The sequence below is a fragment of the Lathamus discolor genome, chromosome 3, assembly GCF_037157495.1.
Source record: "Lathamus discolor isolate bLatDis1 chromosome 3, bLatDis1.hap1, whole genome shotgun sequence".
NCBI classification, from domain to species: domain Eukaryota; kingdom Metazoa; phylum Chordata; class Aves; order Psittaciformes; family Psittacidae; genus Lathamus; species Lathamus discolor.
In genome coordinates this window covers 64,571,663-64,715,841 of record NC_088886.1, presented here as the reverse complement: position 1 = coordinate 64,715,841, position 144,179 = coordinate 64,571,663, and the positions used below count along the sequence as shown (strand labels likewise).

Sequence of the window (144,179 nt, the reverse complement as noted above, 5' to 3'; positions counted from 1 at the left end):
TAACTCCCATGGGCTGAGATAAGAACAGTCCCATAACTATATGTTACATAAGTATAACACAAAACCACTACTGCTACCACCAATGATAATAATGATAAGGGAAATAACAAGGGAAGAGAATACAACTGCTCACCACCTGCCGACCAATACCCAGCCCAACCCAAGCAGCAATCTGGGTCTTCTGGGTGACTCCCCCAGTTTATATAGTGGGCATGACATGCTGTGGTATGGAATACCTCTTTGGCTAGTTTGGGTCAGGTGTCCTGTCTCTGCTTCCTCCCGACTTTCCCTCCTCACAGGCAGAGCACGAGACTCAGAAAGTCCTTGGTCAGAGTAAACATTACTGTGCAACAACTAAAAACATCGGTGTTATCAGCGCTATTCCCAGGCTGAAGTCGAAAACACAGCACTGCACCAGCTACTAAGGAGAAAAATGACTGCTACTGCTGAACCCAGGACACACAGCCTCCAGAAAAAAGGGAATTTCTAATAGGCAGCTTCTCAAGTCAATAGCATCAATGGTGATGTTATAGTAGTTTATAAAAATAATTCTATTAATTGGGTCTTAAAATTTCAAACTCAAGCAAGATGCATAAGTCATATATACACATGCTCACAGTATTGAGACACTTGTTATCTGTCATACTGAATTCTGAAAATTTGTAGAGAGAGGAAATACTAAAACTTTCTTTAATCAAATTTAAATCATATAAAGTTGACCCCATGTTATCTGGCTTCTTCCTTCTATTAATGTTGTTCGTATTATCCTTCCACATTCTCAGAAGAACTGAACTTTCTATGAAGATTTACGCTATACTCACTTGACTGCACATTAATGTAGAAGACATTACTTTGAGCTCCAGGAATTCACACTGGCAAATTATATTAAATCCATGCATTGTCTCTGCAGCTATGCTGACATGTTAGCTTTAGAACTTCAGTAACTTTAGCCAGTTGATAGTAGGGCTTCATGCCAGAATTTTGACTGAAGTATGCAACCACTTTAACAAGCTATATATATGTATATCTTGGAAGAAAGCACATACCAGTACAAAACCACTGCTTCTTCCAATGACACTTTAACAGTTTCTATGGGAACAGTAAAGAAGTTAGCAAGTTTTACTTTGAAATGATATTTTTTGAGAATTATTAGACCTTCATATTTCAACATCTAGTTATATTGTTTAATGTAATGTATTCATCTGTAAAGATGTGTCTTCAAGATTACAAACATTCTTATATTCTTACAGATATATCTCTACTTTTCTAAGGGAAACATCCTGAAACCCACTGAAAAAATTATAAAGGATAATTTATGGGATAAGAAAAACATATTGACTATATATTCCCCGCGTCTTCTAGCCCAAATAAGCAAGTAAACACAGAGAATAAAGTAAATGTAGTCTGTGCAGAGACTTAACAGGTCCTCTCCCACTGCTGATTTAAGCACTTGAGTACTTACCAAACTTGACTTCCCTTTCAACACTACAAAAATCTGATTTAGGAAAGGAAAATACATACAAGTTGCTAAACTCTAAAAACTGTACAGAAGCTTTCCTTCTTTAGGATGCATCCCTGATAATGTAGTAACTGCATACACAAATTGAAATTATATGTGTGAACATTTGTTCAGGGGTTAAGAGAACACTTGTGAAATGACAGTGTTCCTGAAGATTGCCCAGAAATCTTTAAAAATCTTGGAAAATGGGATCTTATTCAGAAGTCCATAACCCAGCAAAATTCCTGGCATGAAATCTATCTTACTTCAGTTGAAGGTACATTGATAGTATTAAATCCTACAAAACTGCGTATTCCCAGCTTAACATCTGAAGTAGCAAAGCTAGCAGTTATGAAACAGGTGAAAGAGAATCTAGAATCTAAAGGTCCTGTTTAACCTTACATTTACTACTTCCAATTATCAGCGCAACTTGAGGTATTTACTGTTTCTGTACAGTTTTAATATTTATTGCTTAATATTTGTTGTTTAATTCAGTAGCAACAATTTAATGGTCGTAATCTTCTGTTCCCACATAAGATATTTGATTCAAAGGCATAGAGTCAAGGTTCCTTTCCCTGTGATTCCCAAGGGAAAAGAAGCAGGCTATATGCAAACACATGAAAGAGAATGAGGCTGATCAAAGTGGTGCAACTAAGCACTTGCACTTACCAAACATATTAGGAGCAACAACATTTTTGCTTAGATTTTATATTATTGAAAATAAGTATCGTGAGGGTATTACCACATCCCTCCTCTTTGGTAATATCCTTTTATCATACCTTTAATATAGTGAAACTCTTTCTGTTAGAGAACAGCAGAACTCAAGTGCTCTGCGTAGGTAAATCAGCTGCATGCAGCATCTTGAGTCAGTCTTTTCTTCTCCTTTTATAGACCTTTCCTTTATAACCTTCCTTTATACCCTTTTTCCTTTCTCCACTAACTCAAAAGACTAATACTGCCAACATCTTCATAAAGCATTCAGCATCAAAACATGGCCAGATTCACAGAAGTTTCTGGCTCTCTCTGTGTCCATGTGATCCATGCATAAAAGCACTTACCTAGTGAACACGCAAGGCCTAGATCCTGTACACACATGCTAGGTGGATTATAGTAATTTCAGTGGGAATAGCAAATATAGGCAATCTTACATTTAGAAGTCTACAGTACCTATCAGAAATTGCACTTGGATCTTCTGAGAAATCTTTTTTTTTTTTTTTTTTGATGATTATCCCATAATTCAGAAAGAAACTGAATGATGAAGAGATTTCTTCGCATGTTAAAAATTCATCTCTAATTAACTGGCTTTTCAAGTTACTAGGCAAGACTGCAAGCAAGCTATTATCTGTATTTCCACCTGTCAGTATGATACTCACTTAGCTTCCTATAGCCACAAACTGTTTACCAGCTATTTGTCTTACCTCAGGAGTGGCAAACCAAACCAACAATGAATACACATCTTCAAAATGACAGCAGCATCTTCTGAGTACTTTAAAGCTACATATTTGATTTTAAATAGCATACTGGATTTCTTGACATCCTATTTGCATTTTTTTCACAATTTGTATCTATTGTGCAAGATTCTTCAGAAAGGGCTGGTATAAAAAAGCATACCACCTCTCCTTCTGTTATTTATAGAGGAAAGCTCAGCCACTGTAATCCTCTTGCTTATACAGATTCTAAAACAGTACTATCATACTCTCCCCTTTGTTGATCATTATGTATGTTTATTTTGTTTTGACTTTAAAGTAGAAAGAAAGAAATCAGATGTCTAAGATCTAGTTTAACTAGTCTGCCATTTATTAACTTTGACCCTTTGGGGAGACACAGGCAGTAACTTACTCAACACAACCATGATGCTTTAGTGATTTCTTTCACATAATGGAAGAAATCATGAAACTGTCTCACTCTCTTCAAACCCCCATGGACCCAGGTATTCATTGTGCCAGGAGGAAAGGATTGGTCATGTTATGTTTCTTTGCTTCATTCTGCATTCTTATCCAACTTCGAAATACTTTTTATGCTGCCCTGATTGTGATTTATCACAGAACTGGACTTCCTGTGAAAAAAATAAACTGAATAATTTGTTTCAGGTAAAGCACTGTTGCTTCCTCCAACTCTACTATTTCCCAAAAGGCTAACTGTACCCTATGCTCAGAATATAGCTACACCCTCTTGTTTCTTAAATAACTTGTATATCAGAAACAATATTTTGTTAAGCAATGGGTTATATGCCTGGACAACCCCCAGTACTCAACTAATGCTAATTGCATTTACAACTGAGAGTGTGCCTCATGGCAGTTCTTTCAGATCAGCAGACAGTCCCAACCTGTCACTCCAAATAACTTGTTTGCATGACTGTGTTCTAAATACTGATCTTTTCTGTTCAGACGACCACACTGACTTTATGACTTGTTACTTTCTGGAGCACAGCCAGATCCCTGATACTACATCTTCTACCGCTTTTCAAAACAATTTACAGTATTTCAAAAGAAATATTCTGCCAATTCTCCCTGTGGCTACTAAAAGTGCAAAAGAGCATCAGCTGGCCCCAGAAGATACATTCTTAACGTGTATCTTCTTACAAAGAAGGCTAACATATGAATCTTGACAGAAGCTGCCAGGCCTAAGGTTCTACCTGTTAAGAGGAGGGTTCCTGAGAAGAACAACTTGCAGGCTAAAATAGTCTTAGAGAATTTCTACAAAGCTGTTTTTAATAAGACTACCCCCATTCCTTAGATACATAAATAATACCACTACAATCAGTATTTAAAGGTTCTCCCTGGATTTTACTGCTGTCTCAATCAGTTTCCCGTTGCACAGATGGAACTTCGTGAGTTTTCATTAAAACCACCCCAATAAGGCTGTTGCTGTAACACTGTATGCCTCTCCTTGACTCAATGGTATATCATTTCAGGCCAAAAGGGAACAGTCCTTCCATCCTGTTGTTTTGCAGGGAAGGAGTATGCACAGACTGATCAAAGCATACCTGCTGAATGAATTAAAATGAAAACAAAAATGCCAGGTCTAGATATTGCTACTGCAGGAAAGTAAATGTCAGCTTATATGCATAGCCACTTTATGTCTCAAAAATAGGTTTCTCCTTCAGAAGTAGTGCCATTGATTGATGTTATTCAGGCAAATGTCTAAGAACATTTTGTTCAGTAATTATTGTAGGCTTGAGCACACAGACTATAGAAGAAAAATCTATTTTAAACTCACAATCTAGTGTGCCCTTCACTGCAGGCATGGCTGTGACTAACAGAGATGTCATGCTTGTTATGTTTACCAGATGCAGAAGCTCAAAATGAACTATTGAGCTCATTAGAAGACACGAAACAAGGGACAGCATCAGTCATAGCAACAAATTACTAGGATCGAGGCACACTAGCTAACTACAAAATGAAGTGGGAAAAAAAAAAGATTGAGCATAAGACCTATAATAATCATTCACAGCAAACCCAGAAGTCGAACAGCCTGATTCTTGATGGTCTTTGAACAGTCAAGAATGAATATACCAAAATGCTAGTGCACCTCAGTGGCTAACAGGTGAGAAAACGATTGCTCTCATAAAACAGACAAAATGCATGCAATAGGCAAGTACTGCAGACAGAGATCTGATTCGAATTCTTGCCGAGGGAAAACTTAATGTAGCTATAAAACATACTTCTCTGAAAAATTTCCATGTCAGTGATGTTATGTAGACACCTCCACCCCTGAAATATGCCTGCTGCACTTTTGTGACTTTAGCAGATTTTCAGTTCTACTGGCCAAAGACGATTTAATAGATTTTTTCTATGGTTTACCTAGAGCCACATGATTTCCTAGAGTGCAAACACTGGCAAATAAGAACAGAGAGTTGCTCTTGATTTTCATTTGTACAAAACTGTTCTCATTTTGCTGTCTGCACCTCTATAGATCTTGTGTTCTGTTATTTAAATTGCAGATCAATGCTCAGTAGAGTTACACAACATTTTCATGGAAATAAGAGAATTAACTGGGCTCAGGATTTGGGCACAGAATTTTCTATCCATTTTGCTTTACTTATAAATTGTTTTTTTGTCTCTGTTTTTCTTATTTCTTTTTTTTTTTGAGTCTTGCATCTCACAAATGATTCTTCTGGGTTTCCTGATTTAATGCCCTACTCTCACAATCCTATGGCATCCTAAAGATGAAACAGACCTATGTTTTGAGTGAGGCTGGATTTCTGTCTCTACATTTCTCTCAAAACCCAAAAGTGACAGGTAGGACTTACAAGTGCTATAATCCACCAACCTCAGTCTTTCGAAAATTTGAAAAATAAGTATTTGCTTTATGTAACTAACGGGTGGTCAGTCATCAGAACAAGCTCGCTAGAGAAGTGGTCACAGCACCAAGCCTGTCAGAGTTCAAGCAACACCTCTGAATCTAATTAAAGAAGCAGAATAAAGTCAATCCAATTTTTAACAAAGAAATATGACTGAGTGAATCACACCAGTACTCCATAAGAGCCTCTTTTGTCTCTGGACACATTTTCAGTGCCCATCTATTCTAGTTAAAAACTTCAGCTTCTTTCATTCATAAAGATGAAATAACTTTGCTCAGCAAAGTGTTAAATTTCATGTAGACTTCTTGTGAAACTTTAAACTCCTAAAGAAATAGACTCTTCAGTATGGGAAAGTTTTCAGGTTAAGAGGTTTGCCAACAGATATTCAGGGTCATCTTCAATGTACAAATATCTGTTTTTGCAGAAGTTGTCAAATAACAGAGGCCACATTAAAAAAATGAAAAAGAAACTCAGATAGGTCTGAGTACAAAGAACATGTTTCTTTCATCTGAGATTTTAAACCTTGGAGTTAGCTTCCTGAACACACTAAGATCAAAGAAAGAAAATTTTACAGGTAGATATTAAGAATCTCCAAAAGAAGAGGGTAAAGAATAAACTCAATTTTTCCTGTATTAATTTTATTTTAAAGTATCCTACTATACTAGAAAAGAGGTCAGTAATGTACCATGACTCATTTTTCATGAAAGTGTCTTCACAATAAAGCAGGAAAGCTCTTTATGAATTATCTCCCTTTGAAAAGACTTGAAAGACTTGTTGCTACGAAGATGTCAGATGAAAAGAAAAAATATCCAATTTATTTTATTGCACATTGGATATCTTTTCAGTGGGCTAGGCTGTGCACACTCATGAGTCACAAGCCAAAGATGCCTGGATAAATAACTGATATTTTTAAGTCTTATTGAAAGGATATTACTAAAAATCGCTATATCACTTAAAGAATAGGGCATAATCTTAAACTTGCTAAGCAAAAGTTGTAAAATTAGATATTCATTAAATTACGATCATTTACATTTTGACAGTTCATGTTAGCTTTAAGATTGCTATGACGACCTTTTGTATGCCTTTTCATGCTCTGATGGCTAAATCCCCGTGGAATTATTGGGACTTGACAGCTCTACATAAAGTTTAAATAATAGGATTTGGCGTCTGAGTGGTCCTTAATCCTCTTCCATCAATACTGCTGCAATAACTGAAAATGTCGGGCTGAAATGACTGTGAGTCTCCCATGTCTGTCACTTACAATTACAGAAAAGAACTATTGTGATTATGACACTGTAAGTTCCATGGCAGAACCACAATACTGAAAGCATTATTACTTCAGCATATTCAATTCATTTCAATATAAAGCAAAAAAATAAAAACTGACTCACCTACTCAGAGTCTTCAAGGAAGCCCTACTCTACTATGAGAAAATTCTCCTTTCCTGCAGGACAGGAGAAACTTTGGTTTCTAATTCATCACTGTCTGTGAAGAATGGCATTGATATTCTCACTGAAAACAGTTGCATCAGATACATGTCAAGTAACAGAAACCAACAATACCTTGTAGCAGCCTTCCAGTGTCTGAAGGGGGCTACAAAGATGCTGGAGAGGGACTCTTCATCAGGACAAGTGGTGATGGATTCAAACTGAAACAGGGGAAGTTCAGGTTAGATCTAAGGTAGAAGTTCTTCACTGTGAGGGTGCTGAGGCCCTGGCACAGGGTGCCCAGAGAAGCTGTGGCTGCCCCATCCCTGGCAGTGTTCAAGGCCAGGTTGGAGGGGGCTTGGGCAACTTGGTCTAGTGTGAGTCCTTCCTGCCCATTGCAGGGAGGGGTCAGAAGTAGATGATCTTAAGGTCTTTTCCACCCCAAACCATTCTGTGATTCTATGATTCTATGATATACATGTACAGTCCTCACATGCAGCCTTTTCAGAGCAGTGTGCTGTGTGTGTATATATGTAGTTGCTACACATAACTGTAGGTATAATTTACATTATAAATAATTGCTTATTATTGGCATCATTGGGTACTACTGTTATGAGGCTTAAAAAGCCAGTGCAGCTTTTGATGTGTATGAGACGGATTAAGAAGAGGGAGGAAAGAGGTTACATTACTAGATATTACTTAGCTATGAATTATTCTTATGATTATTTATTAGTAAAAATGAGAAGTAAAACAAGAATGTTATTGTAAAATCAGTCGCCTACCCATCTCCACAATATTTCATATAAATAGTAGCAGCTTTTCTTAGAGGAAAAAATGATGACTCAAGTGATGACTCAAATTATGACCAGCAATGTCCTGGTCATAATGAGATACCAAAAAGAAATTTCATATGCAGCAACCTGAATCAGGCACTCTGTTCTAATAGATTCAGTTTCAATAAGAAAAAGTCAGACCTTACATATGAAAGATGTTGACTTTACTCAGGATGATACTTACTGCTGTGAATATTGCCTGCCATTTAATTGTTATATACAATACTGGAAAGGGAAGTCAAGAAAGCACAAGATGATCAATCTTTCAGCATCAAGTATATGCTGAAGGGTATTTCTTATTTTCTAGGGGCAGTGCATCCACCACCTCTCTGGGCAACCTGTGCCAGTGCTTTACCACCTTCACTATAAAGAATTTTATCCTTACACTTAGTCTGAATTTTCTAACCAGATCTAATCAATAGGAAAGTCACATAGTTAGTTAATACCTTAATATTTGTACTTTATTCATTTAGCCCAGTGTTGCTGAATCCTCAGTACATTGAGACAGAGGAAAACACTGGCAACTTGTCTATTCAGTTGACTTCTGCTACAAATTCTTCTTACAAAATCAGTTCAACTCAAGCAGAAACTGCCCTGCCCCAGCTGATCTGACGATTATTACAACTTTATAGAATCATAGAATCATAGAATAGTTAGGGTTGGAAAGGACCTCTAGATCATCTAGTTCCAACCCCCCGTCATAGGCAGGGGACACCTCACACTAAACAATCCCACGCAAGGCTTCATCCAACCTGGCCTTGAACACCGCCAGGGATGGAGCACTCACAACCTCCCTGGGCAACCCATTCCAGTGCTTCACCATCCTAGCAGGAAAGAACTTCCTCCTTATATCCAGTCTAAACTTCCCCTGTTTAAGTTTTAACCCGTTACCCCTTGTCCTGTCACTACAGTGCCTGACGAGGAGTCCCTCCCCAGCATCCCTATAGACCCCCTTCAGGTACTGGAAGGCTGCTATTAGGTCTCCATGCAGCCTTCTCTTCTCCAGGCTGAACAGCCCCAACTTCCTCAGCCTATCTTCATATGGGAGGTGCTCCAGTCCCTGATCATCCTCGTGGCCCTCCTCTGGACTTGTTCCAGCAGTTCCATGTCCTTTTTATGTTGAGGACACCAGAACTGCACACAATACTCCAGGTGAGGTCTCACAAGAGCAGAGTAGAGGGGCAGGATCACCTCCTTCGACCTGCTGTTCACGCTCCTTTTGATGCAGCCCAGGATATGGTTGGCTTTCTGGGCTGCAAGAGCACACTGCCGGCCCATGTTCATTTTCTCATTGACCAGCACCCCCAAGTCCTTCTCCACAGGGCTGCTCTGAATCTGTCCTTTGCCCAATCTGTAGCCGTGCCTGGGATTGCTCCGACCCAGGTGTAGGACCTTGCACTTGTCATGGTCTTGAATTTCGTATTGAACCCTTTCTCCTTCCCAAGGTATCCCAGTCTACCTTGACCTGTTGGACTGTTGAGCCATCTGTTGGTGAATTTTCTGCTCTTTTCAGCTGATATCCGTCAGTATTTATGTTCTTCCCTTCCTTCCAGTTTATGGTGACTATAAGTTGCTGAGGGATTATGTCTATCTAGTTCAGTCTGGTCACATTATGATAGAAAAATTGCTTAACATAGAGCATGTAAGCACTTTAGTTAGCTTTTCTCATTCTCGATGATTTTAGTCAGCTATTTTAAACTTGTCACCTTATATTGTTTTCATATTCTACCTTTCTCAGAGCAAAAAGCAGATGCTGGTTTTGGTTATTTGGTAAATAAATGTGGGCTTATTACTTCTTTTTTTTTGTTTTTTTTCTACAGTACAAATGCGATGTGTTTGTGTGAACAACCCATACATTCAAATTTCTGTTTAGAATTAATTGTCTCTCTTATTCTTGTGCATTTGGGTAAGAAGGCTGAGGCACTGGCAGTCTACCAGCCTTCTCAATAGATAATTTCCTCTAAATGATGAACTAGAGTTATTTTTACTTGTGTATTTTTATATCCTCCAATAGCTTCATTTTTGTTGTTGGCATGAGGAAGTCATTTACTGCATTGTAATGGGATAGTCAGCTTCTTCTCTTTCTCCCCCTCTCTCTTTATATATGCCCCTTTGTGTATATACATATACAACTGTTTACTCTCCAAAGTAATTAACCAAACTCATCTTGATATTAAAACTAGGAAACTCCCAACACACCATTCTTTCTTTATGCAATTTGTAATGAAATCAAGTGTTCTAACACCAAGCCTTTGGTGTTGTCAGTCAAAATAAGAAGGGAGTAACAACAACAGTCTGTGGAATCTTCCTCAGTAAATCCAGAACATCTAATACTTCCATCTACTAACTTTTGCCCTATGTCCTAAAGGTAGAGCAAAATACTAATAAAGCAGCCTATATCTCCATTCTTGGTCACAAGCGAAATGATATGACCTAAATTGTTTAACAAGATAATTTGTCTGTCTTCTATACAAGCAAATCCAGCTTTTCGTCTATATCCCCCTCAAGCTTGCAAGGATTTACCAATAAATACTGTAAAGATACTTTCTGTTCCCCTTTCAAATCCTTCACGAAAACCCTACCTCTGGGAAGTCTACTAAACCCTTGATGCTGATATGCCAGGAAGTAATCTATCTTTCTAACTGGCACTATTGTGTTTCTTTAGTCTTTTATTTGTCATACCTATCCACCAGCTTATGTCTTGGGCTTAATTTCTAAATACCTGGAGCAAGGATCATTTATTAACTCTGTGCAACATCAAGCGCAACAGGTTTATGATCTATGCCAGAGCTGACAAATTAAATAAAGAGCCTGTCTTTCCCCTGACAGTCTCAAACACCAGTTGTCAAAACATTTGCAAAACAAGTACTGGAGCTGAATAAAATGACTGGACTGGGAGTGCAAAAAATGAATTCTATGGACATTTCTCTCAAACACTGGAATGTTCACATGCCACACCTGTATTATAAGGAACTAGATGGTTGTGTCCATGCAAAGCAGGTAAACTGAATGTGTATTATTTCCCCTGACTCTTGCGAATAATATAAAAATAGTTCTGATGAAAGTGATGAAAATCTATTGTGCGTTGCTCAGTGGCAAGATTCAAGTGGATTCAGTCAGAAGCACTAGCCCTTCTATTGTGTCACTAGAAGGCTTTGAAATCAACTGACCTAACATTTAAAAGTTTCAGCTTGCTGCATTTGGAAAATATATTCATGTAACTAGTGAAAAGTTCCCACTGAAGAATAAAGAGCAATCGTTTTAAATGAAAGGAGGAGTAAAAGCGAGGAAAAGAGAAAAGAAAAATGAATTTTCATGGCAACTGAAAGGTTAATTCAGTCTGGCCCATCATAATTAGGACACTAGGGCAAATCCCAGATTTTCAGTCACTTTGTACAGAAAATAGGTCAAATTGGACTTGAAAAACTACCATATTACACTTAATCTATGTCGTGGTTTAAACTGATCCACACAGCTCGTTCACTCACTCCCCCCCCCTTTTTCTCCCTCTTTCTTTCCTCCCACCCCCCTCCCCCGCCAACTCCCTGCTCCCGGAGGGATGGGGAGGAGAATCAAAACAATGTAACTCCCATGGGTTGAGATAAAAACAGCCCAGTAACCAAGGTATAACACAAATCACTACTGCTACCACCAATGATAATAATGATAAGAGAAAATAACAAGGGAAGAGAATACAATACCACTCACCAAACGAGTTTGACCCCCCAAAGCGAGTCCGTGCCCTTCCGGGTAATTGTTACATCCTGGGCATGACATGCTGTGGTATGGAATACCTCTTTGGCTAGCTTGGGTCAGGTGCCCTGTCTCTGCTTCCTCCCAGCTTCCCCTGCTCCCTGGCAGAGCATGAGACTCACAAAGTCCTTGCTCAGACTAAAACATTTGTGTTATCAGCTCTGTTCCCTGGTCGAAAGCCAAAACACAGTGCTGCACCAGCTACCAACAAGGAGAAAAATAACTGCCACTGCTGAACCCAGGACAATCTATCATAGGCTTCACAGTGAGTTGGTGCATGGTCCCACATATTCTGCCACTTAGTAAATAGAATTCGAAGACTTCATTTCTGTCATTTTGAAGGACAGTTTGTCAAGGTGAAAGGTTTTTCAACTCAGTAACCAATTTAAGATTTTTTATTCACACAAGTAGGTAGACCTGCTGGCCTCAGTGTTCATAAAAGGGGGAATAAACAAGTCATCAATCACATAATTAAAAACATATTTAACTTGGCATATATATTTGATATTTACTCTAATTAGAATCAAGGAATCATGGAATAGTTAGGGTTGGAAAGGACCTTAAGATCATCTAGTTCCAACCCCCCTGCCATGCCACCACACTGGCACTGATAGCCAAGACCTTTCCTCTGGAGAGGATAGGGTCACAGGTCTTATGCATGCCAAGAGAGCTTTTTCAAAGCTTCAAAGTTTCCCCAAAATTTTCTCCTCAACAAATATGGAAAGAGCTTGCATATTGCTAAAATTCAAGCCTGCACACTGTGTTGGAAAAAATTAACTGGTTGCCGAAGGATGCAAAAGAAATTATTTTTAACACCACGTACATGATAAGTTGTTATTATTTTGGTACAGATGCGTTTAGTCTGATCTGTAATCACATACAAGTTCTGATCTCAGTCAAACTAAGGAAAAAATCAAGAAATAAGCAATCTGTTCCGATAAGCTTTTGAATTTTTTGAAGATCTGACCCCATGGAGATAGATTTTCTTGGTTAGTCTTTACAAATCTGAAATCATGTCCAGCCCTATTCTATTTCATCATTCAATCAAATTTAACTAAATACAGATTTCCCCTCTCAGACTGACTACACTTGTGCACTTGTGCTATTGAAACTGAAGAGCATACGATTAACAAAGGACAAAGCGAATGCAAAATAATAAAACCATGATATTATATTTCCTCAGGAAGATGGAATTCTAAGAGATGGGTAATAGCAGAAAGAACAATCAATAGAATCAGAAACAGATTTCCTTTTCCAACTGAATATAAATCCGGTTGATAAAACCAGATACAAATCAGATAGAAATAGATTATTAAAATCTACTTTTTAATATCCTAGTTTGATTTAAGGCTATTTTCAGAAGGAACAAGTTTTCTGCACAGGTAGACACACCAAGAAAAAAAAAAAAGAATGAGTTCCAACATGTATGAAAGACGCTTTAAAACTATGTGTCAGCAGAAAAGCATTGTTACTTGGAAGAAGGAAAAGTACAAAGGACTTGTTTTTCATATCAAAGGCAGCACTTGACAAGAGAAGGGGTACGAGCTTCCTGAAAGAAAGAACTTTTCTCAATGCAGTCTGACACAAACCCCCTGAAAGAGAAAATTAACCAAGTCAAAAGTACTGACATGACAATGGCTGATGTTTTAATCTTTATTACCTGTGTTCCATACAACTTAGGAGACACAGCTTCAAACAAAACAAAAAATCCTGGGGTTTCAAGAATAAATCTGTCTTACTCTGCTCTTTTTGAAAATGGCAGGCCTTATTCACACCTTCCTGGCACTGAACTCAGGCTGACAGGCCTGTAGTTTCTGAGGTCTTTCTCCCTGCCCTGTTTGAGAGAGCTGTCACATTGTCCAACCTCCAGTCCTCGGGAACCTGCCCACTAGACCAGGACTGCTGATGGATGATGGAGAGTGGCTTAGTGAGCTCCTCTACCAGCTTCTTCAGGACTTGGACGAGCCATCTGGCCCCATAGACTTGTGTATGTCTAAGTGGAGCAGGAGATCACTAACCATTTCTCCCCAGATTATGCCGACTTCAATCAGATCCCCATCTCTGTGATCTAGCTCAGGGAACTGAGTACCCTGAGGATGACTATTAAAGACTGAGGCAAAAGCAACGTTACATACCTCAGCTTTATCCTCATCCTCAATCACTAGGTTTCCCCTAGTATCCAGTAGATGATGGAGGTTCTTGGCCCTGCTTTTATTGCTGATGTATTTGTAGAAGTATTTTTTATGATCTTTAATGGCAGTGGCCAGACTTAATTCCATCTATGCCTTCGCCTGTTTAAATTTTCCCCTACATAACCTAACAACATCCTTGTGCTTTTCATGGGGTGACAGTCCCCTCTTCCACAGGTGATAAATTTTGTACGTTCCTGAGTTCCATCAATATCTTCCTGTTCAGCCAGGTTGGTCTCTTCCCCACCAGTTTAATTTCTGTGACAAAGGAACCACCTGCTCCTGCACCTTGAGGATTTCATTCTTGAAGAGTGTCCAGCCTTCCAGGACCCCTTCATCCTTCAGCAATGTTTCTGAAGGAATTCTGTCAACCAGTGTCCTAAACAGGCCAAAGTCGGCCCTCCAGAATCCTAAAGTGGAAGTTTTGCTGACCTTCTTCCTGACTTCTCCAAGGACTGAAAATTCAATCATTTCATGATTGCTTTGCTCTAGACAGCCTGCAACTATCACATCATCCACCAGTCCTTCTCTCTTTGCCAACAGCAGATCTAGCCAGGCATCTCCCCTGCTTGTCTCACTAATCAGCCGAGTCAGGAAGTTATCTACCTTCCACACCCTCAAAGAACCTCCTGGATTGTTTCTTCTCTGCTGTACTGTACTTCCAGCAGACTTCTGGTAGGTTGAAGTTCCCCATGAGAAGAAGGGCAAGTGATAGTGAAACTTCTTCCAGAAGAAAACTTCATCCTTAGCTTCATCCTGGCTGGGTGGTCTATAACAGACTCCTAGCAGGATATCTGCTTGGTTAGCCTTTCCCTTGATCTTCACCCACAAACACTCAGCTTTCTCATTCACAACATTCAGTTCAAGGCAGTTGAAGCCCTCCCTGCCACATAGCACAACCCCACCACCTCTCTTTCCTTGCCTATCCCTTCTGAAGAGCCTGTAGCCATCTATTGCAGCACTCCACTCCTGCGAATCATTCCAACAAGTTTCTGTAATGGCAATTACGTTATGATTTCGCTGCTGCACAATGGTTTCCAGCTCCTCCTGTTTGTTGCCCATGCTGAGGGCATTGGCATTTAAGGTTGCCCTGTGGATCTGGCCTCCAAAAGTGCCTCCTACCCTCTGGCTCATGTCTAGTGAGACTGGTGTTATTCCCTTCCCTCTTCAAATCTATTTCTAAGCACTTGAGATACACAGTGGCAGAAAGGAGGCTCACTGGCTGTGGAACAGCAGATATAGCATGTAATATTGTATAGCTTGATCATGAGTACCATGATACAAGCATTATGTTGTGCTTCTCAGGCAAATTATCCATAATCATACCTCACAGATATCCATGTGTATCATTTATTCTCATATGCTTGTCATAGAAGTTCTTCCTGATGTCATTCAAGCAAAGCAGTTGCTCTCCTGTCTAGACACGTGAATCGCTGTTCTAGTCTGTAGCCATATTACCACCACTGGGCATGAGGTACTTTGTGGTCACAGATATCACATACTGAAGTAGCAATGGCATTTTGTAATCACTTTCTGTGGATTTCTCACTCTGCTCATCTCTGTGAAGTCAGATGACTTAAGTAATTTTGTAATTATAGGTTATCCAACCTACACTTTAAAATGTTATCACATTCACAAGAAATGATGTGCTATTACAGTCAATGGATATCAGTGAAACACAGCTGGCATAGCTAATGGACCAGGATTTTTCTAAAGTAAAGGTCTTTGGAATTTTTCAAAGACCAGCAATTTAGAGAAAATTAATTAATGCTTAGTTAATTTGCATAGATTAATGCTAGAAACCACATGCAGTATCAAAGTATGCCCAGCTATTGGGCCAAACCAGATTTCTCCGGCCTTTATCCTGTCTGGTCTTGAAAACTTTCAGGAATAAAGACTGTACCCCTTCACTCGGCAAACTAGTCCATTGCTTGACCGTCCTCACAGTGAAAAATATTTCCCTAAATACATTCTAAACCCCTGTTGCTTCACCCCTGTGAAAAGCCTGACTCCACCTTCTTGATCAGTTCATCATATATGTTGGAACACAGCTATTAATTTCTTCACTCGTCTGGGGTACAGATAAGCCTCTCCAAAGTGTATGCACATATCTGTGTATCTTAAGAGCTCTGATTCTACAACTGCCACCTACCAGTGACAGGAAAATAAAACTGCAAGATCTGCTGGTGGGTGGCACTGAAATTTCCATTTCACTCTGAACAGAGATTACAAGAAATTTTCATTTTACTCTGAACAGAGATGAAGAACATGGAGTGCTAAAACTAATGAATATTGGAAATGCTATGCTCATTTTGCAGATCTTACTCAAACAAATGCTCCCCACTAAAGAACTAATGCATGATTAAGCTCCAAATAAATTTTATAACCACTGAAAGATTCCATTAATAGTTTATATTTAATGGAGGAATAAGCACTAGACCTGAATTATCAGTGACTTTCCAAAAACAGAAGAGAAGCATTAGAAGATAGAGAATATAACGTCCACAATATTTACTCTACAGTTTACTAAAATACACAGGAATTCATGTTTTTCATTATTCCCAGATCTCAGGAATGAAGGCTCTGGATTAATATATGCTAAGATGCAGTAATAGAATAAGGATCAGTTAAAGAAAAAAGAAACCCAGTGAACAGAAACAGAACTGGAAATATGTCAGTGTTTTCAAAGAATCAAAGATTGATGTGTGTCATTATAATATGGCCTACTAGTGCTTATTTTCCTACTGAGTTTAACACCGCATGTGACCCCATTACACATTAGAGACACTGCAGGTTATACTGCTAGGCTTCCCTTTCCATATTATTTCCTTGGTTCCATTCCATAATTATGAAATCACTTATTTGCTTTTGTTCTTTAAATTCCAGCACACAGGCTGAACTGTGTAAAATGACACCCTTACAGTGAATCGGTAATAAGCACTGCTGTGTTTCATTGTCCAAACACAAAAAGGACACTTGTCTGAAGAACTGCATTAGCATTTAAATACTTCTACCTCATAAAAAGCACCTTCTAGAAGTATTAATTAGGCTACAGTATTATAATACTTTCAAGAATGTGCTTAGTTTAATAACAGCATGGTTTACGAACTTATTTAATGCAAAAACTGCAGTACAGCTGTAGAATTATGACTGGTTTTTATTACCAAACACCATTCATATATAAACAACAGGTTTACATCCCTAAGATTTCTCTCACACGAGAGTATCACAGAAGTCTTCTGTGGAGAATTAGGTAGTTATGCATGGCTTTAGTAAATGGCGTATGCTGCTCAGGTTATCAGTTTGATATCAGTTCATCTGATAGCCAGGAGCTAAATCAAGCAAGGCTGCCAAGGTGAAAACCAGTAACAAAGAGCAGAATGAAAGAAATAAGAAATTTATAGTAGAGAGCTTCAAAGCAGTTAAAAGAGCATTGGCTTGAGCTATTTGCCAGGTGGAAGCTTGTAGTCTGGCACCACCCAGCATGTTGGCAAGGTTTCTACTTTCTTGGCTGAGAGCCTATAGTGGAAGGAAATCCCAAACCTAAAAATGTACAAACAAAGAGAGCTTGTACTTCTGTCAAACACAGTATAGTTTAAAGAAAGTCTTTGAGATAGGTTTTGAAGACAACTCTTGTCACATTCATAATGTTCACATCTTTACACAATGCTATTTGGAAGCCCACTACCAAACTTTTAATGGTAAGCTTTTAATGTTTTCTCTACCAATGTATAGTACAGGTTCAAAATTTTAACAGGCATTTCAGTGTCTGCTTACACTTCCATGCTCCCTCCTTTTTATTTTCCTAGGATCACCCAGTACCCTTTCCATTTTCTTAGAAATGTCATATTCCAATTATTTTTTTTATGCAAATGCAGCAAAATTTCTTACACAGGAGAAGTGTTTGCTATAAAATATGTAAATTCCATTTAGAAAGCTAACAAGGGGGGACTATATCTTTCCATTACCCAAACATTAGAATACACAGAATTAAATTAATATGGAATTCAAAAGACAAAATTGGGCAAAACTGGGCAAATTTAGTGTTGCCACATTCCAGTTCAAGGGAAAACTCCATCCACAGCAACATTCAAGTCCAGGTTGGGCACAGTCTTGGGTGACATGGTCTAGTGTGAGGTGTCCCTGCCCATGACAGGGGGGTTGGAACTGGATGATCTTAAGGTCCTTTCCAACCCTAACTATTCTATGATTCTATGAAAACAATATTAGAAAGACAGGTTATGAATAGCCACAGGAGGGTTGGAGTATGAGGAATGGGTGAATGAAATACCTGAGAATTCTATAGAAGGAGTACTAAGTTATACCAAAGATGCTTAGTGCAAAGTCTTTTAAGCAGACCACACATGCTTCTCTTACACCTCACCAGAGAAAGCACTGCACATTCAGTAGAAAGACACATGGGACCACACATGACCTGGCAATATATGCAGAGCAACATTTTGTATTGTTTCTATTGTTAAACAGATGGATGTCATTCAGGTTGTAAAGTTTCATTGTAATTTTGAACATACAAACTATAAACATGCATAAAGTTTAAAAGTTCTCTTCTTCTGGAAGGAGAGATGTTTGTCTAGTATATTTGTAATGTGGAAGTTTTCCTAATGATAAGCTCCTGTTCCTTACGTATATGAAACAGAGGCAGCACGAAACTGACTATAGCTGATCTTTCCCACTGAGCTGTGTATATAATTACATTGTCCTTGTGCTACGAGTGAAGATAATGGAGAAGAGAAGGAGCTGCTTCTTTACTTCTGAAATTGAGTATATCATCTGGGCAACAAAGGTTGGCTCACCTGACATTCCTGTTACCTTTTGAAATGCGCAATGGCTAATACTGAAAGGACAAAGAATGGGTTATGTAGGACAAAGATTAAACTACTTCTCTTGACTTGCTAGACAGTCTAGACAGTGGTTCACAATATGCTGCGCATCTGCCACCTCTAATTCACACACAGAACTCTGCGTACCACTTCCTTTGCTGTTCCTCTGCCTTTCAGAAGTAGGAAAGAGGCTGGGTGAATGACAAAGATGAAAAAAAGCCTGTCTTCCTAGTTTGGTCTGATGAGTATCTGGCAGTAGTTCTGTATTTGTGCCAGACGATGCTGACTGAATGCTTACTTTGTCCAGTTCATGTCTCAACCCTTTACTGTTGAAATATATACACATATCTTTCTGAGATTTCACAATGAGAATGTTCAGTGTACTCTCCTTATCTATCTGATAAACCATTCCACAGTTGCCTCTTGTGAACTGATACTTCTTCTCTGAAGCTGAGGATGAAATTATATGAAACATGAACAGTTCAGATAGTAATGGCAGGTATTCTGTTTGCTATCTGAACATTATAATTATAATCTTCATCCAAAATTTTCCATTGCTGTGTGCTGTGCTCAGTAGGTTCACTGCATCTTAGGAAGTAAAAATAAAATTACATTTTGTCTGGTACCCATGAAATTATTCAGTGGTACATTACTGAGTCCCAGATTGTGGTAGTTAAGAAGAGAGGTAAATTGATAAAAGATGGTTTACTGTTTTGCACCTCCCGCTGTTTCCCCCATCAAAATCCTTAGCAACACGTCACCTTCTGACACCTCATTTGAAGGCACATCCAGCAGTGATTTTATCCATACCTAATAACACAAACACAGAAACTTATTTTTATACCCCCCAACAACAACACAAAGCACTACTGTTAGGAACTGATGGGGCTAAACTTTCTTTAGAATATTTGTTCCGGATATTATCAGTCATACACACATTGAAAAAGGAATGGGAAGTCAAGTTCAAGTCAGTAACTTGATTCATAGTGGTAAAATTTCACATGACAACTTATCCAATTTGTAGTATGAACAACTCTGTGTAGCAAACAGACGAAAGAGCACGGAAAATCCTTCATCTGCTTTTGGGACACTAGGATCTCCTGTTGTACGTCATTTACATGTGGAAGTAGTGGCAAGACCATTAAAGAAATACAGTGAAAATAACAAGCACAACAACAGCAGACACTCAGAGCTGATAGAATTATGGCTTAGTTCTCTTTCCATGTTCTTCAATTATTTGTTCTGAGCGTCTTTCTCCACAGTATATTCATTTTCACTCTACCACTCGATTCTATTCTTCTCCTCTCACTTTGTCATTAATATAATGCTTCATTTGTTTGTCACCCACATGACATCTGTCACACTGGTTTGGATTGTGAGCCAAGATGAAAACTGCACACTTTTATATTGTCCACTGCATGGTGTGGCAGTGCCTTCTCTCTGTTGATGATTAGGCACTACTATTATCTACCTGAATAACATACTGGGCACCTACACACATCAAGATATTTTCTGTGCACATGGCTTAACATAAGAACAATGGGATGTAAAAACTGAGTAAGCAGTGGTAGGAGGCTCCAGAGAAGTAATTACATGCCTTGTAGATGCAGAAAGCTCTCAGGCAGCTTGGTACTCACTTATTTACTCCAAACAGTATAGGTGAACATTTACCATTGTGGTTAAGTTCTGTCAGCATTCATCTACAAGCAAACAAAAGTAAAGCAGACTGCACATACAAACAGAGCCATGGCCCATTTCCTTTCAAATACAAACTGTAAATTATTTCTGCTGAGAATGATTTAGAAACAATCAGATCCATGGACTTCATAAAGTTATGTGGTTTTGTAGTGGCTAAGAAGCTGACTCCATAACACGAAAAGCAACTTCTTGATGTACAAACAAAACGCAAAAGTTCTTGGATCAGCAGCTAAGTGCGTCTATAACTAAAGGTCTGATAGACATTGATAACTAATCTCAAAGAAATCTTTTTCACTACAGCCTTCTGGTCTACAATCAATTGCAACCCAGTCTTTGGTGCAGTTACGTTGGGGTCTAACAAACCTCAAGTATAATTGATCAGTTTCCTTATGATCATGACACAGATGGACCTATGAAATTATTTAGGTTCAGACATTTATTGAATTTGGAGTGTGTGTAGTCAAATCCTGAAACAGTGTGAGTAACAAGCTCCATTTCAACTTATTCTGTCCTGTTAGCCTCATAATTGCTTCTCTCAATCTTGCTGTGGGGTTTTTTTGCATTACTGGATACACCTCACAGCAAAAATAAGTGTTCACCATTGTTTATTTGACATAAAACAATTATTTAACTAGGATGAGTTTCTGCTCTCGAAAGGCAGTCTGAAGGAACAGAACATTTTCCAGACTTCTAACTTAATAACACAGTGTCTCTTTTTCCACTTTGATAACACTTCAGAGAACCCCTGAAGTGAGAATTTTTCATTCCAGAGTTGTTGAAACAAGTGTGAGGAAGTGCTAGAACTTTCATTAAGTTATAACACTGACATCTCACAGGAACTGAGAAGTATGTGTTTGGGGGTGGGGGGAGGATGCAGGGGGGGAAACCAAAGACACTGCCAATTCCACAAAGCAATGAAATTCAAAAAGCAGAGAAATAACAACTTCTTAAATTCAGAATGACTCATACTCCATCATCAAAGCTACCCTTGATATACTTTATTATTTAACTGAATAAGGGAACTCTGGGAATCATTATCAACACAGTATCACTCCTACAAATTATGTTTGTATATCTTACAGGATCAAGATCACAATTGCTAGGGTCTACCCTTATATTCCCATAGTAGAATGCCATCATTTAAACACTGACATTCGGTATTGTTAGAATTCTAAATGTCCCACCTTCAATATATGCCTGGAAAAGGCTGAGTACCCAGCAGATACAAATTAGCATACTATGAATTTATATGTTTACAATTTTATTCAAAAGCACATTTAAATGAATACATGTATAGCATTTGTTTTAAAGTTGCTATTTACATAGAAAAATACCAAATTGTAGTAGATTTTTCATTTATTTAAAAGGCAAATAAACTATATACTGTGTTTTTATTCTGGCAATTCTAACTGACTGTCCACTAGAATTATTTTACAGGCAGTTATATTTTGAGATTAGGAGTACTGAGAAATAATTTGTTAAATTTGGCTGTTCTGGTAAAAATCATATCTGCTGCGCTGCTCATTGCAGGAAAGGGTGAAAGTTTTTTAAACAGCAGCCTTACAGTCAAAGGGATGTTCACTTGAAACAAAGTTTGGAATTAATCTATAACTTTATCCTACAGAAGTCAAGCATTCAATTTAAGATAGCTTTTTCTAGGATGCTTCTATAATAAGCAGAGACTGCTAGTCACTCTCATGCTGCAGTTGAGCTTATACTGTGATTGGAAGACCTAATTTCATAACGTTCTCCATCAGATGCAGAGGAAGCCTAAGTAAGCAGCTCAGGTCTAACACCTAACCTTTAGATAACTAAATCGAGACAAATCTCAACCAGAAACGACAAGAAATTCATTGTCTCCTGCCAGGCACAGGCACAGCTTGTGCAACTCATGGGCAACCTGGCAACCTAACGCATACATAAATTGTTCATGGGTTTATTACATGTTGCAGTTGTTCACCTTCAAATTTGTTTACCTTCAAATAAGTCCCCTGTAACTAACTGTTAATCACTGTGTCATTGCTAAGGTGTGGAGAATCTTTGAGAGGACAACAGGGGGCAACAAATGGTCTTTATGTGCCACAGGAATTCAGCCAGAGTCAAGTATTCTCTGTTCAGTCCTACACTCGGGGCAGCAGAAGCTGGTGCAGTGCCAGAGGCAGTGACGGGAGCCCACGGCCCAGCACCTTCACGATGCACTGCCCAGCCCTGGTTTCCTTCTGGACCCTCCTCTGCTGCAAGGCATACAGATAGACATGTTAAAAGCCGTTATGCTGAACTTTCTCTCCTGGACTGCCCTGTCTCTTCATCAGGACAGATGTGTCACTTTTTAGTGACTCTGTGTGTGACTAGAAGTATTTTGGTATTTCTGCTGGGAATGATTTCAAAAGAGAAATTCAGCTGGTGGTGTTTTGTGTCAAACACCAGGAATAAAACAGATCTAGTAGGCAATTGCCGTAATTTTCTCTTCTGGGCTATGTTCATCTAGAACAATAGTAAGAGAGCGGGATCTTTGTGCTCTTGCCTGAACATGTCTGTCCATTACATTTTTTGTCGGAAGCTGGCATACAAGCACTTCTTCATCCACTGACAATGTCAGATGTTTTCAATCAGTGTATAGAAACTACTGTATTTTATACTTACAGAAAAATATCAAGTATCAAATCTTTATTTGACGCCTCCTAAAGACTCTGATTCTATACACTACTTTCAACTACCGACAATTCTGATGGATTTAAAGGTGTAAAGGACAGGATTAGACTTACTGCAGGAATTTCAGATTACTGATACCATAAAATGTCTCTAGACATTTCCAGAAGTAGACAAAGAGGCCTTTGACGTCTTTAATGAAGACACAATGCCATTTTCTTAAGTAATTTGAAGTGAATACCAATTAGGTATTCAAGATCATTTAGTTGCTAGCCTGTCCCTCTGGTCCCAAACCACAACGTACACTTTTCCCTCCAGTGTTCTTAAAATAAAATAATACCCAATATGTGAAAAATAGCTAGCCATTACTTCACTTTCTGAACAAAAACTACATAACCATTACCTGTTTGAGAAGAGAGAAATGGAAGTTTTGAACTACTATCAGGACTTGCTAAGGTGATCCCAGTTAAAAGGTATATTACTATGTAGTGCCAGACTCAGGCCTTCTCACAGCTTATTCATGCGCCATCATAGATGACCACCTTGAAGAGAGTTTGGATGACACTGACTGCAGTTGTTCATACCACTGTCCCAAGAGAAAGGGGAGATGTGCTTCAGAAAGCAAGCTAAAGCTTTCTGTGTTGCCATACACGTGCTGCCAAAGAAGTGATCTTCACTCACAAACTCCACTACTTTGAACCCAAATTTCCAGACATGAATGGCTAACACAATAATAGTATGGACAGTCTTGACAGAGGTATTTTGAACCATTCGTCTGATTACATTTCTGTGGTACTAATAGCTCTTGGGAAGTATATGCATGAGGCACACATGACAGGAACAAGTACTAGGGGATACTTAAGATGAAAACTGGGCCATCACTCCAAGTAATGATGATCCCAGGACAACTGATATGGGATAGATCCTATATAATAGAAAGGAAGGAAGCTTCATATTTTGTATGCAATAGATCCTATATACATGAAATCAAGCTCTCTTTACCAGAAAATACTCTTTGACTAAATCTGGTTGTGCTCCATCACCACCTTGGATTGCATATATCTATCTAAGCTGGTAATTATTCCTAATAAAATCACTTGGCATTGCAGCACAAAATTAAAAGTGTCACATATTGAACTTTTTAAAACAATCTTTTGGAACAGAACTTTTACAAATAATCTAGAGATCATATACAAAGATTTTCGTAAAAATATAGCAGCTATCTAGCCAAAGCCTAGATAACTGTGGAGTGAAAAATCCCAAAACAGATGCTGATATTATTTACTGTTGAATCCCAAAGCCCCATAGTACACCTAGTAAGAGCTAGGTTATTTTAACTGTGTGCTAGGCAGAAATAAGGCACTCTGCAGTTCTAAGTAGTACATTCTGCTCTCTATTGGTTGTCTGAACTGGTCTGCATAACCAAAAGTTTACCTGAAAAGTGTTTCCTTAAATTAAAATTTCTCACCTATGTTCTTAAACTTCTTCCTCATTTTTTCCCCTTCCCCATTACTAGCCCAAATTTGGCCACTTTTTCTAGATTGAGAATTCTGCTTCCCCTTCCCAGCCATGTGTGTTTGCATTTGCTGTATCAAATGCTTTCCTTGGAGTTACCATTCTAAATATTTCATCTACATAGAATCCCAGACTGGTCTGGGTTGGAAAGGACCTTAAAGCTCACCCAGTTCCAATCGCCTGCCACAGGCAGCGACACCTCACACTCAAGCAGGCTGCTCCAAACCCCGTCCAACCTGGCCTTGAACACTGCCAGGTATGGGGGAGCCACAGCTTCTCTGGGCACCCAGTGCCAGTGCCTCAGCACCCTCACAGGGAAGAGCTTCTGCCTTAGATCTAACCTGAACTTCCTCTGTTTCAGTTTGAACCCATCACCCCTTGTCCTGTCACTACAGTCTCTGATGAAAAGTCCCTCTCCAACATCTTTGCAGCCCCCTTCAGACACTGGAAGCTTCTCTGAGGTCTTCACGCAGCTTCTCTTCTCCAGGCTGAACAGCCCCAGTGTTCTCAGCCTGTGTCCAGATGTTCTCCAGAACATCTGATTCTTTTAATAAGGAAATAAAAGTAAGAATTAACACACGTGGTTCACTTAAAATCTCCCCTAAACAAAGTTTACGGATGTAGTAGGAAAAAAAAAAAAACAACCCCCTACATTTTATTTCTGAACAAAACTAACAAATATTTATCCCTGACTTAATTTCTTTATTATTCAATAAATGCTTGTCTATAGATGAGCCACAGTTGCACTGGTCATCACAACAGTTAACTACCTCAAAGCAACAGTGCCCAACTGTCCAGTCAAAGCAACACTTCTGACATAACCTGACATGACCATAGCTGGTACTTTCACCAACCAGGAAGAAATTACAATATCCACTTCAGCTCTACTGGTAGAAAAGCAAGGGGAGCTATTCGTTGGCATAAGATTAAAACTACATTAAAAAACAGAGTGGGGAAGATTAATGCATAATGTCTCACACACACAAACCCACAGTTTACTGCCTCTGCAATCATTCTGTTCTGTTACTAATGTTCTGTATTCTGCACAGTATTTTCAGTTCTACTTCTAGTGTCCTGAAACTGGTAATTTTTTATCCAGCTTGCTTTCTAAATATTCTAGCATAAATCTGTTTGCCCCAGATGATTTTACTAAAATAAATAAGAATGTAAATTATTTATAGATCTACTATTTTTTCTACTAACTTGCTCCATTTATCCCTTATAAAACTTTAATACTGGAATACAAAATCTTGACAAGCACATTCACAAGCAAATAACCTGAGTTGATACCATTCTATATATATTGTGCTAAATTCATAGCATGTTACATATAAAGGCAATATGGTAAAGATTTTCCAGTATTTTCAATGTTTCAATGATACTGGGCTACAATTTAGGTTTCCTTTCAAAATGCTTTAATGGTTGTCAATATAAAATAAAGCCAAAACTACACTCACAGAATCACAGGACCATTAGGGTTGGAAGGGACCTTTGGAGATCATCTGGTTCAACCCCTGCCAAGGCAGAGCCACCCAGAGCAGGGCATACAGGAATGTGTCCAGGCAGGTTTGGGATGTCTGCAGAGAGGGAGACCCCACAACCCTCCCGGGCAGCCTGTGCCAGGGCTCTGACACCCTCACATAAAGAAGTTCTTCCTCATGTCCAGGTGACACTTTTTGTGTTTTAGTTTATGACCGTTGCTCCTCGTCCTGTTGCTGGGTACCACTGGAAAGAGTCTGGCACCATCCTCCTGGAACTTGCCTCTGAGATACTGATCTACATTGATGAGATCCCCTCTCAGGCTGCTCTTCTCCAGGCTAATCAGGACCAGCTCCTGCAATCTCTCCTCATAAGAGAGGTGCTCCAGACCCCTGAGGGTCCTTGTGGCCTCTGCTACACCCTCTTCAGTAGCTCCTTGTCTCTCTTGTACTGAGGAGCCCAGCACTGGACACAGAGTTCCAAATGTGGCCTCACCAGGGTCAGATGAGAGGAAGGAATCTCCTCCCTTGACCTGCTGCCACACTCCTCCCGATGCACCCCAGGATACTATTGTCCCTCCTGGCCAAGGGCATACTGCTGGCTCATAGTCAACTTATCATGCACCAATACACCCATGTCCTCCTTAGCTGAACTGCTCTCTAGTCGGTCATCCCCAACCTGTGCTGGTACTTGGGGGTCTTCCTCCCAAGGTGCAGGACCCTGAATTTGCGCTTGTTGAACCTCGTTGGGTTTCTCTCCACCCAGTTCTCCAGCCTGCCAAGGTCCTGCTGAATGGCAGCACAGCTTCACCCGTATCAGCCACTGCCCCAGCTTCGTATCAACAGCAAACTTGCTGAGGGTGCAGTCCAGCCCTTCATTCAGGTCATTGATAAACACTCATGAGGTCCACTAAATAATTTCTTGATGAAGAACTAGCCTAACATGTTTGAATCAGAAAATACAAAAGATATGTGAATGCAATATTTGTGATCATATAAACTTGCTAGATCATACAATGAATTGTTAAACTTTACAAAAGCAGTGTCTCAACATAACCTAAAGGAGACAAAATTATTGTATTTGCCTAAAGCATAGATAGTAAAACCAGTACAAACTTCTACTCAAATCTTCAAATGCACATCATCTTTGTCTGCACTTGAGCTGCTTGCCATGTTTGGATCTTTGTCTCTTGAAGAGTATACCAATCATGCCCTGCAGGAGACTAACGAGGAAACGCACTTGCACCACAAACAGCCGGATTATGCACAGGTAATGATCGCTACTGGGGCTACAAAGAGAAAGCGGCAGGTCGTAGTAATGGGGGACTCTACTTTGAAAGGGACGGAAGCACTCATCTGTCGACCTGACCCCATCTCGAGGGAGGTGTGCTGCCTACCAGGGGCACGGATCAGGGATGTTACAGAGAGGCTGCCTGCTCTAGTAAGTTCCATGGACTATTACCCGCTCCTGGTGATCCATGTGGGTGCTAGGGATATAGAGAGTAGTAGACTGGGGACCATAAAGAAAGACTACAGAGCCCTGGGAGAGGTGGTTAGAGGCTCCGGTGCTCAGATAGTCTTTTCGTCAATTCTCCAGGACACAGGGGAGGACCAAGAAAAAGCTAGGAGGATTGGCCAGGTTAATAAATGGTTAAAAGGGTGGTGTCATAGTCAGCGGTTTGGGTGTCTTGAACATGGGACTGAAGTTAGCAGGCCAGGTCTACTGGGGGCTGGTGAAGCTGCTCTGGTGAAGAAGGGGAAGAACAGTTTTGGTAGGAGGCTTGCCAGACTGGTCAAGGAGGCTTTAAACTAGATGTGTTGGGGGAGGGGGGCATCATTCCATCCCAACACACCCAGTCAGTTGCCAACACCTATAATAAATGCTCGGAACGATGTACATATATTCCATCTGCTCCAGCCAACGAGCCGGCTTCAATTGGAGTTTGTCTCAGATGCCTCTATACAAACGCCCGTAGCATGGGGAACAAACAAGAGGAATTAGAGATGTGTGCACATCTACGGGGGTATGATATAATAAGCACCACAGAAACATGGTGGGATGGCTCCTGTGACTGGAGTGTTGGAATGGAAGGTTACAGGCTCTTTAGAAAGGACAGGCCTGGCAGGCGGGGAGGGGGAGTTGCCCTTTATGTTAGGGATAGGCTGGAGAGTATGGAACTCTGTCTGGGGGCAGGTGAGCAGTTTACAGAGAGTTTGTGGGTCAGGGTTAAAGGGAAAACAGCCGTGGGAGACATTACTGTGGGGATCTGTTACAGACCGCCCGATCAAGGAGAACCTGTGGATGAAGCACTCTACAGACAGATAGGAAAAGCCTCACGCTCGCAGGCCCTTGTTCTCATGGGGGACTTCAAACACCCTGACATCTGTTGGAATGATGGCACTGCACAGCACAAGCAATCCAGGAGGTTCCTTGACTGTGTGGAAGACAACTTCCTTCTGCAAGTAATAGAGGAGCCGACAAGGAGAGGTGCCCTTCTTGACCTTGTGCTCACCAACACGGAAGGGCTTGTTGAGAATGTGGTACTCCAGGGCAGTCTTGGATGCAGTGATCACAAGACGGTCAAATTTGAGATCCCCAGGACAGTGAGAAGAGCGTGTAGCAAGCTCAGTGCCCTGGACTTCAAAAGAGCAGGCTTTGGCCTCTTCAGGAGCCTGCTCAGTAAGGTTCCATGGGATATAGCCCTGGAGGGCAGGGGGGCCCAAGGCTCTTGGTTGATATTCAAGGATCACCTGCTACAAGCTCAGGAGTGTTGCATCCCAACTAGAAGGAAGTGCAGCAGGAGGGCCAGGAGACCTCCTTGGATGGATAAGGAGCTGCTGAGGAAAATTCAAAGGAAAAAAGAGGCTTATAAAAAATGGAAGCAAGGACAGGCGGCCTGGGTAGAGTACAGGGATGTTGTCCAGGAAGCTAGGGACCAGGTTAGGAAGGCTAAGGCCCAGATAGAATTAAACCTAGCCAGGGATGTTAAGGATAACAGGAAGGGATTCTACAGGTACGTAGCAAACAGAAAACAGACTAGGGACAACATAGGCCACCTGAGGAAGCTCTCGGGAGAACTGGCTACACAGGATTTGGAGAAGGCTGAGGTTCTGAATGATTTCTTTGCCTCTGTCTTCACTGGCAAAGGCTCTGACTGCACCACCCAGGTCTTAGAAGGCAGACGCAGGGACTGTGAGAATGAAGACCTTGGGCCCACAGTAGGAGAGGATCTGGTTCGAGACCATCTTCAAAATCTGAACGCACACAAGTCCAATGGGACCTGATGAAATCCATCAGCAGGTCATGAAGGAGCTGGCAAATGAAGTTGCTAAGCCACTGGCCATCATATTTGAAAAATCATGGCAGTCAGGTGAAGTTCCCGACGACTGGAAAAAGGGAAATATAACCCCCATTTTCAAGAAGGGGAAAATGGAAGACCCAGGGAATTACAGACCAGTCAGTCTCACCTCTGTGCCTGGTAAAATCTTGGAGCACATTCTCCTGGACAGCATGCTAAGGCACATGAAAAACAACAAGGTGCTTGGTGACAGCCAGCATGGCTTCACTAAGGGGAAATCCTGCCTGACCAATTTGGTGGCCTTCTATGATGGGGCTACAGAACTGATGTACAAGGGTAAAGCAGTTGATGTCATCTACCTGGACTTGTGCAAAGCGTTTGACACTGTCCCACACGACATCCTTCTCTCTAAATTGGAGAGATATCAATTTGATGGATGGACCACTCGGTGGATAAAGAACTGGCTGGATGGCTGCACGCAAAGAGTTGTGGTCAATGGCTCAATGTCAGGCTGGAGACCGGTAACGAGTGGTGTCCCTCAGGGATCGGTGTTGGGACAAGTCTTGTTTAACATCTTCGTCGCTGACATGGACAGTGGGATTGAGTGCGCCCTCAGCAAGTTTGCCGATGACACCAAGCTGTGTGGTCCGGTTGATATGCTGGAGGGAAGGGATGCCATCCAGAGGGACCTTGACACGCTTGTAAGGTGGGCTGATGCCAAGCTTATGAAGTTCAACCATGCCAAGTGCAAGGTCCTACACCTGGGTCAGAGCAATCCCAGGCACAGATACAGGTTGGGCAAAGAAGAGATTCAGAGCAGCCCTGCGGAGAAGGACTTGGGGGTGCTGGTCAATGAGAAAATGAACATGAGCCGGCTTCAGTGTGCCCTCGCAGCCCAGAAAGCCAACCGTATCCTGGGCTGCATCAAAAGGAGCGTGACCAGCAGGTCGAAGGAGGTGATCTTGCCCCTCTACTCTGCTCTCATGAGACCTCACCTGGAGTATTGTGTGCAGTTCTGGTGTCCTCAACATAAAAAGGACATGGAACTGCTGGAACAAGTCCAGAGGAGGGCCATGAGGATGATCAGGGGACTGGAGCACCTCCCATATGAAGATAGGCTGAGGAAGTTGGGGCTGTTCAGCCTGGAGAAGAGAAGGCTGCATGGAGACCTAATAGCAGCCTTCCAGTATCTGAAGGGGGCCTATAGGGATGCTGGGGAGGGACTCTTCGTCAGGCTCTGTAGTGACAGGACGAGGGGTAACGGGTTAAAACTTAAACAGGGGAAGTTTAGATTGGATATAAGGAGGAAATTCTTCCCTGTGAGGGTGGTGAGGCACTGGAATGGGTTGCCCAGGCAGGTTGTGAGTGCTCCATCCCTGGCAGTGTTCAAGGCCAGGTTGGATGAAGCCTTGTGTGGGATGGTTTAGTGTGAGGTGTCCCTGCCTATGGCAGGGGGGTTGGAACTCAGTGATCTTGAGGTCCTTTCCAACCCTAACTATTCTATGATTCTGTGATTCTATGAATTTGCTGATTCTTCAAATAAAACAACACTTTCTGAGCTCAGGCCTTCCACACTGAAATTGTTAATGTACTAAAAATACTGGCTTCATCCAGGCAATGATTGGATTAGCTAGAAAATCATATTTTTATATTCCTGAGGAATATTCCCAGTAATGGGTTGGACTACACGAGCTTTGAAGGTCCCTTCCAACCCAAACCACCCTATGATTTATGAAGTCAATGAGGCCTTTCTTCTATACACGGCTGAAAGTAGCTTCACGATCACACACCCTGGTTCTCGGACTTCAACCACCTTGACATCTGCTGCAGGAACAGCACAGCAAGGGACAAACAATCCAGATCCAGGAGGTTCGTGGAAAGCACTGATGGTAACTTTTTGAAACAGGTGATGGAGGAGCCAATGAGGAAAAGTGTGCTGCTGGACCTTATACTAACAAATAAAGAAGGATTTTTTGGTGATGTGAAAGCTGGGGGCAGCCTGGCCTACAGTGACCAAGAGATCAGGGAGTTCGGTATCATGCAAGGATAAAGTGGGGCAATAAGGTCATAACCCTAGATTTCCAGAGAGCACTTGGGGAAGAATAACCCCATGTACTAGCAAAGGCTGGGGACTGACATGCTGGAAAGTAGCTCAGTGGAGAAGGACCTGAGGGCTCTGGTGGACAACAGATTGTCCATGACAGCAATGTGCCCTCATGTCCAAGAAGGCCAGTGCTATTCTGGGCTGCATTAGGGAGAGCATTGCTAGCAGGTTGAGGGCACTGATCTTCCCTCTCTACTCAGCCCTGGTGAGGCCTCACTGGGGTACTGTGTCCAGCTCTGTGCTCCCCAGTACAGGAGAGACATGGAGTTCCTGGAGCAAGTCCAATGAAGGGCTACTGGAACAATTAAGAGTATAGAGTCATTCATATGAAGAAAGGTTGAGGGTGCTGGGCATGTCCAGCCTAGAGAAGAGAAGGGCCAGGGGAGATCTGATTCAGATGTAAGTATCTGAAGGGAGTGTGTCAAGAAGATGGGTCCAGCCTCTTCTCAGTGGTGCCAGGCAATAGCACGAGTGGCAACGGACATAACCTAAAATACAGGAAATAAAGAACTCCTTTACTATGAAGGTGACTAATCATTGGAATAGGGTGCTCAGAGAGATTGTAGAGTCTCCTTCCCTGGAGATATTCAAAAGCTGTCTGGACACAATCATAGGATCATAGCATCAACCAGGTTGGAAAAGACCTTTAAGATCATGGGGTCCAACCATTCCGCAGCACTGCCAAGGCCACCACTAACCCATAGCACTGAGGCCTCATCTCTATGGTGTGTGACTCCAGCACTGCCCTGGGCAGCCTGTTACAATGCCTGAGCACCCTCTGGGGAAGGAACTGTTCCTCAGCTCCATCTAAACCTGCCCTGGTGCAGCTTGAGGCTGCTTCCTCTTGTCCCGTCCCTTGTTCTTTGGGAGCAGAGCCCAGCCCCTCCTGGCTCCATCCTCCTGTTAGGCAGTTGTAGGGAGCGATAAGGTCTCCCCTGAACCTTCTCTTCTCCAGACCAAACCCCCCAGGTCCCTCAGCCGCTCCCCATCACACTCCATTGCCCTTCTCTGGACCCACTCCAGCACCTCAATGTCTCTCTTGTAGTGAGGGGTGCAGAACTGAACACAGGATTTGAGCTGCAAATCAGTCCTGGGTAATGTGTCTTGGTGACCCTGCTTGAGTGGGGAGGTTGGTCAAGCTGACCCTTCGTGGTCCCTTCCAACTTTAACCATTCTGTGGTTCTATAATTGCTGCCATAATGCTATTGCTTCTCTTATTGGTCGGAAACATCTACTTGGTTTAACAAGATTTTTTATTGCAGTATCTGTCATTTTAGTCTAAGCAGGTTTTACTCTGTGTGCTTGGAAAAATCTTATTTATTCTTAAGTTCATTAAAGTAGGATGAGAATGTTACCACTGAGCTGCTTTTCCTTCCAAAATACTGTTCACTACGAAGTCGAAAGCCAACTCTACAGAGTTTCTCTCTGAATATGAGGACTTTACTAAGTCTTAATAACTTTGACAATGTTTTTCTCACTTGAAAGCCATATTGAGTATCTTATTACACAACAAAATAAAGAGAACTGAAATGAAAACATTCCACAGAGACTACAGCATATGTGGTTTGAATACTGAATACCCTGACATTCTTCCTGTCTCCTCAAACTTTTGAGTAATACGTTCTTATAAGACAGAGGGTCAAATCTCACTCAGCTCACTTCATACTTTGATATTCTGAAAGACTTTCATGTTGAAACTGTAAGTATGAGGTAAATCTAATTTGATAGCAGTGCTAATACCTGGGTGCTAATATCACGGGCATTCGTGATGTTCCAAAGCTCTTCTCCATTGTACAATCAGATATTGTAAAATGAAATAGTGCAAGTTAATAACAGATTAATCTCATTTTGCCATAAGTTGTAGCATTAAAATTCATATTTTATAACAGATATTCACATGGCATCCTCACACCATTCAGAAATGCTAAGCACTTGCATTTGAAGTCAATAGAATTTATGGATGCCCCATGCATCTGAAAAGCAATCACTTGATTTTACAGGCGTATTCGGCATCATCCATTAGAAAATTAAGTAAATACATTATTGCATTATTGTTCTTGCACTTTCAAGGCCTGATAATGCCCTATGCCAGCACTTAGGATTTCTTCCTACCTTTATGACTGCAACTTTAATATTATTGTATTAAAGAGTATTGTGTTAAAGGGTCCTGATCTTGCACAGACACAGAAAAACTCATTTTGTGTAAAAAAAAAAAAAAAATTAATAAAAAATGAATTAACTCCTAGCACTGCTATAAAAGTCTCAGCCAATACTTTCTCTGCTGTCACCTTCAGCAGCAGCATCCAGGGTCATTATCACTCAAGGAAAAATGGTGTCACAGCAATAGCAGTTCCAGCCTTGAGTAAGGCATGACATATTAAGCTAGCAAACTAAACACCGTGCAAGTAAAGAAGTTTTCTCATATTTGGGAATGCAAAATCAGTCTGCCAGTGTGATAAAGTATATTAAAGTCCCACAGATTCAGTTTGCTATAAGACTTCAGGCATTTTGTCATTTGGAGTACCTTGAGTCATTAATGTTCTGTCCAGCACCTTTTCTATCAGAGTGTATGTCTTGGAAATGGTGATGGCTATTCATTGTGGATCTAGAGACACAAGTTACAGCATAATCACAGTAACAGAGTTCTAAAGGTGCCACACATACGCAACAGTTCTGATGAGCTGTCCACCCTGGAGGGGAAACATGGCCTTTATCTAATGTGCCTGATAAAGAAGTTCAGAAAAGAACACTTCCATCGCAACCAGCATGATATGCAGGCAGTTACAAAGATTTATACTGTCAATTGGGAAACTGGATAAAGATGAGCTTTCCAGCCCCACCCTTCAGCTTCTTGAGCAACAATTTAAAGAGGTCAAACCGTATCTGCAGGGCATGTAGTAAACAGCCCTCTGAAAACCGCCTCTGCAGTGGAGCAAACCCAGAAACATACGGAAAAGAATCTGCGCAAAGACATAACTTTTTGCTTTATTGCTTTGGTTTAGATGAAACCCCGACTTCCACAGGCTTGAAGAGGCTAAAAGTTTGCACCAAGTCTGGTCTCTCAGAGACAAAACAGAACTGAGTGTGAAAATAGTATGAAAATAAAGTTGAAAGGTAATTCACTTTTTCCTTTTGTTAGGGGGAGGAGGGAAGTGTGACAGTAAAGGGGTTTTCCATCTCAATCAAGTTGACATGGAAAAATCAAAGTTTATGTCCCCAAACCACTATTTTTTTTCTAATTTGTTCCAGCAAGAAAAAAGGAAAAACAAATCCACCAACTATTCTGAGCTGTTTCTAGGATTCTAATGGGTTTCATTTGTCTGAGAAGCATAATTAATAATACCTGACATCCATCTAAGTCCATTCAGCTTTTGACGCTTCCTTTTGCTTTGAAAAGTTCACAACTTGTAATTCAGAGGTAACAAATATATCAGAAATAGACATCTGACAAATATATATGACAAATTCCCAGAAAAGTGGCACATTTATATATTTATATAAGTAATACTTATATATTAGAATAAACATATCTATTACTAATTATGCGTATAATGGTTAAATAGGCACAAGGCCTTAGATATGTACTTAATTCATACCCTTTGATATGGAGAATATGAATTTGAGATGGATAGAAACACACCTGTTTGTACCAGCAATAAAAACAGGAACATGATTTTAGGTATGTGAACTATGTATCATCATACAACTAGATCTATTTGTCTTCCCTTGACCTTTCACTACATAACATTTTACACATCTTGCTGTCAATAGCATTGCTGGACCATTTTCTGTCATTCATTCCTGATATCAGATTAAGAAACTGTTTTGATTGATTGTCCAAGTTCCTTGGCTAAATACCCATTAATTCTTAGATCAGCAGTTGCTGTTAAACTTCCCCAAATGGAAATGGGTGACCATTCCAAATAGAAGCACACTTACTGCAAGACACGAAATTCTTTTCTTCCTGAAAAAGGGATTTAATCAGTTGTGTAGCTATACTTACAGGCCTAAGCATTTGAAGTTTTGAAATATAGCACAAATAAATATTTTGCTCGAGAAACAGAAAAATTCTAAGTTTAGAGACAAAGTCATAATTTAATTTATTTCTGAATTTTACTCCCCAAAACATCTTAGAGCTGAATGGACCCCAGTTTTTGAATGCAAACAGGGAATTGAAGATGAAACTAAGAACCCAGAAGACAATGTTGGTAGGATTTTGAAAGACATACATCTGCCCTTGCAATATGATCTAGTAGATCTTGTTAATTGCACCTACTATTTAGGAATGCTGCTGAATTCCATACTGCCACAATGTTTTGCATAGTTTCAATTAATTACTGCTAAGTTATCCTTTCTAATGCTCCTGTTGGTTTGGAGACAGTCCTATCCTAGTGACTGACAATCCTTGTTTACTTATCCCTCTGTCATTTTTCATCTGCATTACAGAAGTTCAACAAATCAAAGTAAGGCACAAATAACCCTTAGGAAATTCTGTCCAGGAAAACTGTCATCTTTCTCCTCTGTCAGGCAGGCTTATTCTGAATCTTTTTATATATTCTACATGAAATTTTTATAGAACACAGATTCAACTTCAAAGCCTAGTCATGTGTTCAGACTATTCAAAAACGAGACAAATACATCAATGAATCAGCTGCTTGTGGCTGAAGGCTGTGCTAGACCTCTCTAACCCTGAGCCACCAGAAACAAAGGATACCCATCTTCCTCAGGAGACACGTTAAATCTGTGGTACCAGCTGCTACAAAGCCATATACGATATGGATGATCAGAAAGCTGCCCCCATCAATTCTCTTGTTTATCTCACAACAGTATGCATACCTACAAAAAACAAAGAAAAAAAAAAAAAAAAACGCTCTCAAAAGAAAAGCCAAAAAAGCAAAATCCTTAAAAAAAAACCTTTGTATTACAGAAGCCTTTCTCCCCTCTAGAAAAGTAATAACAGAATAAACTACCTGTGGCAGATCCTCATTCTGTTTTTTCATTAATAACTTATGAAAAGGATCCCAAATACTGCAGATATGAAGCAGTAAGAATGTGGGAAAAGGAAAAATATTGTGAGGAAAAACTGAGGAAAGATTCTTCTTCCAGTGTTTTGCTTCAAGGCCTAGGAAATTAGTAACAGAAAACATAGAATCATAGAATCATAGAATAGTTAGGGTTGGAAAGGACCTTAAGATCATCTAGTTCCAACCCCCAACATTCATCTAATTAACCCCCATGTTTCAGTACATAAAATAATAAGGTCTGGGTACAAGAACAAAAATAAATTCATGAAATTACAGAATCATAGAATGGTTTGGTTGGAAAGGGCCTGAAGATCATCCAGTTCTAACACCCCTGCCATAGGCAGGGACACCTTCCACTAAATCATGTCACCCAAGGCTTTGTTCAACCTGGCCTTGAACACTGCCAGGGGTGGAGCATTTACCACTTCCCTGGGCACCTTGTGCCAGCGCCTCAGCACCCTCACAGGGAAGAGCTTCTGTCTTAGTTCTAACCTGAACTTCCCCTGGTTCAGTGTGAACCCATCACCCCTTGTCCTGTCACTACAGTCCCTGATGAAGAGTCCCTCTCCAGCATCCTTGTAGCCCCCTTCAGACACTGGAAGCTGCTCTGAGGTTTCCATGCAGCTTCTCTTCTCCAGGCAAAATTAGAAGTGCTTATGAAACTAAATGCAGTGTCTTCCAGTTTCAAACACTATCTTTCTCAATTCCATTACGTATCCAGGGATGCTTCTCATTCCTTGATACAGCTCTAAATTTCTGCCAGAGGGTGTTACATATTTTTGGTTTGTTTCATTTTGCTATATGTTATTGAAAATAAAGGACTAAAATTACCTGTACTTTATCAAGCACCCAGGACATTTTTTCCTGATTTTCATAAAGTTAAATATAGTCTTTGGGAACTGACAGAGAAGCCAACAGTTCTCACCCCAACCATCAAGCATCAAGAAAAGCTAATAATGAGCCTCATTCACTGATACCTTTAAAGATGTATATGGAGTGCATTTTTAACATATATGTTATATGGGGTTAGAAAAGAGTTTACATTTCAGTGCTACCTGTCTGCAGGAAAAGGACCACTTATCATGGCTAAATTATTTGATTAAGAAATTTGTTTGCAGTCATTTAGAGTGTGATATTCATCAGAAGCTGCTATAGGATATCAGTATTTCAGAAGTATCTCTATATGTCAAGAGAAGGCAAAATTGTAGTAGCAAGCAGTGTTCTGGAAGTATTAGAAACCAATACAAATTCAAGTTGCAAAATGACAGGAAAAACTGAAATAAAATACAAACTGTTCCATTTTAAACTAATTTGACTAATGTAGTTTAGCATTGCTCTGATATAGGGACAGGATTTAGCATACTACTGAACAATGAGCATGAAAACAGCCCTAATAGCCTAACACTACCTCTTTGTGCACTGGGCAGGAGCTTTGTATACATTATCAACTTGCTGCAGTCATTCAGCAAGGACAGTACATGCCCTACCACCCAGTGATGGAGAAAAATGACAAATGTTTGGGGAATAAGACAATAAAAAACAAGCTGTTCTCTGCATCAGTTTCAAAGCCTCCATTTGCTTTTGATGCCTGGTTCTGTGTTTAGTTAGAATAGATGCTCAGTAAACAATCCTCAAACAACATGTGGATTTAGTAGGTTGATCTGACTGATGGGGGTTACTATTTGTATCCCTACCAGCTCCAGGCTGGTATATAAATAACAAAAATAACCAAATATATCCCAGTTATAAATCAAAATTCTCTTACATACCAGGCTGTAACATCACAACACGCGTATGTTTATTTATACTTTAATACACTTTCATCTGTTTCCTTTCTTCAATGTCTTTTTTTACTGTAGGGCTCATTCTAAACTAAAGCACTCTTTCCTAATTCTCCTAACAGTTTAGATTTATGCATATTCTTCTCAGAGATCACCAAAACATTTTCTCATATCTTCCTAAGTACAACAGAATTAAGATCCGCCTCTCCCAGTTTCTTCCAAGTTTCACTTTCTGCCACAGTAACATGAATACTATCTATTTTTTACCTGCCACCATAACTCAACTTTGACTTAGATGGAAAATCGTTGGGGGTGTGAGGATAATCTGATCTCACTGGCAGTTCAGAGTGAGGATGCTGCTACCAATGGAACCATCATTTTGTAATATATTCACTGTGATGAGAAATAACAAAAGATAGCTGCTGCACAAACAACCAGTGCTTGGATGGAACAAGAAATGTTTGTATTTCCTCACTTCTAATACTAATAGATTTTGTTAAAAAATATTTTTCATGGTTCTTTAAGAAATTACACAGCATAAAAGAGGACAGAGACTCTTATATGGTTTAGGCAGCATGTTTAGCAGAGACTGTGTGTCACAATTTAATAATAAACCATTTGAGCTTATCTGAGCTTTCAGTGGAAGGTTGTAATGAACCAGAAGTACAATAAAAGCATTCTGCAGATTATACCAGAAGGGATTTTTATTCCCAGGTTTCTGGGATTATCACATGAGCAGTCTCCTAGATGATAAGCAAACTTTTAATATAAATGAAGGAATAAGTTTACTCAAAAGTTAGTGTTACAATAGAGACAAGCAAGAAAAATAAACCACATCCTCCACTTCTGCTGTCTCACATGTTTTCCTTCTGGGTGCACATCTGATGAATGTAATTTTACAGAACACTGTACTAACTGAATACCTCTAGGACCGATTTAGAGGTGGCATCTTAATGTTTTGCAATTTGTAGGAAGAGTACAAAAGAACTGAGACACCTTAGACTTTGGAGTAGTTTTATGTGTAGCCTACCATTGGATATTACTCTGAACTAACTTTTTCATAGGAAATATATTAGTTGCATATTTTAAGTTTTAAAATGATACAAAACTTTGATTGTGAGAGTACCACCACCACTAAGAAATCACTTTGGTGTGTACTGTCATAATGTGCTTGCTCTGCTAAGATGAACTGGGGGAGATGGGGGGAGTTATGTGCTAATTCTTTACCTGAAATAAAGATCACCTCTCCAAAGGTTTGGTGGATTAGATAAATAAAAGATCACCTCTCCAAAGGTTTGGTGGATTAGATAAATACAGTTTGGTGAACTAAAGTGATCATCTTCAAGGAGCAAGTCCATGATTTCTTTAGAAGATAGAGGAGAAGGAAGAGATGCAAATGTAGGTTAAAAATGCTGATGTCTGCAAAAATAATTTCTACATTTAGTTCTTCCATCAGTGCTGCCAACATTTTATTAAATTGGGGAAATATCTTCAGAAAATTTCCACAACTAATGAAATAAATGGTATATCATAGAATGGTTTGGGTTGGAAAGAACCTTAAGCTGACCCAGTTCTAACCCCCTGCCATGGGCAAGGACACCTTCCACTAGACCAGGTTGCTCCAAGCCCTGTCCAACCTAGCCTTGAACACTGCCAAGGATGGGACAGCCACAGCTTCTATGGGCAACCTGTGCCAGAAGTAGCCTTTCCTGACAGTTACACATGGAATGAAAAGGTCCAAGACAAATTCCTAGCAATTGACGCACTGGCTCTTTCATGCACCAGAATCACCCAGAAGATGGTAAAGACATCACTTTTGCATTTTAACACCAATTTCAGATCATAATACCAGATACCATTATTATGCCACACAAACATCTGACTCTAAACAGTAAAACCCCATTCCCTGTAATTTCCCCTCAAGTCTTATGCAAATTTCTAGTTAGAATAACAAAATCAGCTTTGCTGATTTGCTGGGATTCCAACTTTAGTGCAACTGGAAGTCTAAATAAGCACTTCACTTACATAAAAAGCTTCATAAAACATCACAAAATCCAGCACAGTTTACTAAGACTGGCCCTCCCTGATCCATACAATTTGAATATTTGTAATTAAAGGGGCTCATTTACTAAAAATATATTTTAAATACATCACTGACTCCAGTGTCACAATATTCAAAACCAAAGAAAACCCAACACACACATGCATTAACACATGGGCAGATATAACAAACACAATACAGTGAGAAATATACTTGTCAGAAATATTTTATCATAAGCTGACACATTTGGCTTTGTCACTCTGCTGGTTTTCACCCTCAATTACTTGACATTTCAAGGCATTTAAGCAACTCCTTATTCCTTATCAACACCATCATTCCTCCCATGATTGTAAAAGGTGCTTCAAGTGAGCAGGTCACTGACTCAAGTCACATGAGCCCTCGGGAAGCAGGAAAAATTAGGTGTGTATCTTTCCTATTTTGACATCTTTTCCTTATTGATAAAATATTCTTCCTTTTAGAGACTGCATAGATTTCAGGAAGTTTACAATCAGACTAAAATATGGAAATTCCCAGTCAGAACACAATGACAATGCCTAGTTGTGTTTGCAATAAAAATGTTAGTTACATAACTTGAGATATTAGTCCCAGGAAATAAAGAACACTCTCCATCAAGACTGCCAGATTTGCCTGCAATAATGCTCACTGTCAAGTAAGCAATGAGCTCACATTTGTGATTTCAGGGTAGTTGTAGGATTGAAGAATTTGTGGGCTCTGTAAAGCAACAGTGAATTTGTTGCTTCCTTATGACTTTGTCTTTTTTGGCTTTTGGTTGGTAGTACTGAGATGTTAATTCTTTTTTTTTTTTTTTCTTTTAGGCTAAAAATGAAACAAGACATTTGGGAAACCTGCTATTCAAAGGACAGTGATAAAAACCATAGTGTGAGGTTGCCCAGCTGAGCAACAGAGAAATGGCCAATAATTATGGGAACAGGTAAAAAAACTGAACACTCAGATTTAAAAATAATGTTCTAAGGATTAGTCAGAGGAAGTGCTGAGGTGAAGAGCTAAAAAAGTATTTGCTGTTCTTAGACTCAAAATCTGTGTCTGAAGGTGATATCAAAGCTGATTTTGCTCTACATCTCATTTAGCAATCACCAAGGAATATAAAATTATCTCATTTTAAGATGTGACAGAGTCAGGACAGTCCATGGTTGAAAGCAGCTTTCAGTTAGATACAGATAAACAAGTCTAAGCAGATAAAAGATATCCCCACTTCCTTGCAGGACAGCCTCTTTCCTGTATCTTTACCACACCTTTCTATGTAAATATCTTTACAATGTGCTTTTGGAGATGTCTGTATTAGAAATAACACAGAGTTCAAACAATCACCTGGTTCTAAACTTTATCTCTGTATCCATAAATATGTCCTTGTCTCTGATTGCATAAATATGTCCTTGTTTCACAGGAAACCTTTTTTGAATGGATCCAGACAGGGCTTTTGGTAGCTATGAAACATATACAAGAGCAATTCCTATTACTAGTCACCTAGGGTATAAAGTAGCTGTTTGCCTGTAAGTAAATAAGAGGCTGATTCACATGCTAACAGACATGGTGCCTTAGATGCGGAGAAAGTCATACATCAGCAAGCTATAGTCCCAGTGTGGTCCAAAACTTCAGTAGTGTAAGGCACTAAGTAGTACAAGCCCATAGAAAGTAAAAATGAAACACTTAGAATCATAGAATCCTAGGACCTTAAGATCATCCAGTACCAACCCCCCAGCTATGGGCAGGGACACCTCACACTAAACCACGTCGCCCAAGGCTCTGTCCAGCCTGGCCTTGGACAGTGCCAGGGATGGAGCATTGAGCTCATGAAAGGTAAAAAATATGCAGAAAGAGAAGACAAAATGACCATTATTTTCCTGTGACCTAATGAACAAAAAGGTCAAGAATTCAAATTACAATGAGAAGCTAGCAGCACTCATGTGATTTTCAAGGCCTGAGTTTTCTCTTTTCCCTCCCATCAACTCACCAGAACAGCCTGTGCTTGACAGGGGTAGAAAGGACAGGAAATATTTTCATCAGGAGTGAAGCTCTTTCTCTACTTGAACCCAGGGAAATCATGTAGGCCTCTCATGAGGTGTCCCCCTAACTACTACAGAGAATCCTCTGACAATCTCTGCTCTTCCCAGACATTGCCATGAACTGAGTATGTACTATTTTTAAAGAACAAGTACCTACAAATTTTACATTAAAAAAACTTAACTGTGGGAAAATAATTTTGGTTTTAATGGACTACATTTTCTAGGTATGAAAATAAATGAAGGTAAAGAAGCTACAAAGCTGTAGCAAAAGCAGAGGCCTATTGCACCCGAAAGTAGAAATATAATAAACAAGTTACAATTACTATTCGCTTTTCTTCAGGCATAGGTATTTTAAATTAACATACACATACACTGTCATAGTGTAGAAGCATTTTGAAACACAGCTAAGTGTAATACATAACAACAAAAGGGGCAAGGAACATAGAAACGCAGAGTGTGAGAGGGAAAATAGGGAAGAAAGGTGTTATCCATAATAGTTCCATCTTCCCTTGGTGAGGAGTTCTACAGCCTGATCATCTCAGCCTCAGTGACTAAGCCCAAGGGCCATAAGAGCTAACTACACAGGTCTGTGGTACACCATTTATTTATGAGAAGCCTGTTCATAAGGATTGACTGCTCTGGAGTGCTGCTAATGATTAATAATGTTTAAGAACTAACCACTGGCAATATTCATTCTTACTAAATGTCAGTCAAGTATAGTTCTATTGTGAAGCTTCAAACTGGCCTGATTCATCAGATTCTCATTGCTTCAATCTCCCACTCTCGTATTCTTTTGCTTGCAACTGAGCAGATGAGAAAAACACTGCTCCAAAATAAACTGTGAAAATGTTGAAGTTGAAGGCTTGGAAATAAATTTTTATCTCACCAAAATTTATAAGTCTGCATCTCAAGAATTAAGAAGGAAAATACTCATATTTTTTACTGCCAGTTCTGTCAAGTCTCAAGCTGACCATTAAGAGACCTTCACTGAGTTCTGATCTTCTACCTGCAATACCAGCATCAACTGAATCTGTAACAGAGTGCAGCAGTGTCTCTTCCGCTTTGGGACTCCACACAACTGTAGCAGCCACAGCCCAGAGCCACATTATTGTGCACCCCACTGGAGTCTGTGCTTTGCTGGAAGGCATACACCCTTCCCATCAAACCATCTTATCTCCTTCCTTCCTTCAACATTTCTCTATCGCACTGCAAGGCACCTCTATCTCCCTTCACACTTTCCCAAAAAATGCAGCGTCTAAATCACTGGATTCATAATATTCAAGCATTTGTACTGTTATTCCCCACAGGTACTGCCTTATGGCTTGGCATAAAGGAGAAATTTTACATAATAGTCCATTTTGTTTTAGGAAGTGTCATAACATATTATAGGAATAGTTTTGGGTTTGTTGGTGGGGGTTTTTTTTTTGTTTGTTTGTTTGGTTGTTTTTGTTTTTGGTTTTTTTTTTTGTACCAGACAAATACAAGGAATTTAAAAAGAGAAAAAAGATTATTACCTATATAAGTGTGCTAATTTACTCTCTAAAGGTCAGGTTAAGCCTGCAGGATATAGAATATCTGATGTCAACCAGCTTGCTTTGCTGCTGAAGTTCTAACAGAGCATTTATCATGAGGAAAAAAGAAAATGCATGTGCAACTAGCAACATACAGCAGTTTCCTTGGAGAAGACTTGTTCTATGCTACACTACCAGTGCACACTTGCTGTAAAACTCTGGATATAATTAGGAAGTATTGCCCTAAGCAATACTTCAGCTCTCCATTTCATGAGCACATTCCTTCAGCATACAGCAGGCATAATCCTTTCTACAGTAATCACTCTATTTGCTCCATTGGTAGCAAAAAAGAGAAGGGGCAAGCTCACTTATTGCTCCTATCTTGACACAGCTCTGTGGCTCAGCCACCCTGTTCTGACAAGCATGGCCTCTGGATACCTCCAGTATAGTGGCAGAACAACATATGGAGTAGCAAAGAGTTCAAGGACATACGGTTTTATAATAGTTTGTGCTATTGCTTATGTAATTTCATGATACTGTTTACCCTTGTGTGCAAATGATATTTTAATGATGGTGTTATGAATAGTAAGTCATTAGAAGCAGAAAGAATAAATTAATTATAGAATCATAGAATGGTTTGGGTTGGAAAGGACCTTAAGATCATTCAGTTCTAACCTCCTGCCATGGGCAGGGACACCTCACACTAGACCAGGTTGCTCCAAGGCTCTGTCCAGCCTTGAACACTGCCAGGGATGGGGCAGCCACAGCTTCTTCGGGCACCCTGTGCCAGCACCTCAGCACCCTCACAGGGAAGAGCTTCTGCCTTAGATCTAACCTGAATTTCCCCTTTTTCACTTTGAACCCATCACCCTTTGTCCTATTGCTACAGTCCCCGACGAAGAGTCCCTCTCCAGCATCCTTGTAGCCCCCTTCAAATACTGGAAGCTGCTCTGAGGTCTCCATGCAGCTTCTCTTCTTCAGGCTCAACAGCCCCGATGTTCTCAGCCTATACGGGAGGTGCTCCAGTCCCTCGTCATCCTCGTGGCTTTTTTTGGACTTGCTCCAACAGCTCCATACCCTTATGTTGAAAAAGCAAAGGCAACAGGATTTCAGTGGAGAAAAATAGAGTTTTGCTTACTGATGCTTTTTTCTTCTAGGTGCAGGATGTTGCTACATCACTTGATTCATTTTTAAATGGCCCCCAAAAAACTGAAAAAAAAACCCAAAAAACCCAACATAGAAAAGCCTTACACTGGAACTGTAGTGGGCTAGTGGAAGAGATAATATTTATTCCTCGCACCTGCTCTTCCTTAAAATGTCTCTTGCATGTAACGCACTCATCAATGGTGTTTCCAGAACGCTATTGTTTCAGTTTTGACAAATATGCAAATAAATTCTGCTTAATCATAATGTCGATACAGAGTTCAGCAGTTTCTGCATTTCATATTTCTTTAGAATTAGGCTTCCTATTTGAAGCAGATGAAAATTGTTAAAGAGAGTGCATGTTTCCTGCTTTTAGAGCTCGTTCTCTCCATGCAAGGCAGCAGCAATAAAGCAACAAAACCCAAACTCAATGAGGCATAAGGAACTGTGGCTCCAATTAAAAGTGTAGCGGAGTGGCATTGAGAGAGAGTGAGATAGCACTGAGAGCCCAAGGATAGAGGAGGTCAGCTTAATACATAATTAATTTGATAATCTTCCATGTCATTTCATTGAAATGTGTTATTTTCTCACATACATCCAGAAGGATGACAAGCTGTCTTTTCAAGCGGTTTTATATACATGTGCTCTGCATTCCCTATTCCAATAAGAAATACAATAGGATGATGATATTTTACCTACTTTTTAACATCTTTCCTAGCACTCTGGGCTATGGTTACTTTGCCACATGCTATTTAAATGGCACATTTGTGATCAATCAGAGTGTTCAATCACAAGAATCTAAAAATACCAAATGGCATTTTTTTCCTTCTCAAAGAAATCACAGGAAGCTGGCTCTTCAGAAGTCATTCAATATGATCCTTTCTGTTTGATGTCACAGATGTTTTTAGTGTTTGGGTTTAATTCAAAGTCTTGGGGTAAGAATGCAACCCTTTCGATTAATTTAACAGACCTGCATTTTTCGATTTACTAAATATAAACTCAAATTTGTTAAAGGTGTGCCTTAAAATGTAGAATTAGATAATTCCTTAGTACAATGGAGTGTTAAAACTATTGTGTGTGTTGAGTACCGTAAGGGAACCATCACTTAGAGTAAGACAGATTTTTACGAGGAGCACTTCAATAAATTCATGCACACCTGGACTGCTTTGCTGTTTTGTGTGACACTTTGCTACCTTCTATTTCCCTAACACTCCCTGAGAAAATAATAATTATCAAGATACTTTAAAACAAGAGAACTTTCCCTGAGGAGAAGCTATATTATGAAGTAGATTTACTGAGGTTGCAAATGGCAAAATGTTCATTTAACTGCAATGATACTCCAGCTCCGAAGACTCCTGGTCTGCATATGGTTATCAAAAGCAAAATCTTGCTACAAACCCAAGGAGCAAAGCCAGTGCCTCACTGAATGCTGTGAACAACATTAACAGGAAAATCATGCTGACCTAAGCACATAAAAATATCCAGTGCTGTATGTCACTGCCGACTAGTAGGGTGATATTGACTTACATCAATATTTGATTACCTTTGGCACTGTTTTTAAGCTAAGCCAAGGTAACAATCAGTCATTACTAATTTCGTTACTGTGCCTGTTTAAAATAGAGCCATCCAGGTGAAAATAAGACAAGTGAAGAAGAAACAAAATAAACAACAAAATGTACTTAAATTTAGACTGAAGAGATACATTAAATATTCATGACAGAGTATTTATGATAATAGCACACTTTTCTATTCTCAGCTGCTGTGATCTTTTGTTATGCAAAATGTGAAGTTACATAAGGTTTTTATTAAGATCTTTACCAAGTAGCTATTTTCAATACTCCCTATAGCAAATACTAGAAGGTGGAGGTAGTATAAATTATTTCAAAGACATAGTTTCAGGATCACTTAGTAAATTACCTCCTCCTAAGGCATAACATTTTGGATTCTGAAGCATCTTTAACTGGTTTAGTAAATTACCGAATGACTTCATACCTGGCACGACAATCACATTACTGCCAGACGGTCAAGTAAGTGATGAGCTTCAAGAAGCCAAAAGTCAATGTCCTCGGAAGCGTACTGGCATTTAAGCAAAAGGGGGAGTCTAATGAGATGATCATACTCTGAGACTAATGGTTTCCTCAGCCTTCACTCCAGTGTCAACAGTGGAAAACTGCGGTCTGGAGACTTTTCCATCTTCTTTACTGAGCTTGACATCAAATACTTACAACATTCTAGACTCAAAGAGCAAACTAAATAGCAGTGACTATGGATAATACATCCACCAGACATAGAATACTAACCCAACGCCCCAAAATACTCAACACTCAGCTTCAACAGTCAATTACCAGCTTCCCTGTTCTTTTAGCAGTGTTGAAACCATTTTTGCCCTACAACATTTAGGCCTGCTTATTTGAGAGATATATAGTTCCAATGCAAAAGAGTGAACTTAATCTATAAACAATAATTCCTAAGCTTTTTAAAACCTATGTACATAAGAAAAAGGAACAAATACAGTGAGAAATGATGTTATGCAAACGGAAGAGACAATTTGAAATTAACATTATTACATCCATAACTACTCAAGAAATTATAATAGTAAAGCTTTATAAAGCTTCTGTGATTGATGAAGAAAACCATTACAACACTACTATACCACAGAAACATAATAGGACAGGGTATTTTTCTTTTCTTTCATTTATTATCTAAAATTAATTTCATAAGCAAATAGAATGTTTACAGAATGGAAACAGAGGAAATTTAAAACTACCTTTGAGTACCAAAGATTTTCAGTCTTTGTTAATGAAAGAGGAAAGAAAGCAGGAGACAAGAAAAGGAGACAGGAAGAGGAAAAGAAGGGGTTTGTGTTACAACAAATAAGTTTTAGACACAATAATTTCAGATGATAGCTGTTGAATCTAAACATAGGTAGCAACATAGGCTTGAAGCCCTGTGATCAGTTTCCAAATTATATGGTAGGGTGAAAGAGAGATATTAAGAAAACAATGCTCAAAGAGAGAAAAATCAATTCCCTTATAAGGACAGGGTCATGAGGATGATCAGGGGCTGGAGCACATCCCATACAGGTTGAGAACATTGGGGCTGTTCAGTCTGGAGAAGGGAAGCTGCGTGGAGACCTCAGAGCGGCTTCCAGTATCTGAAGGGGGCTACAAAGATGCTGGAGAGGGACTCTTCATCAGGGACTGTAGTGATAGGACAAGGGGTGATGGGTTCAAATTGAAACAGGGGAAGTTCGGGTTGGATCTAAGGCAGAAGCTCTTCCCTGTGAGGGTGCTGAGGCGCTGGCACAGGGTGCCCAAAGAAGCTGTGGCTGCCCCATCCCTGGCAGTGTACAAGGCCAGGTTGGATGTGGCTTGGAGCAACCTGGTCTAGTGTGAGGTGTCCCTGCCAATGGCAGGCGATTGGAATTGGATGCTCTTCAGGCTGTTTCCAACCCAAACCATTCTGTAACTCTATGATTCTATGACAGACCTATCATTTAGAAAACTTTCTTTAAAAGCCCTAGAAAGAATGAAACAATAATTCTTATATTGATGGATAATAAAAATCAACATTTCATTACATAGAATATAGCACTTTACAAAATTTAACTGTCTTGAAACTCAGGCTTCACTTTAGTCTAGTCTTGAAATTTGCAACCAAGTTGTCCCATTTCTCTTTTCATGGGTACAAAAGTATTGTGTTTGTGAGCCACGGTTTATGTCATTGTAAGAGTGTCAAGAAGCTTCTTCAATTGGCCTTTCCTCTTATGATACCACATGAAAAGTAAATTTCAACAGTCCTCTAATTAGACTTGAGCTCAGCTGTGGGAGATCAAGCAACTCTAATAAAGCAGTTTCACCTCTTATCAGACTGAAGATTATTTATTCCAAATAGATTTCAGAGAAAACTACATTGTCTTTACCAGGTACTCCCTTCTCTCAAATTTACCACAGCTGTTGTGCTTGTTCAGCAATGTCAGCGGAGATAAACCAGACAATTTGAACCAGAGATAAAAATGGTAGGCAATGGAAAGGGAAAAAGATTTGTTATGCTAGGTAGCTCTCAACTGCTTACACAACTGCAGGACATAAGCTGCAGGAGACTTTTCTACAAACAATGAGAAGTCTGAAATAAATGAAGTATTTCTGATTCTCCATTAGCACTTCACTTTTATTTGGAAAAATATAAGTAAGAACAGCAAAATGTGTCTATTTCAGCACAATTTTAAATGCTGTACTATTCATCCCAGGCTCATTCAACTCCTTTATTCTTCAGCAAAGTTGAAGGATAAGAGCGGAAGAAAGTACATCTTCAAAATACCACAGGGCTTTCAGATACTAAGTGGTTAAAATGACATCCTGTTAATACAGGCTGGTAAACTGGCAATATAGAACTTCCAAATCTAGGCGAAAAGATGTCAGGAAACCACAGAGCTGTCTAAGTGAAAGGATACGTCAAGAGTCTGCTTATCCTGGGTCTGAACTGGAATACTGTGCCTTATTCAGAGGTGCGTATTTTAAGATATATATCTCGGATCCAAAATAAAAAATGCCAAAAAAACCCACATAATCACTGAGGAATTTGGATTATGACAAAATCAGAAAAATTGTAAAGATCAAAGACACAGACTAATCAATATGAAATTATATGCATCACAAACCAAAGGTGTTACATCTAGAAATCACAGAATGCCAGGTGATGAGAGGAACTACTTCTTCTGGACAGCAGTGATTTTGAAAAGAATTTGGGGTTCATGATGAATAATCAGCTGTATAAATCATAATGCCTTGTGCCAAATGGACTAACACAGTTCCAGTATCTGCAAGAAAAAGTCTCACGTAGAAATATGCAAGACTTATTCCTCCACTACAGCAGCAGAGGCGTGTATGTACATCAAGAAAAGTGTATGTGAGACAAAAGAGGTGTGGAGATGACAATTTATCACATGGCTTCCATCTCTAAAAAGGGCCAGTCCAAAAGAGCACTGTACCATAGTCTAATTTTCTTTTATTATAAACGGTAACAGGAGAGTATGTAGGAAGTTCTGTATTCAGAGCTGGTTCTAGTCCAATTCACAATAAATTGATAGTGTAAAGCAAAGTATATAGTCTTGCTGTATGTAAAACCCTACCGTATATTCTTCAAAAAGGCACACAGGGGAGGGAATGTAATTGCTTCATCAAGGAGAAAAATTCAAAAGTTTAACAACTATCTGACAGCAATCATCCCTGGATTTTCAAACACAAGGTCAAATCCAAATTCAGCCTTTCATCCTCAGCCTAAACTTTTCTTTCTATGAATTCCAACCCTTCTTCAGTAAACACAAAACTTTGAAGCTCTGGATTATCAAAAGCAGTATGTTAGTACCACAATACACCAACTTGCTGGAAAAGCAGGAAATTTAGAAATGATACCAAGGAGCCACAGAATGTTGACAACTCATTCTCCAAGGAGGCAAAAATAGTTCTTCTAGGGAGACAAAACAGGGTGCCCTGTTCCTGTTCCATTAACATCCTTGAGGAGGTCCATTTGCATGCTAGTTACCAACTTCAGTCAAGGGTATTTGGGTTTCCTCTCTGCATCAGATAAGCAGGTTTTCCCCGTCATCCTACGCAAAGTGAAATAGGAGTACATCTAACAGCTTTTTAATTCATTAACTGTATTTTGAGATGGCTACAAGGCTCATTTATTATCCACATGGCATACTATAGTTACAATCTCTAATCTTTACTACAGTACTGAAATTGTTACAGGATGCTGGTTGAGAACGTAAGTGTCCTTTGAGTCTTTCTAAACTGGTCCTGAAACCATACTTACGTCTACAATTTTAAGCACTGGAATTCACACTCTCTTCAAACATGCTCACTTCCAGTCCTGTGTTCCTATCAAGTACAAAAACCTAACAGAATACAATGAAAACAGTGATGAATGATTTTATCCCATCTATCTTCTATTGTTTGATCCACGGTACATCTATGATTTCATTTTTTCCTTTCAAAGTTCAAAAATTATTTTAATAATTGTAAGTGATGGTGGAATGAAAGCAGGAACATGAAACAATTTGCACCCCAGAAAGTTTTCCCAGTTGAGATGATCAGTAGTCAATACTTACATTAGATGTATTGCATATACAAAACTAATTAAACGAGCAACACAGAGTTAAGTTCACAATGAAATCATGAGAAACATAGAAGTAAAAAATCAAACTAAGAGCAACAGAAGAGCATTTAATAAAAAGAACCTTCTTAGTGCTTATCCAATGATTTTTCAAGCTGTAGTTCATGATTTTGGTATATCAGAAGCCAAATGAGAAGGAAGACACTGAAGCAGACACCACAGTCAGTTGCTGTGACTGGAAACTGCCTGAAACAGAAACTTGAAAATGCTTGGATAAAGCAATGAGGCAGGGAGATACAGGAGGGGTATGGACTGAGAAATGCAGGGGCGATTGACAGACTTTACACACTATAATATATATAGGAATTATCTAGGCTGACCTCAGGTTTCCTGAACCCTACAACATTGTTCCAGGTAAATAAGTAATAAGATGCATGATAGTATGCATCTTGTGTAGGTCACTGTAAAGCATATAGTGCCTCAGTCTTGCATAAGCTGGAAATGGCCCTTCTTTTCCCTAACAGCTGAGCCGCTCCAGAGGTAGCACAGAGAATGCTGCTCAAGCAAACAGCCCTGGCCTCAGGCCTGGCCTTGTATGTGTACAAGCTGCCACTGTAAATGGCTCAGCAAGGATCCCAGGAGATGGTCGGATGAGAAACTGGAGCAGATAGGGAACATGGAATGAAAATAAAACTAGGACTCTGGCAGTAGCAAGTGAAAGAAATGTGGTGAGCCAAGAAGATTGAGCCCAGGAATGGACACAGCTTAGACAGCAGTCAAGGAAAGAGAATAAATCTAGGGAATAACTGCAATTCTGGAACAATGGATTACACCTGTCCATACAGCCTATATGTGAGAATGGGCAAATCTCTTAAAACAGACTGTCATCAAGAACTTCATGCTTTGTATATTCTGGGTATCTAAATGCCCTGTCTTGAGAGCTGCAGAAGTGATGAATCCCCACAGCTGCACCTGAGATGGAAGTTATGCTTTAAGCATACTAAGTGCTTATGTAACAAGAAGCCTGAAAAATAAGACACTAGACATTCAGACTAGGCACTTCTAGTGAGTGAAATCTTTTTACTTTCAAATATCTGTATTCTCCTTTCTCATTTCAACAATTGAGGTTATAGTACTGCCTCACTCTGCAAGCACATTGTGGAAATGTATTTTTTACACTCATATTTTATTATAAGCATCATTTAGAAGATCTTAAACACAGCGATTTTTTTATTAGTAATTTATTTAGGTAGCAAGCATGTTTTTTGGGGGAAAAGAGATGTCAGAATCACTAGAGAAAATATTACGTAGATGCTCAGTGAGTACTGTGCACCTTGCACCCTGAAAAGGGAATGTGCTCTGCAGATGGGTAAAGGAGCATAATAGGCAGGTATATCATACACACATTTCAGTTTATGCTACTTTTGTTAAAGTGGTGAGGTAGCAATACTGATATTTGCCAATTTCTGAACACTAAGTAGTTGCAGTCTTATTCTTCTTTTAGTGTAATTTCTGGGTTATGTCTGCACAAATCATTCATATTACAGACTGCTTCTTCCTTATAATAAATGCTACAGGTCACTCCAAGAAAGGATCTCTTCACATCCATCTCTGATACATAGAGATACAGCTCTCCAAAGCACCTCCAACCTCTATCATTTCCTGTGCTACATTGCAGTATTTAAAACTAATGCATTCAAGGAGGTACTGCCAACAGAAATGATGGTTCAGAACACTGAGTAACAAGAAACACCAAAACTTTCCTGGAAGAGAAAATCAGGCACACTACTATGCATGATACTACACTTCTGGAGGGACTGGGTATCCTTTTTTAATCTATTAAACTGCAGGAATAAAAGTCTCATGAATTATGTATTTCTGAGTGGGTCATAACAGGCAGTGAATCAAATGGCTTTCTGCTTTTCATGTCTTTAATCATTATGAATTAGTGGGGTTAGACATCCAGTTGGAGCCTGTTTAGCGTCGATTAACTGTTTGCAGAGGAAAAAATACACAAAGGACTATGTATTTCATTTTACAACCTGCCCTAAACAAAGCAAACCAGAGACAACCAGCCCACAACATGTCTATCACATGAAGATATTAAGGCAGTTTCCCACAAAATAAATTTTCTACCACCATCTACCCCTATACAGAACTCTGTGCAAATATCCCTTATCAAGAAAGTGGTGCAACTGCACAAAAGCAGAATTAAGAAAGCAGAAGAAGATATATATTGATATGGCATTGGTTATTCTATGTAAGCTTCAAAGAAGTCTTAAAGACTCTACCAAACAGTGCACGAGAAATATGAAAGAATACCAAAATGACAGGAGTAAATGGAGGGGGCATAACTTTTGTTAGCAGGCAGAATTTTAGAAATGACTGCATGATCAGTAGTCAGTATCAGGAGTATTAGTATATAGTAGTATCAGTATTAGTAGCAGCAGTAGTATCAGTAGCATAGTAGTATACAGTCTACTGCAGTATACAGTTTCAAAGAATTATTATAGAATCACAGAATGTTTTGGGTTGGAAAGAACCTTAAGATCATCTAGTTCCAAGCAATGCCATGGGCATTTTCATCACAGGTGGATTTCAACTTAAACTATCTTGTGGCAATCAGGCCAAAGAACTGTATTGCACTCAGATTCTGCAATATAATACTTGTAAACAGTTTTTAGCACTTGCTTACATCTACTTAAATCAGTGTACAGGCTTCTACTTGCTTCTTGGCACCCTTCAGTTGACGTCTTTGGCATAATTGCAATCGATCTAAGCAACAGAGAAAGAGCATTTTCACTTGAGGGCATTCTGTAGAGAGCTTAGCTAGCAAGCACACAGTATGCTCTTTTAGGAACCAAGCCTTAACGTTGAAACACAAAAATGATGAATCAGTTTACACAGCTTACTTCATTATTTATATTTGTTTCTCTAATTGCATTCAGTATAGCAACCATATATTGGAAACTGAATTTCTTCTGTAAGATCAATTCAAGACAACTGAGTGTTTGACTAGAGAAAATCAAGGCTTTAGTCTGGAATCACTTGCATTGTATACCAGAAATGTTTTCATAAGAATTAAATAGAAGATTATTAATCAGAACTAAAAGTGTACTTAACACTACTAGAAAAAAATAGACATTAATTTATACAAGATCTCAGCATTTAATAGTGTATGTGAACAATGGATAGTTGGGGAAGTGGGGACTGTTGCACTGCCTAATTTTAAGTGCTTGAATTAGGAACACAGTTTAGCAAGCTAACCTCTGAAGTTCATGTATGTATTTATCCAATACAAAAAACTTCACACAGAGCACTATACCAAAAAAGACAGATTGGCACAGATTGTTATACCTTGTGCTAATTTCTACAAGCTTGTATTTAATACAAGCCATCTTCTGATTACGCACTATAAGCTCTAAATTGTCTCTGCAGATGTCTGGATTTCTTAAAGTGATATTATATTGTATTGTTCATTGAAGTCCTGTGCAGGTTCCTCTTTCCATCTGTAGGATTTTTTCTTTCCATCAGCTGCTCTATAGAGGATCTGCTTGAAGTCTGACTGGACACTGATACTGCCTTCACTGCCTTGGGCATGGCTCATGAACAGAAAGCAGAAAATAGTACTATAAGGTCTACCACTTGAGCTACTGTTAGGTAGAAAATGAACACAATAACGATTGGCCCCAGGGGCAATCAACTGTAGTGGCAGATTGGGTATCTTTTACAGCTAGATAGTTTAATGTGCTGCAGGGTACTGTTTAACTTTTAACAGAGGGAAGACACTTTGAATATATATGTTGGATGATGGGAATACCTTTTTCTCACCCTTGGCAAAAATGGGAATATTGTTATTGTGGGAGGAGTCTTACAAGGATTCATAAAATACAAAGTTTTCATTACAGAAGACAATAAAAGCATTTCTTCTCAGTGGTTTCCTTCTGGCTGCCAGGAATTTCAAGCATTTGAGAGTCACTATGAGAACCAACACTATCCTGCAGGAAAGGCAGTTATAGTGTGTTAATCACACCACCTCCCCCCCTTAGTGCCTCCTGATCCTTTCAGAGATACCATTCAATTACTTGGTTTTTTTTTTTCCTTTTTTTCCTAGGAGAGGCATTATTGTGACTTGCTGGAATAATTCAGTGTTGAAGGAAGAACACCTGAATTCAAAAGCCATTCTTTCAGTTGAAAAGAAGGCAGCTGGTACACTGTAACTAGGTAACTAAGAATGCATGAACATTTATTTCAATTATTCCATAATTTTGGGTAACATAAAACATACTGGTTTAAGTGAGTTGTCACTGAAATCTCTTCCTTATTTCAACCTAAAAATGTTACCACCTGAATCACTTCTCTTTAGGTATTGTTTTTACATTCTCACTCTATGCATACTTACGGTACGCTTCAGGTATAACATTTCTTTGCAGACAAGCAGAAATGTGTTTGTTCGGTTGGCTTTTTTTCCATAAAAGTATACTGAAGTCACTTTAAACTTTCTCAGAAATTTAACTTAGGCCTGTCTTATATCTGCACCTTTGATTAAAATTGGTCTTGCACTTGGGGGAATCATTTTAATTATAAGCTTCTTTGACTTATCCCGTGTGTTTCTTCTTTGCTTGGGAACAAGCACAAGAAGAGAGATGGGAATGAAGGGAGCAACACGATTATATTTGAATCATTGTTTGTGTAAAATCCTGTGAATGTTTATGGAAGCATGACAAAGGGGATTTTCTGAATAATGAAGTTACACAATTAAAAATAAATTAATGTGCTGGATTAGCAGGCTCTTGGGAAAAGACTGAAACAGTTACCTGGCAATTGATCAAGAAGCCTTGTCTTCTAGAACAATACTAGCATAAAAATAGCTCATAAATCTGAAAGGCTGATTATTAAAATTGTTGTGGGAGCTTTATTTTTTTTTTTTTTTAAGAATATTGAATTAATGAGAAATAATACAGAGCGGGACTTTAATTATTCTGAAGAAAGTCATTTTCCACCCTAGCTTCTCAGGACGGGCATGATTAGATAGGTCACATATCTAAAATTACTTTTATGCATATTTCATTAAAAACTACATCTTTTCATGAAGGCTAGTAAGCCATATGCCCTCTTCAGATAGCACTCTCTACAGTGCCTTAAATAAAAGCTATTTCCTTTGTAGTTATGGAGCTATTAAGATGAGCAGTCAATAAATACAAAATCAGGCATATCTTATTTTTAGGTTATTATTTGCACAAAATAGTAAGTTGTTTTCTCTCCCATTCTCTCCAAACACACACTGTCATTTTGAATGGATAGCAATGAAACATTGGCCAGGATTCCTAGTCTGCTTGTATCTCTGGGGAGTTACTATCAGACTCATGAGAATACTAGATAATTATTTCCATGTTCATCCAAACAACGAGATTTTGGTTCTGATTTAATTTAAGATTTTCAATGACATTTTACAAATGTGAATGAGACTAAAGAAACTCAGTAAGGAAATTATTGATCAAAGATAAGGAATTTTCTTAGCTGGCACCCTCTTCTGCTGTTTTCAGACAGGAAATCTTTTCATATTCCATTTTAGTGGGTTTCTCCTTTAAGTTTGAACTGGATCACAGATATTCTTCTTTCACTGCAATAAAACATTCCCTGCCAGATTTACACATGGAAATGCTTTCAGTGAAATATGTGCACAGTCTTCTAATCATTGTTGTGACCTTTTCTTAGCTGCAAGACTGAGATTTAGTATATTCCACATACTTGAAAGAAATGGTGGAAATGGTCGGTGCATTAAGCACCAGAAAAACTAATTACAATTTTAATGATAATTTTCTGCTTTATCTTTAAAAGCTAATGTATACAGTGCAGGATCAGAGAGTTGATCAGGTACTGTCACACACAACACTAAAATTTGGATCATTCGGCTTAGTCATTGAATGTATTTAAAATCCTAGTTTATTCCACATATTCTGCTGGTGAATTGAACTGTACTTCAGCATGATTTCAGAACTGAAGGTCTGTGTATTGACTTCCTACTCTACCATGTCCACTTAGAGTGCTAAATAATTGCTTGTAATATTGAAAGTTATGCATAAATTCCCAAGTATTCCTGTACTCCTGCTTTCATATATGCTCCAGCTTAGATAAAAATAAGGATAATAATGAAACTTTCCTCTTGATAAATGATGAAGACACAATTTCCATCGCATTTTGGTACAAGACTTGACTGTAGTATTTTTGTGTCTGAAATGTTTGATGGAGCTTCTGAAGTACTCTGAAACTTCAAACAATATCACCATTAACTCCATGGCTATTTCCATTTCAACAAGTACTAGTTTAAAGAAAGGGCAGTTGGGATTAAATTGTTAACCAGACACAAAGAAAGAAGGACAATATGCAGGGGATATGGTTATCTAAGAAGAAACATTATTAATTCATCAGGGAACTACTCAGCACTGCTTCATACAGCACAGATAGCGGCTGATTACTTGATTGTTTCCCTTGGTTAGAGAATTGTCACCAGTCCCTTTCCCACTGCTGAATCTACACAGCCCTCCCATTGCAACGTTTTATTCAATTCCTTCCTCAGTATACTGACTCTTCTTATCATCTCCTCCAATGCCATTGTGCTCTGGTGGCTTATTAAGGCTCCAGATCCCTTATAACCAAACTGTGCCAGCCGTCAGTTCCCTGATGAACTATGGCATTCTGAACTATCTTCTCACCAGATAAGATAGTGCTTTGGTTGGTGTTAAGTTGATGTCCTGCACTGAAATGGACAGGAGGGAAAAGTTTCCCAGTTCCCAGAAAGGCTAACACACCTGAAGCTGACAAAAAGCCAAGACACATACTGTATGAAAAAGAGAAAGGGTGCAAGCTACACTCTTAGTCTGAGATCCATCTCAAGCTAGTGTACGGGTTTCATGCACACTCCATCTTGCATGCAGAAATTTACTGCCTATATCAATGTCATTTTACTTCTTCACACTACCAAATTCTGCCAACTCAGAGAAAAAAGATGCAGATAATGTCCCTTACCTACTCCTTACATCAGTGATATTTATATTCTTCCTATAGGTGTATGCTAAAATCTTCATATGGCTGAGAGTGTAAGAGACCCTAGGACTGGTTCCCAAGCAAGAGGTGACATCTAAAGGACACTGGCATCCTCCCACAAGAATACACAGAGCAAGAATAGGCAGGGTCTACAGCTGGGTCTAGTGCAACCAAATTACATTGGATTCACTCCTGGCCCACATATTCCCATAGGAATTGTCCTGAGTTCAGCAGGGGCAGGGGTAAGGGTGGGATAAAGTGGGAGAGTGAGCAAGCAGCTGCATGGCTCTGAGTTCCTGGCTGGGCTTAAACCACAACAGGAATTCATATTACTCGGCAGATCCCATGCTAGCATAGCCCTGCAGTGATTCATATACAACAAAGTTGGAACAGGTAAGAAATATGAACTGCTTCAGAGGTGCAAGTGATGCATGAACCAAAGCTTGCACCCCCCCAGGCCATTAAACACCTAAACATCTAAAGAGTGAAAAATTATGAAGATTTTCACAAATCTGCTAACCCAAAGGCCCTAATGCTGTATGCTTAAGCTTATGGACACCTTTTGTGCATAACAAAATTTTGCTTGCGATGCTTCTTCCTGCTTAGTTTTCATATGCTGTTTGTATTTATGGTATTTAATCTGGCACAGAAATTGCATTTAGTCTTCACAAACCCATAACCTACACTTAGGGAGCAGAGCAAATACCAATAAGGGGCTTTCATTTAATCTCTTATTTAATTCATGATAACCTCACAACTACCGTGATCTGAAGGAATACCACACAAACCCCAGTGTATAAAATCAGAACAAGATGGCAGGCAGCACACCTGCTACACCAACTAGATTGTGCCTGACCTCAGCCACATATAAACTGTGACTGGACATGACATGGACAGCTTATCACAGGGCTCACAGGAAATTAACGTTTTTACAGCAATTACTCCTCCTTAACGAATAGAAGAAACAAAATGATACACAGGATCTGTGCACCCCGCTCTTTTTAACTGGCAAAAACTATCCTTCAGTTCTTACAGTTAGACTCAGTCTCAATGTTCCCAAAAATCAGCTTCATAACCAGCAGTCTGAGCCTAGGAAAGAAACCAGAAGACAAAACTGCACTAGCTCTTATGTACACAATTAAAAATGGAAAGGTAAAATTATCAGCTGGACACCACAGGTAAAAAGTAAGAATTGAGCAAACTTTTCACTGCTCAAGTAGACGTGGGGAATACAAGCTAGTTGTATTTACTCTTCGTCACACCTAACTGACACTCCATCCAGGTTGGCTCATAGGCATTTTCTGACACTACTTTATGATAGCAATACAGTGTGTGTGCTTTCTTGCAAAGCCACTTCTTCATCAAGACAAACAGCATTTGTATCTTCACAGACAGTCTTTGTTCATTTCTGACCATGACTCATATGCTGAGACACAACAGGGACAACAAAAACTTCAACACTGGAGTATTTTCCCATATAAGGGACACTTGATCATCATCTAAGCAATTTACCTAAGTTTTAAGACCACCGTAGATAATGCGGGATGCAGTGTGGAAGCAACAATCATATCCTAAGGTGTTCATTTCCTCTGCCTGAAAATTACATTAAGCATTCAAGGCCAGGCCGGACAGAGCCTTGGGCAATTTGGTCTAGTGTGAGGTGTCCCTGCCCATGGCAGGGAGTTTGAACTGGATGATCTTAAGGTCCTTTCCAACCCAAACCATCCTATGATTCCTAAAGCTCTCTGTTACTTATTGAATAGATAGAGCTCTCTTAGCCATTTTTCATGTTGTATATGTCACTTCCACTCAGTAACAGTGTCTTAAATGTCAGCAAAAGGTGTACAGATATAAGCAAACCAAGACTCTTGGGAACAGCAAACTACAAATTAATGACAGGTAACCATCAAAAGATTCCTAAATTTCAAGTCAGCTCACCATGTGTAATTATTAAATGCCTCATCTGCAAAAAAGAACTATGTCTATGTAACAGGGTTATATCACGAAACAGCAAGTCTTTGCTCATCAAGAGTTGATTAGAAAAATTATAAATGCAACACTATGGGATTCTTCTTGCATTTTAATTTTAGTTAGCTGAAATATATAACATAATTCAAAATAATACAAATTTAGTAAAGGCCGTGGTTTTAGGATGTGCTTCAGTTTGGGGCTTTTTAGCCTAACAGGTAAGGAGAAGTTAAGAAAATTTTAAGTAATTGGTTAGGATTTGTTTTGTTTTCTGTATTATTTTGTCACTCAACATTTTGATTTTAGACACTTTTCCTCTTTTCATACCTCTGCTCACAGTTCCTCCTCTTCTTTTACCTTCATTCCCCTTCTACTGTTGTGTGTATATTTAACAAGAATCTGCAGTGTAAACATTTTCAAAGCCACCATTCCAAGCCTTCAAAATAACCTATAACTGACCAGGGCAGAAAATATAAGGACTGACAGGAAAGATTTCCCTCTAAGTTATGTTCTCTTAATTAACCAAACAAACACCATTTTTTCTCACAAAGATTGAAAGCTGGTTACCAAAACCATGGAAATTGTTCCATTTAGTTTTCTCTAAGTTTTCACCTAAGTTCTATATGTACAAAATCAAACAGTTTCAGATGTAACGTTCAACCAAACTAACTGTGTATAATTGTGAAGACTACAGTTTGAAGCTCCGAAATGCAAATAGCAAACTTCTACATAAGTACTTCTAACATCTTCCTTTACTAGCCTGGAGAGCTGTGCCATCCTTCCAAATCTTTGTAAACCTGCTTGAGAAAGCCCCTACTGTTTATATCTGAATTTTGCCTTACGTGAGTGCCTTTGATGCTGCTTTGATGTTCTTGGTTCAGTCAGTCTCACAGAATGAGAGACTCAAGTCACATTAAAATCCTCAGCATGTTTTTAAAAGCTATCACTTAATACTCTTGGAAAAGTGAGACTTATTAAAAAAAACCCAAACAACCTGTAGCAAGATTTCTGTAGAGCTTTGAGTAATAGAGGTAGACTTTCATTTTTAGACTAATGTCAATGTGTATCAACTAAATAATTTTCTAAATCTATTTAGGCAAAATATTTTCTCAGTTTAGAAGATTGAATAATAAGAGCAAGAGCTTCTAGTTCACCGTTTTCAAACTGTCAAAATATGCAGAATGCATGTTCATTTAATTTAGGTGAAGACAATTCACAAAGAAATTACACTTTACAATGTATCTAACTACACTCTTATAGAATCTAACACAGTAAGGGAACAATGTCAACATGGTAGCCCAGTCAGGCTGCTCTTTCAAAGCTAATGTTACTCTTCTAGTTGACGCTTAACTCAAAACTGATGGAAGACAAATGATAGCTACAGGTCTATAACATAATACAATTTAGTACTATATTCTAATAATTTTTGTCACAGATCCATGTAGTATACATACAGGTAGGTATCTATTTAAATACTGATAAATTCCAAATGTTCTTTTTCCAAGCATTTGCATATAGAAATCGAATTATTTAACATCAAACTGATGTCACCAACTCCACCTGAAGATTTTCCTATCTGAAGACAACACAGTAAGAGAGTAAGAACTCTTCTCTTTCAAAGTATGCTCATCTTGTCCAAAAACTTCAAAAAAAAGAAATCAATATCAGATGTGTAAGGGATTCTTTTGGCCTGCGGCTAGTTCAAAACTAAAGATATGCTTATCACCTAGCGAGCAAGTCAAACGGAACATTTTCTCCGTGGGTAGCACTAATGTAGTGTAGGTGTAGGTATAGTGTAGGTCTGCCCACTGTACCACAAATAATACCTTTTTACCCAAATCCAGCATGAAATCAATTTCTTTGACACATCTATCCATCTCTTAAATTTGGATGAAATTGGCCAACATCTAATTTCAAGAAAATAAGAGGAAGATGGAGGAAGCAAGCAAGCAATGAGATGCTTTTTTTTCCCCTGCAGCAAACAGCTTCAAAACAAACGTTGAGGTAATCAAGCCAAAGACTTTCCAAGGTAGTTCATCTCCTGTCAGTCTGTGACTGTTTTCCTTTTTTCCTAAGCACCACACCTTAGCAATGAAAGTCCTAAAATCCTATACACGCTCCCTGACAGACAGAAGCAGCATCTTCTCAACCAACGATTCAGGATTTTGCCTTAACCCCTGTCTGGAGCCATTACATGCCTCTCTGGGGTCCAGTTATTAAACCAATAGATGCCTACAGTAAATATTTTACTAACACAGCAAGGACTTTGATAACTTTCTAAATAAATAAGTCACAGAGAGAATTTGTAAGCCATTATAGATTTATGAGCTTTTATCCTTCTCTTCCTGGTTGATCTTGCCTTTCTGCTCCATCAGAAATTTTCCTATTTTTTCATATTATGCCTAACTGCATTCATGCATGAAACATTGCACAATGGCATTTTGACAGGTTTAGCCATTTCTATAAGACAAGCAGAATTTCCACTGGAATGGATAGACAGGGCCAATAGCTAATAACTTGACTGTGAGCCTCGCAGCACAGTTGGGTGACAGCTGTAGTGGCATCAAAGGGAAAGCTTACAGAGGTCCAAACTGTTGATTTTCTTGGCTGAATGAATCAGCCAAAACTGATGCTTAAAGTCTGTCTGCAAAAAGACTTCCTAGTCTACAAGTAATTGTTTTTCTTTCTTCAAATTATTTTTCTAATGTTACATTAATATTCTGCACTGTGATTTTGCACTGGCATTTAATTTGTAACAACCTCAAATACAAGAAAGCAAATGTTTGCCTTCGAACACAAATAGAAGTTACTATGTGAATAAAGCTTTCCTTTCTCTGCAGTCTTCTTTAAACAGTTGAGAAACTAATATACTTGTAGAATGACTGATATGTGCATTGTCCTACCTATATCCTGTCAAATATATCATAATGGTTTGTTCTTGACTTTTACTGAAGACTTTTCATGTTAACTGCAGAAATCAATTAACTGGGGAAAAAGAAAACTGTCCTGGGTTTACCAGTAGCCGTTTTGCTCCTTCTTAGTAACTGGTGCAAGCTCTGTGTTTTGACTTCCAGCCTGGGCAGAGAGCTGATAACACCGATTGTTTTTAATTGTTGCTCAGTAATGTTTATTCTGGCCAAGGACTCTGTGAGTCTCATGCTCTGCTGGGGACGAGGGGAGGCCAGGAGGAAGCAGAGACAGGACACCTGACCTAAGCTAGCCAAAGAGGTATTCCATACCACAGCACATCATGCCCGCGGAGGTAACTGGGAGTTACCCGGAAGGGCACGATCTCTCTTCTGGGGGGCCGAACTCATTCGGCGGTGGTATCGTATTCTCTTCCCTTGTTATTTTCTCTTATCAATATTATCATTGGTGGTAGCAGTACTGATTTGTGTTATACCTTAGTGACTGGGCTGTTCTTATCTCAACCCGTGGGAGTTAAGGAGCTCCCCGGAGCGGGGAGAGTTGGGGGTGGGGGTGGGGTGGTGGAGTGAACAAGCTTTTGTGGTTGGGTTTAAACCATGACAAAAACAAAAACCAAACATACAAAAAACCCCAAACATTATATTCTTTATTACAGGAGTTAAGTTCTCAGAGGACAGGTGTAAAAAGGAAGCCTCCACAACATGAAACACAGGATGGAAATAGTGTGATTTCTTTATGACTGTGCTGGGTTTACAGTAGGATGGCAAGAGAGTGGAGGACCTATTACAAGAGTCTGGCAGTAACATCAGACTCTTTGGATTCAGGATGAAGATTTCAGTTATGACTAGCACATCCAGCAAGGTATTAAAAGAGGATGCCAGAAGCCTTGCCCCAAGCTTTTGAACATGTCTGTCACCTGGACTTAAATAGTGAATTGTAGAATGCTCCCCTTCCTGATGTGTGGTTCATTACATGGGGTCTGTTTGGCTTCTGATCCTCTTGAGACTAACAGATTTGAAATTCTTTATTCCTATTTCCAAATCACCTAATAAACAATTAGCAATGTTTCCTTAACAGTTTGGGGAATATAAATTCATCAGAAACTACATTCTAGGGGTGCAAAACAAAGTAATGCCAGAAGCCAAGTTAGCCTTGTCAAATTTTCAGACTACTAACCTAAGTGCGCATTTGTTACACCATATTATATGACCTACTTAGGCACTATGACTTACAATACTTTCTGCTGTGAGAAATGCTTTACACCTCCACGTACACTCTCCCAGCCATTTGCCTGGAATATTTCAAATATATATTCAGGACACATCAAATATCTGTTTCACAGATCAGCTATGAAACTCTAGGACATCTACCTTTATAAATCCTCAAGCCATATTCAGGATGGAGCTTAATTGTCTTGCAAAAGGGTCACATGCAAGACAAGTACCTAATAATACAAAGTCCATGACAATTCTTCATTAAACATCTTCAAAAATTCTCAGGAACACCAATAATACTATAAAATTATGCCTATTTGATGAAATATAGTTTTTAATTAAATGTTTTGCACAATTTTTACTAATTCAAAGTGAAACAAATGTCAAAAATATCAATTCTCCATGAAATACAAATTCAAAAAGTTTCAACTTGTTCTCATGCAAATGTCAATATTTATCACACATTTGTGATAAATAGGAGCAATGCAGTAACATGCAGATTTTCATAGCGTTCTCAACTGTCTTTCCTTCCCTACGAGCTCATTATGTCTGTAATTTCAAAGTTACATTTTCAGTACCAATTACAAACAGAATCATAGAATAGTTTGGGTTGGAAAGAACCTTAAGATCATCTACTTCCAACCACCTGCCATGGGCATGGACAACTTCCACTAGACCAGGTTGACAAAGACCATGTCCAACCTGGCCTTGAACACTGCCAGAGATGGAAGGAGCATTTACCACTTCTTCGGGTAGCCTGTTCCAGTGCCTCAGCACCCTCACAGTAAAGAACTTCTGCCTTAGATCTAACCTGCATCTCCACTGTTTCAGTTTGAATGCATCACCCCTTGTCCTATCATTACAGTCCTTGATGAAGAGTCCCTTTTCGGCATATTTTGTAGCCACCTTCATGTGGAGGATTGGCTTGTCGAAAAAGGTCACGTTCCCATCAACGAGCTGAAACAAGACATCTGTGTAGAACATGGTGCAAACCTCTCACGCCAGATAATGAGGAACTGAAGGACACCGGCAAACAGCAACATACTGTGACCAATCACAGCCAAGGCCACTAAGTGATAAGTGCATGAGAAGGAGGATGGTGGGGGGGTGCACGGTGTAGCTGCAAAAATATAGAGCTTACACAATGCCTTATTTGTGCCAGAACCAATCAAGTGCCTAGTATTTGCATATTCACTGTTATATTAACCAAAGGTAGAAGCCCAATAAACGAAGCTTGCTGGTAACTCATATTGAGTCGTCCAAGTCTTCCTTTCACGACACCTTCAGATGTTGGAAGTAGGGTACAGTGTGATTTACAAGGAAGAGGATATTAAAGTTACACACACATACAAAACCAGAAATGTACAAAATCAATTTATAGCTTGCACATCAGGACTCGACAATCCTTGTCTACATACTTCATGAATATTGCAAGAATAAAAGAGTCATTTGGGGGTCGTATTTTCTCCTGCAACATCAATCTTCTGTTCCCATAATACAGAAAAAAAACATTTAGAGATGAAGTGCAAGCGAACACAAACTGGCTGAAATTCAAAATGTAACACAAGCAAAATGAAGCTCTTCAGTAAATCATTCACCTGCCACCTTTCTTGTCTAACATGCTAAATTGGATTTATGGGACATGTTACAGAGTTTAATGTTTAGAATGGGGATCTTATAGTCTGTGACCTTATGCGGTTTCTTGAGACCCTTACAGCAGTAAGCCTGTATTTTTCATCCAGCTACTCAGTCTCCTGAACAAAGCTGACAGTATAAAGACAAAACAAGCTAAACATAAATAGGAACTCAGTATGAGACAGGCATGACTTCAGACAAGTGTAGAAGAGCCTAGGACTAATATAAATTAAGATGTAAACAAACACCATTTTGTCTGAGACTAGAAAATAATTTAAATTTGGGGAAATAAAGATAACTGAAACTTGCTTATATGTTCAAAGAAAACTAAGTGTTGTGAAACTGAAGTTTATGTGGACTGTTCTTTCATAAGGTTTCACAAACAACATAGAACTATTTGTGCCTGAGAGTTGGAAAAATAAATAAATTCAGATCCTATTTTTCCAATGCTCTACAAATATATTTAATTTGATATATAATAAATGTCACCATTTCACACTGATGGAAGTATAGACAACATCCCTACAAACTTCAATGGATTTCACCTTTGTAAGTATGCAGATAAATCTCTCCAGGGTCAGGAGCTTAGGCTGCTGCAGGAAGTGCTTGAATTGAAATTAAGAAGTTCTTCCTGATGTTAACGTGGAACTTCCTATGCTCCAGTTTACACCCATTGCCCCTTGTCCTGTCACTGGATATCACTGAAAAAAGCCTAGCTCCATCATCCTGACACCTACCCTTTACATATTTGTAAACATTGATGAGGTCACCCCTCAGTCTCCTCTTCTCCAAGCTAAAGAGACCCAGCTCCCTCAGCCTCTCCTCATAAGGGAGATGTTCCACTCCCTTAATCATCTTTGTGGCTCTGCGCTGGACTCCTTCAAGCAATTCCCTGTCCTTCTTGAACAGAGGGGCCCAGAACTGGACACAATATTCCAGATGCGGCCTCACCAAGGCTGAGTAGAGGGGGAGGAGAACCTCTCTTGACCTACTAACCACTCCCTTTCTAATGCACCCTAAGATGCCATTTGCCTTCTTGGCCACAAGAGCACATTGCTGGCTCATGGTCATCCTCCTATCCACCAGGACCCCCAGGTCCCTTTCCCCTTCACTACTTTCCAGCAGGTCAACCCCCAACCTGTACTGGTACATGGGGTTGTTCTTCCCCAGATGCAAGACTCTACACTTGCCCTTGTTAAATTTCATCAAGTTTCTCCCCGCCCAACTCTCCAGCCTGTCCAGGTCTCGCTGAATGGCAGCACAGTCCTCTGGTGTGTCAGCCACTCCTCCCAGTTTTGTGTCATCAGCAAACTTGCTGAGGGTGCACTCAATTTTTTAACAATTTTTTCACCAAATTACTGAGCAAAATTATCATTTCCCTATCTTGCCAGTGATCTGTAATTAGATAATGAGATCCACTCACTGGGAAAATTTCACCGTTTTCTGAACAAATCTTAGCTTCAAGATTTCTTGTGAGGTACTCAGTACTTTGCATGACTTAGTAATCAGAGAATGATTTGGGTTGGAAGGGACCTTAAAGCTCACCCAGTTCCAACTCCCAGCCATAGGCAGGGACACTTTCTGCTAGACCAGGTTGTTTGAAGCCCTTTCCAACCATAGTAGCCTGTGTGACTGGTTTTTTAGATCTTATGACAATTATCTTTTTGTGTTAGACGATGCAATGTTTCGTTAACCATTCCTACATAAATGTAAGACAGTGAGATACTGATTTATTTGTATATTTACACAAATATTGTCAATAGGCTTCAAAGTTCAGTTTCTACAAACTCACACAAACAGAAGAAATGCTGCTTATACAGTTAGAAAACCATAAAAAGAAACAGGTAAAATAAATTGGATGTACAAAATAATGGCCAATTCTGTTCTTACAACATGTTCGTCTCCAGAAATTGGCACTTTTTGAAGATAAAGTGCAAATTTCCTATATTCAGCAACAATCAAGTCTGTAATGTTTTTCACCAAGAGTGCTCACCTTACGAGCCCTGGCCAAAATTCAGCATAGAGGAAAACTTCAGATAGCATTCTAGATTTTGTCTTCAGCACGCCCTTATTCCTGTTTCTGCAAGTCTGATAAGAACGCTATGCTGGAAAATGCCACTCTTGCAATCCCTTATGCAGACTGGGGGCAGGAGGGGGGTTGCTAATGAGGCATCTACACCATGCTTGATCTGCTATTATACAAAAAACTGGCCAAATTCAAAGGATACGAGTATTGCTACTTAAAAATCACACATTTTGTTTGGTCATGGCTCTTCTTTTTTAATCTTGCATGACCTTTAATGATTTAATCCCCAATCCTGATGCTAGTACTACTCAGATGTGCATGTGTGGCAATGTTGAATCTGCGCTTTTACATTTTAAAAACCAGAGTCCTGAACTGCACTGGTACTGCTTATATATGTTTTCCTTCTTTCAGCACTGCTGTATTCTAGGAAGAAAGTGATATAATTCCACAATTCATTCCTACCTGCTGTGACAGTGCCCCTCAGGGTAAACATGATTTTCTACATTAACACACTGAAAGCTTCCACTGTGACTGACCTTAAAGACACTGGCAAATTAATTACTTTCTAGTCAATATGGCATGGCAGCTTAAAGATTTGAACAGATACCCAGCCAGTTAAAAGCATGCTGCCATCTGCTGAATATGAGAGCAAGGGATTTGTACTGCGCTCTGAAAGAAAAGCTGTGTAGAGCCTTCCAAGAAATATCTTACCAAACCCCTAATTCATAGCTTATTTCACAAGTCAAATAAAGACTGTTTGGGTTCTGCAGGAGCACTGGTAGTCTCCCGTGTCTCTTTGATCCACAGGTTTAAAATGAAAAAGGAGACTATCTCAGAGACTCTGCTGAAGCTTTGGTTTTGAGCCCACTTCTTAACAGCTGGAGCTAGGGTATATTCAAAAGATCATGAGATTTATATGAACACTCATGCAGCGCAGATGTGAGCATGGGAGTTCATAATTTATGTACCTCACTGTCAAGCCTCAGTGCTATCCTAATTTAGAGAGTTCTCCTCTGGCTTGAGATAAAAATAAGTGGCAATAATGTATAAACTGAAGTTCCTGTTAAACAATGGTAAAGAGCCAACACAGAAGAGTGATTTACAAAGACTATAGCTATCTTCAATACACCCCCATCAAATTAGGAAACTGCGTAATTTTTACACTACTATTTCTGTCAATAAAAACATACATCAAACTGGTGTACAGCTATAAGTATATAAACACACATATGTATATACACACATAAAACTATACGATATATATCATATTGGTCCAAAAATACACACTAATGGGAAATACAGCACCTATTATTTCTCAGATATGTTGAGTGATAAGACAGGTGGCTCCAAGTCCCACACACAGAAGAAGCACCCAGCCAGTTGTGCAAATCACCACTGTTCACATTGGTAGAAGATCATAGGATAATTCAGGCTAGAAGAGACCTCAGGAGATCTCCAGCCCAAACTGCTGCTCAAAGCAGAGTCAGCTGTGAAGTCAGACTTGGTTACTCAGACTTCTATTCAATCTAGTATGAAAAAACTTCAAGGATACAGACTGTAGTACCTTGCTGGGCAATCTCTTCTGCTGCTTGACTGTCCTAATGGTGAAAAAGGGTCTCCTTATGTCTCTAAACATGTGGCACATACAGCTTTTATGCTTCCTGCATATCAGATACTGTAGGTATGATTCACTTTTCAGATACACTAGTTGTAAATGAGGAATAGCTATCCAAAAGACCAACAAAATCACTGGAACATAAACCACTGGGAAAACTAGACCTTTTCCTCCAAAGTTTAGTTTTATTCTTTCATCCAGTTATTCCCTCTAGAATTTACAAATGGGCTGATATCCTACAGAAGCTTGAAGAAAATCTTTCTAAATTTTCTTCTTGAAAGAAGAGATACTGTGTTTCCTTTGACCAAGTATCATAGCCAAAGCTGTGAATGAGTGGAATTGGAATGAACGGAATCATTTCATCTGTTCCTCTGTTGTTGCTGTGCAACAGGATAGAAGTAAAATCAAAAGTAGAGCCAACTCTTAAGTATTAGGCTAACATAGGACAACTGAAATATGATTAAAAAAAAGGATATGTCCCACATGCAAGTTAGAGTCTTCTAAATTTGATATCGTAATGAGAAAGTAGAAAACAAATGACACTGTACACTGTAGAATGCAGAATTTGCCAAGCTGTTAAGTCTACCCAGTGCAACCCAGTGAGCATACCGATACTGCTTTGAGACTTGGACGGAAGGCTCCATGATGTTATTAACTCATGATAACTACTGTATAACATGGATAATCTCCTATCCAATTAAGAAAAGCTGATACAATTTGATAATTGCCAAGAGACATATCAACTTTCTTTTTAAAAAAACTTTAAAACCTAACAAATGCTGAAGTAAACCAAAGGACCTTTTTCAAATCTTTCTGTTCCTAACATATGCCTTTTAAAAAGCTGTCCTCCTACTTAAACTGATCTCAGAGAGCATATAAATACATACCATTCACAGCCACAACCCAGTATCAGTATTCAAAATCTAAACCTACAGAAGCACCAGGGGAATGCCAGCAAGCATCAGCTTAGACAATTACTTATTTCAGATTAAATTCTAGTATCCACCTGGAATTAAAATACCAAATATGTGTCAACCAAGAAAAATGTATTATAACAGTGCCCAAGTTTATGTCATCAGGTAAAACAAGCATACTTCTTGACTATATGGGAGACAACCATGAATACTACAGTAGCACCACGAACAGCACCATCCTACTGGGTTCTTTTAAAAACTGAAACTGATTAAAAATCAAAACAATGAACTGCTATTGTTACAGAAAACACCTTTTTAAACACATTTGTCTTTGTGACAAGGTCTTCCACAAACTTTTCTTTCTTCTTTCCAGTAGAAATTTCTGCACAGAAGACAGACAAGATACTAAATACAGGGATTCTCCATTTGAAAAAAATATCAGGTATGAAGATAACAGTCACCAGGTTAAAATAAACAGAACATAAAATCCATCCGAATGTTTGCACCATAATTTATAATCATGACCTCGTCTTCCCCTCAAGTACTTATGCCCTTAAGTGATTATGAGGAAGACCGGTATTGCAACTGAACTTCTAGTAGCGACTCATTGTTATTTTTATTAGTTTGAGACTCAGTCCTGTGAGATGCTGAGCCCCAGAAACTCCCCAATGATCAACAGCTGATGATACTCTGGTCCTTTGAATTCCCACAAACTTCATGTTGTTACACAGGAATATCGCAAGCAGCCTCTTTACTATGACACTCTGGTCAATGAATATCCATATATATGCTATAAGACAAAAAAAACTAGACATCAACTGCTGGATTTATTTTCAATAATTATTTAATCACCTTTCAATTTTGATAACACACAGAATAAACAAAATACATTTTTCAGGTATTAGTAGGATTTTAAAAAATCATCTATTTAGTAAAGTAATCATCACTAGAACAGTGGCATCAATAAAACATGCTTCCAAAACCTCCTTTCAATACATAATATAGCAATGTAGATTAGGAAGTGAGGTTGTATTGACAGACTTCAAGAATTACTTTCCTTACATGACTAGTAACTATAAAGTATATTATATACAATTATATTATTATATACGATTATATTATATAGTATATATATACTATTATATTATATACAATTCCAAAATCCATCTGAATATAAGCAAATCTAGTATTTTCCAGTAGTCTTGAATTTTGCCCCATACCTGCAATATCTCTGTATTTTATTTAACATCTACATACTCTTCTGTGGCTCAGTTAAATGAAGTAGTATTTTACTGATTTTTCCATTCATTTGCTTTAACAACACTTCAAGCATCTCTTTCTGTCATGCTCCTTACAAATGTAATCAAGTACATCTATCCTAAAAGTTTAGCTTCTGTATCATTGACAGCTTAATTTTGCTTGTATCTTTTTTCTCTCTTTAGTGTCATTGAAATATCAAAGTATCTTCTGTAATAAAAGTCATATGTATGCTCTCTAAGCACAATTCAGCTCCACTGAAGTCAACAAAGGTCAGCATTCAACACCTCTTTCCAATTCCCTAAGCTTTTCATTCTCTTAAGTATGGAGAATGCCTAAAATTTCAAATCTAGACCAACTTCCTAACAGTAGAAAATTCAACCTCCATGAAATATTCAGTATAAGACTGATTTAATAATTTTTTTCTTGTCTAGGAAAATATTCAATAGCACTGCAATTAAAAACAAGGGTTTGGATGTAACCCGCTATAAATAATTTAAAGATTGTCTTTCTATAGATGCATATGTACGTTGACTTTTATCACAACTCCTGTCAGTAGTTTCAAGCTGTCAAACTCAGGCTGCACAACTTCAAACTTACTTATTTATATAGAATCCAGTACCCACATCCAATTTACCAACTTCAGTTTCCAGTGTACCCAAGTGAACAAGTATCTGTCTTATTCCAACTGCTAGCAATACGTCTTGCAATATGGTGTGAAAAGAAGTTGTTATAACTTTAACCACACACTGAGAATATCCTTCGCTCTCTAGACAAGCTGTATGCAGTGTGCCTCCATTTCCCAAAAATCTGTCACTGACGCCTGCAGGAAAAAGAAGGCTTTTTGACATCTTTTTTTTCCCCCTATCTCATGACTGAGTATTTTACCCTGACTGTAGCCATCTCCACACAAAAAAACTCAAGAAGAAATGTAATTTATGTGGAGTTTCCAGGTTGAAGGATGATTAAAAGCTTTTTTAGAGAGAGATCTTCAGAAACAGTTATTCCCTTGCCACTTTGAGGCATGAAACAGAAATAAGAACTTCTCATATGAACTTTTTTTTATTTTGTTTAGCTTTTTCAGATATATTTAACAAACTTCATTATTTCTGGTCTTACGATTCTATGATTAATTGCTAGTGATTTTCACCACTCTTCAGACAGCCTTTTCTGATGAAAAAAAAAAAAAAAAAGACTTGTTGGGTTGCTAGAGGGTGGGAGAATAAACCTACTGCATATTTTCTTCTTAATGGATAGTTAAAATCAAGCAGAATAGAATTGGCTCACTTTATGCCATCCTTTTGAAACTCATTTTTGTACCTTTCCATATATCAAATTATTTAGTTTGTAACACACAGAAAGAAGTGTCTGAGGTCAGGAGAGGTGAAGTTTCACTTTTTTCAGGAGCCTGGGAACAATTTTGTCTATTTCTAACTTTACTGTTCAATATTTGCCTGTTCATAGAATCCTAGAATAGTTAGGATTTGAAAGGACCTTAAGATCATCTAGTTCCAACTCCCCTGCCATGGGCAGGGACACCTCACACTAAACCATCCCACACAAGGCTTCATCCAACCTGGCCTTGAACACTGCCAAGGATGGAGCACTCACAACCTTCCTGGGCAACCCATTCCAGTGCCTCACCACCCTAACAGGAAAGAATTTCCTCCTTATATCCAATCTAAACTTCCCCCATTTAATTTTTAACCCATTACCCCTTGCCCTGTCACTAGAGTCCCTAATGAAGAGTCCATCCCCAGCATCCCTATAGGCCCGCTTCAGGTACTGGAAGGCTGCTATGAGGTCTCCACGCAGCCTTCTCTTCTCCAGGCTGAACAGCCCCAACTTTGTCAGCCTGTCTTCATATGGAAGGTGCTCCAGTCCCCTGATCATCCTCGTGGCCCTCCTCTGGACTTGTTCCAACAGTTCCATGTCCTTTTTATGTTGAGGACACCAGAACTGCACACAGTACTCCAGGTGAGGTCTCATGAGAGCAGAGTAGAGAGGCAAGATCACCTCTTTTGACCTTGCTGGTCATGCTCCTTTCGACGCAGCCCAGGATATGGCTGGCATTCTGGGGAGCGAGCACACACTGAAGCCGGCTCATGTTCGTTTTCTCATCGACCAACACCCCCAAGTCCTTCTCCACAGGGCTGCTCTGAATCTCTTCTTGCCTAACCTGGAGCTGTGTCTGGGATTGCTCCGACCCAGGTGTAGGACCTTGCACTTGGCATGGTTGGACTTCATGAGCTTGGCATCAGCCCACTTCACAAGCGTGTCAAGGTCCCTCTGGATGGCATCCCTTTCCTCCAGCATATCAACCGGACCACGCAGCTTGGTGTCATCGGCAAACTTGCTGAGGGCGCACTCAATCCCACTGTCCATGTCACTGACAAAGATGTTGAACAAGACCAGTCCCAACACCAATCCCTGAGGGACACCACTCATTACTGGTCTCCAGCCGGACATTGAGCCATTGACCACAACTCTTTGCATGCAGCCATCCAGCCAGTTCTTTATCCATCGAGTGGTCCATCTATCAAATTGATGTCTCTCCAATTTAGAGAGAAGGATGTCATTTGCGACAGTGTCAAACGATTTGCACAAGTCCAGGTAGATGACATCAACTGCTTTACCCTTGTACATCAGTTCTGTAGCCCCATCATAGAAGGCCACCAAATTGGTCAGGCAGGATTTCCCCTTAGTGAAGCCATGCTGGCTGTCACCAAGCACCTTGTTGTTTTTCACGTGCCTTAGCATACCTTCCAGGAGAATGTGCTCCAAGATTTTGCCAGGCACAGAGGTGAGACTGACTGGTCTGTAATCCCCTGGGTCATCCAATTTCCCCTTCTTGAAAATGGGGGTTATATTTCCCTTTTTCCAGTCGTCGGGAACTTTGTCTGACTCCCAGGATTTTTCAAATATGATGGAGAGTGGCTTAGCAACTTCATTTGCTAGCTCCTTCAGGACCCGCGGATGGATTTTCTGAGGTCCCATGGACTTGTGTATGATCAGGTTTTTAAGATGGTCTCTATCCAGATCCTCTCCTACGGTGCGCCTAGGGTCTTCATTCTCACAGTCCCCACGTCTGCCTTCCAAGACTTGGGTGGTGTGGTCAGAGCCTTTGCCAGTGAAGACCGAGGCAAGGAAGTCATTTAGAACCTCAGCCTTCTCCAAATCCTGTGTAGCCAGTTCTCCTGATAGCTTCCTCAGGGGGCCTACATTGTACCTAGTCTGTCTTTTACTCGCTACGTACCCTTTCCTGTTATCCTTAACATCCCTAGGCAAGTTTAATTCTAACGGCGCCTTGGCTTTCCTAACCTGGTCCCTAGCTTCCCGGACAACATCCTTGTATTCTTCCCAGGCAGCCTCTCCTTGCTTCCACCTTTTATAAGCCTCTTTATTCCCTCAAAGTTTCCTCAGCAGCTCCTTATCGATCCATGGAGGTCTCCTGGCCCTCCTGCTGCACTTCCTTCTAGTTGGGATGCAACACTCCTGAGCTTGTAGCAGGTGATCCTTGAATATCAACCAACAGTCTTGCCCCCCCCTGCCCTCCAGGGCTATACCCCATGGAACCTTACTAAGCAGGCTCCTGAAGAGGCCAAAGTCTGCTCTTTTGAAGTCCAGGGCACTGAGCCTGCTGCATGCTCTTCTCACTGTCCTCAGGATCTTGAATTCAACCATCTCATGATCACTACAACCAAGGCTGCCCTGGAGCATCACATTTCCAATGAGCCCTTCCCTGTTGGTGAGCACAAGGTCAAGCATGGCACCTCTCCTTGTCGGCTCCTCTATTACTTGCAGAAGGAAGCTGTCTTCCACACAATCAAGGAACCTCCTGGATTGCTTGTGCTGGGCTGTACCATCACTCTAACAGATGTCAGGGTGGTTGAAGTCTCCCGTGAGAACAAGGGCCTGCAAGCGTGAGGCTGTTTCTATCTGTCTGTAGAGTGCTTCATCCACAGATTCCTCTTGATCAGAGGTCTGTTACAGGGTCTGTAACAGATCCCCACAGTAGTGTCTCCCATCTCTGTTCTCCCTTTAACCCTGACCCACAAGCTCTCTGTTGACTGCTCACCTGTCCCCAGACAGAGTTCCATACTCTCCAGCCTATCCCTAATATAAATAGCAACTCCAAACTCTTTTCAAAGACAGTTCGACAGTTACTCCAAGCAGCCTCAGGGAATGGAAAAACACATCACATCACTGAAGCTCTTCAACAAGTTTGCATTCTATGATTAATTCAACATTGTCCATACGTTTTGCCAAATATATCTACGAAAGACTGAAAAAAAGGAAAGGTGAGAAAAGTGTGGGGAAAATAAAGGTAAGGCAAAGAAGAGAACAAGCCACTCTGGAAAAGAATGCTCTAGAAAAGATCTAAATACCTTCATCCCTGACTGTGTGGCTTTAGAATCTATGTTCTTTTTTTTTTTTTTTTATAAGAAATTGCTTTGTTTGAAAACACCATTCACTTTGGCCTTTAGAAGACCTTAGATTTTTAGTGTCGTTTAGTGCCATTACTTTACTTATTGTTGAATCCATATTAATACATGCAGCTCTCCATTTTTATATATTCTTTTATTGTTATTTCATAGAAAAACAGACCTTTTATATCTTTCCTACAGGAGTGAAAATAAAAAAAGAAAAGAAAGAAATAACTAGTCTCCTTTATATTTCTTTTATATTCCTCTTGCAGAAGGAAATTCAATAGAGTCAGTACCAGAGGAGATTCTCTTTCCATTGTAGACCCTGGAATGTCAATGGAAGCTTATTCATAAATTCTATCATTTTCTTTTCCTGCCATAAGGAACCAGACTTTGTAGATCTACCTTCTACAGAAATGAAAGACTGTATCTTCCTCCAAGACACTGCTGGCTGAAATGGGGTTTCTCTAAGTCACCATAGCATAAATTGAGGAAAAGAAAATCTGGTTATTTTAATGCTATAAGAAATTCAGAATGCAAAAATATGACAAATCATTGCAGGAAAACTGTAATTTTTTTTTTAACTGGCAACATTATGCCAAGTATATGCAATCTCTTCAGACACCACGTGGGCAGAACAGTTTCTGCTCCCTTTGCCTTAATTCCTGAAGACAAAACCCACCAATCCTGTAGACTTGGAGAGAGTAAATTAGAAAACATACATATCCCAATAGACCCTCAACTAACACACCCTCCCAAGCTTAGATTTTTGGTTGTTTGGGTTTTTTTCTGGTTGGGCTTTTCTTTTTTTGTGGTGGTGGTTCTTTTACCCTGAAGTTTTGCTTTCTCTTTGTTGAGATCACATAGCACCACAACAGCACTGGCCTTTCTGTGCTACTTGCTGAAAAAGTATATAATATAGACCCCCAGAGAATTTAATCATGAGCAAAAGGTTGCCAACTGTAAAGCTAATACATTCTACTATGCAAAGCTGAGAAAACCCTCATTTATAATAATCTTATTTATAAGATTATAACTAAGGTTACCCTAACCATAGATCACACTTCTGAGTCCTGTAAGGAAAAATAATTGAAACCTTACTATACTTTGCCCATGCTAACAGGATGGTGCTATTGTGTGATTTACCCTCAGGAAAGCATGTCACATCCCTGCCTGTACTTCATCTTCTGGAGCTGTAGAAAAGTGATTATGAGCCACTGCATAGACAGACAGGAGCCCACCCAGAGCCTTGGCTGGCAAATCAGCACTGACTACAAATGATGCTAGCTGATGCAGAGAAAAGGAAACTCCTGATGACATAAAATCATGGAATCAGTGGAGTTGGAAAAGATCTTTAAGCTCCTTAAGTCCAACCGTTCCCAGCACTGCCAAGGCCACCACTATCTCATGGTACTGAGGGCCTCATCTCCATGATGTATGAATACTTGCAGGGACGGTGACTCCAGCACTGCAATGGGCAACTCGTTCCAATGCCCAAGCACCCTCTGAGGAAGGAATTGTTCCTCAGCTCCATCTAAACCTGCCCTGGTGCAGCTTGAGGCCATTTCCTCTTGTCCTACCCCTTATTCCTTGGGAGAAGTAACAACATGTCCCTAGGAGGGCTTCCAAATAACTTCTTAACTAGTGACCTCCACCAACCTTCACTTATATAAGCCTTCCCACCACAGCTCACCTCTCAAAACAAGGGGACGTGATGGTCACTTGCTGGCCTATGGTCCAACTGGACAGCAGTGGTGGCTCCCCACTCATCAGAGTTCAGGCAAGCCTTTCCCGGTGGGGTAGTGAAGGGGCGGGATTCCCCAGATGAAACCCCTCTCCCCGCTGCGACACCAGCAGCGGCACCCGCAGCTCCTCACAAAAGCCAGCCCTCACCCCTCTCCCAGTGCCATGGCGCTCGCTACTCCTTTTGGAGAGCCCGGCTGCGCGCTCCTTCCGCAGATGGAGAAACCTCCCTTACCCGCCGCCACGGGAAATGAAATGAAATGAAATGAGCCGAGCCGAGCCGAGCCGAGCCGAGCCGAGCCGAGCCGAGCCGAGCCCAGCCCAGCCCAGCCCAGCCCAGCCCAGCCCAGCCCAGCCCAGCCCAGCCCAGCCCAGCCCAGCCCAGCCGCGCTAGCAGCCCATTTCCCGCGCCCAAACTTTGCCGGTGGGCTGGCCGGGGGCGGGGCCGGGCCGCGGCCGCGGAGCTGCTTCGGCCGCACGGGCAACGCAGTCCTCGCCCGCCCTCCCCGCAGCGAGGCCGCCCGCGGAATGAGCGTCCCCCGGGCGGCCGCCGCTGCAGCCTCTACTCGGGCGGGCGGGCGCAAAACGCGGCTGGCGGCGCGGTCGCCGCAGCGGGTGCGGAGTGAATGACAGAGAGGGGCGGCGCGGAGAGGCAGCCCTGGGGTCAGGATGCGGACGCCCGCCAACATCGTCAACCTCCTGCTGCTGTCCTTGCTGGCCGGCCTCGATCCGTCCAAGGTAGGAGCCGCCCGGGCGCCGCCTCGGCAGTGCAAAGCAGGCGGTGCCGCGGCGAGCGACGCGGGGCGGCTGTAGAGCTGCGGGGAGAGGCGGGTGCGCGTCCTTGGTTGTCCGATCGGCTGGGCGGGAGAGTTCGTGACGGCAGCGGTGGTCTCGGGATTACCGGGTGCCCGGTGCGAGGCGAGGAAGCGCGGTAGGAAGGGCCCCATGGGCGCGGGCTCGCTGCAGCCGGGCCCAGGGCACCCGCTCACTGATCACCCGCGGCCCTGATCTCCCCACGACGACCCACCCGGCATCTCCCGACGCGCAAGTTGTATCAGCCGTCGGGAGAGGAGCGGGGCGGCGGGGCCCGTCTGAACGGAGCAGCACGTTCTCTGGTTCAAAGAGGCGTTTATAGTGCGCGGTGCCTGCACCACTTCCGAGGAAGCAGCCAGGCTCTGGAAGCAGGGATCGGCAGCCGCCGGCTGGGAAGAAATGTGTTTAGAGTGGAACCGGAGGCACCATGTGAAGAGCCCGGGTTTAACACTACTCTGGGCTCTGCAGAGGTCCATTATCTCCCAGTGCGTGCAGGACATTGAAAAGATCGCATATGATACTGAAATAAGTAAACGGCATGTTTTAGCCATGCAGCCTGGCTTGTGAAGGTAATTTTAGATGAAATCATTTTAAAAGACGCAGAATTGCACTGTACCACCTCAGAGCAATAATGACTGACCCCCCCCCAGGCCTGCAGACATCTGTAGTGCTGCATCTTGTAGGAGCAGAACTTGTCTCATTTGTCTTTGTGTGGCGGGCAATCCTGTTAACTATGAACGTTAAAAGAAAGTAACGAGAAACATTCATAGAGTATTGCAGACCATTACCAGCAGTAGTCCATGCTGTGTGGCCACAATTTGTATTGTACATTGGTGAATGTCATTTTAATGATATCATTTAGGTACCAGGTAACTGTATGAGGTGATGTTCAGCTCTTCCGGCAGTTATTTTTTCCTTTAAAATAAAGACATTAATCACATAAATGTACAAATATACCCTGAATTCCCAACAGTATGAGAGGGATGTTCCTTTTAAAAAATGTAAAGATAGAATTTCAAAAGCAATTCAGTGGAAATCTGATTTATGGCTGCAGTATTCTGTCTGCTTTTTAATCAGTACGATACAGTAACAAACAAGCAGGAGTGATAGAGGATTAATAATGTTAGCCAAATAATTGTATTGGTGTTACTAAGTAGGAGCTATCTACAAGCATCAGCTATTGCTACGTCTGTAAACAGGCTCATCAAGCAATGCACAAGAGTTTCACATCTGTGTGGACAGCAGCACATGCCCATGTTGTAATCATGGGTTTTGACACACTCCTTTTTTTTTTTTTTTTTTAATCTTCTGTTACACTTCGCAAGATCTATTAAGTTGAAGAGACTTAAAGAAACTGTGAAAGCAGAAAATGCAAAATCTGCATACACAGAAGAGTAAAACCACTAATGAAGCAAACCAGCCCAGGTGGCAGGATTATTCTGTTAGTTCAGGTGGCAGAGTTATGCCCTAAAATAACAGTGGGGAGAAATGCTCCATTTTATGTGTCTGTCATCATCCAGCGCTGAATAGCAGGAAGAGCCACTGCAATGAAATGGCATGAATTAACTTTTGAAACTTTGCTTCTAGCCCTTTTTGCTGTGGCGTGATGTGCAGAGGACATAAAAATGGCCTTTTATTCATCACCCTGTGTGGCATTTTCAGGCATATGAAAATGTTTGTTGCAGGGTCTTTTCACTTTGTCAAGGGGACATGAGCCAGAAAGCTCAGAAGTCCTTAAGATTATGTAAAACTAAGAGCACTTAACATAAGCCTGGTGTTTATCAGAGCTAAATTAGCTTATAAAAACCACAAGATCAAATGGTTACTCAGATCCTTGGTTAAGATACTACAGCAGATTAAGTGTAAAAAAGATGCCACATGGCACAGAATCATTTAGTTTTGTTGACTATGGACAACAGCTTTCAAATTTCTGTGAAATATGATATATCTAAAAATATTTACAGGGTTTGGTTTTGGTGTTCTGTTCTTTTTTTTTAGCAAATAATACAAGTTGTGACTGAAATCTCACTTTACAAATGGAAGTAGTGCTAAGTTATTTATCTTGCTTTATGCTAAATTGAAATGGAATGATAATTTTCTGCCCTGAGGTTGGAAAGCAAATATATCATTTGGAATTAATTGTAGGAAACAAGGGGATGTTAAATTATTTCTTTTCTAAACATAATTCTGCAATATGCTCATGACTAGACAGCCAACTTTTTTTAAATGCCCTTGACGCTCACAAACCATTCACCTTAAGAAACTAAATCACATCTGACATTTCAAAGTATCCAAAATACTTTTCCATTCATGTCCTATGGAATTTGTATTCAAGGAATAACGCATTTTACTGATCAACTACTTTAAAATAATGCTGACGGGTGTGGGGGGGAAGCTTTCAATTAGTACCAGGCCATCACTGACTACTGTTCACAGGCATTTTTATTATGGCAGGTCTTTTATGCTATACTTACTAGGTTATTTACCAATAGTGAAGTGTATAAGTATTGCCATCTTATAGTAAAATATGTAACAAAAAACATAAATAGTTCATTCTTAAAATCTAGAATATTAATATTGGATTTTCAGCATAGCAATTTATTGCCAATTCTTTGGGGTTTGTTTGGGATTTTTTTAGATATCGGGGTATTTTTTCTGCTAAACATTATAGAGAATATTGACCAGCTCTGGAAATTCTTCTTTAACAAAGAAGAATCTCACTGTTGATTAAACATTTAGTACTAATTACAGGCTGTCCATTTTAAGATACTTATTAAATGTCATATCTACTTGATTCTTATTTTTCTCTGTATTTACATAGAAAAATACAAGAAAATATTCATGCTAATCTGATTTATTTCCAGCAGTATGACTAGATATTCAGCAGGAAGCCAGCTACAGGGAAAGGACTTGGAATAAAAAGTCTTTCCTTAAGTGCAGTATCTTGAAAAAAGGAGCTATTAAATATGAGGAAACTTCTAAGAGTCACTGCTAGATGGCATCTCTGTGCTGCTTTTCTACAAGCCTAGAGTTTTCTGTAATGACCTTCATAGTCTGTAAACTGGACTTCTTTTATAAGGGTTACTTTTGCTGGCCATTATTTGATAATCACAGTCGTATAACCAAGTGAACATTTTATAGTGATGTAATGCTGTTCCACATAGAAATCAAGTTAAGCAGGTTTCCAAGTCTACAAGATAATTACAGAAAGCAGCTGCTATCTGTATTCCCTGGGATAAGGATGTTTTGGAATATTAACATTAAAGAAAATAAAAGCAAATTTGAAGCAAGTCATCTATTTTTGAATGCTTAAACTTTGTATTTTGACCTTTGGAATGGCTGTGCTTCTAGATTTTAAAAATCTACAATTTTCACACATACTCAGACTATACAACTAGCCACTAAAATCTTACTTTTTCCCAGATTTCAAGAACTTGTTAGTAGGAAGAGAGCACTGCTTTAATGCTGCTTTGCAATATGAATGAATTCATCCCTATTGTGAGATAACAAGAATACTATGTACACACTAGGATTACTACAATACACTATTTTTGTTGTAAATATGACTCATAGTTCTACAATACATTGCAAAATTAAATGGAAATCTCATTAACTACTTGGAAATTAGTTTATCCTGTTTCCTACAGTATCAGTAGTTAGTCAACATGAGAAATATATATAATTATTTATCCTGCAAGATTTAAGAATGCTCTAAATCATTAATGCTGTATGTGGGTAGCTCCTGCTTGTTGTCTGCTCTCCCAGTTCTGAGTGACATGATTCAGTAGCCATTGAAGGACATCCTGTTGCTACCAATATATCCTGGGCCCTCTCCCAGATGTCATTCCAGGTTCAGAACATTGGGGCTGCCCAGCCTAGAGAAGAGAAGCTGTGTGGAGACCTGAGAGCAGCTTCCAGTGTCTGAAGGGGGCTACAAGGATGCAGAGAGGGACTCTTCATCAGGGACTGTAGTGATAGGACAAGGGGTGATGGGTTCAAACTGAAACAGTGAAAGTTCAGGTGAGATATAAGCAAGAAGTTCTTTACTGTGAGGGTGCTGAGGCACTGGCACATGATGCCCAGAGAAGCTGTGGCTGCCCTATCCTTGGCAGTGTTCAACACCGGGCTGGATGTGGCTTGGAGCAACCTGGTCTAGTGGAAGATATCCGTGCCCATGGCAGGGGTTGGAACCAGATGATCTTTACAACTTAGCCATTCTATGATTCTATGTTATTCTTGCTCTAGTAACTTCAGTCAATGGGTAAAGGCCAAACACTGTTGTTAACACTACTTGTTCTTCCTGCAATGGTCAATACAATGGCTTCTAACCTTTCAGACCCCGAAAAAGAGATGCTTCTTATATACCTATTTATCCTCACTCAGTAACACACAATCACCATATGTTATATAATCTCACAGAAAGGTATAGAGTACCTCATTCTAAGTAACATATATGAAGATATTAAAGGAGAGTATGTGAAAACATGCATCTGAATGACATGTCTGTGTCTGCCACTCTTGGTACTATATGACATCACAGGGTCATTTAAGGGCTTTTATAATCTGTTGATGCTGTTTGAAGAGACCTTTCTTTAACTCTAGCTAATATAAGACTCCTCTGTTGTTCTCTACTAGATGACTGTTCCGTGGTTAAAGCCCAGCCGGTAACTCAGAACCGTGCAGCTGCTTGCTCACCCCCTCCCTCTTCTTCCCTCCTGCTCTAGGAGGGATGGGGAAGAGAAGGGGAAGAATCTGACTCCCATGAGTTGAGATAAGAGCAGTCCATAACTAAGGTATAACACAATCCCACTACTGCTATCACCAATAATAATAATAATAATAATAAGGGAAATAACCCAGCCTGACCTGAGCAGCGATCTGGGACTGCTGGGTAACACCCTGCAGTTTCTATACTGGGCATGATGTGCTGGCTAGTTCGGGTCAGGTGTCCTGTCTCTGCTTCCTCTCAGCTTCCTGTGCCCCTCCTCATGGCAGAGCATGAGAGACTGAAAAGTCCTTGATTGGAGTAAACATTACTTAGCAACAACTAAAAACATTGGTGTTATAAGTATTGTTCTCCGGCTGAAGTCAAAAACACAGTACTGCACCAGCTGCTAGGAAGGAGAAAAATAACTGCTGTAGCTGGACACAGGATACTGCTGCTGTTTTGAATGCACTCATACACTGATTATATACATTCTGTATAATCTCAAGAAAAGATATATATATATGTATAACCAGATATGTTTATACATGTAGTAAATAATTCTTTTCTCAAGGAAGCAATTATTTTCCCATTAGATGCATATTGCCTTCAGGTAGCTGGGCTTCCATCTTCCTTCATTTGGTCAAGTAATAAGCCAATGAAGGAGGAACAATTGACAAAATATAGAAAGAAGAAAAATCTGAAAAGGTGACTGTCAGAAACAGGAAATGCTGTTATAATAGTATAACAACCATTAAAACAACATCCAGCTATAATTCTAAAAATTGTGTTTCTCATTGGCTACAGATTTAATACAGTTATAAATTTCAAGTTCAAATCCATGAAGTTCCTAAGGGGCCTATTAAGAAATGAACAGGGAGTCCTCAGAGAGGGTCTAGTCTGTTTGGGGCAATGAAGTCCCTAAGGGGCCTATTAAGAAATGAACAGGGAGTCCTCAGAGAGGGTCTAGTCTGTTTGGGGCACTGAAGTCCCCTTTTTCAATAGTCTAGTATGACAACAATGCTTCGCAGAATCACTAAGGCATTCTTACTGGATCTTCACTGAAAGCCAAGTAAAATTCAAAAGCCTTGTGTAAATCTTTGCAGCACTAGTATAGAGACGTCCTCTCAAAGAGCATCTTTCACGAGAACAGACATCTATCCTATTGCTTCATTCCACAGGGCAGTGGATTTCTTGTCTCAGATGAAACCTAGAGAAAATAAGGACTTTGTGTGCCTGTGTTTGAATACAAGAGCCTTTTCATGAGGGAGCATTTAGGAATAGTGGAAAACTACACTGAAAAATTCAGAAATTCCTGCATTTAAGCCTAAGTGAGATGCAAACAGAAAGAAAGAAAGTACCTCCTAATTCTAGACCAGATACATTATTCATATGTTTTTAAACCAAGGTGTATGACACAAGCACATGCTATCTGTGCATGTGAATCAATGTCACCTAAGAACCTAGCCAGCAGAATTCTTAGTCCTCCAAGACAATTAAGACCAGAAATACAGCAGCAGTACGTATGACTCTTAAAAATACTTTGAATGGTCTATAGAAAAGCATTCATGAATTAAGCATTCTTATGTTTATTTGGAAGGAAGATCAGAGCTTAAATCATACTAATTTGATGTAAAGATAGGTGTGCGCTACTTCCCACATGGTCAGCTAACTATTTTTCTCCTAAGAGGAAATGATCTTAATGCATTCACAGGGAGATCTCTTAAGAACTCTCAAAGTACACAGCATCAATCTTAATGTACTTAATCCTGGCATTCATGATGTTTTTGTTGAGTTTGCTATAAAATAAAAACAGGCTATAAGTATCTTAACTATTCCTTTATTCAGCCTTTGTTTTCCTAACACTAGAAAGAAATTCATTTTCTAGAGGACACAATTCCTCCTACTTCAGTACTAAGTTATCTTTACCACCAGTTCAGAAGTTGATTCTATTGTTTATCACATTGTATGGGAACACACTGAATACTAACCAGAAAGGACAGCACATGTTATCCAAGAAGTAAGAATATAAGTAAAACAGAAGTGTAAAGATGGCTGGTTTGTAGTGAAAGCTGCATAGAATTCTACTTTAGGAATGGGCCAAAAGCTGCAACTTTTAACAGTTCTGATTATGGCATGTTATTATCTAACTCTCTGAAGGACACCCATCCACCTCTGATGGCCACTTGATAACTTTTGATGTCTAAAATAAAGGAGTTACCCTGATTTCAAGGAATCAAACATAAGTAGTTCAGTTGTGGGAGCATTTGTCTCCGTTCATGCATTTAAGATTCATGCTACAATGTTTAGGTGGTGAGGCCCAAGCAAAGACAATTCTGAGATTATTTCATTATGTTGTGCACAGCACAGTGTCAAGAAATGCATCAGAAAGCAAATACGGACTGATCTTGGACATACCTCTAATGTTGTAGCATTACTTCCAAGAGTCAGTGACAATATGGACTGCAGCTTTCTTCATTAGTGACTTCAATCTTGAAGGCAACTGAACTTCTATCAGCAGCATAACATAGCAGAACATTTGAAACTATTTCGAAAACGTTACCGGTTTTATTGTCATTGCTTTATTCCTGGCATTAAAGGTTTTTAAACTCTAGACTTGGTTTTGTGTGCAATTGGAGAATCATGTTTCCCTACTGCAATTATTTTTCCCTATTAATTTTGTATAATCTGTTACATATTATCATCACAATTCTACCTTTTTATAGTAAGATTCTGTGCATTTACAATATATGATACTGAGATTTTTTTCCAAGAAAATACATAGAAAATAGTGTCGTTGAAATACTGAGCTGCTGTACTGAGTAAAAATTACACGGAATAGATGATTGTATGAAAGTTCAGGTGAAGCTATAGATACATGCTGTCAGTTCTCAAAGCAAGAGTGTGACAGGTTTAAATGTACATTAAGATCTCAGATCAATATTATCTGCTGTTACACAGGTATTTCTGGGCTCTTGCATAAAAAATACAGAGGTGCGTGTCAGGCAGAGTAGCAAATGAGCATGTTAAAACAAATATGCATTTTCTGAAGTAATTTAGTAGCTTATTACAAAAGTGTGTAAGATAGCACAGAAGTCCATAACTATATTAAATGTGAACAAACACAGATATGAAGTAATATTCACATTATTCCATTTCATCCACTGTAGAAATTAGCTACAAAATACTGCTTAAAGATACCAGAATTGCTAACTTCTACAGTTTTCTTGGAGAACTATTACCCCCTAAATTATTTATAATAACCCCTGCTCATATTTTACTCAGACTGACAATTAATTGAAAGTTTTTTGGAAATACCTTATTCTGAAAAAAGGTTTCTGAAAATGTACAAGATAATGAGGTCCGTATTCTTTACCACTTTGTCCACAGCAACTCTTAGTTCAGTGACAGCCATGATTCTTAGTTGAACTGAATTCTAGCTAATGACATTGGGTTTGTATTATTTGTTATACTTGAAAAGTAAATTAATGTACTAGTATAAGCTCTCCTTTTTTAAACAGAAATATAACATCTTTGCACACTTGAATTAGAAGTAAATGCAGTAGAATAAACAAATTTATTTTCTGTAAGGAATTTATTATTCTTATACTTCTCAATCTGTGCCAATTCTAAATGAATTCATTTTAGTACAGCTACTCTCCCGGTCCTTTAATAAACTTTCCAGCAACTCTTTAGTCCCCACTACTTGTTCTGCTTACTCCTTTTTGAGGTATTCTGAGAGAAACTCGTTAACATTTTTTGAGAGACACACATTACACCGCACAGGGAGAATTAGTCATATCTTTGTCCTGTGTGTATTCCTGTCCACATGGAGGACATCTGGTTCATGGATAGGCTTGTTTTTGGACTTGCAGTAAGAGTCAGTTCATATATCATAAAACCAGCTCAAGATACAAAGATTGAGCTGTTTTTCAGGTCTCCGAATACATGCACGATTATCAAAACATTAAAACTCCGTGCATTAACAATGTCCCATGAGGATCATACAAGCAAAGAATATGGTCTTCTGCATTTTAGTCTTTTGAAAGCCTCAAATTCCCTTCTGTGTCTTTAACCTAAAGGCTAATCATACTTCCACCTTTGCCTGCAACACAAGAGGCATGAATTTACTGACTCCCAAACACCTTCTTGATCCCAAGTGCTCTTGCTTTTATTTCTCTTTCTGATGAATAGGTTGATATGGAAATGATATGGACATTACACAATATGTGCAAGTTCAGAAAGTACGTTAGTACAAACTAACTAACAAGTATGTTAGTAATACATGCAATTCAACTAGATATGCAAAAATGCAGCTGGAAGACGTATGAGAAAACTGGAAGCTATATGCCAAAAATTAAAGTTTCAAGTCTTACAGAAGTATCTCATGGACCAGAAAACTACACTGAAACCAGAAGGAAAGAATAAGATAAGTTCCTCTAAGGTAAGAAGGCATATAAATAGTGAGGTTGGTTGTATCTTTACCCCTCTACTGAGTTGGCATATAAAACTTCTGGAGTTTCGTGTGCACCATATATTTCTACATTCTGTAATATGAACAGGCTTACTTATGACATAAAAAATCTGTCAGCTGTGGCTGTCACAAGGTTAAATAGCTGATTTGCATTCTAATCCTTTCTAATAAGTTCATAAATGATCATTTTTAATGACCTTCTGCTACACTAGTCCTGCAGACACTGCTAAAATAAATACTTCCATATTAGTAGATGGTTTAGCAATACATGTCTACCTTGCTTCCCTTCCATCCTTCTTGCTGTGATCAGCAATCTATGCTTCACAATCCAAGTTCAAGTTTCTGTGCTGTTGTCATCATCTTTTGCAGACCTTTCTTTGCCCTCCAGACTTGCTTCCTCATAAAAACATGTATTTATCCTGTTCAAGTCAGCAAATATGAATATCTTCACTGCAGTGATAACAGTAAAGTCAGTGTATCCAAAGTTCCAGTTACTGGCCTTACGTTTTCATACGGTACACCGGTGGCTATTGTCCTTATTTAGAGGGAATGTTGAAATTGCAGTTCCCTGAGATCTTGAGAGTTTTTTTCAATATCAACAGATTTATTTCTCAGCACTACAGCTGGAACATTCATTTGAGTGCCTCTGACAAAATAATTTTCTGTGTGAGTCATTTTGGTTAGTGCTGGTCCAGTGCATTTGAATCAGGAGAAGTACTAGAAATTACAAAATACGAAGACCACTACTACATCATTTTCACCATAAGCTCTTCAAAGTTTCAGAAAATGTACTTTAAAAGCAAATTTTAGCATCCAGAATACAAACCCAAAACCTAGCTATACAGTAGTTTATGCTCCCTTTTTCTGCATCTAACTTCTGCTGAAATGTTACAAATTTATGATAAATTGCGATAGCCAGCTTCATTTGGAGCTCGGCTCAGATGCCTCTATACAAATGCCCGTAGCATGGGGAACAAACAAGAGGAATTAGAGATGTGTGCATGTTTGCAGGGGTATGATATAATAGGCATCACAGAAATATGGTGGGATGGCTTCTACGACTGGAGTGTTGGAATGGAAGGGTACAGGCTCATGAGAAAAGACAGGCCCAGCAGGTGGGAAGGGGGAGTTGCCCTTTATGTTAGGGATGGGCTGGAGAGTATGGAACTCTGTCTGGGGGCAGGTGAGCAGCCAACAGAGAGTCTGTGGGTCAGGGTTAAAGGGAAAACAGCTGTGGGAGACATTACTGTGGGGATCTGTTACAGATCACCTGATCAAGAGGAATCTGTGGATGAAGCACTCTACAGACAGATAGAAACAGCCTCAAGCTTGCAGGCCCTTGTTCTCGGGGTGACGGTACGGCCCGGCACAAGCAATCCAGGAGGTTCCTCGATTGCGTGGAAGAGAACTTCCTTCTGCAAGTAACAGAGGAGCTGACAAGGAGAGGTGCCATGCTTGACCTTGTGCTCACCAGCAGGGAAGGGCTCGTTGGAAATGTGACGCTCCAGGGCAGCGTTGGTTGCAGCGATCATGAGATGGTTGAATTTGAGATCCCCAGGACAGTGAGAAGAGCATGCAGCAAGCTCACTGCCCTGGACTTCAAAAGAGCAGACTTTGGCCTCTTCAGGAGCCTGCTTAGTAAGGTTCCATAGGATATAGCCCTGGAGGGCATGGGGGGGCCAAGACTGTTGGTTGATATTCAAGGATCATGTACTGCAAGCTCAGGAGTGTTGCATCCCAACTAGAAGGAAGTGCGGCAGAAGAGCCAGGAGACCTCCTTGGATGAATAAGGAGCTGCTGAGGAAACTTTGAGGGGAAAAAAGAGGCTTATAAAAGATGGAAGCAAGGAGAGACTGCCAGGGAAGAGTACAGGGATATTGTCCGGGAAGATAGGGACCAGGTTAGGAAAGCTAAGGCGCAGTTAGAATTAAACTTGGCTAGGGATGTTAAGGATAACAGGAAAAGGGTTCTATAGGTACGTAGCGAGTAAAAGACAGACTAGGTACAACGTAGGCCCCCTCCAGAAACTACCAGGAGAACTGGCTACACAGGCCCAGGATTTGGAGAAGGCTGGGGTTCTTAATGACTTTTTTGCCTTGGTCTTCACTGGCAAAGGCTCTGAAAACACCACCCAAGTCTTGGAAGGCAGACGTGGGGACTGTGAGAATGAAGACCCTAGGCCCACCATAGGAGAGGATCTGGATAGAGACCATCTTGAGAACCTGAACATACACGAGTCCATGGGACCTGATGAAATCCATCCATCCACATTTGTCGGTGACATGGACAGTGGGATTGAGGGCGCCCTCAGCAAGTTTGCCGATGACACCGGTTGATGTGCTGGAGGGAAGGGATGCCATCCAGAGGGACCTTGACACACTTGTGAGGTGGGCTGATGCCATCCTCATGAAGTTTAACCATGCCAAGTGCAAGGTCCTACACCTGGGTCGGAGCAATCCCAGGCACAGCTACAGGTTGGGCAAAGAAGAGATTCAGAGCAGCCCTGTGGAGAAGGTCTTGGGGGTGTTGGTTGATGATAAATTGAACATGAGCCGGCTTCAGTGTGCCCTCGCAGCCCAGAAAGCCAACTGTATCCTGGGCTGCATCAAAAGGAGCGTGACCAGCAGGTCGAAGGAGGTGATCCTGCTCCTCTACTCTGCTCTCATGAGACCTCACCTGGAGTATTGTGTGCAGTTCTGGTGTCCTCAGCATAAAAAGGACACGGAAGTGTTGGGACAAGTCCAGGGGAGGGCCACGAGGATGATCAGGGGACTGGAGCACCTCCCGTATGAAGACAGGCTGAGAAAGTTGGGGCTGTTCAGCCTGGAGAAGAGAAGGCTGCATGGAGACCTTATAGCAGCCTTCCAGTACCTGAAAGGGGCCTATAGGGATGCTGGGGATGAACTCTTCATTAGGGACTGTAGTGACAGGACAAGGGGTAATGGGTTAAAAATTAAACAGGGGAAGTTTAGATTGGATATAAGGAAGTTCTTTACTGTAAGTGTGGTGAGGCGCTAGCATGCATTGCCCAGGGAGGTTGTGAATGCTCCATCCCTGGCAGTGTTCAAGGCCAGGTTGGACAAAGCCTTGTGTGGGATGGTTTAGTTTGAGGTGTCCGTGCCTATGGCAGGAGGGTTGGAACTTGATGATCTTAAGGTCCTTTCCAACCCTAACTATTCTATGATTCTATGATTCTATGAACCTGAGATAGAAAATGGTTGTTTTGGGAAGACCAAGAGGCTTTTTACAGAGAAAATACCATGAAAGAATAACATCACAAATTCTGTTTAGAAAAACTGACAGCTTCCTCATTGGGGGTCTTTCTAACATTGTGATTTTAGTATCAAAAACTGCAGTAACAAAATTGTTGACCCTTTCTCTGGAAAAGTCTAAATGTTTAATTAAGGAAAATAAGACCTCTGTCTCATTGTACGTTATATACTCTATACCACCAATCAATCTTTTTCATAAATCTTCTTTCCAAAAGCAACTTATATTTATTATTTCTATTGTTTATGTCCTGCTTATTTATGAAACATGTTTAATTCACCATCTCTTATTTTACCGATGTAAAGATATACCTTCTCTTTTAAATATTCATGTCATAAAATTATTTCTATTGGGGGTGTGAAGTATTATTGACTGCAAACAGAGGAAGTGGCTGGTTTATTTTGGTTTTATAACCTTTCTATAAATTAAAGCTTGAGCATTTCTATCAGTCTTTTCAGTCCACTATGGGAAGCATTTTTTTCAGAAGTGCAGCTCGCTCTATTGTGTCCACTGCATTTGGGTTGGTGTGAAACACTGCTGGAGCATAAATCACACTCACAATAGCAGCAATGTTCTGTTCTTTGTTTCAAGAAGCAAAATGCCTGAGGACACACATGCTTGCTCTCCTCCTCTTTCTCAATGAAAAAGAGGAGGCATTTGAAGAAAATTTTGAACAGAAAAATTGACTAAATCAGTGTTCTCAGAATGTCCCATTTATTTAGACTGTAGTAGTTACCTTTTTTAAATAGAATCCTAGAATCACAGATGGTTTGGGTTGGAAAGGACCTTAAGTCATTCAGTTACAAACCCCTGCCACAGGCAGGGACACCTCACACCAAAGCAGGTTGCTCCAAACCCCGTCCAGTCTGGCCTTGAACACTGCCAGGGATGGGGCAGCCACAGCTTCATTGGGCAACCTGTGCCAGCACCTCAGCACCATCACAGTAAAGAACTTCTTCCTTAGATCTAACCTGAACTTCCCCTGTTTCGGTTTGAACCCATCACCCCTTCTCTTATTACTACAGTCCCTGACGAAAAGTCCATCTCTGGCATACTGTAGCCCCCTTCAGACACTGGAAGCTGCTCTGAGGTCTCTTGCAGTTTCTCTTCTCCAGACTGAACAGCACCAATGTTCTCAGCCTGTCAAATACTAAGCACTTCCTTCTCTGAGGTGGTCTTTCTTACCTTAAGGACTCAAGATCAAAAACTATATTAGCCAAAACACACAATCATCATTAAAAGTATTTCATTAAGCAGTAACTTTGCTTTTGTGAGTGCTACAAGGACTAGATTGTTGAAGTTTGGAGCACAGAATTACAATTTCTCCTTGCAAAACACCTGTACCGCAGTCAGCAGTAGCTTTTTTACCCCTCTTGCTCCTCCCTCTCTGAGCTACCAGCTCCGGATAGCAGCACATGAGGAAGAATACAAATGCTACCCGTCTGCTCTTCCAACTCCTTCCACATCATCTGTGTGTGAAGGGATGTACAGGCAGATCTCTTCCTCTACTTCTTGGGCTAGACAGTGAAATTATCCCTGATGAATATGATGCACAGGGAGAAGGAAGGTATGTGTTGGCTTAACTCGTGTTTCCTCTGGCCTGAATGAGAAGTGAAAAGAAACTCTTCTTTCTTTGGAGATTTCAAAACAATCTCTGAAACCAGAATGACATGGCTTTCCTGATGTCTCTGATAAGACCACTATACAAGAAGCCACTAGGTGATACTGAGAACCTTGAAGTTTAGATATTTTGAGAAAATCAAAGAAAAGGGGGGTTAATGCAATACTGGGAGTAGCCGTAGTATTCAAATCTTCCCAGTTCTAGATTTGTCAAGTGACAAAGCTACGCTAATGACTAAGGTTCACTGCTTGTTCATACAGAAGAAAGAATAACCCACATGCTGTTGGCATTCGTATTGCTTTCACTGTTATTTGGCAGGAGTAGGATTAATATCTCTTACTTATAGCTCTGTCCCATTTAGAAATGCCGCAGAAATTAAATAAGGTTGAGACTGGTTAGGTCACTGAGTCCATCTCTGTCCAAAGGACATGACTAGTTCATGCGTTCTCATGTGATTCCACAGATTAGTTTCTAAACAGGTGGTAATAGTGATGGTAGTTGAAATAAATCCTGATAAGCCCTGACTGCCTAGTGCTTTTATAAATAGAACTGATTGTCCTTTTTTTCTTCTTCATCATGTCATCATTAGTTTCCCAAACATTTGTGGTTTTTAAGCATTGTGGCTGAACCCAGGACATTAAGACACGAGTAAATGCGGTATCTTTTCTAATACTTTTGCTTCCCCTCTGGAAGATATGCTATTATCAGCTAATTTCTTATCAAAGTCCCTAGGCTTCTCCTTTCTTCTTCCTCCAGAACGCTATATTTTGTACCTCACCTTGTTTGCCATCTTGGAGTGCTTTCTGACTAGCTGTGTTCCTTACATGTTCCTTACATGTTCCTTAACTGCTAGGCATTTGATCTTGCCATATTCAGTTGTCTTATGAGGGCGGCTTCCTTTTCCAGGAATTTCTTTGGTATTTTTCAGTTTTGAGAGTTTAGCTAAGTTTTGACAGATCCCTCCACCCCCCTCCATATCACTACGCATGCTGAATTTCATTATTTCTATTAGTATTTTTAGTAATAATTGAAACCCATTCCTCTGAGCTACAAATAAGTGCATTTCAAGCCCAATGCACTCTTAACCTAAGGAAAACATCCCAAGATTACAAGAAATCACATGATTATAGTTCATGCACCATGTATGCTTGATTTTACTTAGAAGACTATAACAGAAAGGTTTAGTAACTTGTTCACTGAACCGGAAAGATTTTCAGCTACCATTCCGAGGGCATATATCCAAGTTCTGGAACAGTTACGCCAATTAGTATCAGTTTAACTAAAATGCTTCATGACAGGCATGGGGGACACACCACTTCCTAAAGGTACCCTTTCTTATTTATTGGTTGTTTTGGTAAGACCATTTTTTAACACAAGTCTGCTCAAACAAAGCCTTAACTGCAGAGTCGCTGCTTTTTCTCCTCAACTCTTCTTTGAATTCAGAGCATTTTAAAATTGGCAACATACTCTTAGAAATATATTTATGCCAAACAGAGCACATCCTCACCATTTTCAGTCAGTAAGGCTTTGCACTTCTGTTTGCATTAGGGCCAGCATACTCAGACCTACAGTCATTGATGCTGGGGGAATTCTTGCCTGACAAAATGACAAAGCTGATTCCACAGTATAAGTGAGTGCCATGGTATCTATTCATTACAAGACTCTACTTGAAGATTTACTTCCTTGAAGAGTAACTGGCTGAAAGATGAAGGACAACACTGGAAATAACGGAAACTTTAGAATAAACCCTTAAATGCCTGTATGTGGATACAGGCTATGCCACTGCTGACCTTTCCGCATCCAGCTGCAGCATGGACATTCCCATAAAGAACGGAAGATAAAAGGAAACCCAAATTACATCATGTGAGATTACAAGAAATAATTCTACTGGGAACACCTAGAGACACTGAAAATTTAAATATCTGGGAAAAAAAAATACAACATGATAATATTTGTAGGATTATTTTGTTTTTCATAAAGGTACAGACCTATTAATTATTCTTCTATTAATAAAAGAGCATATTAAAAATAAGATTAACAGTACCAAAGTAAATTTAAACTGGGATATATTTAATTTAAAAATATACTGCTGTTTGCCTAAAGAAAGCCCTGTACCTCCCTCTGCCTGCCTCCAAAAACGAAACCAAGAGATCACCAAAGGAGAAGTAATGACCACAGCAGCAAGGCTGGGTTCATTTCTCACTTGCAACATCAATCAGTTGTGAGTTAGAATGTTACTATGACTGTGATTAGGTCAGCGGGCATATACCATCAAAGATCATCTCTGGCTGGATATACATACTAGTGCAAAATGCCTATAGAAAAAAATGAGGATGACAAAGATCAGATAAGCTAGTATTTTTCTTTCCTGACGTACTGTCCTCAGTAGAGAGGAAAGAAAACAGAAATCAAATCTTCTACAGATAGTCATGCCCATTTTTAAACAAAAATAGGTTAAAAATTGTTTGTACTCCTTTTCTAGAAGCAAATGGAAGGCAGTGCAGAATGTTATGTGAAGATTGTGGCAGAGTTTTGAATGTAAGTGCATAATTTGTACTTGCATTTGTACAAGATAAGAAATTCTGCCTACTTATTCAAGAAATAACGATGTATTTTATGACTTCTCAAGCCAAAGTAGCTCAAATTTTAGCATTCAGGTTTGTGAATTTTTCATAAATTAGCTAAACACCAGGAATTATTTATAGAAATGTGGCTGAAAATAGTGCTGTCTGTAAAGTAATTCTAGTAAGAGGAAGTTAATTTTTCTCAGTTGTTCAGACCAAATTACCTGCTTAGCCTTATGACTGAGTACAGAGTGCGGTCTGTTTTCAACTGTGCAATGGGGCTCTCCACACTTCTCAGAAGACTATGATAACACATTACGCTGCTACAGTTTTTTCCTCAGTTCTTCGTATTCAGCTTCAGTCTCTACTGTTGTTCATACCAAAAGCACCTAGCGCGAGGTAATGCCTTCAGAATCAAAGCAGTATCAGTTTTTCTGATCACCAGGCAGGAGAAATACATGCTCCTGTTGTCCTTTCTAAAAAGCAATTCCATACAATTATGAAAAATTAGCGGAAATAGGCAGGGGATCTTTGACGTTGTATAGATCCCAGGATTAAAAGAGAAAGGGATCAGCCACTGAAGACTTACAGAAAAATATTAAGTACCAATCAATGGCAGGGAAGAGTAAAAGACTAAGAAATTATTGATTTCCCTTCAACATATGCTTGATAAATGTGACAGAAAGCAAACAAAGCAAGGAATAAGCTACTATATATTTGAAACATAATCCTACACAATGTGATTTACAGCTCTTCCAGGTTTTATCGCTCTTTAGCTAGCCCTCAGTCTCAAGTAGTTTGTAGCAAAGAAAAAAGCTCTTTCCTACTAGTTTTACAGTTTCTTGCAACATCATTTACCAGGTTTTGAAGTCATTTATTCATATGTTTAAATAACAAACGCAAGTACATAAATGCATTTTAAAGGTTAAGAAGGAAAATTCCAGGCTTGGATTTTAAAAGACTTTTTTATTTTTATTTGCTAATTTTTCCTGCTATCACCAAATAGATCTTTGCAAGATGGGTTTTTATAGATAGCTAATTGGATGTGCATGAATAGAAGTCATCTGATTAATTGTCATATAAACTAAAATACTAATAGTATTCTAAGGTGAGATTGCATTTTCTATGCTGCCACCAAGACAGGAAATAGCATTTCTAAGTCTTAGTATTCTTTTACATTGTACTAAGACTTAAGCAAACATTATCTGGATATTCCACTGCAATTAAAAAAACCCCTCTAATATCATCCACACTTATACTTTCATTTTGTTAAATTTCAAGTCAATGTTTGGTATTAGATTTTCAGTATTGTAGATATACATACAATTTTGAAGTTGTGAGCTCAAGTATTTCCAGAGGTTCATGTTCTCAAATTCAGACAAGTATTTACACTAGAAGTACTTGTCCTGTCAGGATTCAAAATTAGTTTATATGATTGATCTGACCAGTCACTATTATCCACATAAACTGGGATGCCAGGTGCTTTCAGAGACAGATTTGTAACGAAGCTTCAAGGCAAGGTTTCAGGCGGCTCAACCCCGCAGTGTTTGCCAGACACTCGAGGACGTCGGTCTAGGATCAGTTACTTTGTGGTTAGACAAGGAGACCACATTTCTGCAAACAGTCCACCCAGCTCCAACAGTTGTCTTTCCAACAGGTTTCTGAGTTGATGAGGCATGTATAAAGATTCCTTCTCCCCTCCCCAATAAACAGAATTATTATGCTTGGAAAAGGATAAATCACTGTCATTCCATTTCTCTGGTGAACCAATAAGCAATTTCCAGAAAACAAAATTCTGACATCCCTTAAAGTGCTGTAAACAAGGTATTATTCTGAAGACAGTCACGTGAGGTTTACTCCTGGATATGCAAAGACACTATGTGGCTTGGTACTTGTTGAGAAGACAGCTAAACTTGCATAATGCACTGACATTTCATACTCAGAGTCACCATTAACAACAACCGTAAGGTAAGCTCAGAGTTGTATTTCATACACCGAAAGAGCTATGGAGCTTAACATTGTTTATACAATGAAATGGAAAAGAATTAAGTCAGACTTGTTCTGGTCTTAAATATGTCATGTTTTTCTGTGAATTAAAATTTGGACAAAGAATCTGAGCTTGGATAACCTACAATTAGCCCATGTAAAGTAGTTTTCTGTGGTCCCTGAAAAGCAGTTATGACCTCTGGGAGATGGCTGAACAGCTGTGCTTATGGGACAGCTTTCACCTCTGTGGAGTTTCCACAGCACACCTATCAGGAAAGCCTCACTGTAAAATTTGTCTACTCTTTACTGACTTAACCAGAAAAGATGAAAGTGTAGTAGACTTATCTGCCAAGTGACACAAATCAGTCCTTTGTCCTTTATGAAAATTGTGTTCCAAGCCCTTCTTGCTTGTCTAGTGTGTTGAGTACAACTCATTTCCAGATGATCTAAGACCATTCTTTTTATAAGATTAAGCCTTTGGAAGCTATATAGGTCGACTACCTCCAAATTATGCCCTGGGGATACAATTCTTAATGAGCATTAGATTGTTTTACTATTACATGAACAGCACAAAGAAAGAATCATTTCCAGCTTTCCTCCCAAAGATGTTAATTATTGCTGTTAATATAAAAAAGTATTTACTATTCTTGTCACTGACTCATTTGCAGGGGCAGATTATCTTGGGAAGAGAAGAGGCAAGGCTATATCCATTTTTGTATTCCTCTCTGCTCTGAAATTCTGTATAGCACTCTGTGGGAGGAACAAAAGAACAGGACTCATTCTTCCTTACTCTCCTCATCAGTCTCACAGCTGATTTCACAATCTAATGCTGAGTTCATAATGCTGCCAGTGTTTACCAAAATAAGGGAGAGAACGTTATTTGTGTGTTTGACTTCAAATTATGATAGATTTCAGGAATGTATATTCCTGTATCAACTGGAGGAGGAAGGAACCCTTCCTTTGTGCACCCTGACACTTCCTTGGCATTTGTTTTATCTGTTTGGCAAAATTGCATTGCAGCTGACTGGAAGTATTATTTAGTCCACCACGAACTCTGCATGAAGTATTTTTAGATTTGATTTTGTTGAGCCTCCTCTGTTTTAGTAAGTTATTTCTAATTCATAGGAGTTACGTGAACCTGAGCACTCCATTAACCTTTGTTATGCCATCTCTGCAGTTCATAGACTGAGCTCACATACAAACACAAACGTAAACTATTGTCTTCAAAGAGATTTAAAATTTATCAAACAAACTACTGTTTTAAGAAGGTGGCACAGCTGATTTATCTATACTTAGATGCCTCAGTTGTTCTGGGTTTAGCAGACCACAGCCTGCTCGATAGTTCCTGACTTTTGTGTCTTAGTTTCTTGTCAGTTGTATCAGAAGAGTTCCCTTTCTGTGACGCTGCTGGCCTCTAAGAACATAGCTCATTTTTGGTGTTTGAGGGGACTTCAAACTCATGAAAAAAGGATAAGTCTCTCAGGTACTTCTGAAAATTTTCTCCTTCCCAGTTCACTAACTCCACCAAGGAAGAAATCTTGCACTCCTACCTCCATCAGAACTACCACAGAATCATAGAACATAACCTATACACAGAAGCTAAAAAGGAGATTTAATCTATTCACCAAAACCGAACCATTTAACACAATTGTATCATAAACTCCTCGTCCTGTATCACCCTAAAAATACAGCTGAAATTACCCTTTGAGTGCTTTATGCTGGCAGAGGATGTCATGAGACCTTTTTCTTAAGTAGGAATTCATCTCTAACAAAGACTTCAGGGCACGCAGCTCTTCCCTTTTGCTCTAAAATCTTCAAAATCACTTACTGAATTTATCATCTAAGCATTACAAAGTCCTTACTCATAACTTGTACCTATGCACTGCGCTCTCTGATGGAATGTGCAGGTGGGATGAAGTAGATCTAAACCACTATGCAATGGAAAAGCAAGGGGGGAAAAATGATCAAGTCAGTGCTGTGAAAAATGTTGCAAATTATATGTTGCCTGGCATGCCTTATTGTCTCTTTAGGCTTTAAGTATTTCCAGTTCCTGAATTTCTACGTTAGCATTGCCTCAATTACAAAAGATGATAGCTTGTACTGTATTTTTAAAAGACCATAGTAGAAAGTAGTGATTTTCCCTCTGTTTCCCAGAAAAGTTTCTTAGAGTACATATATTTCAACTGATAGGATGCTTCTTGTAAAAACCCCAGCTGTTCTCACTGATGCATCTACAGCATTCCACAGCACTGTGAAAGGTCTTAGTCAGAAAGCAGGAGTGTTGCTGTCCTCTGGAAGTACTCTTCTCTTTTGCACAGGACAAGACACATTTGCCTGGAAAGGTTTATCTCAGTGGTTCTATTTCAGAAACCCACTAAGCCACAACTAAGTATCTTTGAATTCAATGGTGTTTGATCACATAATGTTGCAAGTAACCAATGTACTAATGGATTGAAATGATGGCACAGTTTTAGAATTTCATATTATGTTTTACAAAACTCTTTTAAAAGTTGCAGTACAGTTTCCTCAATTCTAAGTGCTCCTTTCAATTCCTGCGAGTAACCAGTAATTTCTGTATTACTACAAGAGCAGTGGCAGAACCCATATTTGCAATCTTGAGCATATTCCTTTAATTACAGGGTATCCATGAATCTGTATCGTGACCAGGAAAAAATAGGTGTTGAAATAACAACCAGTGGTTCCATAAGGTGAAATAAATGTTTTTCTTTCATAATTTCATGGATTAAATAGTCAACTTGTAGCAGGGAAATCTCTCCAATTGTTGATTGCAATGAAAGATGTTTAGCTGGGTACTAGTCATAGAAATTTTAATTCATATACATTCCTTTGTGGTTTAGTACAACTCAGACTTGGGTAGTGTGATAAATTAATGTATGGAATAAAAACCACCAAAAAGCACTATCATATGCAAGATTTTTTAGTGATATGTGCGCACTCCTTTACTATTGATAATTAACTTGGAAGAAACAGTAACACACTGGTCCTTTTCCTTTAAGACTCTCGGTTCTAAAGGCTGGCATTTGTGCTGCAATTTCCTAAAGATTACAGGTTTGCTTTTCAGGAACCACTGACTTGTATCCAGTAAAAGACCAGAGCAGAAGGGTCATATATCATCTGCAGTACAGCAGTCTTGATGTTGCCAGGAGAACTGGCTTATCATAACATGAATCAGAACTGTCTGAAGCCTGTGATGCTAAAAAGTGATTATCTGAGAGGTCCACAAAGACAGTGAGCAAGGAGTCATATAACCCAGCGATCTCCCCATGCTACGACATCTTTTCTCAGGCAGTGCAGGACAGCTTAAGAGTCCCAAAGCATCCCAACAGAAACCAGAAAGAGTGTTTCTTGATTTATGTCAGCCTTAGTTCTTATCCTTCTGTTTCATTCTCCCTGTGAAAGAGCTCCATTTTCAGCTACAGTAGTTTTCTTTGCCTTATTACTCTCATGTTCAGGGTAGAACTGTCTATAATCCCACATTTGAGGCTTGAAAGAAGTGCTCCATTCAAGACTACAGGAGTCAGACATACTTTCTTCTGTATTCATGACCAAGCTATTGTTATTTTAAACCACTTGAAGTAGTTTGCCTGGGCCTTACCTTGACCTCCATTTAATTGTTTCAAGTTAACAATATGCATTGAGAAAGGACGGCATCAGATAAATTAGCTCATTTATGTATTATATCTTGTTACATGTTGAAAGAAACACAAGTCCAATATATTCTGTTTGTCTTTGGTACTGCTGATCAGCTCAAGGGACTTATAGCCATGACATTTCCCATACATCTGGGAATTCATAGCAGGGATGAAAGTCATCAAGGAACATAGCTTGGGAGACTGCTTTGTGTTTTGCTATCTAAACTTACTGCATTTATTTATAGGCAATTAATCACACCCTCAAGGAACTACTAGGAAAGTCTGTACTAGGAAGGCTTGGACCTTAGCACATCAAAGTCTACACTCCGATACCTCGATTTCTTAATACAGGTACCCTCAAACTGCAACTCCTAGAAAAATATTTGACCCTGCTAAGAAAGATGGAAAAATCTGGAGCCAGATTGCAGAGTTCTGAAAAGAGATCTAGATTTGGGAATCTGATTTTGAAACCAATATTCCCAATCCATGAAAGCAAACTGTAACATAGAAAACTAATTCTTGTTAAGGGAGTGTTCTACATCCATGTATGTACATAAACAGTTCAATTTTTTTTTTTAAGAGGTCGCATAATTTATTAAACCAACTAATAGAGTTAGAGAAAACAGTTTTCTAAGGGAAAAATTTGGCAATTTATATTGATTAGGACACCATAACTGTGAGTTCTGAAGAATCAAAAATGCATAAGAACTGTAAACAGCTTCTTCTGTACAGCTCAGACATGTATCTGAGCAGATAACAAACAGGACAGACTTCCAACAGCAAAACATTTGGTTAGATTGCAGGATAAAACAAGATTGCTTGAATGTCCCCAGTCAAGTGTGGGTTTCTAGGCTGCTTTCCCATGCATTCCCATAGTTTGTTTTGCATTTAGAATATGGTTATACACAGTACCCTGTTAAAAACCAATAAAGTATATTTCAAGTCTTTATCAATTTTTCCAAAGAATTAAAGTGTCTAAGCGGTATTTCTTCAAAGTTCTTTGAAATGAGAATTTGTTGTTCAGCCCAAAATATCCATTTGTGTTACTAATAAATCATTAAATGTATGTAAAATTACTTGATTGACAAGCTTTTTGTGGATCAAAAAGGAATTTCCAACCTAAGGACTTCTCTCTTTCACATATTAATAACTGATTAAAAGGGAACATTCCAAAATGTTTCTTTTGGTCTCAAAGTCATTTAACAAAATCTCCAGTGATAAGTTTAATGTTTTAAATTCATCAGGATATTTTTAATTCATCCCACTACAGATGAAAAAAACGTGTATGTCACTAACTTTATCTACTGAGGTTCCCTTTAACTCATTGAGTAACTGCATCCTTAGTACACTGACCAGTGAATCAGAACCCTCGAAGTCTAGAGCAGAGCTGAACAATGGCAGCAAAGGTTATCTATCCAAGCCAAAAGATTTGTGACATACCTCTTGTGCAAATCATGCAAGTCACGTTTTGCCTGTAAACTGATTTTGATTATTTGACTATAAGAAGCAAAAACCATTTGCAAAGTGACTGTCACTTAATTAAGTGACTCTTGAATTTAGCACTTGATTTTAAAACTCCATTTAAATTCTTCAGGAAAACATGGTATAAATTCAAGCCAGGTTTTATTGAAGTGCCTTTCAGGAAATGACATGTGTTATCTGTAAAACATGCACGTGGGAGTTAAACGGAAAATAGCTCTCAATTGACATAATTTAGAAAAGTATTATTAACAGTCTTCAGCCTGAAGTGGTCATCGCTTGCATCAGACTGAAGATCTGCAGGAGTCTGTTTCCTAAGCGGTCTACAGTAAGTGATAAGCTGCAACAAGCTAATGCTTGTGTACTGGGTTTTATTTCTACTGACAAAGCCAACATCTTAGAAGCATAGAATCAAGTGGGTTGGAAAAGACCTTCAAGATCATCAATCCTGACCATTACCCCAGCACTGCCAAGTCCAATGCTAAATGCAACTTACATTTGGGAGCCATTGTTTAACAGTTTGTGGCATACATTTTGAACCCAACCATTACACATTCAAACTTGTTTTACCCTAGCAGCTAATGTGTTCAAAGGTGAAAGCAGGGGGCAAAGCTTGGGACCAATTACTTTCAAATAAAAGACTTAAATTCTTAAAAACATCCATTCCTGTCAACAGCTCATGCTGCTCAGATAATGAAACTGCATTATGGTTGTTCATAAAATAACCCCCTGTAGAGAAGCTGTTTAAACCTGACACCATCTTAGTCTACAGTATATCCACAGTTCTACCGTACTTGACCTACAGAAAACATTAAATCCAAGAGCATTAATTTTACTGACTTAAACACATCCATTTATTTTTATGGTAGATTAACATTCCTAAGCCTGGTACAGTTTAGGAACACAAAGCTTGCTTAACCTGGCTGGAATAAGTATGTCACATCTTGGTCACCCCTTTCAAAAAAGTCAGCTCAGATAATTTCAAAGTCATAGTTGCTGATGATGGATGAGAACACTTACTTACCCTTTTAGGCAAGACTACAAAGATTGCAGACTAGCACTATCAAGCAGAAAAAGTTGCATTATCATCAAAATAGGATTTCCTAGGCAGGAATCTTGAAAATTATCTCTTCCTATATACCTGTTTGCCAAGTTTTCTTGTTATTACTGACCGTGCACTGCTAAAGTCATGCATCAATATTTCTACTTTCCTTGCTCCTTTGGCTCTTACCTTCCCCTTTGCCTGCAAGAAAGCTATGAGAAATAAGAACACAGGCAGCAGGCATTTCCCTGAAAACCAAAACACAAAATCCTTGCAAATAGCCCTATGGCATCCCATCTGGCCCCAGAAAGACAAATATTTTCCCTAAGCACTGAGTTACGTTCCATCTGGAATCACTTTTTTCCTTATTTGGGACAGATTGACTATGTGTTATATTCATAAGAAAACAAATCTATTATAATTTGTTAGTCCATCAAAAGTGAAAATTCAATAAACAGTATATGTGAAACGCAGTTTCTTCGGCTTTCTACTTTTGACCTCTGCACTGTTTTCTTCAGCATCTCCCTATTTCTGTCAAACCATCTCTTTTTATGTAGTTTTTAAATCATTTTATTCTTGTTATAAATTTAAAACCAATTTCCAAGGCTAACAGTGATGGATCTTAGTGCTTTTTTATTGCTATTTAATTGCCTTAACATCACCAGCGCTTTGACAAATTGGCAAATGTACCCATTTCTTTTCCAGTTTCATGTTAATAGTTTTTACTGTTATGATTTAACGTCTTGATGCTTTTTAAAAGCAAGAGATCTGAATCATGGCCAGAAACACACTAATGCAAGACAAATAATGCTTCTAATAATAAAAAGGAAGCTAGGTTCATTTCATGAGAATTCAATTACTAAACATTTTAAGCCCACCAGCAATCATCACCTTCCTTATATCTAGAAGTGCCTGAAAAGAGTATATATTTAAATTCATTCTTGAAATATTAAATACTTCATCATTTTCTCCTCCCGAACTACATTTGAAAATATAATCTCTACTTCTTTACAGCATTTCTTAATTCTCTTTTGCTATCAAGATACTTAAAAAGACAGTTTCACCCCTCTAAGCAATACAGTATAGATACATCAATAGAGCACACATTGTGCCTGGGATGTTTGTATTAACTGGGATACCAGGTAAAAATTAAAGCGTTTCTGCTCACTGTTGAGACCAAAATGATGATGCTGTGTTTGTTTATGAAAGGCATTATTACAACTCATGATACTAAATGGTAGTTCACAGAAATCATCCAGAAAAATACTTCCCTATGATTAAAGACTTTCACCTTTAGCTGCAGCAATATTGATGACACAATTTCATTAGATTTTCTCTCTAGACAACTAGTGTATCAATACTCTCAGTTACTTTCAGCATATGAAAGAATGATACATGAATGGCTTGGGTGCAAGAGGACTACAGTTATATATCTGGATCTTGAATACTGTATTCTGTATTATGGAATATGACTGATTTTTTTTCACCTTTTAATATACAGAAAAGTTCATACCATATAGTCTGGAACTTAAGCTTCAGTGAAATCCAAATCAGCATCTCAGGTGAACTGTGTAATTGGCTGTAGTTTAGTCCTCTCACTTTTAAGATATTGTGCTATCGCAACAATTATTTACAACTTTTCCTCTGCAGATAATTTAGGTTTCAGACCTGAAGAGCATAGGGATTTTGCTTAGTGAAAATGCTGTGTATTCTTTGACAGTGCAGCAGGTCTTACCTTCATGAGTTTTACAGTAGTTTGGACTGAAATTTCCTTTTCTTATCTTGGGATTGTTGAGACAAGTTTGTGCATGGCTTTTAAATTTTCTCCAGCACAAGTTGTAGGTCCAAAGTTATTCTTTGCCCATGTGCAAACAGTTCCTTCACTTTCTGCATCACTGTTGGCCAAACTGCAGAAACTCATTACAAGATTTAGTAGAAATCTTCCATTTTTTAATCCGTCATTTGCTAATGAGTTCATTAAATCTCCCTGTAAAATTCGTATGAAACCTTGAAAGTTATGTAAATGATTTCATTAACCAAAATCTTGGCCCTTTTTGTTAATGAGATCTAAACGCTTATGTAAAAACTTCATTAGCTAAGCCTGTGGATTTTTTTCTTCACAGTCACATTGCTAAGCAGGCCTTGAAAAACTCACTGACTTTGTCATTCTGAATTGGTGGATTCCTCCTAATTCAAGCTAGAAAGAAAAAAGCCTGCACTGAACTCCTTGCCGGCAGAAACCTTTTTCTCTGGAAATGAAATCTTTACTTATAAGCTGCTATTGATGCCCACTCTTTGCACATTTCAGACTGTTTACCTGTGTGAAATAATAATAATCATCATCATCATCTCTACAGTTTTTAATTTTGATACTACAAACACAGGCTTATGGCTGCACACAGGGATTAAATGGAGATGATATAAAACAGCTGTAGAGTTGAATTGCTGAAAACACATTTTGAAAATCATACAGTCCCAGACTGGTTTGGGTTGGAAAGGACCTTAAGCTCATCCAGCTCCAACCCCCTACCATGGACAGGGACACCTCACACCAGAGCAGGTTGCTCCAAGCCCCTGCATCCAGCCTGGTCTTGAACACTGCCAGGGATGGGGCAGCCACAGCTTCTCTGGGCACCCTGTGCCAGCGTCTCACCACCATCACAGGGAAGAATTTCTACCTTAGGTCTAACCTGAACTTCCCCTGTTTAAGTTTAAACCCATTCCTCCTTGTCCTGTCGCTACAGTCCCTATGGAGAGTGTCAGTAAACAGAAGGCTTCTAATGTGGTATCACTTCAGTCTTCAGCATTTGTACTCCCCTTGTCAGCTCCCAAAACCCCATAGAACTGCAAAATTCCAGCCAGTAAATTCTGAGTGACCTTGTTTCCTTTAGTCATAAATTGCAACTATAAAAGAATGAGTGTCATGTGACTTGTGTTTACCGATATTTATTTTTAGAATACTTTGGATCACGAAGCTGAAATGTAAGCCTTTTGTGAGGGATAAGGCATTGATCAGTTTGATGTCAGAAGTGCTTACTGTGCTGTAAAAGCTTTGTTCTCTCTCTCTCTGCCATAGCCTGTAGTATCGAACATTCTTCCACTGCATGACTGCAAAGCAACAGGAAGCCCAGCCATTTTCTACCATTTCCTCAACTGCTGCAGTCATGTTCTGTAAGAACTGGAAAATCACTAGTCACATCATCGCTAGTCTGAGACCACAGCTTTCTAACTCAGAGAGCAGAATTCAATGGCTGGTTTAGAGACACGTGAAATATGGGATAAATGATAACACATTAAACAGTGAAGAATCACAAGTATTGAAATGATTCACCTTCAAGTACCACCATGCAAGCCATTATGAACATAGTTGCTCAGACTACCTCTCCAGTTTTTATCTTCCACAAGTTTGAAGAAATATTCTACATTGCTCACAATTTTCTGTGCCTAGTTTTAAGAGAACTTTCAATGTGCATCACTCATTTCTAGTCAAAAGAACATGTCCTCTCCTAATAGTTGCTAAGTGTTGCAACTGTCAGGAGCTGTTGGAGCAAGTCCAGAAGAGGCCACAATCAGAGGCTGGAGCACCTTCTGTATAAAGACAGGCTGAGAACGTTGGGGATGTTCAGCCTGGAGAACAGAAGCTGCATGGAGACCTCAGAGCATCTTCCAGTGTCTGAAGGGGGCTACAAGGATGCAAGAGGGACTCTGCATTAGGGACTGTAGCGATAGGACAAGGGGTGATGGGTTCAAACTGAAACAGGGGAAGTTCAGGTTAGATCTAAGGCAGAAGCTCTTCCCTGTGAGGGTGCTGAGGCGTTGGCACAGGGTGCTCAGAGAAGCTGTGGCTGCCCCATCCCTGGTAGTGTTCAAGGCCAGGTTGGACGAGCCTCGGGGGACATGGTCTAGTGTGAGGTATCCCTGCCCGTGGGATCTTAAGGTCCTTTCCAACCCTAACCATTTTATTATTCTATGAAAGTCAGGATACAAATTATTTCTTTCACAAGAGGCAACTTCCAATACTTAGAATATTAACCAGTTCAGGATTTTGTTAATTCTCAAGCAAGGATGTCAACCCTCACACAGCAATCATTATACCCAAGGGGACAGAATGATCATGCTGAGGATGGACACAATGTCCTATGCATAAATACTAAATTTATAAAAAGGTGTTTTGGATTGCCTGTCTTCTAGGTATCTTTCTTTTGTCACATTCAAGTGACAAGTTAGGAGCAAAGAGACACCAGTCTCTAATATCTGATCACTAAGTATCTCACAGTACTTTCAGCTGCATTTTTTTTCCCTGTCTCTTCCTCCTTGCAGCTTTCTTTTCCTTCCCCCTGCTAGTATTATGAGTTATTGCAAGCTTTTCATGTTCAAACTAGTTTTTATAATCTTGCTTCTCACCCATATGCAAAAATCTTTATCATCCATATCAAAACTCACAAAATTGGCATCATGTATTTTCAGGAAAATGACAATCAAGATGAAAACACATTTTATTTACCCCTACAGTTTTCAGAAGAACATCTTAACTGTAGTACTCTGCAGTGCCCATGCAACACTGCACCCTGCCCTTCTGTGGATGTTCATAGGAAGAGGAAGGATCCCAAGGTCCTCCAAAAGCATCAGATTCCCAACTTGTGTTAAAGGGAAAAGAACTCGCGGCACAATCGTTAGTCACTCTCTACAAAGAAAACACGTCTCTTTATATTTAGAAAAGAAACTTTATGAGTTAGCATGAATAACCTTGATTGCAAAGAGGACAGAACAGAAAAGGGTGATTTCACTAAACTCTTTTTCTCCCATTTGATCTATCATCATATCACACATTTTTGCAATGCTAATGAGGTTTTACTGAGTGTCTGATATAAATGTTATTGAAAATCAAAATGGTAGGAAATCAACTGAAGAAGTCTTTGGTTTCATTTCAGTTAGTCCTTCCCTGCCCATTTTTTCACCAGCTGTTCCAATTAACAAGGAATTTAGGAAAGTTCACTTCAGAAAGCATGTCACCTCAAAAGCACTAGTATAGAAGCATGTAATGGTCAACAGAGTTTAAAAATCCCTTGCTCAATTCTTGTACTATCAGTGGAGATGCCTGACTGAAGAATGTCACTGTGTATGCACAGATGACCGGGTGAAAGCAAGTTCTGTATAAAAGGCACATACCTCTCAGTCTGCTCTTACAAAGAACAGGTATATTACTACTCACAAGTAACAAAAGTCTTACTTTGTTGAACAGAACAATTGTTAGATGAAGAAGCTAATGGTTTCTCAAGGTTTCTAAATTCAGAGACTTGGAATTGGCAAAGGACAAAGATGTACTCTCTCAGTCCACCTGCAGCTGGATGAATTTTAATTGCTATTCATATTCTGAGAACTTTGCTTTATACATGCATTAACCTTATGTGAATAAATAATAATGCTCAGGAATATGACTAATGTACTGACATACTACTTTAAATCTATGTACTGCTGAGTAACCGTTACAATATGTCACATGTAGAAAAAGAACTCTGTACAATATAGGACAACACTGTAACAAGGAAAGCTTTGGCTTTTATGCTTGAGCTTACTTTCTAAACCTAACCTGTCAAAGTACAAACTTCCTGAGATTTAAGAATCCTGAATTTGCTTTGCTTCAAAGGAAACTATTTAAGACATCTGAGCCATGAGGATGGAATTGGATTGCTATCTGCACAAAATGCAAGGTTTTAAGCAAAGCCTTTTTAGCATTTATCCGTGAACAGGATTTAGAATTGTAAGAAATATTTGGGAAGGAGGTAACTTTCTGTTTTTTTTTCTCACACACATTAAATAAGATGACATCAGGTTTAAGTGGCTGCTGCTGAACTGCACCACTTTGTCTTTCTCACAATCGCTGTTTCTTTTCCTCCACAAGGAGGTACTTCATATATGCATTTATTTATGTGTGTGCTCACATATTGCTGACTCTCAGGACATTTGCTAGCTGATATTCCTAATACTGACATTAATTATTTTTTATAAGACAGAGATTGTCATACCTCAGTTTTACTAACATAACATTAGGCTGTATTCTCATTTACATTAGACTTTATTTAACCCATATAAAAATGTCACAAGGTCTCAAAGTGGAAGTAAACAACAGAGACTAGAAGAGTCTCCAGTTTCTTATATTATAAAAATAAATAAAGGCATTCATATAAGACCTTAAGAATACCTTTAATATCCCTAATAATTTATAATACACTAATTGAATATTACAGGACTGGTATAGAATAACCCTGACAAAACTGGAATTGTTACAGATTCAAATACTTTTACGTAAGATCAAAAGATGGCATCTGTAGTTATTCCATATAAATACTTTAGTTTTTACTGACTTCGAGAGACGTCAGCTATGAAAAGGGGAAGCTCTCATACTAGTAGAAATTTCAGGGTGATAAAGAACAATGCTCAGGTTTTAGAACTGCTATTACTTTCTAGCTCTTCTTTAGAAAACTACTTCATGGCAGTTTGTAGACTAGAAATGTGAAATTACACAGGGGGCGGGGCCTTTAAAAATAAAAGCAAAGCAGAGCTGAACTGAACTGAAACACAGATCATAAAGTTTGATTTCTACTTCCTAACAACAGGAGAGTAACTCTTCGGTTTTTCTGTGGTTTCTGGCAAGATTTTTGTGATTTCAGATGTATTTCTCTCCAAAATTTTCTACTGTTTGCTTGCCATTTTTTCATTTAGCCAAATATTTAAGGCAAAATACAACTAAAATTAAATTTTTAGTTCCTTAACAGAAAGAATTCTTGGACATTTTTACAGTTCTGATAAGAACACAAACAAAATACAGTTCTGGTATTTCCACTGCTCAGGAAAGTAGACTTTTCAGTCTCTTTCTGTTCCCAGATATTCCTTCTCTTGCAAATAGACACCAGAGAGAGACTCTTCATGAGGCACTGTAGCGATAGGACAAGGGGTGATGGGTTCAAACTGAAACAGGGGAAGTTCAGGTTAGATCTAAGGCAGAAGCTCTTCCCTGTGAGGGTGCTGAGGCGCTGGCACAGGGTGCCCAGAGAAACTGTGGCTGCCCCATCCCTGGCAGTGTTGAAGGCCAGGTTGGACACAGGGGCTTGGAGCAACCTGCTCTAGTGGAAGGTGTCCCTGTCCATGGCAGAGGGTTGGAGCTGGATGAGCTTAAGGTCCTTTCCAACCCAAACCAGTCTGGGATTACTCTGAATCAACTATTAGACAAATAGGTTCATGAACTGAGGAAGTTAGATATGTAGAATATTAACTATTACACTGAATAAGTAACATCCCTGTCTAGGGGAAAGGTGTAGCCTATGTAAACAACCCCAAGTTTAGCGTTAAATTTTCAGCTGTATAGGACACAGCTGCCACATACTTAGAATTTACAGTGTTCCAGTGTAAGCTTCTCTACTGCTAGCTCCTGGGCTGGAGCTACATTAGAAAACTCTCATAGACCTCTACAACTTGCAGGCATCCCTGCACTGCAGTGCAAATATGCTTTTAAAGCCCTTGTGCAGTAATAGGGAATCTAACTTCAGCACCATGGGGATACCAACAAGATACCAACTATATGGTAATTTCAAGTTATGTAGCCAGCAGAGAGTACTAGAGGATTATCTCTTGCTACACTCTTTAAAGATGCATCTAGCAGCAATACTGTGAATCACAGGGCAGCAGGTCTTCTCTTTAGCAGGTAAACTAGTTGGAAGAAAATAAAGTACTAAATTACATTAATGAATACTGTCACAAGAACCAAGCAGTGTGTCATCTGTTAGGAATAATCATTAATAACCAGTGTTTTTCACAGGAGTTGAAATACTCAACCAAACAAATAGTGTTCTTAGCAGAAGTTCAAACTATGCTGGATTAAAGATAATTAGCAGTAATTATTCATCTGAAATTCAGAAAAGCCTTATATTGTCTTTTGAAAGTGCCTTGTCCAAGGTTAAAACTGTCAGGAGAGGACCAATTATGTTCCTTTGAGGAACAGAAAATGTTTAAGAGAAGAAAACCAAAATATTAACAGCTGCAGCAAAATGTGGTAAAAAAAACCCAAATCTGTTATTACCTTAAGGAAATGTCTTGGGAATTAATGTACTTATAAAACTGCTGAAAGAAGATATAACAAGAAAGGTGATAAAACTTGTGAATGGCAGTAGTTTTTTTTGTGTTAGGTATAGTGAGGATGCTGAGGGACTTCAGAATAACCCAATAAAACTAGAAAATGATGCAACATTGCCAAATGTTACCTAATCTGTATTGGAAGTAATTGATGGTGTTACTAATGTTGCCAATGAGGGGCAACAGTTCAGCAAAAAGCCTGAACTCCATGTTATTCTGGACAGATCAATATCCACATCTGTTCAGTGGACAACTTTGAGCCTATCTTCACTGAAACAGGAACTGTTTCTAAGACTCAAACACCTCTTCTCACTATGCCCTTCATCATGTTGAGGTAATGCCTGACTGACCTCTGTCTCAAGGCTCAGTATCAAGGGTGTCTTGCCACAGGGTCTCTGCCTTCAGAAAAATGTATGCAATGACCACCATCACACAAGCCAAACTTTTCTGAAATGTATGTCCTGCAGTACAGGAAATATGCTGAGTTAATCAGAACTGTGAAATGCAGGAGTGCTTCTGAGGTTCTAGATCCAGCAGCACATGCCTGTACCACCACAAGCCACACTGGTCTGAAATGGAGCACATACCAGCCATCTTTGCGCTCTGGTTTTCACAGTAAGGAAACCCAGATGCCTGGCTAGAGGCAGTGTATTGCAGCAGTTGCTTACTCCAGACAAGCAGGAGGCCAAGGTCCTAGAGCACAGCCCAGAGGGTGTGTACAGACACTGCTACATAAGTTGCTTATGAAACCTATTGCTGCTCTTGATTTCTTTAGAGTCAACAGAACAACATAAAATAGAGCCACCACCGACTCTCTGAAGGTATCAACAGTGTTACAAGATTTAACAAAACTGAGTTGTTTCATGGGCTTACTGTGTTTGCAGTATCCAAATGCATTGATGAAGGGTTTTTTCTATTAAGTAGGTGGAAGCAATTCTGGTTGTTGCAAGCAGATGAAGGTCATAATTTATTTATTTATTTTCAATGGAAGATTGCAGATTAGGATGTTTCAAATTTGCAGTCGAATCAGGACTTCTAATAAGTATGTTTTTCACACAAGACACAATCTGTGGATCTCCTTGCCAGTGGATGTTGTGCCTTCTAAAAGTACAGATGAGTTAAAAAGTTACTTGAGAAATTAATGGAAGAAAGCATCATGAAAAATGTAGAACACAAAGGTACAACTTCTGGTACAGTAACTATCACAGTTTGCTGGAAGGTAACACCAAGAAAAGTATTACTATGTGTTTGTTCTCTTTTTATACTCCTCGTTTAAGCATCCACTGCTGGGGATTGCTAGAGAAAGGAACCAAATGGATCAAGGAGACTGACCCAGTGCAGCATTTTTTTTAATGGGATGCTTTTTTTGGAACTGAGAAAAAACCCTGCATTTTCTTATTCACACATCAACATGGAATCATGGAATCAACAGGGTTGGTAAAGACTGTTAAGCTCATCAACTCCAACCATTCCACAGCACTGCCAAGGCCACCACTAACCCACGGCACTGAGGGCCTTGTCTCCACAGTGTGTGAACACTTCCAAGGACGGTGACTCCAGCCCTGCCCCTGGGCAGCCTGTTCCAAGGCCTGAAGAATGTTTCCAACTATCAGCTAATATTTTGAAAGCAGTCCAAGTTCTGTGGAGACAATGGCCCTTCTGTGTTATTTTGTCCTAGGAGATTTGGTATCAATTACCCAAACTATGTGAAATAATTCAAAAACGCATGCAAACTAGCACGTGCATTCAAGATGATACAGGGAAATAAAACTACTGCATTTAGCATGGAATTATCATTTTCATATTTAGGTCTTTTACTGCAGTGTTTACTATAGAAGCTACAAACAGCTGTATAGAAGCAAATTCATGTACTTTCACTGTTTTCAAATGCATCTCTTCAGTGAATTAGGTTTTTTGAGTATTTCACAACTTACCTTACTGTATGACTCCCAGCAAAAGTTTAATACTTGGATACATAAAATGTCTCTTTGTATTCTGTTGCTCCTTGTAAGATTATAAAATAGCTCTGAATCTGGTTTTCAATTTCTTTTCACAAAATTAATGTGTCTTTGTTAAAATGCAGATTTATCGAAGTAATTCTGAATGAAGGCTGGAAGAGAAAATTCTAGCCTGAATTTGGTGTACAAGCTCTGAGAAGCTGAAAAACTGGTTGCAGAGTTTTAGTAACTGCAATAAATATATCCATGATCATGCACTCCTGTAGGAACACATCACTCCAGTTTCACTACAGGTTTTGTTCCTGCAGAGCACAAAATACCTTTAGAAAAATACATGCTTTTGGAAGCAAATTCAGAAACAAAGTCTATAACTACCTCTGGAAAAAATACAGTCTTTTACCTCTCTGCAAACTTGAAAGAAAGTTCTCTCTAAAATAATTGCGGTTAGAAATCCCTGCTCAGCATTTTGTCCTTTTAAAATAATCCTAAAAATGAAAAACTACCCCAACAGCACAATAATTTCTACAATCTCTCTTTCTGTTGTAGGTTTGTTGTTTTTTTTTTTTTTCCCCACTATACTTGCTAAATTTATGGAAAAGGTTAATTGCCACTGAACCTGGAGATCATTCCACAGCACTAGAGAAGAGTAGATTTAACAGCAGATTGGAACCAAAAGAAGCCGCAGAATGCTACATGTGCAACCCACAATTTGTCTTCTGTTCCCATCCAAACGACAATGAAGACATGCTGGTCTGCCAGCCCTGCGTGTAGCAATAACTTTTGGTATAAAACCTTGTAAAATAGCAAGAATACTAAGAAATAAAAATCTTTACTGCTTCGGTATTCTTTTATGAACAACAAATATCTTAATAACAAGCTGTGCAAATAATAAAGTCACTGATGTTTGTAATTTTATGTGAGATCAGCGAATCAAGGAAGGTTCAAAAAGGCTTCTGATGTTTTCATGGGCAGGTTGACAGTTCTCACCCTTCCCCATCCACTTGGACAAGCATAGTATCATATTTAGAAACAGACCTAAGCATATTTCTACCAAAGCAATGATGAGGAGTGGGGGGTTGTTTGATTTTGGATTTGTGATTAGGCTTTTGCATTTCAGACAGGAACACATACCATGCTGAGAGGACTGAACTACTTCAGTGCTAATTGACTCTCTAGCACCTATAAAGAGGTAACTGACCCTATGCCATCTCCCACTGGAAACTCCAATGATTATTAGCATAGAAACTAGTTTACTAAGTGGTCAACATGAGATAGAAGTATTTGTTAGTAAGAGCAGAAGGACAGAGGGCAAATAAGGATATGTGTGTTTTTAATGGATTATTCAAGCTGGGTAGCTTGATCTTTCACGCTGTGGCTGTTGTGCTGCAGTCACGCTTCTCACTGCCAGCCTGCACTGGGATGATAATAAGTCACTATGAAAACTCATTAGCTCCACAGCAATGAGTCCTCCACTGCTGAAGCTTGGTGCTGTCCTTAGTACCATGGCAATGATCTCTAACTGGATGTCCCAAACTCTCCCATCTCTGGTAGGACTAAACACCACCAGAACTGCCACTTCAGACAGTCTAGTAAGTAGCCCTGATGTGTTGCAAGCCATCTTAATGCTGAAATAGTATTTAAGTGCCAGCAAAAGCTTTAGTTTGTTGCCTCTTTGTAAATCTCTTTCTAAGCTACTAATCTTCCTGTCAGTACTTCATGCATGCTTCTCTTTGAGCATCATAAATCTGCGCACTGGTGAGCATGTTGTGATCTTACTATGAAAAGAAAGATTTTAAAATAGCATCCTTAAATATTTCAGAACAAATGCCTTCATCTTGAGCATGAAATGCTAAAAATAGGTCAGCAATGTCTTTTCACTTGTCTCAACCTTTTTTCTTATGTTTGCTGTTCCAGAAAATTGTATTGCATTATTAAGAAAAAAAAAAAAAAAACTGGCAGTAGGTTTCTCTTTGTCTTAATAATTTCATATTTTAGGTATTCATTACAATATGGAAGGGGTCTGATTCTTTCCTATTTTTCTTTATCAGAGTACAGTTAAGCAAATAAATAGCTGTTAGAGACACAATAAAATTGCTACTGGAAGGCTGGGTTCCAGGATTTTAGGAAGGCTGATATGGGAATAATACAAATGACACAAATAACACTTTGTATCATTGATGCTCATATACAGCAGCCTCTGCTAATAAAGACCTACAGAAAAGCTGTGATTAACTACTCATTAGAAGCCTAAAAATTAAAGTAGAGCTTAAAATGGTCAAGAGGGAACACTATACTGTTATCCATAAATTAAAGTAGAACACCATTTTCCTAAATGCTTAGTACAACACTGTATCTTTTTGTGTAACTGCAACCAGATGTTTACATAATATTATGTTATGTAAAATGTAAATTTAACTGTTTGTATGGTAGTGCACTATGCTCAGAACTTAGCTTTACAGTTGTAACTAAAAAGGATGCATTTACTCATTGATGTTTAGTTAATTAGATGAATGCATGCAGAATATCACTGCATTTAGACTTTAAATATTACTACTGCAAAATTAATTGCATGGTGCTGTGAGAAAGAATTTGTTGTGGTTTAGAGCAGCAAGAACTGGTGAGAAGACAAGAAAAATTTCACTTTTATTTTCCTTAAATTTCACTTGTGCTTATTGAACAACAGTATATATTGCTAGTTCTTGTGGCAATATGATAAGTAATAAAGTTCCCTATCACATTTAAATCTAAGTTTAAAGTTGCAACTGACGACAAGATGCATACTAGTTATTCTAACATACAATTATATAATAATACATAAACACATACGTGTTTATATATGTTAACATGTTCAGGTTCCAAGTAAACTGTCATGTTTCCCTTGGCTACAAGAGAGCGCTGCTGATGTAAATGATGTTATAATGTAAAAGTATTATTTCAGCGATGCTCGTTGCACTCATTGGGTTGAAGTTACATGCATATTCTGTGTTTCAGGAGGGGTAGCTAGGGAAATGAGCATAAAAACTGGATTATCTGAGCTTGGCAATGTCTACCAAGTAAAACAAATATGAACTTCAGTCACATGGGGTTCTTTTTGCATAAATCCAAGGACCACAAACCTGTGATCTTTCTCTGTCTCTATTTAAGCAACCATATTTAAGCATACACACTGCTATTTGTCCTGTCAGCAAAAATGGAGGTAAGAGTTTTATCAGAATATATAAAAGGGCAAGTGAATACCAATATATTTTGGAGGTAAGTGAAGTGAGTCTGTGGCACAGCAGCCTGCCAAGGCAATGGTTAATACTCATCTTCATAGGTAGTACTCTGTTCTTCCAGATTTTCAAGAACTCGTATAATTATTGTTGCTCTTCTCCACTTGTTTTTTCCTTTCTTGATTGTTTACCAAGGCCTGTCAGCAGTAAACCCGCATCTGAAGACTAGATTCAGTAGGTTCTGTAAGGTTCTGATGCCTTCTAGCTCGTTCCCTGCCTGTCACTGTAGTTTCTACTTCAGGTAGGGGTTAAATGTCAGACTGAAAAAGTAACAGAGAACCTACACACACACTTGTTTTTCTCTGTCAGGCTAATTAATGAAGAAACCCTAATGGCCCAAATACATGGAACCACAGAATACCAAAAAAAACTGTAGCCTGAATTGTAGGAGTACTACTTGAGCACTTACTTATGCAGAGGCAGCGAATAACCTGATTGGGCCTGTCGCTCACTGTGAGAAATATTTTCTCAAATAGCAGTTACTTTTTCAAATCAAGCCATATGTTAGACACCATAAGAAAATATCTGCTAAGTTAATCAATAAAGTCAGGGGTTTTCTCTTAGGTAAAGCCAAAAAGAGATACCCATGATGTAAGTACCTTTGATTACACAGCCTGGATTATAATGGCATTACTATAGGCTGTGCATGATCCTGGTATCTCATACATTTCTACTTCAGAAAACTTACTAGAATGTAACAAAACCAGTTGCTACCAATCTAAATGTAGCAGGTATAAGGTTCAAATATCACAATTTTTCTTAAATGCATGTGAAGTATTTCTGTCCTAAAGAAATTATAATCACAAACTCTATGCTCCTGAATGGGTTCCTGAACTTCAGCAAGAATTCCGCTTTCTTGCTCTTGCATGACAACACTGTCTGGGCATAAGTTCTACAGAGTATCCTGAAATCTACTGCTGTGAATAGTTTACACTTCTCAAGGGTTACCAGCCTTGATAGGCTTCACTTGTTGAAGCTTACAATTTTAGTAGCTGCTCAAAATAAACAGTCTCTGCAGACGTAATTTTGTCTAGTTTGTATTGTTCTCCAGGTCTTAAACTAGATTTTCTTAGCCCTAAAAGTTAAGGTAAGGAGAGGCAGTATAATCTAGCACTGAACTCTGAATATATTTTTCTAGCAAACCTGAAGGCAAGTTCAGCTGTCCTCTTTTTGCAGTTATCTACATTATGGCACTTTGGTTTTCCTTGCAAAACAGGAGAACAATACCCTTTTACCCAAATACCATTTTGATTTCTCAGTTAACTACAGTAGAAGAGGTCACTGCTATCTTCAGTGACTTCTTCAGAAGAGTCATTGAAGATGGAAAGGCTGTGCTGTTTTCTAACTTCAGTCTACAGAGACAGTTGTGAATGCCCCATCCCTGGCGGTGTTCAAAGCCAGGTTGGACAGAGCCTTGTGTGACTTGGTTTAGTGTGAGGTGTCCCTGCCCATGGCAGGGGAGTTGGAACTGGATGATCTTAAGGTCCTTTCCAACCCTAACTATTCTATGATTCTATGCACCTCTTCTGAGGTGAGGAACTCTGCAACTAATTCTGCACTGAGCAGCCAGTAAAGCATCAATATCAAAGCTTGCCAGTTTAAATAATCAGTCTCAGTGCTGACACTGAACACAGTTTTATAACGTAACTAGTAATTGATTCCAACTGTGTCCAGCCCAAAATTACTTCATGGGATCCATTAGCACCTGTACTATGAAACTCAATAGGCAGTACTGTATTATTAGGAATGAATAATGAGCAATATTAACTTTAAATTACAGTTTTAAAACAAAATAAAAAAAAATCACTTCTGGTGTCTGTTAGTTTTAATTCCATCACCTGCATCTTTTCAATCATCTAATTCTATTGCCTTCTCTCACTCTTGTGAGAGATTTCTATACATCCCATTAGACAGACTGATACCTAGTCTCACCAGGTATCACACAGACTTTAACTACAGTGCATTGTTAACCTGCTCTGTAAGCAAATGTGACTTTTTTTTTGTTTGTGTTCTTTCTCAGTCATGGTGGCTGTAAAAAAGAGCAGGTTAGAAACTTCTAGAATTAATTTGTCCTAGTGAAGGACTTGCAATGTCTTAATTGTACTGTGCCATGCTTGCCACAGCCACCATTCCCCTTGACTAACCACACACTTCTCATTGTTACCCTGGGGCCAGCTGCTCTTCCCTTTGGTGTCTGTGCAGTAGAAGTCAATGAAGAACAGTTTTCTGCATGCTGCTTCTTTAAGAGCAAACCTGCTACTCCACACTCCAAACTGCTGCTGAGCCAATTCTTAGTGTGTGTCGCAGTGCTCCCTCTTTGGCCTTTTTGATTTGTTCATTCCTGTCTTTGTTGTTTCCATTAGTCTAAGCCATTCAGGCTGAAAGGACATGTTTGTTCTTTGCTGATGAAAAACTGTAACATCCCTTTGCAAAGACTTAAATTATCTAGTTTGTGCTGAATCACAAGCTGAAAATTGTTCACATCCACCCTTGGAAACAGTGTGTGCTGGACACTTCTCAAGAACCATTACAGAGGTGTGAGATAGAATAAAGCAGTGTGAAAACACCAATCTCATTAGTTGTTGAGTGTTGACCTCACTTCAAGCATATACTGCAAGACTAAAAATACTCTGAGGTAGTGGGTTTTCAAATAATGACAACAAAATATCAGTTCAGGTCCCTTTACTTATTATTTTGTTGTTACAGACTCAGATTAGCCCCAAGGAAGGGTGGCAAGTTTACAGCTCAGCCCAGGATCCTGATGGCCGTTGCATTTGCACTGTTGTTGCACCTGAACAAAACCTGTGTTCAAGAGATGCCAAAAGCAGGCAACTCAGACAACTGCTAGAGAAGGTAAGTCTTCCACATAAAAAACTCCTTTTGAGCACTGCATTTCCCACCAAAATCCACTCCTTTCCCTCAATACATGATGGAGTACTGAAGAATTATCTAATACAAATATTTCTTCAGGATATCTATCCCCTACCTGTATTCTTGCCACTGATCACCGCTGGTCTATTTTCCTTCTATCACACCTTCCCCAACCCAAATCACTTACCTAGCAAACCGAAGCTGCATCTTTTCTTCACTCCTCCCAAAATTCTTCCTTACGCACACAGACAGGACTGATTTTTCTGTGTAAACCCAGTTACAAATCCCACCTCAAAGGAGCTTGTAGCTGTGGGATTTAAAATACAGCTTCTGCTTCAATCATATGAGACTCTTGAAGGTCATTCCTTGTCTCTTATCAACAAATGACAAGATACAGATATGACAGCACTGCAAAGCAGACTTTACAGAAGAGAAACAGTTATAACATTTTTATTTGTTTTTTCTTCAAATAATACTATTTATTATTCTCTGGTGGTGCAATTTTTCCCCAAACACCCTAAATCTTATTTCACGTATTATCCACTACTGCATATGTAAATAAAATCAGTGCGGTGTTATTTTGCATCAACAATAACTATTTTTCTGCATTCCCTTGTGTAAGTAACCAAGGTGATAGTTATTGTATCACGTCTAGCAGTGCAGAATCTGAGGCTTGAGACAGTGGAAAGCTACCTAAAATGTAGACTTAAAAATACAGTTTTTAAGCATACAATTTTCAGTATTTTTCTAACTATAGAAAAATCACTCTAGAAAAATCTGCTAATATAGTGAAAGATCCCCTGAATATTTTCCCTTCCTAAAACTCCATGAATTTTGTCAGGGACTTAGTTTCAGGTTGTGACAGAGCCCACAGCATGAGATGCTGGGAGAGAACACTGGCAAAACAGCATACAGAGGATCTACCTCCCCTCATGCTCTCTGTTTACTTACCAGAGGAAGGCTTCAGTCCTCCAGAGTCATTGCTTTAGCATGTTTCCCAAACACTCAAATATTAGTGTAAAAACTTCTTACTTTCTTTTCAGATGGGAGGTAAAGGGATGTTAAGGTCTCAACATTTTTTTTTAACTGCCCCAAAAAAGAGCCTAAATCATAAGTTCTCTAAAAGCTATATTCTTATTATTAGAACTCTGGTCATGATGGGTGTATCATGTCGTAATATTACTACACTACCTCCATACCCAGTCATTTAATTAGAGCCTCTATGTGAATGCATCTTCTGCCAAATGGAAACAGAAAGTTCTTCCAAGACCTGAAGGACTTCATTTGCCTGCTTTCAACAATTAGAAAGCAAAGAAAGAAAGAAACATTACCTTTTTTTTTTTTGTTAAAAATACTTTCTGTGAACTGCTAATGGCAACTGTTCCATAACTAATACACTATTTGTAAGAGTATTTGAAGAGTATTTTCTGAACCCACACATTCCGTAGGTCACAATGTATTTGTTTCAGACATGAATATCAGTTCAAATGTTGCATATTCCTGAAAACAACAGGAATGCTGCCAGATCTGTCTTCTATTAGGAAGGTGCCTGATACATTTACAGCAGTCTACTTTGTTCATGTTTTGGGAAAGCAAACCACTTATTGAAATAGAATAATTGCACTTGCAAAATGTATTCTTTTTATGACTGGCAAAAGCATTGCTTTTATAACATAAGCTTTTTGTTCTAAAATACAGTTCTTTTTGGTAAAAGTGCTCGCTATAGCTACAAAGTCACTTGCTCTACAGAAGTTACCTGAACATTCACGCTACTCATCTGTAAAAAATGTGGGTTTCTACCAAGGAGACAATTGTGTAAAATACCTAATTTTATATCTACTTACAAAATCATGAGCACCTATTTGATGATGGGCACACTCCAGCTTATCTCTGGATAGTCTCATGATTTCTTTATACTGAATTATTATTTAAATGCCTACTAGCAATATAAAAACATGTTCCTCATACTAACCAAAATCTCCAAATCTCAGTCCTGACCCTCCCAAATTGCTTGAGAGGAAACATGTGCTATCTAGCATATCCTGAAAAACAGTCAGCATCTACTACAAATGTCAAAGTAGACTCCACTGTCCAAAAGTCTTTATTGAGCCCACTGATAATGGTGCTGAAAGGATATCTCTCTCTTTACTTCTTCAAGGTCTTGCTCCTGATAGTCCTGTTACCCCTGTTCCCCTATTTCTGTACTGTCATGGAATTTATGGAGCATTTATGGAACAGTTATGGAATTTAAGACTATACTGTGGTATAAATGACTCACAACTAAAGTATGGACATAAGAACATATTATTGCCTGCCATTTAACTACCTAACCAGGAAAAAAGGTATAGCAACAGAAAGCACATTTAGAGAGTGTTCTTCTTCAACAGGTTCAGAATATGTCCCAATCTATTGAAGTTTTAAATCTACGGACTCAGAGGGATTTCCAGTATGTTTTAAAAATGGAAACACAAATGAAAGGGCTGAAGGCCAAGTTTCGGCAAATTGAAGATGATCGGAAGACATTAATGACAAAGCATTTTCAAGTAGGTTTTATTTTAACAATAACTTTGAAAGCCTGCTGGAAGGAATGTACTAAGCAGCAATGCATGGACTGCTAAAATCTCAGCTCAAAATGCTCGCGCAAGAGCAACATTAGAAAGACAAGCGTAATAAATCTTCCTTTATGATGATAATCTTCTGTTCAATTTAATTATAATAAGGAGTAACTATTAATTATTAAGTCATTAGAGAAATGTCACTATAAACAGATTCCTGTTTGTTCTGTGTCAATATGCTTCTCGTACTGAGAAATTTATATTCATTCAAGCTCCAGTGATAAATGGGGAGATCCAATCGAGTTAATAGCAAACTGCTAGAGGGTTCTGCACTTTTACTGTTGCCTGACATTTAATGCAGTTGAAGGGAAGAAAGTCTGTAATAAATCAGGTTATTGTCATTTTTATCCAGTACAATTAAGATCTAATTTCATGTCTGAAGGTTTGCTATTTTGAATTTGGGATGGGGAGGAGGGCAATCAGACCTACTCACATTTGGGTGATTAAAAAGAGACTTCCAAGGAATTTTAATGACAACAAAAACCACAAGCCAATCTTCTTGTGAGGAAGAAGGGTTCCGGGGATTACAAAATATCATTGTGTGTTCTGAAAAAGCTATCTGAAGTAACTCTTTAGGAGAGAATGGTACAAGAGCATATTCAAGTTCTTCAAATATCAAGTCTGTCAAACTGATGTTTCAAGGCTGCAAGACAGTAAAATTAGCATCTAGAAAATAAATTTTGAGCATCACATCATGTTAAGCAAATATATATGCAAATATGAACATTTTTAAGTGTTTCTGAAAGTTCACATAAAATGGTCTTAATTTTCTAATTGGTGCTGAAGCTCAATACCTAAACAATTACATAGTTAAGGGGTTATTTTTATGAGACTGAATATCCAATGAGTCTCAATTCTATCAGGAATTAAGTACGCTAATGATCTGACTACCAAACTTTATGTCACCTTTCTTAGTTTAGAGTTTGAGCACATACCTCCAGTTATTTTCACATAAGAAACTTCACCTTTTTTTTCCTTCATCCATCATTTCTGCAATAACAGCACATTCGTATAATGACATTATACATTCTACATTCTCATTACAGTTTTCCTGGAGAACAAAATATCATCATTTGAATGTCTGATAAACAATGTTAAAGGTAGCAGATTTCTGAAGTACTCTATCCTTATAAATATTCAATATTTGTACTGGACATGTAGTTAACTTCAGTTTGACAGTCTGCCAGGAGTATAAAACAGATTTCCAGCCACTCAAGTTATAGAGTGATTTAAAAAGTCAACAAAGGCTTTCTGAAATTTGATCTACTAAAATTCCAGTTCTTTCTCTTTCCTGAGACAAAGGAGATCTTTCTGTATATAGTCTATCCCCTTAGATCATCAGACACAAAGTGTCAGAGTATTTATACCACCTATCCATGTTGCAAGACAAATTAGTTCTTGGACCTCTTGTCATAGCAACAAGCTAGGAGTGTCAGCTGAAACCAATACAATTATTTTATGAGGAAAATACCAAACCCAGCTTCACTTATCTCCAGAGTTTTTACAAGTTTTGTGCTCTTTTCCATCATGGCTTACCCATGATTTTTGGCAGTTCACTGCTCCAAGGAACCAGAGTTCATCAGTTCAAAATGAAGTAACAAAACCTTTGGCTTCTGGAGCTCTGCTTTCTATGTCACAAAGCCTACTCACCATGTCACCAAGTTAAAAATAGTCATTTTAACAGGTGTAAAGTAGGCTCAAATTTTCAATAAAACCAGTAAAATAATAATAGCTTTACCTGTAAGCAAAAAAATTCTCCTTTGTGTTAATTTCTGTAATTCTGCTACTATAATGTAATTGGAAGACCTCTTGAGAATAGAACCAATAGAACTCCTAATAATCGCAAATCCATTTATAATGATATGTCTGCTTATAATAGCTTCTTTAGCTATTAGGATGGCTTGCATGCAGAATATACCTCCTAACAACAAATGTAAGTCTCTATTTTGAGTAAATAATAATTCTGGTATGAAAGCAATTGTTAAACCAGTATGGATATATTACCTAGGTGATGAAGAGATACTGCAGAACTCCCAAGCTGTCTTAGAACATGTTTGAGAGGCAAAAATTCAGAGGTAGATCCTCAAGCAGCAAAAATGCTGACCCTGCCTGTGAACTTCTTCCACTTCTCCTTAGCAAAATACTTTAGACATCCTCATGGCATTTAGTTTGGAAATATTCTACCCTGTTCATTGCATCCTTTAATACAAGTGATGCAAGAAATGGTATGTGCATGTCTTCACACGTCAGTGACTACACTAACCTCTAACCACATCTGCTTCTGCACCTCTTTCTTGTCCTTGGGCTTCCATGTAGTTCTCTTCTGCTTTCCCTTTTAACCTGCTGACTACTCCAGCTAATGATTTTTTAAGCCCTTCGATAGCCTCTCCCCCTGTATTCTCATCTGTTCCCAATCTCTATTACCACCAAATGATAGTACCTAACACAACTTTATTTCCATCCTTCAGCTTGTTTTGTCCAGGCTTGTTTCTCCTCACGTCTGCCTGGCATTTGCTCATGGAGGTCCTGCTGTTTCCTCAAATTATAAAAAGATTTGAATCTCTATATATGGTTGATAGAGCAGGGACAGCCCTGTCTGCTTTTCAATAAAGCAAAACCTTGTGGCTGCAAGGATTCTTGGAGGTTTTCTACAGAGTAATAACCAACCAGAAAACAACCTCGATTAGTTTAATTTCAATAAAGCCCCTATGATTAGCACATCGAAAAGGATGATGAAGAAATGGCAAATTAGCAGCCAGCAAGGGTTACAAACTGAAACAAATTCTCAGCCTATGAGACTCAGCAAAAGTCTGTAACAGGGGCAGTCAGAGATTCCAAAGTATTCCTTATTTTATTCAATTCATGTTTAAGAATAGGATTGCCTGTGCAAAGGCAGCTACTGCAGGATGACAGAAGCAAAGCACAGTTAAGAACCCCAGATTTTTTCTTCAAAAGAAAGACCTCTGTGGCCAGAACAGAGCTAAAGAGTCTCCAACAGCCACTGAGAAAAAAAATAATTCAGTAGTTGTAAGGAGTGAAATGGAATTGAATAGCTCACCAACTATGACAGCACTGTAAAACAGGCATGACCTCCTTGAGCCTCACTGTGTGTTCAGGCCTAATCCCCTTCTCTCAAGAAAGTCACACTTAGTGAGGGATGCAAAGTCAGACCTTGAGCAGGTTTGGTTCAGATCACCTGAAGGTAATTGTGTACTTTCAGCAGAAAAACTATTGTCTCGTACATTTTATCTACTGCCTACTGCCGTTAAGTCTGAGGTTTCCAAGTCTTTCACAATACACTAATAGTAGATCTGTAGTTAAAAACAATAATAATTTTCAAGTATTTTTAAAAATCTGGCATAAATGTTACATAAAAAGGAATTAGAGGACTGAAGTCCTTTAAACTGCTCTAATGCACATCTGATTGCCTTTAACAGGAGTTGAAAGAAAAGATGGATGAGCTCCTGCCACTGATCCCAGTTCTGGAACAATATAAAACGGATGCCAAATTAATTACCCAGTTCAAGGAGGAAATTAGGAATCTGTCTACTGTTCTCACTGGGATTCAGGAAGAAATTGGTGCTTATGACTATGAGGAACTACACCAGCGCGTGCTCAGTTTAGAAACCAGGCTTCGAGACTGCATGAAAAAGCTCAGTAAGTTAACAATTTCTTGGCATTTCTATGACAAATAAATACTTTGTAAGTTAACACTGAGTATGAGCAAATTAGGAATTCCAGGGTTCAGTCCTGTGATCAGTATCCCAGTTAACAGGATGTTTACTTCTAAATGCTACAAATGACATAAAATATGTTATTAACCTGATATGCGGTGCCTTTATTTTTGTGAGGCAATGGAATGAGAAAAATCTAGGTTAGGTTAGCCTCTTAAATTATTTCTTTCCAGTTTCTTTATTTTACACTAGAAATAACGCAGTGACAATGGGCTAAAATACACGAAAGACTTCTTAAAACAGAAATTTCTTACCATCCTATTTTCCCCTCAGTACACACACACAATAGCACATTACAGCATTGACAGGAGGCAGCCAGCAGAAAATGGCTGCACTGCAAGAAAATTCATAGACAGTCTTTTCTGAAAGTGAGTGCTCCATTAAGATCATCAACTTCTCTTTAAGGAGTATCTTGTTTTTCTTTGCTTTTTACAGCTTATTCATGTAAGATTGGTTGGTAAAGTGACTACTGTATAAGATAAATATTACACATCAGAATGACTAGGTGTACTACACGCGTTATTTCCCTACTTTTCATCCACTTTATTTCTTCTCCTATCTATCCTGAATTCTTGTAACATACCCTATTAAAATTCTGTATATTAATAATAGAGAGAAAAATTTTGCATGAAATAGATTATTAAGCATATCCATTATTTAAAAGGGTTTGGCATTCTCAAGCTTCAATACAGATTTATTCCTCCTTATTGACAATATTCTCTGGTATTAGGTGCTTCAATGAATTTTATGCTCACCTACTAATGGACTGGCTGTACTTCTGGCATACCCCTGTGTGCCTTTCAAAGTAAAACCAGCTTCAGCTAGGCTTACTGTAACTCCTGAAAGCTGGTATTGTGTGTTCAGATCAGCAAGCTTAAAGGAAAAACCACTTTGCTGCCTACACCTTCTCCAGACACATTCACCACATTGGAGATGATCCAGCTGTGGCTCTCCCCATGCCAATCTGATGCCCAGAAGCCTACAGCAGCAAAGGGCAGACTGGCCCCATTGTGCCACAGGATCTGGCTCCGATCTTCACAGATTTTGTTGCTTTCACAGTATCATTATCTAACCAGCATGTGTAATAGCTATTTTCCATTCTTCTCCCTAGCAGGTGTTTTTCAGCAATAGAATGCAGTATTTATACTGCCCTGGCCACTTAAAAGGGATCTTCCATCTGCACTGGCAACATTTTCAACACTCATTAACATACAGTAAGCAGTTGTCTTACTTTCACTGAGGTTTAATGATTACCACAGCAGTTGTGATGGCTGAAACTTACACCTTCTCTTTGGAGTAAAAGAAAAGTCAGGCTGAAGCTGCTGAGAAATTTGTCCACAAAACTTTAGAAGGGTGCATGCCATTAAATACATAGCAAGAGAGCGCATATGATTGTGCACGCAGCAGACTCACATGCATTTAAAAAATGTGTCTTTTTCTGACAGTCATTTGCAGCCCCATCTAATTATATTGCATAATCAAAACAATATTTTACAGTAACATTCTAGTTATAAATTCAAAAGTAGAATAGTCTATCTTTTCAAAGAAATGCTGCCACACCAATGGCAGAAGAGGTACTAGTGCAGGCATGAGATCATTTTATTGATTGCAGTGGTGCTTGTTCTTCAAAGCATCCTTCCTCTTGAGATTTGAAAAATTTTACAAATATGTAGTACAAAACTGTGTACTAGGTCCCCATTTTGTACTTAGGAACAAGCAGCACAGGAGGATGAGTGACTTTCCCAAAGATTATACAAGTAATTTCACACATTTAGAAGAGTCCAGAGGCTTACTCTCAGAAATCTCTAATAACTAGATTATAGTGCTTCCTGGATTTGTGTTATGCAGGACAACAGATATATACCCTTTAAAGCAAGAATGAATTCTTCATTCCCTTGCATTACAATGTTATGAAAAATTGGACCATAAGCAGACAATCGCAAGCAGTAAAAGACTTGGAATTTATTTGCACAACCACTGGAAGAAAAAAAATACTTCATTTTCCTCTATTTATTACTTGCAATAAATAGAATAAGGATGCTTATGAACATCCTGAGAGAATGTTTTGATTTTATTTCCTTTGCTAGCCCTTCTATAAATCCTAGATTCAGTCGGTATGTATAGCACTACCCATAGTCTTTTGCATCACAGAGATTGGGACTATCAGTTACCTATTCCTAGCTATCTTCAAAACAGCTCCTGTCTATTTAGTCTGTCAGAGCCTTCCGCTGGTATTTGCTTGCTTTGAAGCAGCTTTCCAGATGCATTCTGCCCCAGAGCGCCTTCCAGACTACAGGAGTAATGCATCTACTTTCTTTTTTAATGGTCAATTCACGCTCAAATTCTCCCTTGATATAAATAAATACAGGAAATCACAGATTTACAGGAGTCCACAGGATGAAACTGTTACAAGAGATCAATGAAGCCACAGACACCCAGATAGTGCATGATATGATGTTTCTTGTACTGTTCAATTTAGGGTGGAAAACACTCAGAGGTTTGATTTTCCAAGTACCACAATCAGTTACAGTTAGGACTTTCTAATGTAGGGAAAAAATATGAGTGCTTCTAAAAACCCCCACTCTTTCTGTGTAACCCCAGGTGAACCTCTTAGTGGTAGAAGAAATGCCTAGAAGTATTACTTTTTTCCTTAGTGTTCCTGAACTTCCTGACATTTGCTAGTATGGGGATATATTTGACCTGCCTTCTCACTAACATCCAGTCCTCCTGTCAGGGAATTCAAGAGCAGAGGTTGGCTATAAACCAAAACTTTTCAACCAGTAAAAGAAAGCTTCCCTGGCATCACAAGAATTATTTTCACATCCTCAGATGTTCCCTTCTGCCAGAAAAAAAAAAAAAAAAAAAGAAAAAAAGAAAAGAAGAGAAGGAAAAACAACAACAACAAAATAAAGGAGGTTTTGGCCATGTTAAAAATGTCGCCTCACTGCTATAGAAAATACACAGCCCAGAAGTGTTTCTTGTTTCACGTAACATTTTTCTATGTTCTATTTCCCTACATACAAAATGAGCTAAAGTCTCAACTGGAAACTAATTGGAGGTTTTTAATTGCATACTCCCAGACTTGCCATGCCACAGAACTGTTAAGTAAATGATTCTGCCTTTCAGCATATTAGTAGCACTACTCCCTAGCAAGAAACCTCAGCATACAAGATCAGTTTTGACATAGCCACATGAAAAAATGCAAGGTTCATTCTGCAGCTATGAATATAGGCTGGGATTAGATCAATTCATCTTACACTGCTGGTGGATGAGTGAGGGAAATTCCTTGCAGTGAATGCAAAGCTGAACATGCTTACAACCACACAGAAAACTCACCTTGCTTTGTGAGTGAACTGTTAATTGTTATATTGAGCTTTACTCTTGAAAGAGTTGTCACTCATATAACTTCTGTTATCAAACACAAGTACAGGCTTGGGCAAGCTATAGGGGAATTATCTTTCTGTCAGTATTGCTAATTATTTCAATGTTAAACATTGGTAAACTACATATTGTAGTAATATGTCATTAAAATGCTGTGATATTCACCTGAAATAAGGAATTAAATTGTATTAGTAAGTCAGTAACACTTCTGCACAGACAGCACACTTGGTACTTTATAATAAAAACATAAGTGATCCTGATTCTGCCAATTTATACGGGTCTGCTGCAATGAATGGGTAGGACTCCAAAGGACAAAACTGGAGAACACAATGATACCTTTCTTTTGAAAACAGTGACTTAATATATTAAACTCCTGTGCCTAAGTCATCACAGCTATGAGGAGGCTGTGATGACAAGACAGAGGTGGGCACTGATGGCTCTGCTGCTTTCTTCTCACTGCCCACACCGACAGCAAGCAGGCCAACAAACCTCAGGTACTGCTGAGGTTTACAGCAGAAGCCTGCTGATGCTTTATAAATTATTACTACCATGTGAATGTAGTGTTAAAAATACTTGTAGTATTACTCCTTAGTTTTAAATACCAGTTCCATGCAGTTATATCTTAAATAAGCAGATTTATGTGTTGAACAAGGAAAAGATGGGGCATACTATAGGGCAGGAGTATTAAAATCCTCATGCCTCTTACAAGATGCTGTGTTGTTATGCTGAAAAGAGAAGCTTTGTCACCTTTTCAGTCAGTTGCCCCTCAGCTATATAGCAACTCTCCTAACAGTCTCCTTTTCTCAATCACTACATGCTATCTGAAAATAAGCATAAATATACCCTGACTCAAACTGCTGATCATTTACTGGCTGAAGTACAATGTCGTCTCTTTTTTCATATCCAACAGTATCTCAATACATTTTGACAGATTCTCTAAAAGCAGTGTCTCCCGTCACAGGGGAGGGTGTCTCAGTTCGTATAGTTTAAATGAAATTAAGGCTAAAAAGATTTCATTATTAACAGGTTGCATTTGACTGGTAATCAGTGAACTATACATTCAGGATCAATACAAGTAATACAACAGACAAACCATAGTACTAGATACACAGTAATAAACTTTCACATTTCTGAACACCCTTATCTTGCTAGAAACATGCACTGTGCACGCTCAGATGCCTACCCCAACACATGGTGTTACCCGGGCTGTATGGAAGAGGAGGGCTCTGTGAGCACCCTCACATCTCTGCAAGGGGCTCTTCCTTGAGTTTTGTCTGTTCAGAAGCAAAATTTCACAGATTATTTTTGATCCCACATATAGCTTCCTGGATTTTATTTTTGGTTTGTGGTGTGTTTTTTTTTTTTCATATTGGAAGAAAAAGTGTTTCAGAATTACAAAATCTTTTCTAATGTTTTCCCACTAATTTCAATACTGTGTTTTAAAGGCACCAGATAGTATACCCTTTAACTCATTTATTCTGTTATAATTATCTTTAAAACTAAAAAATCCTGATTTCTTCCTACTCATTATTAGTTTTCTGATAATTTTATTCCAGATTCCAAATTAAACCCCTCTGATGTTTGAGTTTATCTCATGCTCATTTCTGAGCTATTTCTGAGTCATAACTAACATACCATCTAAAAATAAAAGCTTTCACCTTGGTAGGATACACTCCTCTGCTTTCCAAGCTAATAGCAATTCATTGCTGCAGAAAAACAGCACTCAGCACGCAATACCAGCAGCCTATCTACAGAGAATTCCAGAATAAAAACCTATGTACTGGTATAACCAACTGTAGAAGATCTGTAAGATTCTTTAACATGGAAAGTTCAAAAATATCTTCAAAAGGTTGTGAGATACATAGATTGAGATATATGAGTAATGCCTTTCTGTTGACCCAGAAAATAGACACAGCCTACCCTGCTCACTGACTTCTTAACATGTTCTCAGTTATCTTCATTTCCATTACATCCCACTTCCTTGGCCATAACCAAAATCTCTGCAAGCAGCCCCTGAGTTGGCAGCACAGCATTAACCCCCCCTATTTGACTATTTGAAACAGGCTTGCACAATATGTTCCTTTGCCAGTTACGTAAAGTAGAAAATCCAAGCTTGATGTGCCTTCTCTTTAGAACTGAGTAAATTTACTCTCAACACCAGATACAGCTTGTTTTCCACCTTTCCTTGATGAATAGGGCTATGCAATGTAGCACAACCATGTATCATGGAGAAGTAGTTATTTTTGTATTAAAAAATAGATTAAACATGTCACTTCTTTTTCCATTCTTACAGAACATTTACATACATTACATTCTTACAGAACATCTTTTCTTCAAAACCATGCTATTTCACCTAATGACTTACATACCACTGTGTGATACTAAGCCTCTTAGTAAACGTACAAACTCCACCAGGGGCTTGTTGCTAATAGTTATTAATGTCCCCTAAATATGTAGATTTTGGGACTGTTAGGAAGGTCAGCATTCAAAACCATATCGACTCTCATTATTTTCCTACCAGACAGTCTAATGTGAGACAACCTAATGGATTAGAAGCCAACTAATCTAGCCAAGGTTGCTAAATAATTCTCATATTTGCTTGCTTAACTTCAGACAGGCTTCTCATGCTGGAACAGTGTGTGTAACCACGGGCAAGTCACACACAGGCATTGCTGCACAGTGATACTTTCTGATTACAAGCTCATTCTTTCTTTTCCACCCTTAACCCCTCCTTGGTTACCCTCGTCAGTGATAAAGTGAACCATCCATCAACCTTAGCCTTGCATCGAGCTTTTGGAAGGCAAAAGTGAAGGGGGTGTGTGTCTCCTTTTCATTTCTTATTAAAAGTTCAGTGCAGAAAGATATTTTACTATGTTGTGTTTTACTTTATGCCCAGAAAAATAACTGTGCTTTAAAATATATAAAGCTAAAAACACACACAAATGATTTTTTGTTTGTATATTTTTACGTATTTGTATTACTGTTCAATTGGGAAAAGTTCATACAGTGAAGATGACAATCCATCTTCACCATAAGCTTAAATCCCCTGGAGCCACTATCTAGTTTAGAGTAATTGGTCTTGTGCTCCGACTGATATCAAGGAGAGGTGTGTAATTATTTGCATTAATGTATTTGTTCTTCTAATTTCAGCATGTGGCAAATTGATGAAAATTACAGGCCCCATTACTGTCAAGATATCCGGAACCCGATTTGGAGCTTGGATGACAGATCCATTAGCATCCGAGAAAAATAACCGAGTATGTTAAGGCACTGAGTATCTTTGCGTCCTTCTGGAGTTTCGCTTGCTTTATTTTAATCTTTAAAAGTATATTTTCCCTCCAGGAGCTTCCACTCACAAGCATGCTATTCTATGATTCTATGATTCCATGTTTCTGCTACTTCCATCATTTTCACTGTTAAACAACTTCAGAGAAAAGGCGACAGTGTTCATGCAAAAATATCCAAAAACAACAGCTAGCTAAGCACTTTTGGGCCATTTTCTTCAACTGTTTCAGGGATGACATACACCTATCTGAACCAACTACATACATGTTTTCTTCCTACCATGTTTAACTGAGCTTGAGTCTTTAAGAACCAAGATAATATAACAACAAACATCAACACTTTCACCCAAGAGCATAACCCATAACGCAGCACAGGCAAAATCTGCCGGATTAGGCCCCAGATATATATAAGTTATATTCAATACCATTTTGCTGCCTCAGATAAAAGCTGTATTATGGTCTGGATCTGCAGTAGGATCTCAAGGTGGCCACAGCTCTGAGGAGGTGCTCTCTCCACGAATGAGCTTTTGAAGTCAAAGCACTAAGTTTCCTTTGTATGAGACCCACAAGGTTAATTTTTTGAATACAGGAAAATACAAAGTCAATAGAAAAGGCAACATAGAAATGGTAATAACTGAAGAATGCGTACAGCATTCCTTTGCCTGCCCTGTCCATCAAGGTTTATTACTGACACCAGGAACCTCAACTACCTGAGGAAATTTCCTCTGCCCCCTCAGAGTGCCAGTGCCCATGGGCCCTCACCTCCACCAGCGCCTTCTCCCTGCTATGGCCCCCTCCCCAGACAGCCTTCGCGTTCCCCCACTGTCAGAAACTGTTCTGGTCTTTTATTAGTCAGAATTTGATTTGTCCTCTGACAAATTAACAGGAGAAAAGGCAAAATGAAGGAAAAAATGAGGGAACAGAAGCTGGCGTACATAACATTAAAAACAAATGAAGTACTGATTTTGTTTTGGTTTTAGGGAAAAAAAAAGGGTTCCTAAACTTTACTGGCCTTCACTGCTACTGTATTTGGTTTCTTTCCTAAGAAGACACATTATTTCACACTGATTAGAGGTTCAGCTGAAAAAAAATTCAACCAGATTTATTCCTAAGATTCGCTCATATGTCATTTTCCATCTCTGTCTTTGATTATTAGTCTCTGGGAATATCTTTGAGCAAGCCCCATATAGTAGAGGCCCAAACACTAAATAATGCAAAATTGCATTTTTCTGAAAATGCAGACACTGTAGTTTTTAGTTAGCAACAATCTTCTTGAGACTTCACCTGTATAGGTAAGTGTTGATTCAGAAACTTAAGAGTTCCTCATGCTTTTGTGTCAGTAATTGGACAATATTGTGCTTTGATAGCCTGCAACGCACCTAAAACCTTTTTGCTTCCTTCTTTTTCTGCAATATATCCATCATGCCATATCACGATCACGTACCACAGATTGCGTTCCAGGTGTTTACGCCCTATCTTTGTTTTCTTTCAGGTCTGGTACATGGATAGTTACACTAACAATAAAATTGTCCGTGAATATAAATCAATTGCAGACTTTGTCAGTGGGGCTGAATCAAGGACATACAACCTTCCATTCAAATGGGCAGGAACCAACCATGTTGTCTACAATGGCTCCCTCTATTTCAACAAGTATCAGAGCAATATCATCATCAAATACAGCTTTGACATTGGGCGGGTGCTTGCACAGCGTAGTCTTGAGTATGCTGGCTTTCACAATGTCTACCCTTACACCTGGGGTGGCTTTTCTGATATTGACCTGATGGCAGATGAAATTGGGCTATGGGCTGTGTATGCCACCAACCAAAATGCAGGCAACATTGTCATCAGCCAGCTAAACCAGGATACACTGGAAGTGCTGAAGAGCTGGAGCACAGGCTACCCAAAGAGAAGTGCTGGAGAATCCTTCATGATCTGTGGCACCTTGTATGTTACTAACTCTCACTTAACAGGAGCCAAGGTCTACTATTCTTATTCCACAAAAACCTCCACTTACGAGTATACAGACATTCCTTTCCATAATCAGTATTTTCATATATCCATGCTTGACTACAATGCAAGAGATAGAGCTCTCTATGCCTGGAATAATGGACATCAGGTCCTGTTTAATGTCACCCTTTTCCATGTCATTAAAACTGAAGATGACACATAATTTCCTTTTCCTTCCTTTTCCCTCACCTCCCTCCCTCAAAGCAGTGTCATTTGTGATAAATTCTAAAAGCATCCATCTCTCTCGGTTCCTTTTAATTTACATTTCTTTTTTCATTAAGGAAAAGCAACATTTTCGACCATATAATCCATTTCAAATAGGGCTGAACATGTAAAAATGAGCTATTGGAAATAAAAGCATCTTAACCCATGATTCTACAAGGTCGCTCAAGACCTTGTCTTGAAAAGCACTAAAGAGGATTTAAGTGGCTAAAGACAGTTTTTAAAAGATTATGACCTGCCTTATTTTAGAGTCAGAGACTAACGATGGCTTACATGCATGAATGTCTTTTTTTACCTCATTTTTTGGTTTGAATCTATTGCTCAACTTCAAGTAGTGTCAGACACATACTGCCCATTGTATTTTTTTATATTTTTTTTTATTTATTCCAAAAGAAAGATTTAAGAATCTCATTGTCTTGGACATGGAGTCTGATTCATTTTGCCATCACCCAATTTCAGATGTGGTGCTGTATGGTATGTTTTTAAATCTCTTGCAAACATTTTATCCACAGTGTATTTCTACCATTGTAACCACCATTGTGCAATTGTATCTCTTCACATATGTGAAAGTAAACTAAGTACTATTTTTTATAAAATATATTGAAGTTTAATTGCAGTTCTGGCTATGGGTCAATTGAAAGTGGTAAAACTCTGAGAAAAAGTTGTTGTTTCTGAGAAAGGCCAATAGCTTCTCAGGTGCATGATCCTTATTCTCAGCTTCACTGGGTAGGCCCCTTCTTCTTACTGACAAATCTGCAGCCTTGAAGCCTTATACTAATCCCAGTTTTACATTTGTTTGCCCTTCCCAATTTTTGTCTCATGCTGCTGGCTTCTCTCTCTCAATCTCTTTCTCTCCTACTCTCTTTCGTTACACCATTTAATTTCCCTTGTTTATGCTAACTCCCTGATCTGGGCTTTACAAAGTCTGAAGTGAGTGTGGGAGTGCATCCAGTAATCATGCTGTTCTGGGGCAGGAAGGAGCCATGTTTGAAGTCTAGTTGCTTTCCTTAATCTTCCTGTCTTCTTACTCATAATAGAAGAACATGTATCTGTTGACAGAGCTCTTCTTTGGGATGACAGTTATTGGGGAGAAAATACAAACAAAAAGGTTCAAAGCCTAAATGATCAATGCTGCACCTAGTAGCCACCATATTGCTTGCCCTTGATAGAAAGCAGCCACAACACTGAGGCCAAGCTCTTGCAAAGAGGCTTGGGTTGTGCTACCGGAAGCACTGTTACTTATGGTCATAATCCATGCCTTTAAGAAACATATTTCTGACAGATAAATGGTTTGCTACACTATGTCATTAGAAATTGGGAGGAGGAGCATACTTTATTGAGAAAAAGGAATGAGGTGCTGCTTATCTGTTTGGGCATAAATGGAAAAAAAAACTAATATAACTAATATAAGAACAAGTAAAAGACTTTATTAAGCTGGGCTATCACATTAATGCAAAAAGACAGGTATCTGAAAAGCTGTGTGAAAGCTGAGTTCCTCACAAACTCTGAGATTCTCCTCTTTAGACTCTTGGAAATTGGGGTCACAGAAAAGCAAGAACATTTATTGAAGAACACCAAAAAAATTAAATGCACTGACTTTTTGCCAGTCTATTTTGAAGACATTTGATTTGCTGATTTTTCCAACATGCCAGCTGAGACCACCTGAAGGCTCATGAATGTTTTCATTATCAGAAATACACATCTATATACAAGTCTGCATTACAATATAAGCCCACATGAAAGTGAACAAGAAGTTGCCTTATTTTCATACTGGTTGCAAAAGAAAAAATTATTAATTAGGTTTCAAGAACTTAGGGGGGGGGGGCGGACGACAGAACGGGACAACACACAAAAGAAATTACATTGCAACATGACCAGAGAAAAGTCACTCTCCTGCTTCCATTTCCCCACTTCTGCCTAGCTGTAATAGTAGTTGTTGTTCCTTGCAGTCACACAGGATTTACAGCAGTAAGACAAGGGGCGATGGACTCAAACTGACATAGGAGAAATTCAGGTTAGATCTAACGAAAAAGTTCTTCCCTGTGAGGGTGGTGAGGCTCTGGCAGAGAAATGGTAAATGCTCCATCCCTGGCAGCGTTCAAGGTCAGGATGGACAGAGCCTTGGCCCACCTGCTCTAGTGGAAGGTGTCCCTGCCCATAGCAGGGGATTGGAACTGGATGATCTTACGGCCCTTTCCAGCCCAAACCATTCTGTGATTCTATGTTCCTATGATTCCTGCATTGACAATGAAACCTCCCTTATGACACGTGAAAGTGACTACTCATTAAAAAAAATAGTATTATATGTCATATAGGAATGTTTCATGAGAGCAAAATATGATCATGTTTTTATCAAAAGCCTTAAACCCTGGCTCTTCCTCTACACAGAGTAATTTTAACAAGTAGAACTTTTTCACAAATAGAGCACTCTTAAAACCATTTGTCATTAGACTGAGAAATTAAACTTCTTTCTACTGTATCATCACAAACTAGGCTAATAGTCATGACATGAGGACCACTTCATTTGAAAAAATGGTTACTACCATATTTCTTTATAAGGATTGAATACTGTATGCTCTAGTATACGCATACTACAATTAGCATGCGCACACTAGTGCTAGCTGATAGCAGTTCTTACAGTAAGATGAATTTCACCTAATTTCAATGCCTTTTAGTTAGCCATTTAAAGGGTAACAAACTCCTAATAGTCCAAGAAAAGAACAAAACAGGCACTCCTGGATGCTGCTAGAGATGGGTGGATAAGAGGGGTAGGAAAGGCACCTTTGAAGGGTGTGCTGGGTTCAGCTGTAACAGTTACTTTTCTCCTTCCTACTAGCTGGTGCAGTGTTGTGCTAAAGTGTAGAAGTCATGCCTAGAAAATCCTGCCCTTCTAGATTAGTAACAGTGGGCTGGATTCCAGTACCTTTAAACGTAACAGCATCAATACATCAAAACCTAGTGAGATGTTATCAAGTCAGTAGTACTGCTTCCTGCTAGCAAGCATTCATTTTTCTCTTAATCAGTGTTGATCCCGTCTTTTCCAAAAAAATCCGAAGTCGTGTTCCCAAAATACTGAAAACACCATGCCTCAGTGTGAGCAAATCTGTGTTACAAGCTTTGCCTTCACAATGGAGCAGCACAAGCAGAAAATCTTCCTAATACAGCAGCAAACTACATACATATCAGCAAGTATAGCTTTATCGTTATAGTTGAAACATCAGCTGTTTGTTCTGAGGAAGTACTGACACCATAGTGGAAAATAAGATCTCTCATTAAACATGAGAAAATTAATTTTAGAGCCTATTTTAATTTCTTAGTTACCTCCGGCTTCAAGGGATAAAGATATAAAAGGACCATGTTATCCATGAGTGATACAAATGTTTTAATCACAGATTTCCTATATCTAAAAATACTAATTTGCAGACATGCTCAGTGGCACAAGTTGTCAGTCAGCTCTGCAAGCTGGATCCACAGCAAAGGAAGAAAGGATCTGTATTTAAAACTTGAATAAAACTGTTACCTGCTAATTTGTCTAATAAACAAGTGCTTAGAAAATACTAGAGCAGAGATGAACAAAACCAGTCACAGTTATTCAACTGGTAAATTATATCCTTTTCCAGTTCAAGAATTGCCAGGGAACAGTCTTGATTCATACTGATTTTTATGCTAGTCAAAATACTTTTGCAAGTCATTTGGATGGGCATGAATCTTCATGTGTATATATATATATATATATATATATATACACCCACACACATGATCCAAGCATTCCCTGCTGCAAATCCCTGGCATGCAGAAAGCAATGCTGGACATTTGGGCATCTTCTCACAAGAGGCTGAGGGATGCAGCTGCAGAGCTTTGGGACAGAGCTGCATCTCAGCCCATTGTGCTGACAAGATCCTCACTCCACTAATTCTGAGGAGACAGCTCTGGCTTCAGGACATCCTCAAACAACTGCATCCCCAAGAAGCTCACACGCCAAAGGACTCAAGCAAGCAGAGACTAACTTCCATAGATCATAGAGCCAGGTCCTGAAACCACATGACCATATATACATGCACATCAGTATTCAAACTGATCCTAGAATTGTAGAATAATCAGATTATTTCTTACAGAGAAAACAGACCATTTAGGTTATGCGATTATGATTATTACTAGGGTTTCTACATTCAGTTACTAGGAAAAAGAGTTACCCAGCACCAAGTTGTGAAGATTATACAAAAATGACTGGTTTGTGCAGTATGGCTTTTGCTGGGCTGTAGAAAACAGACGTACTGTATCGATGCTATGGCTATCAGATTCACTACACTGAGATGTGCAGGGTTTTCTCCAAACTGCGATCAAATCATCCACCTGATTATTCTGGTATTACTTGCCACTCTTACAAACTGTGAACTCCTCTAGTCGCTGAGTTCACAAACTGTGAATTAGACTCGCTATCCATCAGTGTGTTTAGGAAGCATTTCAAGGCAACTTCTAGCCTTCCAAATCCCTGCTTTTCCTCAGAGGCCTCTCATGTAAGCACCACACATATCAGACAAGCTACAAGGGTGATGAACACAAGTGACATTAGGTGATCTTCATGTCCTTTCCAACCCTAAATATTCTATGATTCTATGAGAGATCCTTTCTGCAGCCCCCACTCAAGTCAGCAGGGATTCTTCATAAATGTAGCGATTGGCCCCAGATCTCAAAACTCTGTTTTTCTCTGAAACAACCACAGGGAGGAAATATTCACTCTTAAAAATACAAATCATATTTACTGATTTTACATCAACAGGAGTTGCACAAGCTTCTTATAGAATCATAGGTTGGAAAGATCATTTAGTTCCAACTTCCCTGCATGAAAGAGTTCAGCCTTTTAAAGATGAAGGGTACTTTTTCTGTCTCTGAAATGGAGACTGGGAAGAAAATGCACACTGTCTTAAGTATCAGCAATATTTCCTGCACTCCTGGACCCCTATGCAGCTCGCGAGCTGAGCAGCAGAGCCTCAGGAGTTGTCCTGTATCTCCTGCTTCAGAACACACCATTAAAATAATTCCATCACAGAAACATGTCAGCAGTCCAAGTGACATAAAGCTTCTTCAGGATCCAGTTTCAAAAATGGCAGAGTTTTAAACACAGCCCACTGTAGATGCACATAATAGTTGGATCAGCTGCATTCTGCCCCCACCTTTGAGTCTACTGTACAGAAGTCCCATTTTTCCTGACAACTGTGCAACTGAAACCACAGCAGCACACAAGAATAGATGAAGACACTTAAAAATGACAGCTAACAGGTCAGATTGGGCATCTCAAAACACAATCCATTTTACTGTGCTTTTTATACATAAGCTTGAAATAATATTTACACAGTTCTTACGGTTAGCATGAACAGTAAGAATCTACTGACTCAGAAATGCTTATTTTATTTTATTTTTATTAGTTTATTTTATTTACAGCATTTAAGATTCTTAAGATTTTAGAGCTTAAGAACACTGAACAAGTTAACTAAGTCACATGCCCATGGCAGGGGGTTGAACTGGATGATCTTTGAGGTCCCTTCCAACCCAAACCATTCTGTGATTCTGTGATTTTATTACTTCGGGCTACGGTGACTACAGTTCTGTATTGCCTTACCCTGTGGGCTCTGCACCCTCAGTGGGTATTCCCAGCATCTGCCCCCAGCAGAAAACACAGTGGATACCTCAGACAACCTGCCTGGAATCCAGCAGCAGCCCTCCAGAGCCAGTTGCCTTTTACTGGAGCTAATGAAATCTTTCTCACCAACAGTTTTTCTGAGCTTTACTCAGTATTTTAAGCCCTATCCATCTTGCAGCAGAAATTACGTTCCTAACATAGTATCCCTAAAGCTAAGTCAAAGACCCTTCTGGCTCTGGGAATCAGGACATACTCGGCTATGCAGACTTACAGCTCTCCATTGAAAGAGTCCGAATGGGCTCAGTAGGGCTTCCATATTCCTGCAACTGCTTATTTATAGATGGGTCAAGTGTCTTTAAGCATTGTTAGACTGACTCAAAGGTTCTACTGACAGGTACAGCTATCTATAGCTGTATATTACAGAACTAGTGGGGTTGGAAAAGACCTTTAAGATGACCAAGTCTAAGCGTTCCCAGCACTGCCAAGGCCACCACTAACCCATGGCACTGAGGCCTCATCTCTATGGTGTGTGACTCCAGCACTGCCCTGGGCAGCCTGTTCCAATGCCTGAGCACCCTCTGAGGAAGTAATTGTTCCTCAGCTCCACCTAAACCTCCCCTGGTGCAGCTTGAGGCCATTTTCCCTTGTCCCATCCCTTGTTCCTTGGGAGCACAGCCCAGCCCCTCCTGGCTCCATCCTCCTGTCAGGCAGTTGTAGGGAGTGATAAGGTCCCCCCTGAGCCTTCTCTTCTCCAGACTGAACCCCCCCAGGTCCCTCAGCCGTTCCCCATCACACTTGTGCTCCAGGCCCTGCACCAGCTCCGTTGCCCTTCTCTGGCCCCGCTCCAGCACCTCAATGTCTCTCTTGTAGTGCGGGGCCCAGAGCTGAACACAGGGCTCGAGGTGTGGCCTCACCAGTGCCCAGTGTAGGGGCACAACCACTGCCCTGGCCCTGCTGCCGCACTGGTGCTGATACAGGCCAGGATGCTGGTGGCTTCCTGGCTGCCTGGGCACAAGCTGCTCATGTTCAGCTCCATCAACCAGCACCCCCAGCTCGTTTCCCATGAGCAGTTTCCAGCCACTCTTCCCCACAATACTAAAACTGCACTTGCAGCAGCATTTATAAATTTATTAAAGTGACTGCTGTATATTTTACTTTACAGTAGGTTTGATACCATGTCCCCCTTTTTTTTTTTTTTTTTTTTTTTGCATAAATGGTTTGGAGCCCTCAAAGGTAAAAACATTTACTGTTAATGCAAGACACTGAAACGTCAAAGCAGCCACTAATTTCAGAGTCCTCTAAAGAGTACTTGCCCATATTCTCTAATTCTGTCTGGTCCCCCTGGAGAGAATAGCTTGTTTCAGGTTTCTAGTGAGTGCTACTCTCCCAGCCTGTGCATCAGGAGGTGGAAGAGACAAGGATCCAGAACAGGGTACTGGGCGACTGCCTGCAGCCAAGAGCAGTGGAGTACCTGCACACTGGTAACTTACGGATGCTGCTTCCTTCTGCAGATGCACAGGCCTGAGTCCAAACTGGGCTGCTTAAGTATGCAGTCAGTCTGCAGCCATTCATTCCTAATCTAAGGCAACGTGATGTGGTGTACATACACAAGAACTCTTCTACTCCGAAGATACGGATTTTTGTGCAAATAGGTGTCAACTACCATACACGCTTTAAACATTAAGTTGCTCATAAGGTCACCACATAAAAAACATTTGGAGAGGATAATACCTACTCAGCAAAGCTGTTGTTTGAAAGCAATCCAGAAGAAATGTGCCATATTGTATTACTGAACTGTGCTAATCCTTTGATTTTTTTAGGCTTCCTGAAATCATTCCCTTAGTTTCCCTCACACAGTATCAGCCACAAGTGCAAACCACTCCAGAATATTTTTCCTTGCATTTTGTCTTCTTTCACTTGTTCTAATCTTCTTGATCTTCACCTAAACCTGCCCAACCCCTCTCACCTTGCAGCGTGAACATTAATGAAGGGGTGTTCAAACAGAACTCAACTGCACAGATTTATAGTACAGCAAGCTTCATCTGGAGAAAGCCTGTGTTTATTTTCCCAGTTTAGCTCCAATGTCCCATAAAACTGCCTACAAGCAGCACTGATTGTATATCAGGGGTTGCTCTGCAGAAATAATTTTTAAAAGATTCAAGATAAAAATAACTAAATAAAATGGAAGGAAGTTGGGAAAACATTTTGATTCATATCTGCAATGGTGAGAAATTAAATTAGAATCCTATTTGTCCATCCATTTCTCCCTTCTGGATCACACCCTCAAGGCGGTCAGCCACATTTCGTTCTCCAAGAAATCAGGTGTCACAGTAATTGAGTGTGCATCCTGTCAAAGGTGCTTACACCTTCTCTCTTAAGCTCCAAGTCTGCATCGCATCATGAAGACAGGGCATTTATTTAGGCTTCTCTCATCTGGGTAAATTGGGCTTACTGTCATCTTGAAGGACATCACAGATTAATGGTTACTCAGGACTGTCACTGTCAGTGTAGCACTTGGAGAGACAAGTGCTTTTTGGAGTGAAGTACACACAAGAGCTACTTTAACTCATTCCTACAACTCTAGCAGTAGCTCATTCCTGGAGAAAGAGCACACACCACCTGACATTTCTGTGGCAGCCACCTCTTCAGGACTGCAAGGCAATCTACAGAGAGAGTTTCCCAGACCATCAGAAAAGAAAGGTAACTTCTACAAGTCTCATTCTTCAGGCTGAGCAGTTTGGACACAGAACAGATCAGTTTAAGCCTAACAGGATTTCTTTAGCTCACCAGAAGCTGATGTGAGATTTCCAATATCCCAGGCCATTGTATCACTCATTAGCTCTCCTGCAGAAACAAGTACTTGTGACCAAAAGTTCAGCACCCACACTCTCATACTGATTTTTCAGTGGCTTTACCTGTTGTGTTTCAACCTAGGAAGCAGGGCTTTGTTAATTGGCAAGGTGTTAACTCAAGAGTTTCAGTCTCGGCGGCAATGTACTGCAGATATGGCTGGTTATGTCTGCTCCCTCACAACCATTTCATGCCTGTCACAGATAACTGCCTCCAATGATTTCTAAGGGAAAAATGACACTTCTGTAAGGAGTTACTTTCTTTCCCTTCATGAAGAAGGAATACAAAGGGTGCTGTATGGAGCTACTTTTATGCTGCCCGTATTTTGCATAACTGCAAAGGTCTTTCCTTCCTACAGACTGACTTACAGTAACTCCAATACTGCTGGACTTCACTAGCTTTCCTTGGTCATTGCTGTGGTTTAAGCCCAGCCAGTAACTCAGAACCACGCAGCCACTCGCTCACTCCCCCTCTTCTTCCTCCCCCTGCTCCCAGAGGGATGGGGAGGAGAATTGAAAGAATGTAACTCCCATGGGTTGAGATAAGAACAGTCCAGTAACTAAGGTAGAACACAAAACCAGTGC

At 39.4% G+C, this 144,179-nt stretch overlaps 1 protein-coding gene across 2 annotated transcripts; it reads left to right on the top strand.

The window, feature by feature from the left end:
• Positions 1-78,476: 78,476 nt before the first annotated feature.
• Positions 78,477-136,755, top strand: OLFM3 (olfactomedin 3). Of its 2 annotated transcripts, XM_065672712.1 has the most exons (6): positions 78,477-78,761; positions 119,697-119,843; positions 122,249-122,404; positions 125,914-126,133; positions 132,742-132,848; positions 134,368-136,755. In XM_065672712.1, the coding sequence occupies exons 1-6, from the start codon at positions 78,693-78,695 to the stop codon at positions 135,043-135,045; spliced, it is 1,377 nt and encodes a 458-aa protein (XP_065528784.1). In that variant the 5' UTR covers positions 78,477-78,692; the 3' UTR covers positions 135,046-136,755. The 2 variants fall into 2 exon arrangements, with proteins under 2 accessions (XP_065528784.1, XP_065528785.1); XM_065672713.1 differs by lacking the exon at positions 122,249-122,404.
• The last annotated feature ends 7,424 nt before the right edge of the window (positions 136,756-144,179 follow it).

Bases quoted from the DNA above. Each gene is read 5' to 3' on its own strand.
- OLFM3 (XM_065672712.1), top strand. From the start codon at position 78,693: ATGCGGACGCCCGCCAACATCGTCAACCTCCTGCTGCTGTCCTTGCTG. The intron at 78,762-119,696 runs GTAGGAGCCGCC...TTGTTGTTACAG, and splicing joins CCGGCCTCGATCCGTCCAAG to ACTCAGATTAGCCCCAAGGA. The intron at 122,405-125,913 runs GTAGGTTTTATT...TGCCTTTAACAG, and splicing joins TAATGACAAAGCATTTTCAA to GAGTTGAAAGAAAAGATGGA.